This window comes from Saccostrea echinata, unplaced genomic scaffold (genome assembly GCF_033153115.1).
Source record: "Saccostrea echinata isolate AGI-Se365-2 ecotype Australia unplaced genomic scaffold, CSIRO_AGI_Sech_v1 ptg000023l, whole genome shotgun sequence".
Lineage (NCBI taxonomy): Eukaryota > Metazoa > Mollusca > Bivalvia > Ostreida > Ostreidae > Saccostrea > Saccostrea echinata.
This window is the reverse complement of record NW_026889772.1, coordinates 14,680,073-14,805,477: the sequence shown is the minus strand read 5'-3', so window position 1 is coordinate 14,805,477 and position 125,405 is coordinate 14,680,073. Positions and strand designations below refer to the sequence as shown.

The window sequence follows — 125,405 nt, the reverse complement described above, 5'->3', positions numbered from 1 at the left end:
CTTTTAGGACTCGAGACATCTAAATTAAAAAAAAAAGTCCTCGTGACTAGGAAAAAAAAAGTCTCGCCGACAGAAAATATTTCACCGCTATTTCATTAACCATTGTTTTAATTCCTTCAAATTTTGTGCGTAAATTCTCATGACCTTAGGAATCAGGGCACGGGGAGGGGCGTGTCCCCCCAATAATTTTGCCGATATATAGTATACTATGGAAAGGGGGGGGGGCATGATTTGAACAAACCTGAACATGAGACATTTATCATTATTATTATGAGAAAAATGATAGGAGGTAACCAAATTTGCCATATTTCATTGAAAAAAAAATCATAGTTGAGAACTCACTTACATCGATTGACCGACGTACACTTGATGTGAAATTCTCTCAAAGACTGTAGTATTAATTAATAATGTAGTAGTTTTGGGGTATTTTAATCTGTTGTGTAATTTTCCATACCCGCATTCCGCGGGTGCACTCGTCATTCTAGGAGCATCGCAGTTACATTGTCATTATGTGTTTGTCTGTCTTTGTTTATTATGTAAATGTTTACTAAAGTGATTGTTTTTCTTGTTTTCGGCCACGGAAATTACTTTAATAATAAAACATTCCTTGTTCATTTCTAAATGAAGGGGACATTCAATGAATTAAATTAGCATTCAAGGTTTCTGCAATTCAAAATGAAATCTTCATTTAACCCATTGCACCTTTTTTATATTTTCAAATTCTTTTGTTTAAGTTCATATAGATCGTCTTTAAATTCACATAAAGTGATTGATAGTGCGTAAAATATTGCATTATCGATTCGTATATTACATTTAGGGGAAGATCAATGATACAATTGACCTTTGGTACTTCTATTGCGCTCCCATGGTGTTTCTACCACGTACAATAACGTCGGCAGCAGGCTTTCACGGTGTTGCCAGTATGTTGTCAGTATAAATGCATGAGGCATCTTTTTCACCCTTGAACAATGGTGATTGTACACCAGAAAGCGGGGATACTCCTTGGGTTAATTCATCTCCAATAGGTCCAGGAAGTTTCAGAAGTTATAAATCTTATTCGACGACAAAGACAGAGGAGGGCCACAAGGCGTAAGGTGATCTGGGTACGGCAGTGGTTGGACGTCGGCGCAAGGTTACGATTTGGTCACTATCATCTATTCATGCCTGAGCTGCGGAATGAAGACCCTGCAAGTTTCTTAAATTTCAGAATTTGGTGGTAGATGGAACATGCCCAATGCATGTGACGTGCTTGATGTGAAGCATACTAGTATTGCCTGTAGACGTCATCGGAACAGCAGTAGTATGTATTTCAACTACAAATAAATTTTCTCCATCGTGCTAATGGGTCTCGTGGGTGCCGATTACAAGTTTCAGTGGATCGATGTAGGATGCTATGGGCCTATGTCTAGAGGACAACAGCAACGGCTTTGCTGCAGCAGACCCACTTCCGAATAATGACACACAAACGCCGTACTTTATCCTGTGTGACGATGCGTTCGGGCTTCACACAGCGCCAAATGACTTTAGAACCATCTTTAATTACATATTCTCGAGGGTCGGCACATAGTTTGAAAATGCGTTCGGAATCTTGACTCAGTGCTGCAGATTCTCTTCACTTCGATGCAACACGACCCTGAGACAATCACTATCATCGTTAAGAGCTGTGCCATTCATCACAATGTAATCACAATGTGCTTTTGCGTTATCATACACTCAAATATGCTGACATTTACGAAGAAAATGCCAACCACCCAATTATCCTAGGTTCATGGCGGGCCACGGCAAAGATGATGTGGACAATATAAGGGGTCCAAATCGAGACGATACTGCAGCAAAGAAACTTCGTGAGTATTTGAAATTGTACTTTAACTCCGTAGCTGGTTCCGTGTCGAGACAGAATTGAGGAGATCCTTGGAAAGACTTGGTACTGCTGTTAAATATTGTAGTTGTTGAGCAGTGTAGTGTTGTTCAATGGCGACAGGATGAAGGAGCTCTTCTCTTTCCTTCTGGTAAAATGTACAAGAGGTTGGTACATTCTCTTAGAAACTTTAGCCACAGTGACAGATGCCAATTTACCATCATCTCTGTCGTCCAGTCAGCGTAGGCAGTTCTTTGCGTGGCATTTGGGGGAGCCAGCATCTCCAAGACTTTGGTCTGCAAAAGCGATGCATGGACTGCTCATCTCTGGTTTGCAATATTGCTGAGCAGTCGATCCTTCTTGTGAATAGTGGACGATATCAATGATCGAAAGAGGGTCCAGTCGCTGACGAGAGATGATTTCAATTTCTGTTTCAGGTGGTTTCTCTAACTGGTCACTGTTCACGTTCAATACAAATTATACAGCAGATATCTTTTCCTTCATTGGCAAAGCCACAAAAAATATTTTCGATTCATCAGGTAAGAAGCCCTGAACATATTAATACTACGTATATTCATATTAGGGTCTTATAATAAAAGAAAATGAGCGTTTTAATTGTATTCGCACTGAATATTGCATTCTTTTTAACTTCTAACTCTTTTTAACTCAATATCCGCAAACGTTTAGAAGAAAAGAAATGCGGAAAACTAAGTGGGACAGACTGAAAGATAGTTGGAAGGATAGACAGACGAGGAAGAAACCTATAGTCCTTTCCGGTTTCACCGGTAGGGGAATAATAATATGTAAACAACAGGTAATATTTTCTTTTCACTTTTTTATATAAAAATAATTGCAAGTAGGAATTGAAAAAGATTAAATATAACAATTATAAATTCGTGGTAAAATAATTTGCTTTACGTAAAAACTTTGACACTAGTGTAAACTTAAATTTACAATATTATTCTTGCTAGGGTTTCAGAAAAAGGAATTGGTTTTCATAAGATTGTTTCTTTCTTGTTTAACGTCCCTCTCGAGAATTTTTCACTCACATGGAGAAGCCACCACTTGCCGATGGAGAGCTGCATATTTTGACCTATACTCGGCACTTACGGCCATTGAACAGTGAGGGAAATTTTTGTGCCAACACCTACTGCGACACGGGACCTCGGTTTATATGGTCTCATCCGAAGGACCGGTCTCCACGTCCCACAGTGGGATTCGAACCGCCACGTAAGGATCAACTCCTTACTCCGCGACTCTTGAGCAAACGCTCTAACCACTGCGCCACGCGGGCGACTATAAGAAATAAACGAGAAAGATTCAGAGGATATAAATGACGGATCATCGTGGCAGCAAACCAAGAATTAAGATCTGTCTCAGACCTGGCAAAGAAAAGCACATCATATAGAGTGAATCTCCACTGCCACCCTACCAAAGCAAACGAACAGAAGGAATGAAAGACGTCTGATAGAGATCGAAGTGAAGGTCTTTATCAAGAGAAATAGGAGGGACCACATACAATGTACATTGACAACCTAGCCCTACAGTAAGAAGATTCAGACAGGTCAATGAAACATCATAGATCTTCTCATGGTGAGCTGTAAGGCAATATACATCAGACTTACAACCTGTAAAGGATAATGGTGGAAAACACTTTCAACAACAGAGGAACAGTGGAAAATCTGGTAGAATATTTTCGAGGAAATTTTAAATCTTCCAGCCCCTGAAGTAGCAGCAGACTTTGAACCAACAGAGACGGAACACAGAAATCAAGACTATTATGTCTCTGAAGAATGGGAAGGCAGCAGGGCTTGATGAAATACCAGCAGAAAATGGAGAAAGTCACAGACATATTGCTAAACCACTTCAGCAAAATGTTGGATAAGGAACAAGTCCTAAGTGAATGTAAACATGGTATCCTTGTTTAAAACTACTAAAGCAGGAGACTCAGTGGAATGTAGCAACTGCCTGGTAGTCATGCTCTTGTCAATACCAGGCAAGATCCTTGAAAGAGTGATTTTGGAGAAAAGAATGAGAGATTGAGGTAGTTGATACCAGGTTCTGAGACCAGCAGACAAGCTATCATAGATAAAGGTAATGTGCTGATCATTTTGCCACTTTGTTTTATGGTCAACATAGTGAAACTTTCCTCTCTAAATCAATTTTATTGGATATGAAAAGGCATTCGGCGGCGTTGATAAGGAGATATAAGTAGCAAATATAGGAAAGCGGTCTGTCAGGTGAAGACTGACCTGTGGCAATTTAGAAATATTAAACAAAATGTGTATCCTCAATACCACTTCAAATTTCGGTCTTTCAGATTAGCCGTTCAGAGACCTGGAGAATGACGATGCACAAGATTCACACCCTCATGAAAACCTGTACGACATGCATTTTCAACATCAGATTGCCTAAAAAGATCAGAAATGAAGACCTGTGGGAGGATCGGGTCAAGTACCTAAATTATACATATCTTTCGCACGAAATGGGTTTGGATGGGACACGCTCCATCCATCATCCTGCAGAAACCTGCATCCATAACCCGACAGGTACTGACTTGGAGCCTACAGAGCAAGACGAAGAGAAACGATCAAGAAACAGAAGGAGAGCCGAGGATCCAGTTTAAGGAATCAGCTTGAGAGAAGCAAGAAAACAGCCAGAACCGAGTCAGATGGAGGAGTGCCGTCGGTGACATTCTTCTGTAGGGAGAAAGGCCTTAGTAAGTAGTTAAAAAAATTCACTTTTAAATCTTCTTACTTACCTTTCTAAGATAATTTAACCCGCGTTTAATTCAGTTGTGGCAACCGATGCATAATTTTATGTGAAAGGTGTCGTCATGATTTTAAGAAAAAGTGGTAGTTTTTGCTGTCATTGCGAGTCTGTCGTGGAAAAGTGGAGGATACACATCATTTCATTTCAATAAAAAGATTGTGTCGACAAACTTCCATAAAGCAATGTCACCTTTACTATTTTCCGGAAGTGGCGGAGACTCATCTTTTGCTGAATTATAAGAACGAGTACTATTTTTGGTGTACAAACATTTAAAAAAAAAAGTCATGTTACGCTGTTTTTTGGTCAACACATTATTTGTTTAGAATAATGTTTAGTTTTCATGATATGTGCAGCAAAACATTGATATCATGGATAAACTAATTGCAAATTATTGCTGTCTTAAATATTCGAGTTATTTCATGTCAAAGCTTTGGCGAAATAAATTAACGTGGTGAGAAATTTCAAAAGCGTACTTAAGTTTTGAACTTTTGTCCATTCCGCTAAACACTTCATTCTTCTTTTCCTTTCTATGTAGGATTTCCTCAATTTTGTTCATCCTGCAATTGTTTTCTATGATACTCCATCATTTTTCTATCGAAACTATACAGACTACTTAAGCTGCTATACCCGTCATAAAATATCCCCTTTACACACCGCAGGATCAATACTAAAATTTGTGATGAATTTTTGGCGATGTTTTTCATGTTTATCGAGTTTTTTTTTCAGTCCATCTGCAATTTTATAAAATTATCACCTGTGCATTTTATAAACTGTAGAAAACAATAAACTTCAAAGTGTGGGGAGGCACAAATGTAAGTGAATGTAGATGATAAGGATAAATATATAAAAATCATCAGCATAAAAAAAATCAAATCAAAATTTATTCAAACTGCAATATTGTATTGAATACAAAATGAGTGTAAAATAATATTAAATAGTGATGTGTGTGCTTAGTTTATTATAAATTGTATTACATACAACATATCTAATTAATCGTAACACAAATATTTAGAGTGTTTGGCTAGTTTATAACACTAGAAATATATAGAAAGGTCTTGAAGCTCGGCACCATTGTAAGATGATTCAGTAGAAACGTCATATGAAGATTTTCTACAAAGATAAATAAATATTTACATTTTCAAATGTCTTTGTCCGAGATATAAATACAAATAAGGAAATAACTTACTTACTGCATAAAGCCATTTACTCATCATTTGACAGAACTGACTTCCTGCAATTTACACGGGCGACGCTTGCAAACTTATAATTATATTTTGATTTCTAATTATTGAAAAAAAATGATATTAATATATGATTTTTGTAGAATCAGGATCAGGTAAAAATGTAAATATAAAGAATAACAGTCTGTTTTTTTTTTGCTTTATGATAATGATCTAACAATTTGCGTACGTGATAATTTTAAGCCGTTTATGCAAATTATCTCGCGAGCAAACAGATTGGTCACATAAAAAGAACTAGACCATTATTCGGATTTCCAATTCTACTCAGTTAAATGAAAATTTATAATCCAATTTTCTTTATATCCATTTATTTTTTGATAACCATTGCTTTATAAGGTTTTTATCACTGTCGGATGTTTCTACTATCGAATAGATAAAAACCATACGTGAAAAATACATGTGAAGGGAAAGCTATGTGCCTTTGCCTAACCTTTGTTCATGTCATCGACTTGTAGAAACAGACGTGATATTGTTCTTGTTGGACTTTATTTCTATCAATAATCATGGAATCGTAAATGAACACAAAACATATACTGCGAAAAACTAATGAGGAAATGTCACACTATCTCATACAGGGCTAGTTTAAATATTACTCGGTCTAAGCCCTCACCCCAATTAGAATACGTCCCATATAGTTGCAATCATAAAATCGGAGCAGATTTCGAAGATTACATCTTAAGTTAAAAATTTGACAGTTCCATCGTATGGGCATCAGGGGGGAGGGGGGGGGGGGCTTCTGTCCACAAGCAACCCTGATATTTTCTTTGTTCTTTTTTTATTTTGAAAATTTTTGATAAAAAATGGTAAAACATTTTTACCATGCATGTATGGTAAAAATGTTTAAGCTCACAAAATTCGTTTTTCTATTTTGAATTTCACAAAAAGCATCATCAACAATTTTTGCCTCATAGAAAGATGAACACACAATGTATTTTCTGCAACTCACAATATGTATTATATGTGATCTAGAGACAGGGGGACCAATTAGTATCATAAACCAGCGTTCAAACTTCTGTGACAGTGTAATACAATGGCATGTGTCTCTGTAGCAAATAGTGTAATAAAAACCTTTCTATTTGTGATTTCAATTACCTTTTGGAGCGAATTCTTCGGCATCGATGTTGACAGACGACCATAATTATGATCAAGATGACCGCAATGACTAACCCCAACATCCAGTACAATTCAGTCGAGTCAAAGTAGGACTTATCAACAGGTTCCCGAATAACCTCACACTCTGAAAGAAAGGGAAGGGCAGACATTCAATAAGAGATATGATCATATATATCATGAGTTTGGTGAAAAATTGTGCCTTTGGTCAGTAGTGAATCTTAATACGTTATATTTCGACAGTGAGAGGATAATGCTTTGGTTCACACAAGTGAGGAACACAATACTTCTCAGTTTCTCTGCCGTGGCCTTTTCTTGTGATTAAGGTTCAAATTTGGGTCTTTCTATTTCACTTTGAAATTATTTAACAAGGATGAAAACTACTAAGATGGTTGAATACACTGTATAGATCTACTTTATTATTTTAAGACAATTTAAAAAGATATGACATAAAGCTACTAAAAATCGAATTACCTGGACTATTTACTGGTGTCCATTCTAAGATATTAACAGAAGAATTGCAAGCATTACAAATATCAGTCGTCTTGCGCCACCCGTCTGGAATTCCTTCTTCATCAATGAAGCAGTATCCACTCTGTAAAAAAAAGAACCATAGGTAGTATTCAGTAAGAAGAAGATTGTAAAATCGTCTTCAGTCTTTTCTTTCTTCTTCGGACAAAGCACAAAACCCTTTTCTTTACAATTAAAGTTTTACTTTCACCTTTCCTTGTGCCGATTTAACTCGATACCTTTAAAGAAAACGTTGGCTTTCCGTCCAATATTTGAAAGTCCTGATAAGTGGAATTATATTGATAAAACTGGAAGGATTCACTATAGGTATTTCCCTCACTACTGAGAGAAACATTGAACGTCCTTACAAAAACTGGACTTGTTCTCGGTAAACTGCGTGATGCAAACTTTTCCCTTACTGGAACTGGACATGAAACCGACATTAATGTCTGCATATCACCGTTCAATGTTTTCAATCCAGCGGATGAAATTGCGCCATCAAACAGCAACTGTTCATAAAAAGGTATATTTTATGGGTCACAAACTTTCATCATACATTTTTATTTACTGCATATAAATTTTCATCGCAATTCATTTTATTCTCAGTACAATGGATAGTTTTTTTGCTATGCTTCAGATTAGACCGAAAGTGCTTTGCTATTTGATGGTCCATGGGTTTATTAATACCGTACAACTTTAGAAGCCATGCAGTAAAAATATCTTAGTGTACATTTATTTAACTTAAACTAAGGAATCTTACATGTGTTATCTCTATTCTGCAATTGTACGATCCAGTTTCTGTGAAATCATCGCCTGCTATGAGAATTTGGTCACATGACATTTGACTGACGTCACAGTATCCATCACCTTCAATCCCATAGATCTCAGGTGGCACAGACACATTCAGGGAACAGTCAGATGCTCCGTAAAGAGGCGGGCAAATGCATGTTCCTGGAGAAAAACATTAAGCAACTAGATATTGATTAAACATTATCTTCAAAAAGATCTCTGCTGTATCAAAAGATGGGAATATGTATCCAGTGTATTGGCATTAATTGAAAAGAAAAAAGAATTTTCATACATATGCACAAAATTATAACAAAATACATTTATAAGAAATATTTATACAAATATTACATGTATATCTTATTTAATTATTTCTATATTATTTTATAAGTATGATATTAATATTTAGAAATAAAAAAATAAGATAAATAAAATAGTTATATAGCAAACATTTTTATTTATTATATTCAATTATTGATACATATGTAATAGCTATTTTTGTTGCCTCAGGTCTAATTGACTTGAAATCACTAGTCATCATTTAGTTATGTCTTATGCATATGGATATAGCGTGTTAAACGTTACAATATTCGACATTTTCCTTAGTTTTCTATAATTGTCAGTTTTTGTTGTATAATTTCTTTTAGAATTGCATAATTTTCATTTGTTTTCTATAAGTTTCCATTCATATTGTATATTGTACAATTTATATTGTGTATTTTTTTAACGTTATTCTTAAATTGTCAATTCTTTCTATTTGTGTTGTATACTTTATCATACTTATTATATAAAAGTTCATTTGCATTGTATATTTTTTGTCACAATTTGTATGTTTAATTTTTTAAATTCGTATTGAATAATTGCACATATGTATTATATAATTTTATTTTATTGAATTGTATAATTTTGCATTTGCATGTTAATTGTCCATTTGTATTGTACATTTTTTCTATATTGTAAAAAATACACAAAATTCCACTTTAAATTTTTTTTTTTTATTTTAGAGAGTTTGTAAATACCATTGACACAGGTTCCTACGTCGCTACAGTCGTTTGGACATGCTATGTTACGTATCGTTTCCGCCACTGATGGAGTGTTGTTGCTTTCTGTATTCAAGGTCGCATTAAGTCGCAATTCCGAAACACAGCGGTCGATCATAGCTTCCTTTGGATTGTCAGCCCACTCTAAAGAACCATTTGTCAGCTGTTCAATGAGAAAAGCAAGTCTGTATAGCATGATTCATATAGACTTTTACATTGGAATGGTTAATGTTGACCTTCAAATTAAAAAAAAAAAGATAGTATTTCTTTTTGATAAAACCATAATCTATAAAGACTGATTTTGATGTTAATCTAATTTCAAAATACGGTTAGTAATTTATAAAGTGATATGATATTTAAGAAAAGAGATGTTTGCTATCTTAACATACTACAATGTCCAAAGCACAGGTTTCGATTGCATCTTTTTTATTGACGTTAGGTATATCCCCACACAGTTTAAAGGCCTCAGATTTGGACAAATGTGTTTGACAAAAAGAAGTGGCATTGTCGATCGTCGTCAATTGTATTTGCTGTAAAAAATTGTAAAAAGAAAATATATCTATTCCATATTTAATCAAGAAACCACAAGTTTATTACCATTACTATCTTACCGAATCAACTCTTTTTATCCTTCTCTGATTTGGTTCCTGTCTCCGTACCCTTGTGGCGTCATAAGGTTTGAAACCATACTTTGATGAGGATCTTTTGACTTCACAACCCCCGCCAACTGCAACGACTTTTTCCCGCCGTCTAGTACAGTTTGAAACCACACTGGAGGAACAGTCAGGAGTTCCTCTGCCATCAATTCTCACTTTGACCACGTTTTTCTTGCAGGAACACAGGTATCTCTCACGTGGCCACTCGGAGTTACTTGGGTCATAATCTTCGAATAAGCTTTCATTCTCAGCAACCCTTAAGTTGAATGAGAATAGAACTGAGGGATAAGAATTATGATAATTCTCTCTCTCTCTCTTTCTTTGTAATTGATGGGGTTTAATCCAAATAAAAAAACATTATGATAAGAATGTTTTTGACTTAGATATTTTTCCTCCTTAAAATCAATATAGTTTTATACAATCGATGATTCATTAATTATCATTTTAAACTGAATGAATTTAAAGTATAGAAAATAAGTCATACATCCAGGATCTGGAAAATGCATCAGGATTCCATCTATAATCCGACCATCCAAAGTTTCCGCACGTCTTGTTAGCGGCAACTTCGTTTAGATAATTGCCGTTCCGGAGGAGAAAATCGTCAGCACATTCATTGGAAAGCGTTCCACATAATCCTCTGGTTTGTCCTACATCGCGGATAGAGGGATAAATTTGGAGGTTCATGTAAGTTTTACCACGAAGATTAACCTGAATCCTTGTTCCATAAGGTGTGTACATCTTTTCCAAAAACAAATGAATAAATTTATGAGAAATGTTTTATATACATGCATATAATCAATCAAAAATTCTTAATTTACACTTTCAAAGCAGTGGAAGATTCACACGAATACCAGCTGAAGACATGTGTAACAACTATCAGTTAGGAAATTTTTATTATGTAGAAGAAAAGATTATCGGATCTAGTATTATTATCAATATCTTACATTATACAGGTAATCATGTCTCTTTCTGACTTCTAGCGTGTGATCCATACAAGAGGTGTACATCATCCTCCGAAGTCTCTTTTTGGACTGACACCTGTCTATCACGAAAACATCTCTTCCGGCCTGTACCGCCACTCCACAAGTGCAGTGGGGACCTGAATTACCGTAGCAAGGCTTAAATCGGGCCTGCACCTGTGAAAGGGAAATCGACTTCTTATAAAAATAAATCCATACATGTAATCAAATTCTCACTTTATATTTCAATAAATAACTGCCAATGAAATAATAGATTTTTCTTTCCAAACCGTCTATTGTTAATAAGGCTTAAGGTCGAATCTCACGTGTGGGTTATAAATTGAAAAAGAAAATAAGTAGATGTTCCAAACCATCTGTAAGTTGTATAAGCCTTACCTGGATTGGGGCAGTTTTATGCTCATACATAATGAAATCTCCTTTCAAGTGTACATCATATGGCCTGTAAAATTATTTCACGATATTTTTATTCATAATAAAACCGCAGCAATTGTAAGTATACATCATATACTAGTTATGAAAAATATGAAGGGAACTCAAGACTAACCTTTGATCAAATGTTAAAAGGTGAGGGTCGTTGACAGCTCTGCAGTATTTCTTGGACCATTCTCTATCGGAACCCTCTTCTATGACAATCTGTGATGTAAGGAAGACACATACTATAGCATTACATGAAAAAGAATGGACAAGACAGGGTTGGAAGAAAATTTAGCTTCTTATCTGAATTAATGAATAGAAGCTCGGTTAATGATTTTGACTCTCCGTGATTATAAATAAAAATGACCAATGAAGGAATAATACTTTTGATTTTTAATTTGCAGTAAAACAGAGTCACATGATGATTTTTAATGTTATCTTGTGACGAACTTTTATAAAATTCTACTATTTTGTCATAGACCGGAAATGAGTTTCTAACTTATGGATTTGGCTTGCTCACGTTTTCTGAGGCACAATATCTTTTAAAATTCATGATGATATAAAATATGGTTGTAACTTTAGTTTTTTAATACCTATAATCAATTATCATTTTGAATTTTGCTTGATTATGAAGAATTACATTGTTCATAGACCTATTCAAAGAAGAGAGCAAAAAGATACTTAATGTCTCTTATTTTTCCAGTAATTTTGTTTTGAAAGTAATGAATTATGAAGGTAACGATCAATGACCATGCTCAATAGTCCAGTGAAATAATAAAAATTGTGAGTGGAGCAAACGCGGACCTCTGAAAACATTAGGGGTGGGATCAGGTGCCAGTAAGCAGGAGTAAGCACCCTCTGTCGACCGTTCACACACGCAGTGTGCCCTTTGTCATGTTCAGCTAAACGGAGAAACCCGTTATCAACTCAGAACTATACTGTAAATGAAAGAATGTTTCCTATATTTACACTTAATTGAGAAACAACTGTCTACTTTTTGTTGTACATGCATGAAGCACATGGTAATTAGCCTATTGATTGATGAATTATTGTCATGTTCCATAATGTACATATATCCCCATAAAAACCCCAAAGACGTAAACAATTATTTTTGTATATCAACATTTCAATAAAATAAGTATATATTTCTTGTGCACATACTGATTCAAACAAAATGCACAAATTATCATAAATATATCTCAAATAGCATGTGTGAATTTATACTATATTATAATAAAACACCGCTATAACGAATTACCAGGTTGGCTAATTATATCCGTAATTCTTTGTATTTACTTGATTACTCATCATTTTTATTACGGGTAGAAATCATTCCCTAGTAATGTGGTAAAATAGTTTAAATATACTAAGAAGAAAAAGATTATATCTTAGAGAACATTTTACAATATGAGACAAACACTGTTAGCAATTGAATTCAACTAGAAAAAGTCTACTCATTAATTTTTGTTTATATTTATATAAATTTGATTATTGATAATTCAAGCATTTTTTATGAGGCTTTAAGGTAGAATTGTGAACCATAAATTACATCAGAAAAAGTTTCATTGTTTCAGTAGAAGTCGTGGTGAAATTATCTGAATTTTATTACAATTTCTCTATGTGCTTTGTTTTTAAATTTCTTTAAAAATGAGAAGAAAAAAAACCCACAAATGGATCGAAAAAAAGGACATATTTCAATAATAAAACTGTCATTAATTTAGTATTTAATTATTCAAATAGATGTTTATTGATCAAATAATACTTATTAGTATGAACAGGTCATTTCTGCATTGAACTTGGATTAAAAAAATTGTTAAACTCCTAACCATTTAAAATGGATCTAAAACACAGAGATCCTGTAAATGGTAGATTTATTTGGTAAAAGTGTTCCTTGTGTCTATTTCTAAAAAAGAAAGTAAGAATTATATACTGATAAAAGTTCTTCCAAGCTGGGGAGCAAAACGTTAGATGTTGCACTCCTGACATTAAAGGGGTATACACAGATACTTGACACTAATGAATGTTTTTTGGCAACATTACATTTTTTCTGTTGCACTCCTGACATGGTATAACATTACATTTTTCAGCAACAACCCTTACCATAACTTGGTCAAGCAGAAGTTACTTCGTATGCAGTCTAAATTTAAAGCGCAATATATATATATTGAATTTAACCAGTAAACATCTTTATTTTCTAATATAAATAATTATCATTTTTTAAACACATCTTCAAAAATATGAAATTTTCATGTCAAAAAATGTGTTGCACTCCCGAGATTTTTAACATCATTTTAAAGCATTTTTTTATGTCTTGAGATTTCAAAGAGATAAAGCCAGTTTCAACAGATATATACTGAGATATAGTATTTTATTCATATAGCCTGTTTTTTTAGCAATTATAATTATGTGTTTGTATTTGGTCATTTTTTTTTATTTCACTCAAATGTGTATATATTAAATTACAATGACGACAAGCAGAATTCCCCACTGGTGAAAAGATGATACTTTTAACCAAAACTTGTACTGATATCACCTTCACTGGTGGAAGCTCATAAAGCCCCCATATTGGCTGGTGGAAGTGGGCGTCAGTCCTAAGAACCACTTCATAAGTAGCTGAATACTCATGTCCCTCTTCTTCAATAGCCCCGACTGGAATCTCGAAAATCTTGTTCCATTCTCTGCTTTTTAAAGAAATTCCACAATCTCTCTGTCCGGAAACAGCGGCTCCTGGGTTCCAAAATTTTAACAGTGAAACTTTTTATAATTCCATCATTAATGTACATTTATCATTGCTTTCATTAGAGGATTTAAAATACCCACCCTTTAATGTGACAGTAATTTCAGCTAGTATAAAATGAATAGGATAGTGATGGCTATTTCTCACGTTTGATTTCTAATGGCACAATTAAAGTAATGAGGAATATTTAATTAATACAAAAAAACAAAACAATTTTAATAACAAGTTTTTATGATGTTTTCATTTATATTTGATTCTCAAATATGCTTGAACCTGTGCATTGGTCTTCTGATTGGTCCATCATGGCGAGGATGACGTCACATTGACTAACCAACTGAAGGCAACCAATTGGTACAGTTAGCTGAAGTTGAATTTTCCCCTCTTCACCACGTTTGAATGTAACAACTGGTGTAAGAATCTAAATATTAACATATACAATTTAGCTACAATAAAATGTTCGCAAAATATAGAAAAAAATATTGATTGCAAACTGACAAGACTTTATGATGAACGTGATAACTTCAACTTTTCTATTGTCAACCTTATTTATGTAGCAATATACTATTATCACCTGGAGTTTATGTCTCCCAGTTGATACGATACGCAAGAGCATGTTCTACGAACGAACAAATTTTAAAATGAGGATAGCTATTGACAAATAAGTTGATACAAGGATATCAACAATTTCTTTAAAGTCAACATTTCGCAAATTCTACGATCGATTCAATGCCTTGTTTGCAAATACAATCTTTCGTTGGGTCGAATGATGACTGACGTCTTTCATACAAATTGTAGACCATTAATTTGACTCTGAACTGATTAGGAAATTTCTATTCACTCGATCATGACAAGGAGCACACGGCAGGTGTGTCTAGTCCGTAGGGGATGCTTACTCCTTCATGGCACCTGATCTAACATCAATTCATATATATCCATATAGTCGAATAATGTTAAATTTCTTTATTGCAAAAAACAAAGATATGATGTTTCCAAATATTTAGTCAATGAATACATATATTAGCAATTGAAGAGCGTTAATTTTCACCAAGTCAATCATTTTGAAAACCAGACTGAGATTCATTCTGTTTAAACTACATTGATAAAATACATTACTTACTTAAGCCCTAACTGAAAAGATGTGCTGAAGAATTACCTTGATTCCTAAAAACTGTTCATGGCTTTTTCTTGATTCAATAGTTGTCCCATCGTTCCTGAGCATATCCACAGCACATGATATCTAAAAATAAAAGACAATTTAACAAATATGCATGAAATAAGAAACTAAAACAAAAATACTACGACTTGCATCACTCTTGCGTTTTCTATGAAATGAATTTGTTTTGTTTTACTTACATTTCTTCCAAGAGTTTTAAAATTATCTCTTTGAAGATAAATGTAGGTACTGTAAATATTTTCTAGAGTTGCCGAGTAAGATGAATCGAACACGTCGTCAAAGTACCAAGTGATTTTAAAACGTAAGCCTCTTGCATTACTCGCATTAAATGTGCATCGTGCTTGGAATACTTGGCTTATACCTTCTGGAACAAGATGCACTTCTACTTCTGCTCTAGAGAGTGTCGGACTTGGTGAGGGTGCTGTCAAAACAATAACAGGCACCAAGTGTACTTATCGCTTAAAAAGTTATTCAAGTAATTACTATGTAGCAGCCATTTATCACTTAATTAAAAGAATTTTTGTGACTTACATACACGTATTAATTTCCATTGATCTAAACATGTATGTTTTGATTCCAAGAATCAATAAACTTATCAAGATTTTATGACAACGTTTCTAATTTGTGCTTTCCGAAAAGAATAGGTATTTTCTATAATTAAAAAAAAAACTCCAATCAGCTTATAACTTACTCTGCTGAGAAGTTGAGCTCGTTTGAATCGTTGTCATGGGCTCTAAGGTTGTAGGGACATCGTAATCTGGAAGAAAGAAAGACAGTTCAATATTTTCATGTTCTTTCTCGCAAAGGAGGACCACACTTAGATACATAACACAGAAATCCTAGAATGCCAAACAAATTACATAATGCCTCTTTCTGAACATTTATTTTTGAAAATCAAAATTATATACATATTCATTTTTTTAACTTCCAGTACCATGAATACAGTATGCACTGAAAACAACAGTAGGTTGAAGTTGATAAACACGGTGTGTTCCACAGTTACGAATCTTAATGGAAATGGTTATTCCACAGTTCGTATCAGTAACAATACATGCTGTCCGATCCACCACACCGCCTTCTACAGGAGGTATATTGCCTGCATAATGTTCAATAAAAACTACATTCATATATGTAAACATTTCAACCAGCAGTTTCTTTAAGAGATGTTTGATAGATATCCAGAAACATTATTGTAAAGCGAAAAGGGAAAAAGTCACACAAGAAAAACTAACCATTTATCCAGATAGGGTTGAAAGTCCCACAGTGATATCTCATGGCACTCGAAGTTAATAAATCATGTCCCCCAGTTCCATACCATCCATAGACAAGCAAATGGTCAGAGAGACTGGAAGTTGAATTTGCTTGAATTCGATTGGTATGAAATCTCTTTTCGATATCTGTTAAGTTTGTATAATAGATACATGGATCCATGGTTTCAGGTGTTGTAAGAGCTGTTGGTGTTGATGAAGGCCTGTTAGTAGATTCTGTCCAGTTTGTACTTGTTGGTTTCATGGAAGAGTATGATGAAGTTAGGATAGGTGACCCCGTAGTGGTAGACTGATTTGTTGTTGTTTGCTGCATTGTAGTTGATGTTGGCATCTGTGTTGTGTTGCCATGTGTAGTTCCTGTAGTCTGTTGTGAACTCATTTGACTTGTTGTAATCGGTTTTGTCGATGTGGGGACATTGTAATCTGGAAGAAAGGAAGCCATCTTAATACTTTCATGTTGACTTTTAAAACAAGAATTATATTTAAGAGGGAGAACACAATTAAGTACAGATCGCAGGAAATTTTAGTAGCCAAACAAGTTACAAAATGCCACTTTCTGATCAGTTATCTTTTTCAAGAAATATAACAATATTTATCATATACTTAGTAGTAAATACACCGATTGTGCACTGTGCGATACGGGTGACGTCACAATACCCCATATCAAGGACCGGTCCGAAAATCCATATAACGTATCGGACCGGCGTGCAAAAATCCATATCAAACCGGAAGTAACGTTTGTATAAAGTTTAAAAGTTAAATTACTTGATTTTATTTAAATATACATGTAAAATAATTCTTTAATAACATTTGTGGTCTTAATTTTTTCAATAACCTAAAATTGGCTCTATTAAATTTTAAAGAAAAAGGTCATCAACATGCACGAAAGATTCTTCAACGACTTTATGTGAATTCGCATATTAAGTATCTTAAATATATGATAAATAGAACACTACATAAAAAATCCATATCATTGTCATATCAGCCCTGGGCCTTCGGCTCTCGAGCTGATATGGGGCCACTCGGGCTGATATGACATATGATATGGATTTCAGTATGTACTATTCTCTATTTTTTTTTATTTCACATCCACGTACCATAAATACAGTATGCACTGAAAACAACAGTAGGTTGAAGTTGATAAACACGGTGTGTTCCACAGTTACGAATCTTAATGGAAATGGTTATTCCACAGTTCGTATCAGTAACAATACATGCTGTCCGATCCACCACACCGCCTTCTACCGGAGGTATATTGCCTGCATAATGTTTCATAAAAATTACATTCATATATGTAAACATTTCAACCAGCAGTTTCTTTAAGAGATGTTTGATAGATATCCAGAAACATTATTGTAAAGCGAAAAGGGAAAAAGTCACACAAGAAAAACTAACCATTTATCCAGATAGGGTTGAAAGTCCCACAGTGATATCTCATGGCACTCGAAGTTAATAAATCATGTCCCCCAGTTCCATACCATCCATAGACAAGCAAATGGTCAGAGAGACTGGAAGTTGAATTTGCTTGAATTCGATTGGTATGAAATCTCTTTTCGATATCTGTTAAGTTTGTATAATAGATACATGGATCCATGGTTTCAGGTGTTGTAAGAGCTGTTGGTGTTGATGAAGGCCTGTTAGTAGATTCTGTCCAGTTTGTACTTGTTGGTTTCATGGAAGAGTATGATGAAGTTAGGATAGGTGACCCCGTAGTGGTAGACTGATTTGTTGTTGTTTGCTGCATTGTAGTTGATGTTGGCATCTGTGTTGTGTTGCCATGTGTAGTTCCTGTAGTCTGTTGTGAACTCATTTGACTTGTTGTAATCGGTTTTGTCGATGTGGGGACATTGTAATCTGGAAGAAAGGAAGCCATCTTAATACTTTCATGTTGACTTTTAAAACAAGAATTATATTTGAGAGGGAGAATACAATTAAGTACAGATCGCAGGAAATTTTAGTAGCCAAACAAGTTACAAAATGCCACTTTCTGATCAGTTGTCTTTTTCAAGAAATATAACAATATTTATCATATACTTAGTAGTAAATACACCGATTGTGCACTGTGCGATACGGGTGACGTCACAATACCCCATATCAAGTACCGGTCCGAAAATCCATATAACGTATCGGACCGGCGTGCAAAAATCCATATCAAACCGGAAGTAACGTTTGTATAAAGTTTAAAAGTTAAATTACTTGATTTTATTTAAATATACATGTAAAATAATTCTTTAATAACATTTGTGGTCTTAATTTTTTCAATAACCTAAAATTGGCTCTATTAAATTTTAAAGAAAAAGGTCATCAACATGCACGAAAGATTCACGACTTTATGTGAACTCGCATATTAAGTATTTTAAATATATGATAAATAGAACACTACATAAAAAATCCATATCATATGTCATATCAGCCCTGGGCCTTCGGCTCTCGAGCTGATATGGGGCCACTCGGGCTGATATGACATATGATATGGATTTCAGTATGTACTATTCTCTATTTTTTTTTTATTTCACATCCACGTACCATAAATACAGTATGCACTGAAAACAACAGTAGGTCGAAGTTGATAAACACGATGTGTTCCACAGTTACGAATCTTAATGGAAATGGTTATTCCACAGTTCGTATCAGTAACAATACATGCTGTCCGATCCACCACACCGCCTTCTACCGGAGGTATATTGCCTGCATAATGTTTCATAAAAAATACATTCATATATGTAAACATTTCAACCAGCAGTTTCTTTAAGAGGTGTTTGATAGATATCCAGAAACATTATTGTAAAGCGAAAAGGGAAAAAGTCACACAAGAAAAACTAACCATTTATCCAGATAGGATTGAAAGTCCCACAGTGATATCTAATGGCACTCGAAGTTAATAAATCATGTCCCCCAGTTCCATACCACCCATAGACAAGCAAATGATCAGAGAGACTGGAAGTTGAATTTGCTTGAATTCGATTGGTATGAAATCTCTTTTCGATATCTGTTAAGTTTGTATAATAGATACATGGATCCATGGTTTCAGGTGTTGTAAGAGCTGTTGGTGTTGATGAAGGCCTGTTAGTAGATTCTGTCCAGTTTGTACTTGTTGGTTTCATGGAAGAGTATGATGAAGTTAGGATAGGTGACCCCGTAGTGGTAGACTGATTTGTTGTTGTTTGCTGCATTGTAGTTGATGTTGGCATCTGTGTTGTGTTGCCATGTGTAGTTCCTGTAGTCTGTTGTGAACTCATTTGACTTGTTGTAATCGGTTTTGTCGATGTGGGGACATTGTAATCTGGAAGAAAGGAAGCCATCTTAATACTTTCATGTTGACTTTTAAAACAAGAATTATATTTGAGAGGGAGAATACAATTAAGTACAGATCGCAGGAAATTTTAGTAGCCAAACAAGTTACAAAATGCCACTTTCTGATCAGTTGTCTTTTTCAAGAAATATAACAATATTTATCATATACTTAGTAGTAAATACACCGATTGTGCACTGTGCGATACGGGTGACGTCACAATACCCCATATCAAGTACCGGTCCGAAAATCCATATAACGTATCGGACCGGCGTGCAAAAATCCATATCAAACCGGAAGTAACGTTTGTATAAAGTTTAAAAGTTAAATTACTTGATTTTATTTAAATATACATGTAAAATAATTCTTTAATAACATTTGTGGTCTTAATTTTTTCAATAACCTAAAATTGGCTCTATTAAATTTTAAAGAAAAAGGTCATCAACATGCACGAAAGATTCACGACTTTATGTGAACTCGCATATTAAGTATTTTAAATATATGATAAATAGAACACTACATAAAAAATCCATATCATATGTCATATCAGCCCTGGGCCTTCGGCTCTCGAGCTGATATGGGGCCACTCGGGCTGATATGACATATGATATGGATTTCAGTATGTACTATTCTCTATATTTTTTTTTTATTTCACATCCACGTACCATAAATACAGTATGCACTGAAAACGACAGTAGGTCGAAGTTGATAAACACGATGTGTTCCACAGTTACGAATCTTAATGGAAATGGTTATTCCACAGTTCGTATCAGTAACAATACATGCTGTCCGATCCACCACACCGCCTTCTACCGGAGGTATATTGCCTGCATAATGTTTCATAAAAATTACATTCATATATGTAAACTTTTCAACCAGCAGTTTCTTTAAGAGGTGTTTGATAGATATCCAGAAACATTATTGTAAAGCGAAAAGGGAAAAAGTCACACAAGAAAAACTAACCATTTATCCAGATAGGATTGAAAGTCCCACAGTGATATCTAATGGCACTCGAAGTTAATAAATCATGTCCCCCAGTTCCATACCACCCATAGACAAGCAAATGATCAGAGAGACTGGAAGTTGAATTTGCTTGAATTCGATTGGTATGAAATCTCTTTTCGATATCTGTTAAGTTTGTATAATAGATACATGGATCCATGGTTTCAGGTGTTGTAAGAGCTGTTGGTGTTGATGAAGGCCTGTTAGTAGATTCTGTCCAGTTTGTACTTGTTGGTTTCATGGAAGAGTATGATGAAGTTAGGATAGGTGACCCCGTAGTGGTAGACTGATTTGTTGTTGTTTGCTGCATTGTAGTTGATGTTGGCATCTGTGTTGTGTTGCCATGTGTAGTTCCTGTAGTCTGTTGTGAACTCATTTGACTTGTTGTAATCGGTTTTGTCGATGTGGGGACATTGTAATCTGGAAGAAAGGAAGCCATCTTAATACTTTCATGTTGACTTTTAAAACAAGAATTATATTTAAGAGGGAGAATACAATTAAGTACAGATCGCAGGAAATTTTAGTAGCCAAACAAGTTACAAAATGCCACTTTCTGATCAGTTATCTTTTTCAAGAAATATAACAATATTTATCATATACTTAGTAGTAAATACACCGATTGTGCACTGTGCGATACGGGTGACGTCACAATACCCCATATCAAGGACCGGTCCGAAAATCCATATAACGTATCGGACCGGCGTGCAAAAATCCATATCAAACCGGAAGTAACGTTTGTATAAAGTTTAAAAGTTAAATTACTTGATTTTATTTAAATATACATGTAAAATAATTCTTTAATAACATTTGTGGTCTTAATTTTTTCAATAACCTAAAATTGGCTCTATTAAATTTTAAAGAAAAAGGTCATCAACATGCACGAAAGATTCACGACTTTATGTGAACTCGCATATTAAGTATTTTAAATATATGATAAATAGAACACTACATAAAAAATCCATATCATATGTCATATCAGCCCTGGGCCTTCGGCTCTCGAGCTGATATGGGGCCACTCGGGCTGATATGACATATGATATGGATTTCAGTATGTACTATTCTCTATATTTTTTTTTTATTTCACATCCACGTACCATAAATACAGTATGCACTGAAAACAACAGTAGGTCGAAGTTGATAAACACGATGTGTTCCACAGTTACGAATCTTAATGGAAATGGTTATTCCACAGTTCGTATCAGTAACAATACATGCTGTCCGATCCACCACACCGCCTTCTACCGGAGGTATATTGCCTGCATAATGTTTCATAAAAATTACATTCATATATGTAAACTTTTCAACCAGCAGTTTCTTTAAGAGGTGTTTGATAGATATCCAGAAACATTATTGTAAAGCGAAAAGGGAAAAAGTCACACAAGAAAAACTAACCATTTATCCAGATAGGATTGAAAGTCCCACAGTGATATCTAATGGCACTCGAAGTTAATAAATCATGTCCCCCAGTTCCATACCACCCATAGACAAGCAAATGATCAGAGAGACTGGAAGTTGAATTTGCTTGAATTCGATTGGTATGAAATCTCTTTTCGATATCTGTTAAGTTTGTATAATAGATACATGGATCCATGGTTTCAGGTGTTGTAAGAGCTGTTGGTGTTGATGAAGACCTGTTAGTAGATTCTGTCCAGTTTGTACTTGTTGGTTTCATGGAAGAGTATGATGAAGTTAGGATAGGTGACCCCGTAGTGGTAGACTGATTTGTTGTTGTTTGCTGCATTGTAGTTGATGTTGGCATCTGTGTTGTGTTGCCATGTGTAGTTCCTGTAGTCTGTTGTGAACTCATTTGACTTGTTGTAATCGGTTTTGTCGATGTGGGGACATTGTAATCTGGAAGAAAGGAAGCCATCTTAATACTTTCATGTTGACTTTTAAAACAAGAATTATATTTAAGAGGGAGAATACAATTAAGTACAGATCGCAGGAAATTTTAGTAGCCAAACAAGTTACAAAATGCCACTTTCTGATCAGTTGTCTTTTTCAAGAAATATAACAATATTTATCATATACTTAGTAGTAAATACACCGATTGTGCACTGTGCGATACGGGTGACGTCACAATACCCCATATCAAGGACCGGTCCGAAAATCCATATAACGTATCGGACCGGCGTGCAAAAATCCATATCAAACCGGAAGTAACGTTTGTATAAAGTTTAAAAGTTAAATTACTTGATTTTATTTAAATATACATGTAAAATAATTCTTTAATAACATTTGTGGTCTTAATTTTTTCAATAACCTAAAATTGGCTCTATTAAATTTTAAAGAAAAAGGTCATCAACATGCACGAAAGATTCACGACTTTATGTGAACTCGCATATTAAGTATTTTAAATATATGATAAATAGAACACTACATAAAAAATCCATATCATATGTCATATCAGCCCTGGGCCTTCGGCTCTCGAGCTGATATGGGGCCACTCGGGCTGATATGACATATGATATGGATTTCAGTATGTACTATTCTCTATTTTTTTTTTATTTCACATCCACGTACCATAAATACAGTATGCACTGAAAACAACAGTAGGTCGAAGTTGATAAACACGATGTGTTCCACAGTTACGAATCTTAATGGAAATGGTTATTCCACAGTTCGTATCAGTAACAATACATGCTGTCCGATCCACCACACCGCCTTCTACCGGAGGTATATTGCCTGCATAATGTTTCATAAAAAATACATTCATATATGTAAACATTTCAACCAGCAGTTTCTTTAAGAGGTGTTTGATAGATATCCAGAAACATTATTGTAAAGCGAAAAGGGAAAAAGTCACACAAGAAAAACTAACCATTTATCCAGATAGGATTGAAAGTCCCACAGTGATATCTAATGGCACTCGAAGTTAATAAATCATGTCCCCCAGTTCCATACCACCCATAGACAAGCAAATGATCAGAGAGACTGGAAGTTGAATTTGCTTGAATTCGATTGGTATGAAATCTCTTTTCGATATCTGTTAAGTTTGTATAATAGATACATGGATCCATGGTTTCAGGTGTTGTAAGAGCTGTTGGTGTTGATGAAGGCCTGTTAGTAGATTCTGTCCAGTTTGTACTTGTTGGTTTCATGGAAGAGTATGATGAAGTTAGGATAGGTGACCCCGTAGTGGTAGACTGATTTGTTGTTGTTTGCTGCATTGTAGTTGATGTTGGCATCTGTGTTGTGTTGCCATGTGTAGTTCCTGTAGTCTGTTGTGAACTCATTTGACTTGTTGTAATCGGTTTTGTCGATGTGGGGACATTGTAATCTGGAAGAAAGGAAGCCATCTTAATACTTTCATGTTGACTTTTAAAACAAGAATTATATTTGAGAGGGAGAATACAATTAAGTACAGATCGCAGGAAATTTTAGTAGCCAAACAAGTTACAAAATGCCACTTTCTGATCAGTTGTCTTTTTCAAGAAATATAACAATATTTATCATATACTCAGTAGTAAATACACCGATTGTGCACTGTGCGATACGGGTGACGTCACAATACCCCATATCAAGTACCGGTCCGAAAATCCATATAACGTATCGGACCGGCGTGCAAAAATCCATATCAAACCGGAAGTAACGTTTGTATAAAGTTTAAAAGTTAAATTACTTGATTTTATTTAAATATACATGTAAAATAATTCTTTAATAACATTTGTGGTCTTAATTTTTTCAATAACCTAAAATTGGCTCTATTAAATTTTAAAGAAAAAGGTCATCAACATGCACGAAAGATTCACGACTTTATGTGAACTCGCATATTAAGTATTTTAAATATATGATAAATAGAACACTACATAAAAAATCCATATCATATGTCATATCAGCCCTGGGCCTTCGGCTCTCGAGCTGATATGGGGCCACTCGGGCTGATATGACATATGATATGGATTTCAGTATGTACTATTCTCTATATTTTTTTTTTATTTCACATCCACGTACCATAAATACAGTATGCACTGAAAACAACAGTAGGTCGAAGTTGATAAACACGATGTGTTCCACAGTTACGAATCTTAATGGAAATGGTTATTCCACAGTTCGTATCAGTAACAATACATGCTGTCCGATCCACCACACCGCCTTCTACCGGAGGTATATTGCCTGCATAATGTTTCATAAAAATTACATTCATATATGTAAACTTTTCAACCAGCAGTTTCTTTAAGAGGTGTTTGATAGATATCCAGAAACATTATTGTAAAGCGAAAAGGGAAAAAGTCACACAAGAAAAACTAACCATTTATCCAGATAGGATTGAAAGTCCCACAGTGATATCTAATGGCACTCGAAGTTAATAAATCATGTCCCCCAGTTCCATACCACCCATAGACAAGCAAATGATCAGAGAGACTGGAAGTTGAATTTGCTTGAATTCGATTGGTATGAAATCTCTTTTCGATATCTGTTAAGTTTGTATAATAGATACATGGATCCATGGTTTCAGGTGTTGTAAGAGCTGTTGGTGTTGATGAAGGCCTGTTAGTAGATTCTGTCCAGTTTGTACTTGTTGGTTTCATGGAAGAGTATGATGAAGTTAGGATAGGTGACCCCGTAGTGGTAGACTGATTTGTTGTTGTTTGCTGCATTGTAGTTGATGTTGGCATCTGTGTTGTGTTGCCATGTGTAGTTCCTGTAGTCTGTTGTGAACTCATTTGACTTGTTGTAATCGGTTTTGTCGATGTGGGGACATTGTAATCTGGAAGAAAGGAAGCCATCTTAATACTTTCATGTTGACTTTTAAAACAAGAATTATATTTAAGAGGGAGAATACAATTAAGTACAGATCGCAGGAAATTTTAGTAGCCAAACAAGTTACAAAATGCCACTTTCTGATCAGTTATCTTTTTCAAGAAATATAACAATATTTATCATATACTTAGTAGTAAATACACCGATTGTGCACTGTGCGATACGGGTGACGTCACAATACCCCATATCAAGTACCGGTCCGAAAATCCATATAACGTATCGGACCGGCGTGCAAAAATCCATATCAAACCGGAAGTAACGTTTGTATAAAGTTTAAAAGTTAAATTACTTGATTTTATTTAAATATACATGTAAAATAATTCTTTAATAACATTTGTGGTCTTAATTTTTTCAATAACCTAAAATTGGCTCTATTAAATTTTAAAGAAAAAGGTCATCAACATGCACGAAAGATTCTTCAACGACTTTATGTGAACTCGCATATTAAGTATTTTAAATATATGATAAATAGAACACTACATAAAAAATCCATATCATATGTCATATCAGCCCTGGGCCTTCGGCTCTCGAGCTGATATGGGGCCACTCGGGCTGATATGACATATGATATGGATTTCAGTATGTACTATTCTCTATTTTTTTTTTTTATTTCACATCCACGTACCATAAATACAGTATGCACTGAAAACAACAGTAGGTCGAAGTTGATAAACACGATGTGTTCCACAGTTACGAATCTTAATGGAAATGGTTATTCCACAGTTCGTATCAGTAACAATACATGCTGTCCGATCCACCACACCGCCTTCTACCGGAGGTATATTGCCTGCATAATGTTTCATAAAAATTACATTCATATATGTAAACTTTTCAACCAGCAGTTTCTTTAAGAGGTGTTTGATAGATATCCAGAAACATTATTGTAAAGCGAAAAGGGAAAAAGTCACACAAGAAAAACTAACCATTTATCCAGATAGGATTGAAAGTCCCACAGTGATATCTAATGGCACTCGAAGTTAATAAACCATGTCCCCCAGTTCCATACCACCCATAGACAAGCAAATGATCAGAGAGACTGGAAGTTGAATTTGCTTGAATTCGATTGGTATGAAATCTCTTTTCGATATCTGTTAAGTTTGTATAATAGATACATGGATCCATGGTTTCAGGTGTTGTAAAAGCTGTTGGTGTTGGTGAAGGCCTGTTAGTAGATTCTGTCCAGTTTGTACTTGTTGGTTTCATGGAAGAGTATGATGAAGTTAGGATAGGTGACCCCGTAGTGGTAGATTTATTTGTTGTTTGCTGCATTGTAGTTGATGTTGGCGTCTGTGTTGTGTTGCCATTTGTGGTTTCTGTAGTCTGTTGTGAACTCGTTTGACTTGTTGTAATCGGTTTTGACGTTGTGGGGACATTGTTATCTGGAAGGAAGGAAGTCAATTTAATATTTTCACCTTAATCTTTTTTAAAATACATGTATGAAAGTAAGGTCACATGGAAGTACAGAACACAGGAAATCTGAAATGCTTAAAGGTCACATAAGTTACCTGAATTTTCTGTAGTTGATTCTTGGGTAGTCGGTTTTATTGAATTCGTATCATTGATGATAGGAGTTGATTGTGAAGGAGGGTAAGATGTGCTTGATGCATTGGTTGTCAGATTAGAATCTGGATATTCTGTGGTTGTTATATTGGGTAAAACTATGGTTGAATTCGTGACGTTGATGCTATGAGTTGTTGATAAAGTAGGTCGTTGTGTGCTTGAGACGTTAGTTATGATAACAGAACCTGAACTTTCTGTGGTTGTTTTCTGGGGGATAGCTGTGGTTGAATTCGTGACGTTGATGACAGTAGTTTTTAAAGTAGGGTGTGGTGTGCTTGATGCGTTAGTTGTTATTACAGTCCCTGTGAAGTGATCATGCATTATTTTATTACTTGGCATATTGTGAAACAATCTTGAAATGGAATAACCTATGATAAAAGGCATTTATTTTTAGAAATATTAAAACTTAAAATGATTGCATTTAAAAATCATATAAATAAACAATAACTGAAAACTCGCCAGTAAGCAAATTACAGTCAATCTAAACGACTAAATGACTTTAACATGGGTGGAAATGAATAATAGAAATAGATGTTGAAATTGTTGTCAATTGTGGAGTAGACGTCGTACCGTTGGACACAAATATTGTAGATTTTGTACTGGTGTATTGATCTAAGGTCGTTAGATACAATTCTAACTCGTCTGTAGTTGTTTGTTGAGGTATTGGTAGGGTTGTATTTGTGGCACTGCTGACATGCGTCGTTTGGGTGGTAGAGAATGTTGTAGTGGTGACATTGGTAGGCGGGATGGACCCTAATATTATATTGTTTAAATTATTTCTTTATACTGTGTTTGGAAAGCATGAACTTTTTTTCATCTGACAATATTTAATGAAAAGCATTTTCAAAATACTAGTATTTATTTTCCCAAAATTTTGTGTCCCATAAATATTTGTTCCTGTAAATGACATGTAACATCGAGTAATTTTGAATCATACTTGATTTATGAATTCACTTACCAAAACAATATCCTGAGCTTTTAATATGAGTTGATTTCAAAAAATAAACACGATAAGTGCCACAATTTTTCACGTTTATCAAAACAGTTTGATGACACCAGTTATCGTCACCACCATAGAAACATACAGTTCTTCTCACAATTCCAGCTGTTACATTTGGTATGGAACCTACAGTGTTTGTTTTAAGAATATGGATGAAGTTCAAGCTTAAGGAATACTATTCGGAGTATTAAGAACATATTCTAAAAATTATGAAAATTACATTATACAACAATTGCAGTTATTTACAAAGGTAATAAACCCGTTTATGAAAAATGTCAAAAGTTTTTCTCCAAGTTAGTAATGATTGCATATGTTTATTACCAGTCAGATATCCTGGATACATAGTTCCACAGTGGTAGAGGTTCGGCCTACGTATAGGAATATCCAGGTTACCAGCGCGGTACCATTGTTCTGGTAGGTCCTTATCGTCAATGAAAGAACTATTTTCACTGACAACGTTCTCTATAAAGCGGTCTCCGTAATTTGGAAGGATTGAATAGCTAGAACAAGGGTCAGTCTGGGGTGTTGTGTGGGGTTTACTACTAGTTGTAAACTGTTGGGTACTTTGAGTTGACAATGTGATATTGGACACAGAAGTTCCAAAATCTGCAGTTGTATAATAATCTGAGGTCGTTAGATCTAATTCTGAATCGTCTGTAGTAATTGTTTCTTGAGGTATTGGCAGGGTTGAATTCACGTCATGGCTGTTATCAGTCGTGTGTAAAGTAGTATGTGGTGTGGTTGATTTAACGGAGACCGGGGTAGATTCTGATTAAAAAAATCCCCAAAAAATATATTTTACATTCTACAGGACATTTGCATAAAATTTGATTTAATCATTTAATTAATTTAAAGTCTTATTTCATGCCAGATAATTGTAAACGAAACTTTAGATATGGTATTTGTATGCCAGTATGATCAGTGAGTAGTTTTTAAAATATTTCTCATACATATTTTTACTAATAACAACTTACAAAAACAAAATAAATTCTAAAAGATTATTCAAGATTTTGTTTATATATCATATCAGTAACATTCAAGGCATATTAAAACCATTGTTTTTTCTTTCTTAAATACATGTCAAACTTTTCATTAAATATGAGAGTTAACCAACCTGTTCTATCCATTCCTGAAAAAAAAAATATGTGAAGATATCAAATAATAGATACAAAACCAGTCATAATAAAGGATAATCAACAAAACAAACAATATGTAAATAACAACATACCAAAACAGTAGGCTTCGTCGTTACTTGGTGTTGGGTATAAATAGTACACTCTGTAGACGCCACAGTTTTTCACAAATATTTGCAAGTGATGGACGCAGAAGTTACCTACCACGTGCCCCAGAAAACAAACTTTCCTTTCTGCTATACCATCATCAGTGTCAGGAATCTCTCCTGATTACAACATAAATAATCATTAAGTCATTTAAATTAGCCTTGTTAGAAATTAAATTATTAATTTAAGTAATTATATATGTGTTTGATTGAGATGAATTCGGATATTATATAAATGTACCATTATTTTTCATCGATATGAATACATGAGAATATTGATATCTATATTCACAAAATTTGTCTTCATGTAATGAATAAGAAAGACTTCATCATGTAAAAATGTCCTTTTTTGAAAACTGATAAATATATAACTCTTAACCAAATTTATGTAACATAATCTTATACATGTAACAAGTAAATTCTGGGCATAAATGACAAAAATAGACTAAGAACCACATATTATTGACTAGTTAATTACAAATCAAGCTAATTAGTCAAGTGATACAAAATATAGTTATGTTATACGATTAAAAAATCAATATTCTATGGATACAAATAGAATCATTATTACTCTATAATACAGAGGCTGCATTCTATAACTTACCATCGATCCAGACAGGGAATATTGTTCCACAGTGGAGAAGAGACGGTGGGATATTTGGCATGTCCAGTGAATGTCCTGCCCGGTACCAACCCTCCTCCAGATGACGGTCATGAATGTGGGCTCCCGTGGATCCATTTAGAACATTTAAATAGTAACGGTCATACGCATTAGGAAGAGGAGAATAATTATAGCAAGGGTCCAGTTCAGGTATACTTGTGACGTCATCAGTAACAGATGATGTTGTGACAGAGAAAGAACTATTGTCGTTTTCAATATCTGTAAATTATGTTTCGAATTGTTAATATGGCTTACTTTATAAGAAACTGAATTTGGCTTGATTATAAATATAACTACTAATGGAATTTTGACGATATGTTTTATTTTTTATTTTATTTGTTGGTTTACAAGTTTTATAACTTTTCTTCATTTTAATAATATCTCGATATTAAATTAAACATTTTTAACATACATACCGGTCCTTTCTTTCCCTAGAAATGATATTTTTGACATTTGTTCATTTTGAAAACTATTGAAAATCAGTCGTGCATAATCACTTCGCACTTTAAGTTTCTATACCAAATATACATATAAAATTGACAAAGCAAATATTTTTGTTTATTGAAACAGTATATTATGTTTGTACTCACCAAAGCAGTAAGCTTCGTCATTGCTCTGTGTGGGAGGAAGACGGTACACCCTGTATACTCCACAGTTCTTTACTTTTATATCAATATGATGAATACAGAAGTTTCCCTGAATGTGACCCAGAAAACATACCCTTCTTTCTGCCTCTCCATCAGTTGTGTTTGGAATGCTTCCTTAAATCAGTAGTTAACACTTTTTATGGATTTATCGTAAAGAATATGGTACTTAGATTTGATATTTCCCTGTAAGATTTTTTCTTCTTAAAGCTGATATTGCATTTGAAGAAAGAAATTAGATTATTTTTCTGAAAAAGCTCAGTTGCCTAATCCAAAATTGCTCACTTTTAGAGAATTGTGATTATTTCCATTGTATAAAACTTGATCTATGTATTTTTTATCAAAGAAATTATCTCTCTTACCGTTCATCCATGCGGGGAACGTTGTACCACAGTGGAGATGGGAGGACGGGGGCGTCGTCGGCATGTCCATAGCGTACCCCGCCCTGTACCAGCCTTCTTCAATATGCCTGTCATGTAAGATGCTCACAGCTGATCCACTTATGTTGTTTGTGAGGTAGCGATCGTAAGGATTTGGTAGGGATAAATACTCTTCACATGGATCCCCTCTTGAAGATGTAAGAATTGTTACTGAAACAATTATATTTTTGAGATTTGATTATTTCTGCTATCAATAAGATGAAAATACAAAATATCAAAGAATTTCGTCTTTTTGGATTGTGTTGTGTATATGCATTTTTATTACTTGAGAATTGAATAGAACTGACTATAAAACATTCTCCATATGGTAAGTTATCCAAATTATGGCAAGTAATTGAGTATTGAAGAAAAACACAGTGTAACGTTTGAAGGATCGCAAGAATTATATAGATATAAAAAAAAGACGCCATACATACGTAAAGAGAGATAAATAATTAAAAATATTCCAGCCGATGACATCCTGCTCTGATAAAGACAGAAAAAACAGCTGGTCTTTTAAAGTTTATAATTCTACTTTGCCTGTTCAGGTTTAGATTTATAGATGTAGGATTTTGGGTGTACCTTAAATCAACATTGATATGGGTGGACAATAAGTACCAATTTACAATCACATGTACACATACATCTCCTCCCTATTTCTCCTCGAGAGTTCACTCCCTAAGGATAGTTACGTTACATTATTTTATGCATTTATAATCTGTTTAAATACTTTCTTTGTATATTTGTGCAGTTTTATTGTTTTATAGCTTGATTTCAGCCATTGGAAGGCGGTTGACAAATTGTAAATTTACTTTTTTGCCATATAAATACATAAAAAAAAATAATTGAAATATTTTTAATCCTTAACATTTTATTCCATGGTTAGAATTAACTTATGAATTAAAAAGTTGGTTAATTATAAATAAAATAAAATAATTTTCGTAATAAAATAAAATTTCCAAACATCATTTTCTATCATTTTTTACTTGAATCTTTCTGTTTCTGATCCGGTGAGTAAGATGGATAAAGATGTACATTTCTTTCAAAACGTCATTTTAAAACTTTTAAAAGGAGTGCTCCTCCCCGTAATATCATCAACATTTTAATCAATGAACACACATCTATCTGGTCATCAACAACCCTTTCTCTTGAATTTTCATTCCCGTAATTCCAAAATAATCCCTATTTTTATCAATATAATGCATATATCAGTAATTTTGAAATATATAAGTATGACCAAATATAAAGTTGATAAGCTGAGTGACTACCTCAAAATCAGATACATTTGGACAATGTGGATTTTGGGGCCTTAAGTGCAAGCGGACGCATGGAAGGAAGTGAAGATATGAGGTGAAGGAAAAGTGGATTCTTGCAAATCCTTCCTTCATAGATACTGTAAAGATATTATATTTAACGTGTACGATATTTGACGGAAATTAATTTTTGAGCAAGATTAGCGCATTTCTTAATGTTCTTATTTATTTGTATATGTGCGAGACATTTAGTGTTGTACTTGAATTAGCGGACGTTGCTTTCCGCCAAAGGCGCTAAAAAAGATTACACAGCCAAACATAATATACGTTTATACAGTAATATCGTGTACATTACTTACTCTACGCAATAGCCTTCACACAGTGTTAATTTGTTGAGTTTTTGTTGTTGCTTAAATTGCATGTACTTCTCTTTTTTCCTATCAACCTGCTTTATATTCCTTTCTCATTACTTTGTTGATGATACACATATCAAATCTGTTCAAATTCATTTTCTTAAAAAAGCTACAATTCTAGGGACATTAAAACTGAAACTTATTTAGACTAAACTGTAACTCTTTCTTAAGCTGTGGAATCAATGACCTAGTGACTGAAGTTTTATGCAAGAAAAAGATGGATAAATATGAGAAAGTATTCAAGGATAGAATTCAATGATATTATAATAATATTTTTATTAAAATCATTACTAGTCTATTTTGGCATAATTTCCTCTTTGCTTAGAAAGTCCTTAATAATACAAGAATGGGTAATACATCTTTTACTTTTGCAAATTTTTAAGATACAATTTTTAGTGAAATTAAAAATCAGGAATGTCGAAAAACAATATATTTTAAAGCATGCATAATTACTTTAGTCATTCTTCCGGCGAAATCAGGTACATTTATGTATTCAAATTATTACTTGATAAACAGCCATGATAATGTGCGTACAGGTGTTAACAACTGGAGAGAAGCATAATAATTATTGATAAAACAAATTAAAGCATTTGATCAAATTTAGATATATGAGCAAGTGTTAGCAAAACGAGTGGAAGCCATAAAGCCATACTGTAGCAGACAAAGATATAAAGGAACCTTCATGTTAAACATTATTCAAAACAATGAACGTGTGTGGCATCAGCTATCATAGTAGGCTATAAAACACAACATGCCTAGAAGTAGAGAGTTAAATCAAAATGAAAACTGAAGTTAAATGATTTATGTCAGAACTGTTAGATTTTTGTGACTTTTTTTCTCCCAAGAATAAAGTTAAAGTGCAGGCAACATTATTAGATTTTATATGTTTAGAATTTAAGCAGGCAAACTTGTGCTTTTGTATTCAAAAGATTGGTTAATTGTTTTAAGACGTGAATTGGCAATGAAATCCGGAACACATTGCCGCTTTTCTTATATTGCAGTGCTCCAATCCAAAGTAAATGGAACCACAGAGAGTCAAATGTGTAACCTGACGAAGAAATCTTAATCTAGAGTTATGATTCTTTTTGTCTGTGATGTTCAAGAAAGTTGTCTCAAATATTTTGGAAATAGCTAACTTCATGAAATCTAATGTTATTCTAATTTGGTTTGTTTGGACATTTTTACATTTTGTGCATTGAGATATGTGCACTACAACTCGACAAGATGATAACATAATATGTTCCTTTACGTTGATGAATAAACAAAATCTACAGAAGAAATGAATGTTTTTTAAATGAACAATTGCAAAAATGTTTTGATACATTTCTCATATTTTTGAGTCATACTTACTAAAGTAAATATTTGATTCAAAGCTGGTAACAACATAGCCCTTGTATGTAAGGCTCATTATTACAATTGCATTTTAGAGGAACTTGGAATAATTCTAAGTGGTAATCCATCTTATAGTCATAGTTCTTTTTCTAGGAAAGAAATTCTTCAAAATCATATGTTGTCAGTTTTAAATATTTTTAATATTCCCAACAACGAAGCGAATTAGAATTACCATATCTATACTGGATTCCTTAAGATCATACAAATCCTTACAACCAAATAAATGTTCTACCAAGCCTCGTTCTTTACTCTTCACGAAAATATTAACAGCAGTGAAGGAGAAACCTCAGGAGTACTGTACGACAACATATTCGAGAAGTGGTGATAATCAGATACTTAAAAGCTCCAAAGAACATTTTAAAAATTCGAACTCACAGAATTTTACCAAAATCAATATCATCAAAACGTACAACTTGTATCAACGTTTTATACATCCATTTCCCAAGATGAATTAAAGACCAAAATTTTTGACATCATACGCAGCTGCTTCTTCAATAAAATGGTACTAGTAAGTTTACATATATTGTCATTGTTCATCTGCAAACTTATTTTGTTAAAAAAAAAAAATAATAAAAAAGATTCTATACACAAGTACCCCGAGGTTGATATTAAAAAATTCTTAAGTTTGTCGTTGAAATATCCATGTAGTTTTCGGAGACCAAGTCTTCCAATAATCTGTTGGAATTCCAACATACAAGTTATTAGCAAACCTGTTTATATATTCATATGAAGAATTTATCTAGAAGCTTCTACATGAAAAAAGAAGTCTTTTGTAGCCTTTAATTTAACATTTAGATATACTGACGATGTTTTATCAATAAAAAAGTATTCAGTTTCATTCCTGCTTTGATTCGATATATCCCATTGAACTCAAAATAAAAGACATCACAGAGTCTGACAATTTTTTTTATATCTGGGATGTTTTACTAGAGAAAACACTGATACCAAAATGACAACTCATCTTTATTGACAAAAGTGTTGATTTCGACTTTTCTATCATCAGCTTTCCTTATATCTCCTGCATATAAAGCTCTTGTCTCCAAGTTGATTCTGTTCAACGTACAAACAATATCTTAAACGATTCAGGCAATTCATAAATAAGTTGATGATACAAGGATCAATTATCTTGTTTGAAGTCAACATATGCCATGGCATATTCTATAGTCAGTACAATGGCTTTGTTTCCAATCTGCCATTAAATCAAAGCTGACTGAAGTCTTTCATACAAATTGTTAGGCCGTTATTTTCACACTGAACTGTCCAAAAACATTTCCTTGTGAACTGTCGACAGGGATGTTTACTCCTCTACGGCACGATCCCAACTCTGTTTTAAGAGGTCCGTGTCGACAGGGATGTTTACTCCTCCACGGCAAGATCCCAACTCTGTTTTAAGAGGTCCGTGTTGTCTCTGCTCATAATTTGTATTGCTGAAATGAAGTTTTGAGAATGACCACTGTTCACATATTATTCTCAGTAATAATAATATATTCAGACAATAAATACAAACAGTCAATCTTTTTTTAAAATATGATTTGCTCGATAATTAACAGCAACGTAAATACCAAAGCTATTTGTCATCATATTCTAGGAAAATCATTTTATAGTTTTAACCTTGAGAGGATTGGGGAGCATCTGGAATTTTTGCTTCCTTTTTTATTTCATCTGTTTTCTTAGTGATGTGTACTTTATAATAATTGACTTTTTCTAGTGTATAGTCAGGGTTTTCTTCAAACTTTTCAGCCAGAAACATGTTTGAAAAAGCTCAGACCTTAGAGTTAGTTTTCAAAGTAATGCTTTTTGCGTGTGTGATTGCTTCAGAGCACATCACTTACCTTTTAAGATAAAACAAAGTTATTTTGTAGTTTCTGATTTTTTTGTTTTGGTTTTTCCTAATAGACATTTCGCAAATCTGCAATTATATAACTGAACAATGAAAGAAAAACAATGTACTAATATTCCATATTATAACAAATTCAGGAGTTAATTGCATTTCTATATAATATTTACACATTATTATAAGTTTAAAATTGATAGTAGTGCATTTTGGACAATATTATATGCTTGAAGTTCTTTCCTTTCTTTCTTTGGTTTTGCAATGAAAATAGAGATTCATTATGTTCTCAATAAGCAAAAAATGAATAATGTATAAAAAAAATGTATAATGACATAAAATCACGCCAAGTTTGATTACCATATTGTTTTATTTTTTGTTTTTTGCTTTTGAAAGATCATTGCAAGTGGTGTAAATCAATGTGGATACTTAAAAACTCCAAAGAACTTTTAGAAAATTTGAAATCACAAAATCTTACTAAAATCAATAACATCAAAACGTACGACTTTTCAACACTTTGTACAACCATTCCCCACGATATATTGAAGTCCAAGCTTTTTGACATCATAGACAGCTGCTTTTTTCAGTACAAATGGAACTTGTAAATATACTTACCTCGTCAATGGTCATTTGTAAAATTATTTTGTTAAAACGCATTCTGATTGTACACACAAGCATTCTGAAGTTGATATTAAAAAGATGCTTGAGCTTCTGATTGACTGTATCTATGTAGTTTTTGGAGATCAGGTCTTCCAACAATCTGTTGAAATTCCCATGGGTACCAATTGCGCCCCCTTATTGCACTTTTACAATCGACGGCTTACTTTGACATTTAAACTTGCGTTATGTATGGGGGTACGGAATGGATAATAGATAAGAAAATATAAATAGTGGTTATAGGTATGGTGTTGGGGGCGCTTACATGATTTACCTGTATGCAATCAACACAAGAGATGATGGAAGGCAGAATAACTTAAAATATGTTATTCGTAGGGGTAGTATCTCCTTTCAATCTCATTTGCTGAAGGAATCAAATAAGGAAGAAAAAAAAAAACATTTCGAAAGGAAAAATTGACAGGAGTTGGTCAAGGTGGAAAGGGATGGGCTGAGGATAGGGTGGTTGCAGTTCCCTTCCAAGACAACGTAATATGTGCTTTAAAACTGCGCATTATTACCTTTTAATGAATTGTTCGGCTAAATATTTATACCGCAAAAGAGCCTCCGTATATTGTCCTAGTGTAAAAGTAAGCCGTTGACTGTAAAAGTCAGTGCTTCTCGCAAAAGTCCAATAGCAGACCTATTTTTGTATTCATATGAAGTAGAATTTATTCAAAAACTTCTACATGAGAAGAAGAAAACACTTGCTGTGGCCTTCAACTCGCGGGTTCGAATCCCACTGTGGGACGTGGAGACCGGTCCTTCGGATGAGACCGTATAAACCGAGGTCGCAGTAGGTGTTGGCACGAAAAAGATCCCTCACTGCTCAATGGCCGTAAGTGCCGAGCATAGGACAAAATTTGTAGCTCTCGACCGGCAAGTGATGGCGTCTCCATATGAGTGAAAAATTCTCGAGAGGGACGTTAAACAACAAACAAACAAACAAATCAAGTCAAATGCTGATTGATGTTTTTCATACTAATTGTTAGGCCATTACTGAAATGTCTACAGATTTTTCGGGAGTTTTTCCCGATCATGACAAGGAGCACACGGTGGGTGTGACCGGTCAGCAGGGGATGCTCATTCCTCCATGGCACCTGATCCCACCTCTAAATTTTGAGGTCCGTGTTTGCTCTGCTCTAAATTTGTATCGTTTCATTGGACTTTCGAAATTGAATACGTTCGTTATCTTCATATTTCATTTATTTGTTGTTTTTTTTTCTTTTTGAGAGAAAAATAAACTCCATTCACTTAATTTTCATTAGCTTAAATAGCTTAATTAGTTTGACCTACTTTTATAAGCCTTGAATACGATTTTAACATTGTTAATCAGAGCAGATGTACTTGTAGACAGAATTTAACTAACGTTAATAATTTATCACCACTGGATATAAAAATTAAATTAAACAAACATATTAATCATTTTGTATGCTAAATTGAAATCTTAAAAAAAACATGGATTGGGGTTTTCTTTAATGAAGGCTTTTAATTCTATCTTAAAGATCGTTATGTAACTTATATGTTTATTGAAATAAAGTTTTGAAGTAAAACATTAATGCATCAATATTACACCATTTTGGAAAATCCAATTCGATATATAAATATATATGGCGTGAGATAAAAGCACAATACATCTGGAATTGCTGAGATGAATAAAACTAAATTTGACATCTAATGATATACTCTTTGTTAATAATGTGTGCTTTTCACGTTTCCAATTCCTTTTTTGCAAGGATAAACTTAAAGTACAGGCGGCATCATATATGATTTCATTGATGTTTCAGAAAATTACCACACAAGTGTTTTTGGATTTATGTGATTGGTTAATTTTTAAGTGCTCATAGGAAATGAATTTAAAACACATGGCCGTCTTCCTATTTATAACGCCACTGTCTTCCTCCCACCTGAGCACCGATCTAAAAGAAAATCCATTATGTACTGTCTTGTTAAATTGTTGTTGTTCTTCAATGAATTAATACATTAAGCTAGATAACATGAACCTAGTTATGAATACTGTCACTTTTCCAGTAAACAATTTAGGATTAAAACCTTCAGTACAGGTAGAAATTGTTTTATCTCTAGTCGATATTAAGTTAAATGAACACCTTCTAATGACGTAATCTGTCGTTTAATGTGATGTGATGTTGACTTCCTTTTATGTTAGTGTGTTAAGTTATTTTTATGTTAAAAGCTTTTGCTCAAATAAATCTGTTTCATGTATATTAAGGGAAATGATAAACAAATAAAACTTTGAAAAATCCCTCTGATTCATTTATCGATTGTCTTTAAATGTCTATATTTGGAGTGTTATGTCCATTATTTGTAAATTATTGATACTCCTTTAAACTTTAACAATATTATTTTAAACTGTAAAGACTCAATCCCTTCATGTAATAATGTCAGTGTAAGGAGATTTTCAAATTTTGATTTCGACCTACGGGCGCTCAGGGCTCAGGAGTCCAAGGGACCGAGAAACTCAGGTTCAGAATTAAAGTTTTTCATTTGCTCTGTTTTTTTTTCTCTATATCATCAACTAAATCGTTTTTAAAAATGCTGCATCAGGGTTTCATTTTAGCGTTTTTTTAAAAAAAAAAAAAAAAAAAAAAAAAGAAATTCAATTTTTTATCATCATATATAGAAATATCTCCAAAGACAAGAATATTGACTTTTTATTCACAAAGATACTTTAATTTTAAAACAGAATAATTGCTTCTTCTGCACGTCATTTTCCAGTTAAAAACATAAAAATGCTTAAACTTCAGCTCATTCTTTTAAATATATACTTATCGCACATAAAAATTTCAGTTAATTGGCTCACTCCATAATTCTATAATTAACCCCGACATTAAAGCTGAGGTTCCTCATAAGCTCTAGAGGATTGCTGAAGAAGTATAAATCACACGAGAGCCTGCTAGCTCCTATTAATATCGGCTCCGTTCTATCAAACGCGTTTAATGCATCTGAGGTTGTTATGGCAATGTGTAACTTACAGAAAATAACGTGTAGTACTTGTAGAACCGTGTGTTGTAGTATTTAACTGTTTACTACGAAGAGCAAAGCCTTATGACAAATATGTTCAACGAAACTTTTAAATCTTCGAGTCTGTTTTTGAAATTAAGTTTAGTTCCTGCTTTTATAGGATTTTTGTGTCATCTTGTATCTTTTGCCTCGTCTTACTGGCGTTTGATTAAGAGCGTTACAACTGTGTCACCGCATATAAGCTTTTACCCTCAGATCAAGCATACTTACTGTGGTCTTTGGAATTGTTTTTCCTGTTTTTCAGACGATCCAAATTGCCAATCTGCTATTTTGGAGTTGGAAGGTGAGGAATATATTTTTCAAATCATTTTTGAAAATGTTGAATGCATTGCCAAACTTTCAAAACAATACAAAAATTTTAAAAAGTATTTTCAGATTTCTAACGTCATCATTTTTAGACTATAAATATGAAACAACCTACTTTCCTTGGAATTTAGGTTGCCTCAGATATGAAAATGCTGACAAATAAATGTATGTACAGATGTCAGTATATCTTTTTAAAAAATTGACCTCTCCACATTTTAAAAAGTAAGATATTTTTTTTATTTTATGAAAACAAGCCTCGAACATTTTCTTCATTTGATTTTTGAAAATTTCATAGATATGGTAACATTTTAAAAAGTCTACGGAAATATGTAGTTCTAGTAGACTTTTTTTTATTTAAAGAAGTCAATTGATTATTTTTGGTTCTAATAACTGATAATGGAGATACTATAGGGAGATTCCTAGAAAAATGTTCAAGAAAATAAATTTCAAAGATTTTCTCTACAAAATTTATACATCTGTTTTAAAGACATCAGTGAAGGCTTTCCACCGATTCGTGTCAGAGAGCTAGAGATCAAGCAGATCTTTTTCCACATAAATGTATAATACAGTTGTGAGTAACATAAACAATTGTGATGTTTATCCATAATCCTTTTCTGTGTAGTAGAAGCCCTTATATTATAAAAGAGGGTTAATCTGCCTTGCTCTAGGAAGAAGTACTAGAAAATATAACCTTGTGTGTTCCATGTAATTAGAGGAAACAAATTAATGGTTAGGTTATCTTTTTTTCCTTTAATTGTTATGTATTTGTGCAGTTTATGAGGAAACAATGCAAGACGTATAACACAGCATGCGTATTGCATAACACAGAGGAAAACAGTGAGATAACAGATTAGGCTATTATTGTCAGGATGATATTGTTTACTGATAGGAAAATATCAATAATGTGCAATATTACCGACCCCACTTAAGTGCCGAGATTTAGATGAAACTTTTTAGATAAAAGCAAGAGAAATCTACAAGAACAATAGTATTAGAGCCTAATTAGAATAATTAACACATCTAGTGTTTAGTTTTCATTTTTCTTATAACAGTATAATAGCTTATTTTCTTGAAAAACTACAAATGAAAGATGTATTTCATAGACTCATAATATTCCTTAGTAGGACCTTTTTTGCCACATGCTATTGTTTCATCATTAATTCTAAATTATTTAGTGTCCCAACGGTATCTTGTTTGATTACACATAAAACAAATGAAGATAATTTAAAAAATTTCTACAAATTATGTTATTTTATGAATTTGAATCAACATATTAATTTCATTACCGTTAGTCATAAGAATTCAAATTCCTACATGTAAAGAATAAATTAAGGTCACAGACTCTAAACAGAAAAAACTTAATCAATAATTCATTTCTATCTGAAAAAAGCAATAAATATAACCCTATACTACTTCTGATATTTACACCCTAATTTTTAATTTACAACACACTAAGGGGTTTCGATAAAGTGAAGAGGTATAGTAAATTAACGCCAAGTTATGAGGCATCGTTCCTTACTTACCATACCTTGCTATAACCAAGAAAAAAAATTTATCAGTATAACGTCATTCAACAATTAAACACTCTTTTACGAAGATTTTTGTTGATTATTATCAGCAGACTGTAATTTAAAGAAAATATTTCGATTAAAATAACATACATACTGTAGGTAAGTTCGACAGTTTATGAGAATGAATGATACTTTCATATTAATGAATTTCTTAGTTTACTATTCCGTGTTACATATACACTAGACAAAATTTCTAACGCACCATTATAGAAAATTATTTACCTTTAAAAAGTTGTTTAAGACGTACCTGATACTGTATAAATATGTAACCATGATTAAAAGTAAGATGTTTAAATGCCTAAACAGGTAAATAAATGAATGATAACTGAAGAGTTACCATTTTTAGAAATGCATGAAAATCGTGCTCACACGTTTTAGAGGAACGAATCATTGAATTGTGTTCTTTATGTTTGCATTCCAAGAAAAAAAAAAACAAAACAAAACAAAACAAAACAAAACTGGGTATGCAGCGGTCGATGGTAGGCGAGCGCGGTACGTCAGTTGGTATGGTGTCTGGTAGGTTGTCTAAAAATAAAATTTTTCTTCAAAGTTGTTTTTATTGGTCAAAAAGTACTTTACCTTAATTAAAAAATGTCTTCTCTGGGTAAACTCGACATATAATAGACAATATTGCAAGATATATATATATATATATATATATATACAAAGTATCAAAAACCAGATACTTGTTCTTAATCTCAGGTACAGGTATGTATCGTAAGCTTCAATCATCTGGGATATTCTGTCATTCTCATTCGATTCCGTAAGAATTATATCGATCCTTTTTTGACGGATAATTAAATTTCGTGACAAATAGCGGTATTTCACAATATTCATTTGTGACCGTCTTTTGAATTTAATGAAAACTGTACTTTGACTTAGGAAGAGAACAGAAATCCAATTTTCTTACAAGATGAAATGAATGCATGCCACAACCTTCTTTGTTGATTAGTTACAGTATAAAGACATTCCTACATGGCGCTTTATTTGATTCTCTGTTAGACAATTTTACACTTTCTATAATCAGTGCTTAGCTAGATCCTTTCTGACTGCAGGGGGTATGGGACCGCCCTAAAGTCCCCCTCCCAGCGGGGGGGGGGGGGGTCCAGGGCAGGGTAATTCTGAGGTTAGATTGAGTCTCACAATTTGTAAAGTGAAGACATAATCCATTATTTTATTATCTTTGAAAATAAAATGAAATGAAAATGAAACATGATGCAGAATTTTCAGAAGTTACTTGCTTTAACGAACTATCATTTCACTCTTAATTGAGTTGTTTTGTTTTTTTCAAATTTGACGTACTTTCCAATTTTCTAATCATAGTATGCAATGGACATAAACTGAAATTAAGCTTTACATGTACGGAGTACACAACAGTCGGGTTACAGAATTGCAGATCGCTCTTTCCACTTTTTAAATGGATTTTTTTTTTTGGCATACAAGCATACATGGTAGACACGCCTCTTATTGATAGATTCTGTAGGGTAGATTTTTGTGGTGTAATATTTGCTATTTTCAACTGACACCAAGTACTTTGTTATATGCATTGAAATACAAGTAACTTGGGCCAGCTTTGGTGAAAATTTCATTATTTGTAGCACATTTTTTTTTATTACAGTGGAATAAGGTCTATAGAGACTTCACATCTCTTTTATACAGAATTTCTAGTTTAGTTTCCCAACAGATACAAAATTCAATAAGACCACTGACTTATTTGTTTACTCAGAGCAAATACATGTACCAAAAACAAACTTTTATACTGCATTGGAAAAGAATACTGTATAAGGTCTCATAGTTCGACAAGCAAACATGATAAAAAAAACCCATCTGAAATTGACGTGTGAAATAAGAAGGCAAAGTATAGTAAAAGAATTGAAATGACAGAAAAGATAGCCTTTGTCTAATTGTGTAAGAGATTTCTATTGATTGAATACTCTCTATCTGAAACTTCTTATGGGGATAGCAGCGTCTTCAGACGGAGAAATCCTCCTCTGGCTGGTTTATCAAATTAGGCGATAAAGATACTGGAAATTATAAAATAGTGAATCAGAAACAAGTTGTTTCAAGCAATTGAATGTACGCTATCAAGTTATTGATCACTGGAATGGATAATTTGGATTTTTGCGTGTCTGTCTGTATTTGTTATTCAGTACTTAGTATTTTACAAGGTTATCTAGTGTAACTAGATAAACAAACTGTCATTTTTATGAACTATATTGATGTATCAATATGTTTCCTTATCTAGACATAAAGGTTAGTTCCTTTGTGCTAATATCCATAGTCAATTGAATATACCATTGCCCCAATCTTATCATTTCCTCGGTAATATTGAAAGGTTTGTGTTAGTTGGATAGATAGTATTTGAAACATTAAATTTAAAAACCGATATTTTTTTTGTTTGTGGAACCAAAATGTGTGGAAGTCTTCAAATACCTATAATCCAAAATTTGTTTCTAATGAGTTTTTTTTTTTCATAAAGAATGCTTCATTGTGACAAAGTTAAGACTTGCTTTTTAACGTATATAAATTTTGTAAATCAAAGCTCTGTATGACAACATAAATTCAAATTACATTAGCTGCCAAATCTGAGAAACATTACAAAATATGATCAGAAAAATGTATGTAATTTACAAAATACCAGGTATATGCACGGAAAGTTAGATTAAAAATAATAAAATATGGTTATTTACAGAATGCGTGCAGGAAATGTGACAGTGTGAGTGATATAGAGAAAATGCAATTAAAATAATGTACGGAAATATGTATTTCATTAAAAAATATGTGCAGAAAAAATGAAGAAAATTATAGAATTTGAATTAAAAGACTTGAGTTATAAAAAGAATATAAACTTAAAAACATACTATCAAAGTCTTGCGTTTGTGTTGCAGATGCCATATAGTAGTAACCAGAATGTTTCTGACAGAATTTGTGGAAAAAGACTTTAGTTATAAAAAAGGAATATAAAACATAAAAACATACTATCAATGTCTTGCGTTTATGTTGCAGATGCCATAGTAGTAACCAGAGTGTTTGTGACGATAGGATTGTTTGCCTCCTGTGGAACCCTATCCCTTACTCTGCTGTGTCTGTTCATACGGGAAGTCGCCTCACGTGACTTTGTTCATATTGCCGCCATTTTAGCCAGCATATCAACAGGTATACTGAATTCTTTGAAGATTTTGAAAGATTTTATGGTTTAAATAATCTTCTCCCTGCATGTATCTGGAGCTAGCGTGTTCAGGTATTCAAGAAAAGTACACTGTCTAACATATTTCTGTAAAGTCATGCATTAACCAAGATCTGAGCACAGCGTCCACGGTTGTCGAGTCGCCGTGGAGATCATACCGCTAAAAAGATTTTCGAAGTTGTTTTGTTGAAGATTAAATTGCAGTTTCATTAATCACTTGAATTCTTGATGTTTGTATTGAAATAATGTTTTATTCATAGAATAACGATTATTTCTGTCTACAAATAAATAAAACATGAATTGTCATAGTACTATAGTATCACTTCCAGCAAAGACTTGATTCTGTTTCAGCAGATTTTGTTGGCAATCTGGGACAAATCCATCTTACCGATAATACAATGACATTAGAATCTGCATAGGAATTAGCTTCAAATTCGATAAATATTGTGATCCATGCAATCCCCATTCTTCCCGTTAAAAACTCTGCCATTCTGTTTAATTCATGATTCAAAGGCATTTTGAGTTTTATTAGGTCTGTTTTACTTACGAAGTTGCTGATGATTCATCTCATTTTTTTTTGGGGGGGGGAGGGGGGAGTTTTTAAATTCAGAGGAAACAAAACTGATTTAAACAGAAGGAATATCTAAAGTAAGGGGATGTGATCTGTTCTTTATTTTCATAGTGAACATGGAAATGCTTTACTTAATGAAGGAAGTTAGATAACTGTACGAAAAAGGTAAAAATAACGAACAGTTATCGATTTTATAAATCCTGTAAACTATACAAATCGTAAATAGGGCAAAAAACAGACCCCTGAAAACACCAGAGGTGGGATCAGATGCCTACAGGGAATAAGTATACTCTGTCATCTGGACATATCTACCGTGAGCCCTTTGTATTGACAAGATAAACGGAAAGACTCGTATTTAAAATTATAGTGTAAAACAATGGCAAAACAATTTGTTTGACACATCAGATTGTTTTTGCAAACAAGTTTATTACATCAACAATAGAATTTGCAAAAGGCTGATTTAGATGTGTTTGTAAAAGTCAACTTATTTGTTAGTAGCTTGCCTTGGTTTAAAAATTGATCGTACTAAGAACGGGCTCTTGCTTGCCGATCACTTTAAAGACACACACATTATATACAAGTGATACTGGAATATTACTGAATAAATAAGGGAAGTTGACGTTGGGGAAATAAGTTTGTCACATAGTTCGGCTGTTTGTCGATAACGTCATTAGTCAGTAAAGCATGCAAATATGAAACACATATGACAGTCTGTGGTGTCTTTTTATTTCAAGTTCACTTGGATATATCGATTTGACATTGGATAAGTATAACTATTGTTATTTGATAAAACGTCGTCGATAAATCTTAATGTATCTCAGGTTACAGGATGCAGATTTTCAAAAGTCCGAATCCATAAAATAAAACGGTTTAGATTCATTTGCCTATCTTTGCTCTCTATCAGATGGTTCATTTGCCTTATTTGGGGCTTTCTTGGCTTATTTTGACTCTTCCCGATCGATTTTATACAAGGAAATGAAAGTATGTTTTTAAACTGACAAAAATAGTCAAAATTTGTCTTTGAATATCAAAATCAAACATTGTTTAACTGGCTTTAGTCATAATGCTCGTCTAATGATTACAGTGACTAGTTACTAGTATGCAAAATAAATATCTGATTTTCACAAAATTAATGAAGATGATGAAGTAGTCAATATTTCTCATTCATCAAAATAGAAAATGATGCATAATGAAAATTGCATTCCATCATTCTGATTACGTTCAGGCAACATTCTGCTGAAAATGAAATGTCAATTACAGGGACCTTGATTTGCTGATATCATGTCTAACTCTTATTGTAAGAAAGATAACATTTTTTTTAATAATTCATTACATGCATGGGTTACATAATGGGTTCCAGCACAGTGATGTAAAGGTTGTATAGTCACCTTATGTCACCAAGAATGAATTATTTTTCTTGATGTGTGTAAGCTTAGCATTAATATTGTCCCTTTCAATCTTTTTAAATCACCTTTTCTTTGGTATTTTATGCAAGTTAGGTGAATGCGTACGTGTTGAAGACATAAATTAATAATAATTACATTGCTGTCATATGTATAGTAATTTGTTAGGATTAACATATTTTGACATATTTTGTTTAATTCTAGGTGGATGTGTGTTGATTGGGATCGTGGTTTACGGAACCTCCACCAATGACCATGAGGCAACCCTTCTGGAAAGCCATAGCCTACATTGGTCCTACTTCATGTGTATTGTGACTTTTCTTCTGTATTTTGTAAACGGAATGCTACTCTTTCTGAATGTGCTGCGAATTAAAGCATCATAAAAAGTATTATAGTTTTCTTAAAATAATACCTGTTGCTTTGTTGTTTTGTGTAGATCTGTTATAAGAGAATTATATTAAAATTATTTTGAAACATTTCGAGTAATTGACATTTGTATATATATATGTATATAAAGAAACAATTAATAGCAAAAACAAAATAATAGTATATTCGATTTAATATAAAAAAAAAAAACAAAAACAAATAAAATTACACTGAACAATGATTGTACCTCGAATTACATTAAAAGGGGAAAACTACATTGTTTGCTATAAATGACATTGAAATGACATTGTATGGCTGGAGATATCATATTACTGAGTGATAAAATATAGCCACTGTTAAAACAAGGTGTACTGTAATGACAATCGAGATGACGTCAGCTTTTCCATTATTTATGTAGCAATATTCCACTATCACCTGCATATGGTGTTCATGTCTCCCAACTTATTCGATACGCAAGAGCATGCTCTGAGAACGATGAATAATTAAATCGAGACAGGCTACTGACAAATAAATTCATGTCACAGGGATTTCAACAATCTCGTTTAAAGTCAGGCATTTTGAAAATCCTATGATATATTGACCTTGTTTACAAATACAGTCTATCATTGGGTCGTATTTTGACTGACATGTTTCATACCAATTAGGCCATTTCTATACTAAACTTGACTACGGATTATTCCGTCTACCTGATCAATATATAGGGCTCATGGCGGGTGTAACTGGTCCACAAGGGATGCTTACTCCTCCTTGGAACCTGATCCCATCTCTGGAATATCAGGGGTCCGTGTTTTGTGCCCTGTTCACAAATTTCTATTGTATAAAAGAATTTTGAGAGAGATCAGTTTCGTTATCTTCACCTTTTCAAAGAAGAAAAAACAACAAAAAATGTAAATTAAATTTGACAGTAAAATAGGTTGTATTTCTTAATACTTTAACAGTTTGTTATGATCGAATCAAATTTATGATGTTACTGCATATACATACGAACTTGATAATACTTACTTTACGTAGTATTCTTCGTGCTTATCAGAACATAAGGCAGTCACCAGATCCTTCCATGCAGGTCTGCCATGTACCCACCTCTGTAAACCCCTCCAAGTCCAGTTGTTCTAGTTCATTTTCTTTTCTACTTATCTCCTCAAAATCTCTTTAGATCTACCCCTTTGTCTTTTCCCAGTTGGCGTCCATCTCAATCCAGCCCTTGGATGGAGGCATATTCTGCATATGTTGCTTATCCACATTAATATTTTTTATTACCATCTTAAGATTGGGGGGTTGGTTGGTCTTATTGTACGGCTCTTTATTCAGATGGTATTTGGTCAGTTGCATAATATATTTCGAAGGCGTCCTGTCGGGAAGGCATCTAGACTGTTAACAATGACTTTTTTTTACCTTCAAAGATTCAACACTATACAAAAGAACATTACTCTCAAAAACCCTCTTATTGCTGGTCTTTGCCGACCCTCAGATGTTACATAGCGCAGCATACGCTTTTGTGACTTTAGAAATCAGAGCTAATACATCTACCTCTGAATCCCCATCAGAATAAATCTTACTTCCTAAGTAGACGTCGCCCGCGTGGCGCAGTGGTAGAGAGTCCGCTATAGAGTCGCAGAGTAAGGAATTGATCCTTACGTCGCGGGTTCGAATCCCACTGTGGGACGTGGAGACCGGTCCTTCGGATGAGACCTATAAACCGAGGTCCCGTGTCGAAGTAGATGCTGGCATGAAAAAGATCCCTCACTGCTCAGTGGCCCTGAGTGCCGAGTATAGGTCAAAATTTGCAGCTCTCCACCGGCAAGTGGTGGCGTCTCCATATGAGTGAAAAATTCTCGAGAGGGGCGTTAAACAATGCACAAACAAACAAACAAACAAAACTTCCTAGGTAGACGAAGTTGGTGACACCTTCATAATTTGTTCTATTAAGGGTGATGAGTTCCTCTGATTTCGTGTTAACCCTCATGATCTTAGTTTTCATGGTGCTGATTTGAAGACCGATCTTTTTTTGCTATTTTACCATACTGGTTGGTTAAATTTTGCATGTCGGTGAGATATCAGTACAATATCTTCTGCAGAATCCAAGTCTTCAAGCGCGTCTAATATGTCCTGCTGATTGTTGTTTCTCGCTTGCAGAAGGTGAAGAGAAGGGTAGAGCAAATATCCCTGTTATAATCCTCTCTATAATTAAAACTCCTCTGATACGATTGATCCAGTTAAAACATTGCTGCGATGTCATCCCTTTGTTCTTGCAGTCTAAAACTTTACCTCTGAAAGTCCGATATTAGTGAGAAGTCTGATATTAATCGTAATAGCAGACTATCTCAGTACTGATATCCTTCAAAATTGGACTGTTACTGAACAAAAGAAATAAAAATTGTGATTATTTTACAGACAGAAAATTAGTTAAATTTCATTTATACAATGATGATTTTGAAACAGAATTTTGATCATACAAATTTGGAAAATTAAAAAATTAAACTTCCAATTAAACCGAATATACTGTAACTGGAAGGAAGAAAATGCAACGGAGCAGATCATGCAAAAAGAAATGTTTCAACCCCCTTGACAAGTAAAAGATGGTTTCTTTGGTTTGAGAAAAAGAGAAGGCTCACTTCAGGTCGCCAGAGAAACCTATAAACTTTCAAAAACCGGTCATAAGAAATAATCTTTACTGCCAAAATATGGCTGGGATAATGCAGATTCGGTGTTTAGCAATATACAATCAATCAATCAGTAGTACTGACCTTAGGTCACAAATTCATTTATCTGGGTAGAATAATTTTGATCGTGATACTTGACCAGTTTAGCAGAGTTGGCTGGTAGAGCTCTCATTTCAACCAAAGAAGAATTTTACTGCTGGTTAAATTACAAAATTATTCATTATACATGCAATCTTTTTAAAGTTTATTTTCAGTGTCTGTAATTTAAGTAGGACCACTCCAATTTTTCCTTTGTTTAGCGTCAACCTATATTTCAAAACCCTATGTACGTATCTATAAAAAAAAAACAAAAACAAAAAAAAAAACAAAAAAAAAAAACAACAAAAAAAAACAAAACAAAAAAAACAAAGAACAATAACAACAAAGCACAATCCGAAAAATAAAACACAAACTTGAGAGACGTATAAAGAACAACATTCAAACAATTTGATTTCATTATAAATTCTATTTTTCTCGTAGGAAGATGAAAGCCTTTACAAAATCAAGGTAGTATATGATAATTTAATACTTAATTTGACACAAATTTAGAAAGAAATTGACAGAATTCCAACTTTTCCATCAATAATAACCAATTCCTGGATTGTTGATTATGTTTGTTTTTCTGCTCTGGGGTGTCATAACCAGGGCACATACGGACACTAAGCATAGAAAAGTCTGGAATGGCCTTATATACCTTCACCATTTGTGGTTGTTCAGTTCAAATCAAAGTTCACATCTGCTCCTTTATGTTATATTTTCTGTATCATAATCCGATGCATTGCTTTAATCACCGTTTATGTTATAATGAAGAAAAAAATTATTGCCACTCTCCGTATCAAACTTATCAAATACCTACTACAGTGTAACTGATTCCCTAAATACCGAATACTTTTCTTCTCGAAGAATTGCTTTAGTGGTCATTAACATTTCTGTATTTTGTTATAATATCGGACTGTCTCAGGTAAATCCAAAAACAATGTTTTAAATACGATATATGCCTCATACAATTCTGTATTAATGGGCCTCAAACTGTCTGATATTTTTTTTTTCATACAGAACTGTATTCGGCATATATCCAATACATAACTCTTGCACTGAGATCAGTGTTTAGCATCTTAATGATGAAGAAGAGTTTATGATCCCGTAATGACTGAGGATTCTTTCTAGGGCTAAATGGTTAACACTGTCAAAGGCTTTCGTAAAGTCAATGAAGTTGATGTAGAGTGATTTCTATTCACTGCTCTGCTCTAGTATTAGTCTTAAGGTAAACAAGCATTCTGAGAGTATTGCATTAGCAATACTAGTCCCCTACCGGCAAGTGTAATCTGGTTCCGTTCCCGTTAAGAATTGAAAATGCCATAATTGCGTCAAAAATTAATGAAGCGGGACGAAATGCAAACTTGATCTGTAACTAATCAAGGTAAAGCCACATACCAAAAATCAGCTCAATATCTACAAGCGTTAAGAAGAAAAATGCGGAAAACCAAGTGGGACAGACTGACAGACAGACAGAGGGACAGACAGACAGACAGACGGACAGACAGACAGACAGACGGACGGACAGACGGACGGACAGACTCAGAGGAAACCTATAGTCCCCTCCGGTTTCACCGGTAGGGGACTAATAACTGATCGGCAGATAACCTTCCCTTCCTAAAAATGGGTAACACAGTAAGGGTCTGTGATGTCTGTGAATCTTTTAAGTATCACGTACTCTACTTAAAACTTTCATGGTGACAGTTTTTGCAATTTTAGAGGAATCTTTCTTTAGTAATTAACTATAAAGGTCGGTTTTCCAGATCTTGTCAATATAGTAGGTGTCCAATATACTTCAGTTTGAGAAGTTCTGCTTGTATCTGATAAGTGCCTGTCGCTTTTTCATTTTCCAAGTTTTTTGGTTGCCATTTTTATCCCTTCTATATTGATAGAGCCGTGTTAATGACTCTATGTTCATGAATGGTGTTATCATTGCCTCGTTTTCTGATTCATTCTTATTGAAAACTTACTCAGATTGGTCTTTCTGGCGATTCAAGATACCTTCTTTTGATAATAATTTTCTTGTTCATCTTTAACTGGTAAATCTGTTGACTGAATTTATTGGGCAGTGTTTCTGTGATTTGATAAGGTGCCTTCATGACTCATTTTGAAGCTGCTTTTTTAGTCCCCTACCGGTGAAACCGGAGGGGACTATAGGTTTCCTCTGAGTCTGTCCGTCCGTCCGTCTGTCTGTCTGTCCCTCTGTCTGTCTGTCAGTCTATCCCACTTGGTTTTCCGCACTTTTCTCCTAAACCCTTGCAGATACTGAGCTGATTTTTGGTATGTGAGTGTATCTTGATTAGTTACATATCAAGTTTGCATTTCGTTCCGCTTCATTGATTTTTGACGGAATTATGGCATTTTCAATTCTTAAAGGGAACCAGATTACACTTGCCGGTAGGGGACTAGTATTGCTAATGCAATACTCTCAGAATGCTTGTTCTGCTTGATTGGCTAGTTCTTCAGTGAATATCTTTCTGCCTGCTCTTCACTCTTCCATACCTCCTTGTCTATAACCAGATATTCTGCCTGGAGCCGAGCTTTTAGCCTCTTAGATTTAGTCGACAAAGTTATTTTGTTATTCTACTATTTTCTATGTCTTGCTGAGATCCATTCTTTTCTTTCTTTCTACTTTGGCCAAGTAGTTGTTGACAATTTTGTAGTAAACTTTTACTAAATGTTTCTATATCAGTTTCACCAGGTTGTTTCATGTGAAGTGAGAACTTGTTTTGAACTTTTATTTGAAATGATTTCTTAATTTTCTGTGTCTTTTAGCATTTGGATGTTAATTGGAGACGGTCTTTGATCTCTTCTCCTTGAATGACTTGGCTTCCCAATACTAGTGCGTTGTCACTCCCCACATCAAACCCTTGCTTTGTAAAACACATCCTGGAGGCTACTTCTCTATCTCTTGTTTAAAATGACATGTTCAATTTGTTTTTTTGATTTACTAAATGATAGTATTCTGCATGTGAAATGAAAAAGTTATGACGTCTGCATGGCTTGTACAAACTCATAAAATCATTATAACAGTGTGATAAATATTCTATATAAGAAGAATCTTCTGTACAAATATTAAAGAATAAGCAATCAAATCTTTATATCCATATTGGCATTTTTTTATTTGCTTCAATATACATGTATACATTTAATAATTCTACAAATCAAAGGGGGGGGGGGGAGTCCGACCCCCCCCCCGAACTGCGCATGCTCTTCTTTTTTCCCTAAGCGGGGGACACAAATTCTCTGAATTAGCTTGTTTGTTTTTTGTCTGACCGTCAGTGTAGTTCCATGTTGACTTACGCATATCTTTGTTCTTGAATATAGTTCCGCCAATTATTGAGTTGTTTTCTCGGCAAAAAGTGCACAGCTTCTCTCTATTGCTGTTACATTCCCCTAGTCCTTGCAGACCAGTAATGTTTTTTTTGCCTTGGTTGCTTTTATCAACTTTTGCTTTTAGGTCTCCCAAGTTAAGCCGAACATCGTGAAATGATGTACATGTATTGCATACTACCACCTTTTGTAAGCTTTCACAGATTTTCTCATTGTCTTCCGCATCAGTTTTGGTGCATATCAGACAACTGTAGTTATTTTGGCGAAAGTTGCAGTTTCCATTCTATGAAATTTCTATGTACATCGTTTATTGTAATTTTTGCTTCACCTCTGCTATGATGATCATCAGTTCTTCCAGAATAGAGAACTGGTATCTGACGACCTTACACTAGTTGTTTTGACTTATTATCTGTTTATTGCGAGGAGCTTGATCCTGTAACGCTTCATTTCTCTCACCACTTGTGCTAGTTTCACTGTTTGGTACAAGGTACCCAAGTTCCAGCAGACAGATTTCTGTGGCTGTTTTAATTTGTACGAAGGATGTCTCTTCTCGGGATGAAAGATATATAATCCTGCCATACTTCCCGTCCTGTATGACAATCCTTCTTCTATCATTTTGTTGCTTAAAAAGGGCCTTTGTTTGACGTGTTAGGGTTGCTGGTCCTAGTATAACCCCCTGAATTTGGTGGACCAGTGATTTTTAATTATGTTTGTTTTGTCCTTCCCTTTGATGACTGCTTTAAACTTTTGTGCTCATCTACACTGATTTTAATCTGGATTTTCTTTGGTAGCCTTTGACCTTCTCAAGCCGACCGCAAGACAGTTGATGATTTAACCCATACCATGTGTGCTCTTCTCCTTCAAGACGCCGTGGTTCTGCTTGGGGTCCTAAGGTATTCAATATCCGTCTGCTACCTTGAGAAGTAATCCCATATCTGGGTTTCATAGGTCTACGTGGGGAAAGGCTATACCTGGCAGAGAAGACTTACTTATTCTGCTTACTTTTAAGCAGCGAACTGTTAGTTACGGGTGTCGCTAAAAGTGCAGGTGACGATCACAGACATATTTGATATAAAACAGAAAAGTAACATACAAAATTTAAGGTTGTATAAAGCTAAATTCCGCACAGTGCATCGAATGCATATTTATAACTGAAATATTTTTCAATTGATTTTTGACACCCTCTTCGAGATACTGGGTATTGTAAATTCTGCTATATCTAACCTGTTAATATACATAATAAAGTTTATTGTTTTAAGACCCATATGCAAGATCTTTCCACTAATTGATGGATGAGTGTGCTTTGTATCGAATTAATTTAATTTACAACATGTGTTTAAAATATGACAGAGTATATTTGAGTATCGAAAAAATCATATCTTAAAAATTAATATTGATATGACGATTTGTGTTTTTGCAATTTTTAGAATAACCCTCTCTACTGCTAAAAGAAAAAAAGAATTGGGTTATATATGAGTATTTCTAATCCAAGAGTTTTCGGTCTGCTACAGTTTCATGGAAACAGTGAACTATATAAAGAAGAGGGATTACTATACAAAGTACAATATAAGGAAGAGGGATTTAAAATATGCTCTCTCTCTCTCTCTCTCTCTCTCTCTCTCTCTCTCTATCCATTTAATATACTTCCTGATGCTCTGTTTTTTCGAATATATTGCATTGGCATTTACGGCCCTCTGTCTTTCTTGTGTATGCCAAGAATGGAAACTCTCCACTTAAACGATAACTAGCTGTGTCCAACGACGGATGGGCAGGAGGAATTTATATGATTGGAAGGGATCAATATGTCAAAAGACAACTGTATGTGATTTTAGTAGGAGTATAGACACATCAATCCTCCTCTTGAGTGGTGTTTCTTCATGAGTCAGCGATAACTTGCAAGCCAGTAATTCATTATGTTGACCAGAGAGAGAGATGGGGGGGATTCTCCAAAGAGATCAAATTACGTTGGAAGCTCAGAAAAGGCATGAAAGATAATAGCAGTTTTTCATTGAGACCATGTAACGGTGTTGTAGGATTTTCCCGATAGCCAGCTTACCCCCCCCCCCCCCCCCCCGAATCGAATCTGTACTCTATAGTAGGACTTCCCCCCAAGGAGAATTCTCACACTAGAGCCAAATTTTACCCTCTTTCTTTCTCACTGTAGGATTTCCCCTATTTTATCAATGTTAAAATCATCTCGAAAATATTTTGTGTAGAGGTTTATATGAAAGTCAACAGATTTTTTAAATCGAAATATAAATGTTTTCGACTCAAGAATTGTTCAAATTTAGTATGAAATCTTTATATATAACGTCCAAATTATTAAGTCACAGCCCAATTTGGAAATTGTAAAATTAGCCACTCAAAAATGTCTCAACACCTCTCTTGGCGCAGCGGTACCTGTTTGTTCACGAATTTTAAAATATATATCAGGCCATCTTTAGGAATTTGATAATTTCTTTGCCATCACAGGCCCAGTGTTTTATCGATGGATCTGTGCTTTTTAAAAAGAGTGTGTGAAAATTCTAGAATTCATAATATGGATAGGTTCCTTATAACATTTTGTGAGTATTTGAATTAGTAGTTCTTCAAAACGCAATCAAGAGAGAGAGAGAGAGAGAGAGAGAGAGAGAGAGAGAGAGAGAGAGAACAAAATAAAACACATCAAATCAAGAAACACTGCTCTTGCAAGTCGTGGTAAACGTCCCCTTGACCCCAGAGGCGCGTAATTGGATTTGCAAGCAGAGAACAAATACTCTCTTCAAATTTGCAAACTAAATCTAAAATTTTTAGAAATTGACCCATTTTTAGTTCCATGACAACGGCAGCTATTTTGGATACTTATACCCCAGAAACTTGGAGAGAAATTATGTACATGTATAGTTTTAAATACATTTGGAGAAAAAATATCCATTTCAGCAACAATTCTTCCTTTTTGGCCACACTTTTAAAATTATCCAAACGATTACATTGTACTTTCTTTTATAAACCAGATGAAAAGAATAAAATTTTATTGCTTCAAAAGAATTGGTTGGGCAGTTACTTTGAAAAATGAGATTTAAAATTGGGGGGGGGGGGGGTGCATGGCTTTGGAGGAAATTGCGCTCTTTACTTTTAAAAAAGAAAAGGATTCCCCCTGCCCCCGACAAATTGAATCTAATGTTGGATTTCCGCCCGTGAAATCCTAACCTAGAGTCATTTTTACTTGGGGGATCCCACTACAGGGCCTATTTTCCAGAGAGATCCTACTTTAATAGAGCCAGTTTTCCGGTAGGGGAATATTTTAGAGGAAAAGCCTACTCTACAAGACCGGTATACTACCGGGTATACATCTAAATCATGTCAATTTGCCAGAGTGTATGCACAAAAATTAAATGCAGTTAGTAAAAAGTCACTATGAAAATATTACAGTTTGTTTAATACACTGCTTCATTAAAAATCAAATGCATTCATAAAAAAAAAGATGATGTGGAATGTATATTTGAAGGAGAAAAGAAAAAGAAAGAAATCTATTGAATTTCTACTGAATATCTACAATTAACCCTTTTAAGAATATTCACTAAACCATTAGTATGAGAGTAAAGAACTTTTCTCATAGAACATTAAATACTATAGTATTTTTTGTAATTTTACTGGTTTTACCAAATAGATATATTATAACACCATGTCTTACACTACTTGCTAAATTGTTGACAACAATTAATACATTTTTAAGGATCACTCAGCAGAATAGTCGACATAATTTTTTTGCAGACAATAACTTATTAATAAGCATAAATTGGATAAACATGTACAAAATATAAATAAAATGGTTAATGAAAATCGCTGTTTTAGAATGAATAAGAAATGAAGTACTGTTGCTCTTCTACACGGAGACGATTATTAATGACCACTCAGGTAAAGCCTGTATAATTCAATAAAATACCTTTACATGTTTGATTAAATAACTGACGTAATATCAACTCAGTTGGTTAAATTAATATCATTGCAGTTAATATTGTCTAGGAAAGTTTTATTTTTTTGTATACAGTGTATTGTTTTTGTTTTGTTTTTGGTAAGAGACCAGTAGAGCTTATGCAAGTAAGGTGTCCAGGTGTCTGTTTTCCGTCTAGCTGTCTGTCTGTCTGTCTGTCCGAAAACAATTTTTCAAAACGATACTCCTCCTACAGCGTTTTCCAATTTCAATAATATTTGGTACACCTGTAAATTATACTAAGATACATAATTCTGTACATTGTTTTTTTTTTATTTCAACAAAGGATGTTGCTAAGTTACTAAAAATAGTAAATCCTTCGAAAATCCAAACGCTACTCCTCCTATAGTTTTTGTTTAATTTCAGTGACTTGGTACACAAGTAAACACTGCACTAAGATAAATAATTCTTAATATCGATTTCTTATTTTGACAAACGGTGTTGTTGCCGTGGTTACTGTATAAATAGAAATTTCTTTGAAATTCTTTCAAAACTTAACTCTACTCATCCTATACAAGTTTTTGTCCAATTTCAATAAGACTTGGTACAACTTAATTTACAAGTACACTATACTAAGATACAATCCAATTACATGAAAGTTTAATAAAGTTAGAACTCACCAGTAAAGCTTCATTCTTGTCAAAGACATTTGGTTTTCGTTTGTTTGTTTATTGTTTGGTTTCTATTATTTCTCCACTTAGCAATATAGCTACAACGTACAAACTTGAACATAATTAAGCTGCTGCAATCATATTCTTTTGTACCCTGTCTTTCGCCCATTACCACCTAGTCAACGTTGGACAATGGTTTGTCTTGAAATTCAAAAAGTTGATAACCTAGAAATACGTTCACAGTCCCTTTTCCGCCTCTGTTATTAGTTGATCCACCCCTGTGTTTATGATTTCCCGCGAAAACAGGTGCACCTCAAGTGATTTCTTGAAAAATCTAATTCAAAGAACAACCAGTTGAAAACAGCTCTCAGATAGACAAACGTTGAGCCAGAAAAAACGATTGATTAATGATTGTTTTCAAATACTCGAATTTTTTTAAATATACGGAAAATGGTATTCCGCATGTATTGTTTTTCCGCTACTTAATAAACATCGACTTACAAGATGGCGGCCTCCATGGAACATAAATGTTGAACGTGAGAAACTTGTTCTTTCTTTTCAAAAGCACGATTTTTTTATACTAAATAAGTTTTTCTATACTGTCTGATGTATATTACTACGATTTGACAATGCTGGAATGCAATCATGCACTGCACTTTATAAATAACTGTCAGAGATGCAGTTGACAGTGTGTAACATATATTTGGAATGAATGAAACTGGGGAGCTAATGTGGAACCAAAAATGACCATGCATTAGTTTATTTTGATGTGTAATAAATATAAAGGCCTATTATTATATGTTTCTTATAAACTCTTATCGAATCAATGCTGTTTACAATGGTCAATATTGATATTTAGATTTACGTATGTAAACCAGAAGTAAGCTGTCATGCAAAAAGGCTATGAACGAACGGAGCTGATTTAATGCAGACTTTGTTGTATTTTTATGATGATTAAATACTGCATATCATTGTTACCTGATAGAGGATTTCTTACAAGTCAACTGGCATTGACAGCAATATATACATTATTGATATTCACCCCAAACTTGCAAGAGAAAAAGAAGAGAAAAGAAGAATTTTATGACACACCTTGAAAAACAGCATTGCTGCATGCAATGTGGTATAAAAAGTACTGACTTGAAGTGTTTTTTTTTTTTTTTGTTCAAGCAGACTTAATGATGAAGTAAATATGAAATCCATTGCAAGTAGTTATGAATGTTGTACATGAGAATTGGCCTCAAGGATTTCAGAAAATAACTTTATTTTGAAGAAATATTATCTTTAGTTCTGCTATTGCACCATCAGGTACCATACATGCTTTATGATCCAGAACTACTAAACACATTTTTTCACATTTTAGAATTTGTAACCCTAGAATGGCAACAAAAAGAGGTCACATAGACATTGATCCTGATTATGAAGATGTAACCCAGGCTCAGACAAAGAGACAGAAAGTTCTGGAAGAGGATGGTTTGTAGTTTGTATAGTGAAAGGAATAATATTTTATTTTGGTGCCATTGATTAGGATAATAACACAGAGATGAAGCCTAGATCTCCATAAAACAGACAATTATTTCCCATTTCAATTCATGAATAAGTACAGTTTAATCTATTGGTGGTATTTTTGTTGCAATTTTAAGGTAAATGTTCCTTCCTTTAATATTTTCTTTTTGCTTTTGCTGTAGCCAAGGAAACGACAAGGAAGAAAATTGACCTGATTGTGAGAAAAGAATTTCATCAGGAAATCAAGAACAAAGAAAAAGAGCTGGACTGCATTGACCAGGTACTAGAGTCAAGAAAAATGCGTATTTTTTAATAAACTAATTTTCTTTGTTAAAAATTACATTTTTGTAAGCTATTGCTTAAATTTAACTTTGTAAATGCTTGTTTAAAACTTAACAGGTATGAACCTTCAGTGGAGGTCAAGATACAATTTTTTCCCCACATTTTTTAGATAAGTCTTTTTTAAAGCTTTTTATTTGTATTTATTATTTTATGTGTTTTACATCGTTATCATTAATGATATCTGAAATGCATGATTGTTTATAACTAGATACTGCAGTTCATTTTATGAAGTCATCCGTGAAATTTGTTGTAAAAAGAGAAAAAAAAAAATCTTAGTAACTTGAATTGTTTTGAAATCTTTGTAGATATTATGAGTATTTAGTTTACTGTCAATACATTTCCATTTTTGTTTTGGTAGGAAAATTGTTGCAAACATACATGTACATGTCCTTACTTTCTGTTTGTTATCTTTGTAGAGTGTCCTTACTTTCTGTTTGATATCCTTGTAGAGTCTCTTTACTCTCTGTTTGTTATCCTTGTAGAGTCTCTTTACTTTCTGTTTGTTATCTTTGTAGAGTGTCTTTACTTCCTGTTTGTTATCCTTGTAGAGTGTCCTTACTTTCTGTTTGTTATCCTTGTAGAGTGTCCTTACTTTCTGTTTGTTTAATATACTTGTATAGTGTCTTTACTTTCTGTTTGTTATCCTTGTAGAGTGTCTTTATTTTCTGTTTGTTATCCTTATAATATCCTTACTTTCTGTTTGTTATCCTTGTAGAGTCTCTTTACTCTCTGTTTGTTATCCTTGTAGAGTTTAAGACATAGTCAGATGATGATGGATAGGCTGAGAGCGTGTATCATAGCTAATTACTATGGAGCAGCGGGTCAGCAGAGATATATCAAGGTAAACAATGTACAGTTGAACTTTGTATATCTCGAATACCAGGATTATGTTGAAGTGATTTGCAAGTCCCAACCACTTATGAAGTATTTTACCCTCAATATCTCGAATCCTCAGATATTTCGAAGTTTTTTCTCGGTCCCTTTGAGTTTGAGTTTGACTATATCTACACATGATCAGAAATTTACATAATGAATCTTGGAGAGCAGTGAAAACCTTTTAGATTTTGCATCAGAATGAAGGTCAATTTTAAAGAGAAATGTTTTACTGCATGTTTTGAGGATAAAATCTGTAATATTTGATAGACTTCTTAGTCTTCTGAAAGTTTTTAAAGGCTTTAAAAGATATCACAGACAGAAAGTGACGTTGAATTTACTTGCATTACCTTGTGTTTGTTATGTTTAACATTGATAAACTGAACCTTATTCTACTTACATGTAATTGTTTATAACAGGGTGATCCTCAGCAGACTGCACCCATACACCCAACAGTCAAGGATACCCTCGGAAAGCGACCACTTAATGTCAAGGTCAAAATGGAACCAAAAATAGAGGGAGACTCAGCAGAGAGACTGATTATGAAGCAGGAACCACAGGACGTGAAAGAGGTACATCGACTGCCTGTTGTATTATGTAGCATTACAATTATCAAGTGAGAATATGTTCAATTTATCAGTATTTGTCCTTCTGTCATGAAAAAAGTATGAAAGTAACTAGGTATCATGAAAATGAGCTTTTACTGATTTTTAGGTCACCTGAGTCAGACCTATTGCTATCCGTTCTCGTCCGTCGTCGTGCGTCGTGTGTTAACATTTGAACATTTTTAGCTTCTTCTCTGAAACCGCTCAACCAATTTCAACCAAATTTGGCATATAGCATCTATGGGTGAAGGGGAACAAGAATTGTGAATTTCATGGTCCCTGCCCCCCTGGGGCCTGAGGGATGGGGCTAAAACCACCAAAAATAATGCAATCTTTAAAAATCTTCTTCTTTACTCCAGAACATCAAGCAGTCAAACTGTTGGCATCATTCTAATAAGCATTGAGCCCTCTACCAAAATTGTGAAATTCATGGTTCCAGGGTCAGGGGTTCTGGCCCCAGGTGGGGCTATATAGATCATATAGTGAAAGTGCATTATTTCTTTGAAAATCTTCTTCTCTACTCCTGAGTATTAAATAAAGTAACTAAGTACATAGTTATGAAGAGCAAGAGTGCCTCTTCCAAAATTGTGAAATTCATGGCCCCAGGGTCAGGGGTTCTGGTGTAAGGGCGGGGCTCTATTGATTATATAGTGAAAATGCATTAATTCTTTGAAAATCTTCTTTTCTGCTCCTGGGAATTAAGTAAAGGAACTAAGTACATAGTTATGATGAGCAAGAGAGCCTCTTCCAAAATTGTGAAATTCATGGCTCCAGGGTCAGGGGTTCTGGCCCCAGGGTGGGGCTATATAGATCATATAGTGAAAATGCATTATTTCTTTGAAAATCTTCTTCTCTGCTCCTTGGTATTAAATAAAGTAACTAAGTACATAGTTATGAAGAGCAAGAGTGCCTCTTCCAAAATTGTGAAATTCATGGCCCCAGGGTCAGGGGTTCTGGTGTTAGGGTGGGGCTCTATTGATTATATAGTGAAAATGCATTAATTCTTTGAAAATCTTCTTTTCTGCTCCTGGGAATTAAGTAAAGGAACTAAGTACATAGTTATGATGAGCAAGAGAGCCTCTTCCAAAATTGTGAAATTCATGGTTCCAGGGTCAGGGGTTCTGGCCCCAGGGTGGGGCTATATAGATCATATAGTGAAAATGCATTATTTCTTTGAAAATCTTCTTCTCTGCTCCTTGGTATTAAATAAAGTAACTAAGTACATAGTTATGAAGAGCAAGAGTGCCTCTTCCAAAATTGTGAAATTCATGGCCCCAGGGTCAGGGGTTCTGGTGTTAGGGCGGGGCTCTATTGATTGTATAGTGAAAATGCATTAATTCTTTGAAAATCTTCTTTTCTGCTCCTGGGTATTAAATAAAGTAACTAAGTACACAGTTATGATGAGCAAGAGAGCCTCTTCCAAAATTGTGAAATTCATGGCCCCAGGGTCAAGGGTTCTCATGTTAGGGCGGCGCTCTATTGATTATATAGTGAAAATGCATTAATTCTTTGAAAATCTTCTTCTCTGCTCCTTGGTATTAAATAAAGTAACTAAGTACATAGTTATGAAGAGCAAGAGAGCCTCTTCCAAAATTGTGAAATTCATGGCCCCAGGGTCAGGGGTTCTGGTGTTAGGGTGGGGCTCTATTGATTATATAGTGAAAATGCATTAATTCTTTGAAAATCTTCTTTTCTGCTCCTGGGTATTTAATAAAGTAACTAAGTACATAGTTATGATGAGCAAGAGAGCCTCTTCCAAAATTGTGAAATTCATGGCCCCAGGGTCAGGGGTTCTGGTGTAAGGGCGGGGCTCTATTGATTATATAGTGAAAATGCATTAATTCTTTGAAAATCTTCTTCTCTGCTCCTGGGTATTATTTAAACAAACTAAGTGCATGATTATGATAGGCAAGGATGCCTCTTCCAAAATTTTTAAATATGTGGCCTCAGTTTTTGGGGTTCTTGAGGAAGGGGGGGGGTGCAATTGATTATATAGTGAAACAGCATTAATTCTATTAATTAATCATTAATTAATCCTGTCTGCTCCTTAGTGTTGAGCTGATAAATAAATTGCTTAGCTATGATGAAAATGGGAGCTTCGAACAGAAATTTTTAAATCTTGTAGTTCTAGGGTCAGGGGTTCTGGCATAACGAGGGGGGGGGGGGGGTGATAATATAGTGGAAAAGTGTTAATTCTTTGAAGTCCATAGTTATGATGATGAGGGTAACTCTTCCAAATTTGTAAATTTCTTGACCCTTGGTCTTGGGTTCTGGTGTTAGGGTAAGGCTTTGTTGAATCTGTAGTGAAAATGCATTGTACCTTTGAAATTCTTCTCTGCTTCTAGTTTAAATGATACAAGTAAGCGTATTTCTACCAGATTTTTGAACATCTGGACCATTTGTCTAAGCATTCTGGTCCTGGGCAAGGCTCTATTAATTTGTATTCTACTGGGAGAAGTTATTCCCCTTTTCCATTCACCTTTGATAATTAATCACTGTAAATAATGTATTTGAAAGGTCAATAGAATAAGATAATTATGCAAGAATGTTTATCATATAATTCAAAAAGTACTTTCTTAGTTTTAATAATCAGGTAGACCTGTAAGTAATAGATAAATAAAAATGAGACAAAAATAACTTATCTTATTAAAAGTTCTTCAAAGACCATAAGAGAGGTCAATAATGCTAGAGGTCTTAATATGGGGTTAAAAATAGTACAGAAGCACTAATAGTTTGTTAATAGTCTGCATGGTGATAGTGTTAAGAGGGGGACAGATTAGAACTTAATTTATGAGTTGATACTGAATACTAGACAAATTATTTTGTTGATCCTGATCTTCCTACTTCTCTTGCTTTAGGGCAACAAAGCTTCATCTATCAGTGTATTTAACTTTTAAATTGTTGTACTCAGGTGACCGTTAAGGCCCTTGGGCCTCTTGTTTAGAACAAATTCAATATTGATCTAATAAAAACACTTCACATATCCAGTAAATTTACTCTGTTTTAATATAACTATTCTCATGGTTATAAAAAAAACCCCACATGAGAAAGAATATGTAGTTTTGTCATGGTAAACATTGTCAAGTTCAGTATCTAGTTTAGGTTGTAAATGTTTACATAAATATTTAGAAAATTAAAATATTATTGGTTTTTCAAAAAAGGAGGACAAAATGATAAAGGAAGAGCCATCTGTTGGTGGAATAACAAATAGATCTGATCGATTCAAAGTTAAGAAGAGAATTGTGATTGGGAATGTGTCAAAGTAAGTGAAAATTCCTACTTTATTTAACAAAGGGGGAGTTTCGATAAGGCTGTTTTTCGGCCCCTCAAGAAATGTAATGAAATTGTGATATGTTGTAGATAAAAGTGTTATCTTCCTAAAAATATGAAAAAAAATTTATACTGCATATTTTCTGGTCACGTGATAATTAAAAATTTAAGTATAACCCTCTTCCCTATATATTTGGAGGGGTCATATTTAAAGGGGGTAATGGAGTTTATTTAACGTCAAAATCATAAATGAAATATTCCAAATGTGAATAAAGGCATCAAATAAACAATTTCAATATTTTTCTTTACAGAAAATTTATGATATTTATTTTATTTGAATGCGTTTTAAGGTGCAAGATTTTCCTTGTGTTTTAATTGTAACTCTTCTTTCAGAGAGGATGAATGTAACATATAAAACGTGTATGAATAATAGGGATGTGCGGTTTTATCGGTATACCGGTATATCGCGATTTTTTATTGCGTGATACGTATCGTGATACGGAGACTAAAATACCAGTATTTGATACATAAATCTAAATTCATGTATTTGTTCAAACTATTGAATGACAATTACAAGAATTGTAAAATATGTTGAAAACAGTTAATTAACAGAATCCAAACATGCATTATATTAAATAAATAAAACATTAAAACGTAAATTTATTTTTTATAGCATATTTTAAAGAAATATTACGGAAATTCATTTGAAATTGTAGTAAAAATGGTGTGTAAAAATATCACGATTTATCATGATATTTTTGGGAAAAAATCGTGATATATCACGATACGAAATTTTTGCCGATACCCATCCCTAATGAATAATAAAGACAGGAATTTTCAAAAAATGAATTAATCGACAGTTTATACTTAGTCTTAATGATCAATATATAACATTTTCCCATACGTAGAAAAGCAAATGTAAAGATATATAGACAAGAGATAGATAATCTTAAACTGTCATTGACAGGTGTTGGACACTGTTTGCAACACATTTTTGTCAACTAAAGTTATTGTGCTAAATATAGTATTAAAAATGTACCATAAAATCATTAAATTGAATTTTAAAAAAATTCTTGAAATTAATAGATTTCGGAATTCGATACGATTAAAAAATGCAGCTATTTATATTTTAAAAGTATATTTAAAAGAATCATAGTCTGCAATGTACATTGTATATAATAATACCAAGCGTATCACTACCAGTCAAAATATTTTATCAAGACAGTAATTATTAGTCCCATACTGGTGAAGCCGGAGGATTCTATAGGTTTCCTCATCGTCTGTCCGCCTGTTTGTCCGTCCGTCCCTCTGTCCATCTGTCAGTCTGTTTCACTTGGTTTTTCGCACTTTTCTCTAAACGCTTGCAGATATTGAGCTGGCTTTGGTATTTATAGTGTATCCTGATGAGAAACAGAGTTTGGAATTTGAGTTTGAAATTCTGCTTCATTGATTTTTGACAGAATATTACAAATTTAAAAAAAAAGGGGGGGGGGGTTCGGCGTTTTTTGTTTTGTTTTGTTTTTTCTAAAAAAAATATTGAGCTGATTTTTGTTTTGGTATATGTGCTAAACTTGAGTTATAGATCAAGTTTGCATTTTCTCCCGCTTCAATGATTTTTCAAAAAGGGCCTTTTCAATTTTTAATGGAAACCAGGTTATACTTGGTGTGCCGATAGTGGACTATTATAGCTAATGCTTACAGAATGCGTGAATAAATATTTCTTCAAGATAGGGATTATAGTTACATGAAAATGAGACATGCTCCAAAATATATACCCTGAGCATTCATCAAGAAAATGTAAGTCAGATCTAGCGTCTGAAGCAAGTCTGACAGTGTGCATCCGAAGATGCATCATGAAGCACGTCTTCTCAACAAGTGCTTATAGTTGCACTGCTCCATAAACATTAACCTGCTTTAAGAACATAACCTGGACATTCTTTAACTGAAAATGCAGCATCTGAAACACGACAGAAGATGACAAGAAAACACACTAGATCAGGCGACTCTGATGATATGAAAAAAATGATTAAAAAACTTTTAATAACCTGGAACGCCTATTACGATGGTATTACAAAAGCTCCCCCAACTTCGTGTAGGTGAGCTAAATATGTGACGTTATAGTTATACGCGGGCGACGAAATAAGTATGGAAATAAAGATAGGATACGATTATGTTTTCTTATGTTAATATTTTCGAGAGTTCTCTTTGGTTTAGAAAAAATATGCTACTTTTGGCTTTGTATTTTTACACAGCGTCATATCAAGTAACCAGGAGCTTCTAATTTTAGATATGCAAATTTTGGACAATTTTCAATTTTTGGATATGAAGTGCACACGTGACACTCATCATATTTTAAGATATTAGTGTGCAGAGTATATCTAATTACTGAAGAAAACTAGGTGAGTGTCCCTCATGCACTTCATATTCTAACCATCGATTTATAAATGCCACCCTCTTATATTTTCCCATTAGCCTAATGTTAAAGCATTTGAGGGTACATCTAAGAATGTGCCAACTACGGCGTGAATTCATCTCATATAAACTCTTGAAATATAAATACCAAAAATTAACATATATATCTTGAATTCTAAACCAATTTTTAAAAAATAAAAGGAAATTTATTTTTATGAAAATAAGTGGGCCGATAAGCGGCCTTATCGAAACTCCCCCTTTGTAGATGTAGATTTTCCCATCTTTTTAGTTTAAAGTTAAATAGGAATACAATTATTGTGTATTAAGCAGCATTTGGAATTTGGCAGGTATATTCCAGTGGACAGAAGAGATGAGAATGATCAATCAACTCACAAGTGGATGGTGTATGTAAGGGGCCCAAAAGGGGAGCCCAATATCGATCACTTTGTGAAAAAAGTCTGGTTTTTCTTACACCCCAGCTACAGACCTAATGACCTAGTTGAAGTGTCGTAAGTTATCAGAGTTCTTGCAATAAAGCATTTTTTTTCTTCTTGAATCTGGCTTGCTACGTGTAGTTTACTCAAATATACTCACTACTGCACCACTTAGTGAAAGATCTTGTGTCATTTCTATACAAGTACATGTATACAGTCATGTACTTTGAAAAGTCATATAGTGGGATAGATGTCTAGCCTGTCTATTTGTCTGTCAAATAAATTTCCATGTTGACATCATATTGATCTATGCCAAGCCAAGGATCTTTAAACCTAGTCAGTCTTTGCATCATACTGAAAGGTTGATGTAGCCTAGAAGGTAAATCATGTTGACTAATTTTAAGATATAAGCAGCATATAATGATGTTGACTCATGAGCAGTTATTTATTATTCATACAATATACATGCACAAGGAAATTCCACTTTCAATGTAGCTGTTTGTGAGCTATTAAAACAGTGTATTAAAGATTGGATTTAACCATTAAATTATCTTAAATACTTTATTTCAAACTCTACATCCAACATTTTCTTTCTATTTTTTTCATCCTTGACATCTGCAAGTAAAAATATACATATAATCATTATATCAATGTTATATCAGAAATGTGTCATGAGGATACAACATTGGGATGAAGAAAGTTGTAAGAATGTTTTTTTGCAAAGCAGAGGCCCTGTTTTAGTTAACGTATTTTGAGATTGTTACAAAATTGAATTTATGTCTTCTTCACACCCAGCAAGTTATGTTATAAATATATGCCTTTCAATAAGAATATTTTTTTTCAGACAACCACCATTCCATCTGACACGACGGGGCTGGGGAGAATTCCCTGTTCGAGTGCAGCTGTACTTTAAGGATTCAAGGAATAAGAAAGTAGATGTCATTCACCAGTTAAAGGTAAACACAGACCAATTTCATACCAGTTTTATTTGGTCACCTGAGTCACTCAGGTGACCTATTGCTATCTGTTTTCTTCCCTCGTCGTGCGGGCGTGCAGGTGTGTGTCGTGAGTAAACTTTTCACATTTTCGACTTCTTCTCAAGAACCACTGGGCCAATTTCCACCAAACTTGCCACAAACTATCCTTGGGTAAAGATGATTTAAGTTTGTTCAAATGAAGGGCTACGCCTTCTTCCAAGGGGAGATAATTAAGAATTAGTGAAAAATTAATGGTTTCTTTTAAAAATCTTCTTCTCAAGAACCACTGGACCAGGTAAGATGAAACTTATATGGAAACATCATCAGGTAGTGTAGACATAAGTTTGTTCAAATCATGACCCCCAGGGGTAGGGTGGGGCCACAATGGACGATCAAAGTTTTACAAAGAGATATGTAGGAAAAATCTTTATAAATCTTCTTCTCAGGAACAGCTAAGCCCTGATTGGTCATATTTATATGGAAGCATCCTCAGGTAGTGTAGATTCAAATTTGTTCAAATCCTGACCCCCAGGGGTAGGGCGGGGCCACAGTGGAGGATCAAAGTCTTACATAGGAATATATAGGAAAATTTCTTCTCAAGAACTGCAAAGCGATGATTAGTCATTTTGATATGATCAAAGTTTTACATAGAAATACATAGAAAAAATCTTTAAAACTTTTGTTCTCCAGAACCACTGGGCCAAGAAAAATGAAACTTATCTGGAAACATCCTCAGGTAGTGTAGATTCAAGTTTGTTCAAATCATGACCCCCATGGGTAGGGCAGGGCCACAATGGATGATCAAAGTTTTACATGGGAATAGATTGGAAAAATCTTCTTCTCCAGAACCACTGGGCCAAGAAAGATGAAATGTGGAAACATCTTCAGGTAGTGTAGATTCAAGTTTGTTAAAACCATGATCCCCAGCATCTTCGCTAGCCAAGGGTTTCTGGTACGCTACTCTCCTCATAAACCCTTGGCATACGGTGCTGAAAAAAAAACGGGATTGTTTTGTCACGTGATCATGATTCTTACCAGGTACGCACAGATTGCGTCATCGACAAAAATAAAAAGCGTATTTTTAAAAAAAAATTGTTTTTAAAGATAATTAACAAGAAGGTATTGAGTTATGTTAATTTGTTATTTAAACATGTAAAAATGCAAATCTAAACAGTATAGATTCTTAATCACATATTTTGCACGTTGCTTTAGAAATTGGATGACACCATATTGCTATTCATAGAATGGCATGTTATCTTACGGATCATTGTTTACTTGCGTTTTACATTACCGATATTAAAGAGTCAAGATATATCCCGAACGCAAATATCGTCATTTTCAAAAAACAATTGCTGATTGGTCGAACGATGTCGATCAACTCCAATCACAACTTGAGAAAAAAAATCCCAACTTTTTTAACACCGTATGCCAAGGGCTTATGAGGAGAGTAGCGTATCAGAAACCCTTGGCTAGCGAAGATGGATCCCCAGGGGTAGGATCTTCTATGGATTGTTGTTTTATACTCAGGTGACCGTTAAGGCCCTTGGGCCTCTTGTATACATATGCCAGGAGTTTTACTCGTAAGTAGTGTGATGAGAAGCAGCTATTTAGTCTGCCCTCCTATCAGTCTGTTTTGCTAAATACAGACCGATTTCGTACAAGTTTTAAATCTGTATGCTAGGAGTTTTACTCTTAAGTATTCTGATAAAAAAGCAGCTATTTAGTCTGTTCTCCTATCCTTGACTGGCTGTCCCAAGGTCAGATCTTCCTAAAATGAAAGTACTCAGACTTTGTACTTGTATTTATATTCTTTTACATTGGTATGTCTGCTATGGATCTAAGAGGAGAGCTGGGGTATGTAAGTTTGAAGTTTTTAATAAAAACAAATTTTTTGATAAATTTTAAGTGGTATATCTATCAAGCATTGAATCGGTAATAAGGTACATGTAGATACAGTTGATATCCATGCAAGTCAAGTGTAAAGGTTGATTTATGCAAGAAAAATTTTAGAAATTCAGCAATGTTGAAGGGAAAGACATTCATTCCTGACATATTCCTTCAGTGAGTTGAACATCTATGGAGATTGAAGTTTATTAATATATATAATTTTCGTTTACTCTTCAGAACAAAATCAGAAAACTAAAATGACAGCAGATTTCAGGTTTTGATATTTTTCTGATTGTTTATCTTCAGCTTGACAGAACTTACACTGGTCTGCAGACTCTTGGATCTGAAACGGTAATTAAATGGAATTTAAATGAAATACATAAATAAATTTGTACTTGCAGAAGTCTTTTCTCTTAAGACCTAGTCATATGAAAAATGCAAAAATATATTTGTGGCCATTAAATGCAAAAAAATATATGGTAATGATTTTATAAATTTAAATATTAACTCTTTTTCTTATTTCAGGTGATAGATGTTGAGCTGGAAAAGGAGATAGATATCAAATCTTCAAATAGAGTCACTTGTAATGGTTCTTCATCAACTTTGGTGGGGAAGGAGTCAAATGTAACAGTCAAGGAACATATATCCCCCGTCAAGAAAGAATTTAAACAAGAACCAATTTCACCGACATCAACTGAATCAAAAACACCCAATAAAAATCTCAGCAAATCAAAAAATATTTCTCCATTTTCTCCAAGCAGCAAGCAAACAAATATGACTTTGACTTTGGGAACTCTTGGATCCTTGACTTCTCATAGCATGAACAAATCTGGCACTGTTGAGGGAGGTCAGGGTAGAGGTCCCATTAATGGTTTAAAACAACAGTCTGTTCACAGCTCTACAAGTGACACAGATGGTCCTGGCTCCAAGAACTCCTCAGAATTACAGAAAATGCTTCTCCAAAGTACACCACCAAGTGTAACAAAGACTTCAGTATCCACGGGAAATGTTCAGTTGACACACATAGTTCAAGTCCCTAAAGGAGCACAGATAAGCAATACAAGTAATGTGAAGTCTGCCAACGCAGGAAAAGCAAATTCGCAGTCCGTAAAATCTCTACAAAATTCTAGTACTGGTGTCAGTTCACCAGGAATTCGCCCACCCTTAGCCAATCAAATTTCAGTGCCTTCCAGTCAAGCAACTCTTTCATCTGCTACCCCAGGGACAACAAGCCCAGCACAGACTCTGTACATAAGGTGCAAAGACAATCAGGGAAATATATTCCTTGTGCCTCATCATCTCTTAAAAAGTGTTCCTGGTACACCAGGTCAGCCAGTGAATAACCAGACAGCTAAAGGAACGATTCCAAGTCCTCAAACAACCCCCACCAAAGGCACTCCACAGACACTAGTTCATACACACAGCACAATAGCTGTGGTAAACACTCCCACAAGTACTGTTTCCTCTAGTCCATCAAAGACTCAAGCTTCCTCTGTAACAGTGAAGCCAGTTGGTCAAAACCAACAATCTACAGGAGGAAAACCTGTGTTTCAAAAACCTGCAGTGCAAAATTCTCAGTTGTTAATCAGGTCCACCATACCTGTATCAAAAAGCAATTTATCTCCTTTACCTGGTGCTCCAAGTCCAGTCCTCCTGATAAAAACTGAGGTCAATCCTGCGAGACCTTTGCTTACTGTTGGACAATCTACTACTAAAGTACTGGATAAAAACGGAAAAGAAGTGCCTCAACCAAGTCAGTTACAACTTCATTTACAGGGACAGATTTCCCAGAACCAGCTAAAAGTGACCAGTCAAGGGTTAAAGTCAGTGCAACCTGCTGGTAAGAGCAAAGTTAGCAAAAAAGTGGAAACATTAGCACTCATCCAAAAAACCGACTGCAATGTTGAGAACAAAATTCCTAGCAAGACATGTCAGTTAGCTTCCTTATTAAGAGGTGACATAGCAGCTGCTCATCGAAATGCTGTCAAACAAGTCTCATTGGTGACAGGATCAAACACACCTTCTACTCAGGTACTGACCAGTCAGAGCACCACGCATAATGTCCTAGTGCCAGTGACTGGAGGGTCTCCTAAAGATACCCCCACCTCAGGGGTAGGGATAAAACAAACCATAGTTAAAAACAGTGGAGATGCTTCAACTTCTGGAACCCAAGGGATTAAGCTAATACAGACTCCAGTTAATGTGCCACCACAAGCTATCCCAATTTCAGTGACCCCAAAAACTATGCATTCTGTTATTCTTATTAACGAAGACACCAAAAAAGTGCCTGGAATTCAACTTCCTTCCAAAACAATCAGTGGTAGTCTTTCTACACAGAAAAGTGAAAAGGTGATGCTCACATCAAGTGTGAAAACCACAGCTGCTAGAATGTCACCATCCACAAACTTAACTAATGCAACAGTGAATTTTACCAAACAGGTTTCAAAGACCAGTGATTTACCTACAGGACAGGTTTCAGGAGGTAAAGAACAAGTAAAGACAGTGATTGCTAAGATTGGGATGCAGACTCTGTTGCTGCAGCTTCCTGTATCAGATTCTGAGGCTGTAAACAAATCTCCGGAAGTGTCAAAAGTCAACAAGCCAGCTCCCAAAAAAGCTGAGATCCCCTCCAATGCAGCACTTATAGAAAGTCTCAAGAAACAAGCAGTAGAAAAAGAGGAGAAATTAAAGGAGGCAGCCAGGTTGTCATACATGGATAGGAAGCTCGGATTGCCCATAAAGATGGCAGATTCACAGGAGAAAAGAATTCACAAGTGGAAGAAAAAAACACCGGAGGAAAAATTACTAAGTTTCTCTAAGAAACTCCTTCAAGATGACCCATTACCAGTGAAAGATATTGATCCACTTTGGTTTGTATATTTCAAGGATTATTTTCCCCATGAGCTGTTTACTCTTTATAATATATATATATATTCTATCAGAATACATTTACATTGTACTTTTGTAAAATGTAATGTTGCTAAGAACAGTACATTCACTAAACAATTCTGAAATGGGTAATTTCTGCAGCCCATATTTTTTGTGATTTGATTCTCCATAGGTAGCATTATAACTTCTACATTTGCAATTTCATTCCAAGTTTAAAAAAAAAACCCATAGATTTACAATTTGAATATTTTGTGAATCTACTTTTGGCAATTTTGATGACATAACTGCAGCATTTTGCAAAAATTGGAAAACCACAAATTACCTGTTACACAGTATTTTAAATTTTAGATGCTTAAATTTAGATTTCTGTATTCTTTTCCTCTGTAGTATTGAAAATTACCCAGATGTTCAATCATTGGTCAGGGCAGCCATAAAGAGACACCCAATTGTCTCCCCTTCTGCCAGTAAGCTGTGTTTTATGTTTGTCTCTGATTGAATGATTAGTAATGTAACTTTTATATTGTGTTATTGCATTTATTTTGGAATAAACACTGATTTAAATGAATTTATGTTTCATCAGATAGCAAAATCTTGGATTTACATAATTCCAAAGTTGTTAACCATGATTTGTTCAACAAAAATTTATCTGCATAAGCCATTGGTAGGTCAGTCTACCTATATGGAAGAATGAGGCTTCTCTGTTGTTTGATAAATATTTGCTGGTGGGTGGAAGGTAACTATTAGTTCTGTACAGTTTGTTTTATTTTCAAACTTTCTGATATTGTAGATATTCATCAGCATCCATATTGTGCAAAAACATTGGAACAGTGGTTGGAATGGAATGTAGGCAAAAGGAGGGCATCAGAGGTCAGTATATTGGAAGCGTTTATGTACAGTCAAACCTTGAAATCTCAAACTCAATGGCACCGAGAAAATACTGAGAGATATCTGAGGATTCGAGATATCCAGGGTAAAATACTTACGGAATAAGCAGTTGGGACTTCCAAATCACTTTGACATACCTATGGTATTCGAGATATCAGTGTTTGAGATACTGATGTTCAACTGCATTGCTATTTCTTTAGTTTTTAGGTCACCTGAGTGACTCAGGTGACCTATTGCTATCCGTTCTCGTCCGTCGTCGTGCGTCGTGTGTTAACATTTGAACATTTTTAGCTTCTTCTCTGAAACCCCTTAACCAATTTCAACCAAATTTGGCATATAGCATCTATGGGTGAAGGGGAACAAAAATTGTGAATTTCATGGTCCCTGCCCCCCCTGGGGCCTGAGGGGTGGGGCTAAAACCACCAAAAATAATGCAATCTTTAAAAATCTTCTTCTTTACTCCAGGACATCAAGCAGTCAAACTGTTGGCATCGTTGTAACAAGCATGAAGCCCTCTACCAAAATTGTGAAATTCATGGCCCCAGGGTCAGGGGTTCTGGCCCCAGGTGGGGCTATATAGATCATATAGTGAAAGTGTATTGTTTCTTTGAAAATCTTCTTCTCTGCTCCTGGGTATTAAATAAAGTAACTTAGTAATAGTTATGAAGAGCAAGAGTGCCTCTTCCAAAATTGTGAAATTCATGACCCCAGGGTCAGGGGTTCTGGTGTTAGGGCAGGGCTCTATTGATTATATAGTGAAAATGCATTAATTCTTTGAAAATCTTCTTCTGTGCTCCTGGGTATTAAATAAAGTAACTAAGTACATAGTTATGATGAGCAAGAAGTCCTCTTCAGAAATTGTGAAATTCATGGCCCCTGGGTCAGGGGTTCTGACCCCAGGGTGGGGCTATATAGATCATATAGTGAAAGTGCATTATTTCTTTGAAAATCTTCTTCTCTGCTCCTGGGTATTAAATAAAGTAACTAAGTACAAAGTTATGAAGAGCAAGAGAGCCTCTTCCAAAAGTGTAAAATTCATGGCCCCAGGGTCAGGGGTTCTGGTGTTAGGGCGGGGCTCTATAGATTATATAGTGAAAAAGCATAAATTCTTTGAAAATCTTCTTCTCTGCCCCTGGGTATTAAATAAAGTAACTAAGTACATAGTTATGATGAGCAAAAGTGCCTTTTCAAAAATTTTGAATTTTATGGCTCGAGGGTCCGGGGTTCTGGTGTTAGGGCGGGGCTCTTTTGATTATATAGTGAAAATGTTTTGATTCTTTGAAAATCTTCTTCTCTGCTACTGGAGATTATTTAAACAAACTAAGTGCATGGTTTTGATGCATAAGGATGCCTTTTCCAAAATTGTGAATTTCATGGCCCCAGGATCAGGGATTCTGGTGTTAGGACAAGGCTTTATTGATTATATAGTGAAAATGCATTGATTCTTAGAAAATCTTCTCTGCTACTGGAGATTATTTAAACAAACTAAGTGCATGATTATGATAGGCAAGGATGCCTCTTCCAAAATTTTTAAATATGTGGCTTCAGTTTTTGGGGCTCTTGAGGAAGGGGGGGGGGGGGCTCTATTGATTATATAGTGAAAAAGCATTAATTCTATTAATTAATCATTAATTAATCCTGTCTGCTCCTTAGCGTTGAGCTGATAGATAAATTGCTTAGCTATGATGAAAATGGGAGCTTCGAACAGAATTTTTAAATCTTGTGGTCCTAGGGTCAGGGATTCTGGCATAACGAGGGGGGGGAGGGGGGCTTTTGATAATATAGTGGAAAAGTGTTAATTCTTTGAAGTCCATAGTTCTGATGATGAGGGTAACTCTTCCAAATTTGTAAATTTCTTGACCCTTGGTCTTGGGTTCTGGTGTTAGGGTAAGGCTTTGTTGAATCTGTAGTGAAAATGCATTGTACCTGTGAAATTCTTCTCTGCTTCTGGGCATATCGGAAGAAAACTGAGTAAAAGTTTAAATGATATAAGTAAGCGTATTTCTACCAGATTTTTGAACATCTGGACCATTTGTCTAAGCATTCTAGTCCTGGGCAGGGCTCTATTAATTTGTATTCTACTGAGAGAAGTTATTCCCCTTTTCCATTCACTTTTGATAATTAATCACTGTAAATAATGTATTTGAAAGGTAAATAGAATAAGATAATTATGCAAGAATGTTTATCATATAATTCAAAAAGTATTTTCTTAGTTTTAATAATCAGGTAGACCTGTAAGTAATAGATAAATAAAAATGAGACAAAAATAACTTATCTTATTAAAAGTTCTTCAAAGACCATAAAAGAGGTCAATGCTAGAGGTCTTAATATAGGTTTAAAAATAGTACAGAAGCACTAATAGTTTGTTAATTTAGTCTGCATGGTGATAGTGTTAAGTGGAGCACAGATTAGAACTTAGTTTATGAGTTGATACTGAATACTGGACTAATTATTTCGTTGATCCTGATCTTCCAACTTCTCTTGCTTTAGGGCAAAAAAGCTTCATCTGTCAGTGTATTTAACTTCTAAATTGTTGTATTATACTCAGGTGACCGTTAAGGCCCTTGGGCCTCTTGTTTTTTTATCCATCAGTGTACTGATTAATAATTAATCTCTTCCATTTCAAGTCTCAATTTTAATCAACACTCTTTAGTTGGATATTCTATGCTACTTGATTGTATGTAAGACTTCAAATAAAGTGTCTTTTGTGGTCCTTCTTAATCAAGCAACTGTTTCAAAATTAGAACTGGTTTTATGGAAAAGCACAAAGAAGGAAACAAATTTCTTCAACCTCTGAATTTCACGAATTCTCATCAATTCATAAGGAAATTTAAAGTGTATTTTACTTCAGAAAACACAGAGCACAAGCTTGGCCATCTGCCGAATGCCCTTGCAAAGGGTCTTAGTAGGATATGTCTGACTTTGAAGTCAAACCAATAAAGTCACCATTATTTTAGCACTTTTATAGATAATTTGAAGAAACTTTGGAACATACATGTCATTTTGCTGTTTCATGTATTTTTAGTGGCAGAGAGCAGTGGCATGTCAAAAATATTTAAAGAAATTATTGGATGGAGACCAGTTTAAAGGGAACCAGTTGTGGTCTGTGAAGAAGATTGTCTGCTGGTGTCGTCTGCATGCTTATAGCCCACATTACATGGGTAAGTGGATTTAATAAATACTTCATGTCATGTGGTTCAAACTAAACTTGTACAATATTTTTCATATTTACGTAGAAAAACTGCATATACATGTAACTTGTTTAGAAATAGAATTAAGTTATTCAATGAATAGTAGAGGGATACTTGCTATTTTCAGTATGTATGCAACTGAAATAATGCTTTAAATAAAATGAGTAAGAAAAAATTGCATGGTGACCTATGCAATACATCAAATTATAAAGAAAATTGTCATGGACCTCTTTTATATCTAATTTTTTTCAAATTTTTTATTTTTTATTTTAAGAAAACGATATATTGTCAATAGACTTCTTTGTTAAATTAATTAGGTTACAAGTGTATATCTTTATCTGTTACTTTGGAATACCTGTATATAAAGTAAATCACACTTATAATGAAGTGCCAGGGACATACTTATCTGGTACATGTAAGTTCACAATATGTTTTAAAACCACAGGGAATAAAAAATCTTCACTGTAAGGGTCAGTTCACTATAAGTGTGTTTGCTATAAGTGTGTTTTACTGTACACAGTTTCCTTGATTTGACTCTTTGTTAGGAAAATATCTTATGCTATTAATGTATTGGATACCTACCTTTTATTAAGTTTTTATATACAGGAACTGTAAATTATCAAATATTCACAACACCTTATTTTAGCAAGATGGGTATGTGGCATTTACATGTGTAAGTGACAAAAAATTTTCCACAAAAGCCAATTATTGTCCTATATAATCTTTACAAATAAAAATAAAGGCGAGTAGGGAAATTTTGTTAGGAGACAGTCTCGCATAATTACTGGAAAATAAAGTTCTCGTGAATAAAACACGATTTACAGTTTAAATTTATGGATTGTATACATGTAATGATATTTAATTAAACATTTCTATAGAGAAGACACTGCATCCAACAGGAGTGGAGTTTTCCATGAAGGAGGTGAGGTTGGGAGAGAGATTTAGCTCAGCAACAGACAATTGTGACATGATTGTGGAAGTGGAACAGATTAATAGTAAACTGAGAACAGAGAGTTTGTCAGAGGATGAGGTGGATATAGTGTCAAATGGTATGTGTAGAGATGCAGGTATCTCTTATATATCCTTTGTATGGGTAACCAGATACATGTAGTATGTATTGTAAAAACAGAATTGGGAGGTGCCAGTATAATAAGAGGCACTAAATATTAAGAAAAAGTTAATTAAAATATTTATGAAATCCTAGAAAAAATATCTAAGTTAAAAAAAAGAAAGAATAATATGCATGAACACTAAGATTTACATTATAGAAATTTAAAATATAGCTAAAAATACAATTTTTAGCTCACCTGAGCTGAAAGCTCAAGTGAACTTTTCTGATCACCCGTTGTCCGTCAGTCTGTCCGTTCATCCGTCTGTAAACTTTTCTCATTTTCAACTTCTTCTCAAGAACCACAGGGCCAATTTTAACCGAACTTGGTACAAAGCATCCTTGGATGAAGGGGAGTTTAAATTATTAAAATAAATGGCCAAGCCCTCTTCAAAGGGGAGATAATCAAGAAAAGACAAAAATTGGGTGGGGTCATTCAAAAATCTTCTTCTCAAGAACCACTGGACCAGAAAAGCTGAAACTTACGTGAAAGCATCCTTGGGTAGTGTAGATTCTAAATTGTTCAAATCATGACCCCCGGGGGTAGGATGGGGCCACTATAGGGAATCCAAGTTTTACATTGAAATATGTAGTAAAAATCTTTAAAAACCTTCTTCTCAAGAACCACTGGGCCAGAAAAGCTGAAACTTTTGTGGAAGCATCCTTGGGTAGTGTAGATTCTAAATTGTTCAAATCATGACCCCCGGGGTAGGGCGGGGCCACAATAGGGAATCCAAATTTTACATTGAAATATGTAGTAAAAACTTTCTTTTCAAGAACCACTGGGCCAGAAAAGCTGAAACTTAAGTGGAAGCATCCTGGGGTAGTGTAGATTCTAAATGTTCTAATCATGACCCATGGGGGTAGGGTGGGGCCAAATCAGTACTACAAAGGGGGGGAGGGGGAGAATCATGTGAAAAAAAGCAAGGCCAAAGTTACTCAGGTGAGTGTTGTGGCCAATGGGCCTCTTGTTTTTACAATTATCCTTGAATTGTTGACTTTAGAGCCCCCCAAACCAAAGATTAAAGAGGAGCCTCAGGAGGAGACTTTTGAGCCCCAGGATCCAGTCATTCTACCAGCTTCTGCAAATGCTCGCTTTGTTCAGGATCTGACTCAAAAGGTAACTCACTTTCTGGCTTGGAACTTCTAGGAATTTTGATTGTTGAACTGATTTCAAATTTTGTTCTGTTTTGAACTGTTCATTTACTGTTATTTTTAAATACCAATAATATGAACAATCTCTAAAATCTGCCTTAGTCAAAGACTTACATGAAGTTTTTCATGTTGTTATATGATATTATATTATTATGTTATGTGATGTATTGGCAGCTTGTTTTGATATATATATATATATATATATGTAGATTGTTCTGCAGTATATTTGAAGATTTGTTCTGTGATATATTGATAGATTGTTCTGTGATATATTGTAGATTGTTCTGTGATATATTGTAGATTGTTCTGTGACATATTGTAGATTGTTTTATGATATATTGATAGATTGTTCTGTGATATACTTGTAGATTATTCTGTGATATATTGTTCTGTAATATATTTGTAGATTGTTCTGTGATATATTGTAGATTGTTCTGTGATATATTGATATATTTTTCTGTGATGTGTTGACAGATTTTTTCTGTGATATATTGTAGATTGTTCTGTGATAGATTGTTCTGTGATATATTTGTTGATAGTTATGTGATATATTGATAGAGTGTTCTGTGATATATTTGAAGATTGTTCTATGATATATTGATAGATTGTTCTGTGATATATTGTAGATTGTTCTGTGATATATTGTAGATTGTTCTGTGACATATTGTAGATTGTTTTATGATATATTGATAGATTGTTTTGTGATATATTTGTAGATTGCTCTGTGATATATTGTAGATTGGTTGTGGTATATTTGTAGATTGTTCTGTGATATATTGATAAATTTTTCTGTGATAGATTGATAGATTGCTCTGTGATACATTGCAGATTGGTCATGGTATAGTTGAAGATTGTTCTGAGATATATTTGTTGATTGTTCTATGATATATTGTAGATTGGAGTTAAATTTGAACCTTCTCCTGTACTGGATGATGTTTATGGTTCAGTATCAGAGGATGTTGTTTATAAGGTACAGAATACAGATTACAGTATTATGGTCATTTAAAGATGATTGTCTTAAAATGTTTAGTTTGGTGTGTTTGTATTTTGTAAATGTTAAAATTTGTTTAACAGTATAAATCTTACAGTATAAATTGCTTGATTTATCAGAGTTATGACTAATGTTTATCTCAATTTTACAATGCAGGCAATGTTGTGCTTTGTTGAGGACATTATTACTGAGGCATTTGCTTTCAAGGTTAATATGGGCAGGTATGTAATTCAAGAGAGGTAACTCTCCAGCATTCATTGATAGTGTGCCCCTGTTAATCATACAAGGAACTCTATAGTTGTTGGCATAATAGAGAAAATAATTGTCTCGTAGAATGTTACCTTTTAGTGAATTTCTAAGCTTGAATTTTTAAAAACAGAATTATTGTTGAGCTTATATGTATATTTGAGGTTCTTTGGCCAGACCAGTTTGAATTGCAATATCTTTATAGTTATGAGCAACTTTATTGTAATTTGGAGAATTATTTAACATAGTTTAAACTTCTGAATCTTATCAAAATTTAAAATGTTTTTGCAGGTATCCTGATGGCATTGGGGTAGCAGATGTGTATAAGGCTCTGTCTGTTCTCCCACAAGCTGACTTCTTAACGAACAAACACCTGGGTGTCAAAGACATAACCAGGTGACACAGGTGGTAAATTGTCAAAATGTGTTAAAGAGATCTATAAGACATATCATTTATATACGTAAGCACCTATGAAATACTGAGCATGATTAAATTACTTCAATATGCCAGAGTCTGCATTAGATTGTTGCCCTGTAGTTACATTGTTGACTTGTTGTTACATTGAAATAGTAGATATTATTTATGGAGAGACCTCACAGCTTTCTGGGGTATTGTTTACTGTTTATCCATGAGTGATTTTCCACCAAAGAAAATTTTGATTTTAAATAAACAAAATTTCCTGACGTATGAATTTTCTGACAAGGGGGAAGAATTTATTGCTAATATTTCCTGTCAGCAGGGAACAGTTTTATGTTCACTCTGATGGAGGGATTTATTCATTGAACTACTGGAACTTCAACAATGATTTGTATCTTAGAGTACTACAGACTTTAATTAGGCCTTACTTTGTAATTTTTAGCCTCCCTAGAGTATAGCTAGTCTCAATGAGAAGGTACAACTCTTTGTCCTAGAAAAATAACAACTAGGTCACCTCAAGTGACCAGTATATGCAATGTTCAGTAGAGAAAGCATTAATAGAGGTCTAAAGCACTTACTAAGAAAGGTTGGTTATGACTTTAGGACAAGTTCATATTATTTCCACCCTAAGAATTTCTTTAGAAGAGGGGGTGCCAGTAGTGTAGAAGGTTCAAGCATTTTGCATTCTCTTCTGTCAGTGAATTGTTGTATGAAATTTTTATTAAAAAGTGATATTTATAATTAGTCTTACTTTTTATTTAAAACACAAAATGTGTGAAAAGGAAAGGAAAGGTTTGGTATGTTAAATGCAGTAGTCATCATGCCAGAGATTTATCCTGAACTTTTTTATTTGTGTTTCAAAGAAACTTATTCAAAATATTTTCATACTTCATATGCTGATATATATTTGTGAGAGATATTCAACTGCATATTTTTATTTTACCATGACCTCCCTTATGACCTTGACATTATATTATATTTTACATTTAGCTTATGCATATTGGCGAGAATCATTCAACTATGTTATTATTTTTTTTTTACTTTGACCTTACTATATTATTAGCTCACCTGAGCTGAAAGCTCAAGTGAGCTTTTCTGATCAGTTGTTGTCTGCATCTGACTGTCAATCTGTCCATCTGTCTGTAAACTTTTCACATTTTTAACTTCTTCTCAAGAAACATTGAACCAATTTTAACCAAAGTTGGTACAAAGCATTCATGGGTAATGGGGATTCTAAATTGTTAAAATGAAGGGCCAAGCCCTCTTTCAAGGGGAAATAATCAAGGAAAGGCAAAAATAGGATTGAGTCAAGGAAAGGCAAAATAGGGTGGAGTCATGAATGTGGAAGCATCTTCTGGTAGTGTAGATGATTCATACTTGTTCAAATTACAGCCTCTGTGTAAAGGGTGGGCCACAAAAAGCCAATCAAAATTTTTCACAGTAAATACATGTTTATTGGGGAAATTTTTTTAATGCAGAACAGCAAGGCCAAAGTGACTCAGGTGAGTGGTATGGCCCATGGGCCTCTTGTTTTGCATTTTTTGCTTAGTTTTAAAGAAATTATTCAAGATAACTATTCTACCGTGTCCAAAATGTAAGACCTTGACCTTACTTTTTTCATTATACGCCCCATTTGAAAATCAGGGGGTGTATAGTGATGTGGGTCTCAGTCCTTCCATCCATCTAGCTGTCTGTCCATTATGCTTAGGGGTAGACATCTCTTATCCACAACTGCTCTTATACCACTGAATAAAATTTAATAAGACTTTCCAAGAATCTCTGTTAGATAGTGCCATTGTGCACCGCCTATTTTACTTTTTGATCAGACATATTTAGGGCTTCCAATAGCAAAACATAGACACTGCCATTCTTTCTATAATATTGAGGGGTAGGTACCCATCTCTTTTATGCAACTCCTCCTATACCAATGAACAATACTCTCACAGAATCTTTATTACATAGTGCCATTGTGCACCTATTTTATTTTTTGATCAGACACTTATTTCGGGTCTCCCATAGCAAAACATGGACTTTGACATTATAAACATATGGGAGGCAGGGGGTATCATTTTTTGAGCTCAGTGCTCACAGTACTTCTAGTTTTGCATTCATCTTAGTTTCAAAGAGAATTTTAAAGTTATCTTTACTCGTGCACTGATAGATGTAGATATCGGTGAGAACTTACCAACTGTGTCCAACATTTTTTTTTACCTTGACCTTTCCTATGACCTTTGACATCACTATTTGTTTTGTATAAAACTCAGTTTCTAAGAAACTCTCCAAGATATTCTAATCAAACTTCTTACACAAATTGGTGAGAGCTATTCAACTGTGTAATAAGTTTTTGACCTGAACCTTCCCTGTGACTTCGACCTCAGTATTCTTTATCAACGCTTGTCTTAAACAAAGAAGCGGGTACATTTCTTTTCATGTTGCATCACTAATGAGCCCTGAGTGGGACATTTGTGTCCTATGAACATTGGTTATAATTGATGCAAATCTCTAAAATACATTGTATTAAGAAATTGTAGATTTTCTACGATGTTCAAATTTTTTGCTCTATGCAATCACCCTTATATTCATTTTTTATCACTTTATAAAACAAAATGGAGAAATTTGGAATGGAAAAATTAACTTTATGAAGCTAAACTTATTCATTTACTTAAATAAATATAGATTTGTTATTTTCAAGATTTTAGGGAATAAAAGTTTGCATCGCCTGTCCTTAATGAAATAAATTTTACTGATGCTAACATTCACATAAAAAAAGAATCTGCTGTGCTGGAAAACGGTTATAAAATTCATAATCCAAATGTTGTTTTCAATTTTAAAATATTATCTATGATGATTTTTATGAAATATAATTCTGAATTGAATCAAAGGAGCGTTCCCGTGACAGTGTATATTATAACACATTTTGTAAGGTGCGAATGTCGGGTTTAAAATTAAAGGTGAACATAGTGTCATGTAAATAATGCCCATCTCTGGAAAAATATGTCATGAAAATAGCCTTAAAGCTTGGAGAAATTTGCACCATGTTAAATAGAGGTGTTTATCAGTTCTGTTGTTGCTATGGTTAACTTTAGGATTTTACATGAAACTATAATGAAAGTATCTTATCTAGAAGTTTATGAATGTAAATAAAAAAGATAGGTGTCACATGAAATGGTCTTTTTTAAAAAATGAAATTAATTAAAATCATAGAACAATACTGCTACATGAATTATTATTAAAAGTACACTTTCCTATTACTAGTAAAAATAAACAAAAATGGCGTTTCATGTGGTGCCGTGAAAATATAGGAAGGAAAAAACTGAAATTGCCACTTCTGATACTACTAGTACTGCTGTTTACCTGATAGAGATTTTAAGATATTTCTATAAAACTGGCAAAATAACTTCTGATGAAAAATAGGTATGACTGACTATGGACGACGGTAGTATTAAGTCAACTAGCCTAAAAAAAACAAGACAGAACTGAATAATTTTTTTTAATATTTGAAATATAACAATCAAATAAGTATTTATAAATTCCAAAGAAATACATAGTAAAAAAAAAATTAATAACTGAACACATGTGCTAATTAAATTAAAGTAAACAGCTTAGGTAACTTTGTTTTATGGAAGCTGCACTTGTTAATTTAATTTTTTTTTTTACATTACATGTATAAAACTATGATTTTAAAAGTAATAATATAGTCCCAATTGATCATAACCCTCCCACCCCCACCCCCGCCCCTACCCCAAAAAAGAAATATAAGATAACTAAATAAACTATAAATAAATTACAATTTTTCTATCTTTAAATCTTAGCACTATAAAGCCATCGTGATTATTTTTCACACAGTTGAATGTATTGCTGTAACCCGAATTTTCTCAAATGATCAAGCTCTACTTTGCTTAATCCTGCAGAATACATTCATAAATTTTCCGAAGTCCATCTTTTTCTCCTCACCGGCCGCAGCTTTGATGAACACTTCCAACTCGGCGTCCTCAGTGAGATTGCCGTTCGTGTTTTTTACTGTTTTTAATATATCCCAGGTTTTTTCAAAATCTAAACCAGCGTCCTCAGACTTTAGTTTTTCAAATGTCTGGAATAGTTCAGGAGCACTAGAAAATAAAATAAAAAAAATTAGTCTTTATATTTTCTATAGCAATTATTAACTGAGAGTTTTATGAATGAAATCTTTTGCACGAAATAAAAAAAAAATCAAACCCCACTTTCTCATAATTACAAGAAAAGATCCGAGGGAAAATCTGGTAACTACAAGAAAAAATCTCGTTATTACGAAAAAATTATCTCGTAATTACGAGAAAATATCTCAAAATTGTGATAGTTATCTCATAATTACGAGAAAATTATGTAATTATGAGATAATTATCTCGGAGTTACGTTAAAATGTATATGGAACAGATCTAGAGCTGCATAAGCTATGAATAGTCTTGATGCGTTTGGTCTGGTAAACGGGAAAATGTACCAGGTGAATAATTTTATTAAAAATTTGTTATCGCTTAAGTTATGATTTCAGTGTAAAGATAGTCAGCAGATTTCAATATATATTCAGAGAATAAAGAATATTTCAAAATTGAAGGAATAATTTACTTCTTTAAAAATTTATTTTGTAATCACAGGCATGTAGTATCGGGGGGTAGCTCCCTCTTTTCCGAACCTAATCTTAACCTGTTAATTTAATATGAAAATGTTCATTTAAAGGCCGGTTGATCCCTCACATTCTATTGTAGTATAGTCAAAAACCTCCCATATTGATGGATGATGTATTAAAACAGAATCTGATAAAAAGTTGAACACCCCCTCCCTCCCCAATAGAATTTTTCTAGGGGAGATGAGAGATTTCAGAGTAAAGAGAGGGGGTGGGATAGAATGATAAATCTTTTAAGATATTCTAGACCGCCTTAAGAAGTTTCTACGTTCTTAAGAAAGTATTTTAATTGCAAAATTTAGCAAAGTAGACATGCATTTTTGGTAAGTGCTTAAATCATGGTCTCTCTTATGTACATTTCAGTTTTTTGTTTGTTTTTGGACATGGAGTCGATAAACGTTCACTTGGTTTATTTTCAACAAATAGTACATGGTCTTTCCTTTGGTGTTTGAAAAAAATGGTTTGACACATGCTGCGTAAATAGAGGATATTCAATGTTATGTAGCTGGATATGGAATTTATTTCACGAATGGGACAGAATATTTTGATATTTTCAGGAGTGCGAAGCACGAGTGAAATATAAAAATATCCTGTCTCACGAGTGAAATAAATTCCATATTCAACAACAAAATATTGAATTTTCTGTTTATTACATTTTATTTGATTTTCCCTTTACCTCTGTCTCTTCTTAATTTCACAGTGTTATAAGCTGTGGCGTCATAGTTGAGCAGTTGCTCAAGACGTTATACATGTATATAGCTTAGCAGTTGTGAGATTGAAAACATTGTAACATGGATTTTAGCAACATATTTGTGAAGAAATTGGCAGTTTTAGTCTCATTCAGGATGGTTTAGTTACTTTCTCAGTCTTATTACAGGCCAAAATTTATATTTTACATACTAGTACTTTGATATCCTTTCACACTGTGACAGAATATCAGTTTGTCTTAATAAAGGCAAATTTTTCTTTCACATTGTGAGAGAATATCACTTTTATTCAGTGAATAAATCAAAGCCTTTCACTGTTGAAAATGTAATAAATATAGAAAAATGGAAACTAAGATTATCGTGGTCTTCGGAATGACTGAAACATGCATGACTGAAGTAGATCGTGAGGGTAGAGGTTCCCTACCCCCGGGAAGAACAGTTTAAAATTTCAAATGTTATTGTTATCTAGACCTAAAGCATTAAGTCTTTGTTCGTGCCTTTCAAAGTACATAAAGTGCATATATAATTTAAAATAACATTTATTTAAAAAAAAAAGCGAAAAAACATATAGAGAAATATCACTTAACTATTTATGAATATATTATCTCGTAACTACAAGATAATTTGCCGTAATTCCGAGATAATTTTCTCGTAATTACGAAATCTTTTCCCGTAATTACGAGATCTTTTCTCGTAAAAACGAGAGAATTTTCTCGTAAATTATATATACTAAATAGTGGGGTGTTATTCTTTATATTTGATACTTATAGGCTTTCGTATGTGCCAAATTTTGTGATATTAAAATCTTCATGTTTAAAGGTGCGGTCACATGATGAGAATTTCAAACCATTACTTTTGACACTCGCGCTATATTTGCGTTGAGGATATTATGGTGAAGCACGCCAATACAGCATGCATTGTGCAATTTTATTGCTTACAAATACTTACATGTATATCCTGGTGATAAAGTATAATGTGCATATAGGTCGTAAAATATAGGCATCGAAACTGAATATTTTTCAATGTGATTACATAATATCCAGGTGTCATATAAAGTACGGAAGTTAATGAAATGGCCTTCAACACGCTAAAAGCCTACCATACACCCACATAAATAAGTCACCGACTCCCCTATTTTTTGTACAATACTGTGTATTGTTTGTGTACTTTGGCACTTACATCATGCTCATTGATCAACCAGGAACATTTGGTATAAAGTACTTCTCTGTGTATCTGTTTTACATTTTCGCTCGATTCTTTATTATTATTTTTTTTAAAAAGTTGGTTAATACTGTAAAATATTTATTTATAAAGATATGGCAGTCGAAAATGACGTTTTTCTATAAAAACCTTGTTTCCTGAACTCATCTTACTTTTTATACAGTAGCCAATATAATTGGTGGTATCCTGTGCAATAAGGTTTTAATTTTTATGATTATGATCTACGACTACAAATACCGTAAAACATGTAAATATATATTGCATACTTTAATATGTAGTATATGCACGTGTTTTAAAAGAAATAAGGGTGGGTTACTAAGCACTTATAGTCTTTTATTTTTTATTAATGCAGTAATGACTTTGTTTCCTGTAGACTTACTGCTCTCCCAGATTGGTGTAAAACTGTTTGAACTCCCACTGACTAAGTTGTCCGTTCTTGTCGATATCGTAGATTTCAAACATAGTTTCTGCCTGTTTTTCATTCAGATTGAAGTCGGAGGTAAACATCCTAATGGCATCCTCTCGTTTCAGTCTCATGACAAAGTTGTGACAATATTTATCAAATATTTTCTGCGCCTCTGGCCTGCAAAAATAACACGTACATAAAGAGCAACGTATTATCATCTCCTGTTGGTGTAGGGTATATATGTTGTTTGAATTTCATTAAAATATTTTGAATATTTTTTTCAGATTTTAATCTCTCGGCAAAAGTTTGTTTTACGCTGTCATATACCTCTGACCTGGTAATGCCAAACATAAAAAACGTTTCCAAATTATGGACATTTTTCAGATTTGTTACATTTTACCAACGGCATTTCTCTCTCTCTCTCTAACACACACACACACATATATATATAAAACTGAGACTGAGATACTGAAGGGTATTGAGGAACATAAATTCGACACTAGATACTTAGATGAAAATCCATTAAAATATACTCGGACAATATCTGTACACATATATGTTCAGCTTAGTGGTGGACATAACCTACTAATCGGTTTCAGTGTACAAATATTTCCTAGTGGGCTATACATAGGAAACTGGTCTTGACCTTAATTGACATTGTCAGCCAGATCACTTTTGATGGCTTATTTTAACATGGTAACTAAAACCTGTAGCTTCTTGGAGATTTAAGTAAAAGTGAAACGTGTGTTATTGTTTGATTTTTCGTATGGCTAGTTTCTCGAAATTTGGGAAACGAAAACTAGCCTCAACAATTTTGTAATTCACTTTGATTATTTTCTCGCCAAGTTGACACTGCAGGGGTTGATGAAACTAATCGACTACAAGGTGACGGTTTACCACGGGTATACCTGACAAGTCTGTTAAAATGTCCCTTAATTATATCACGCACACTTTACAAGGAGACTCATAATGCTTGTTTTGCACATAAGATGATTAATTACATATGACTTTACGTTTTAAATGATATAAAGACGACATATAAATTTTAATATTTTACCTTCTACATTCCATACAATTATTAATCAAACGACATTTTCACGTAAAATATATTAAATAATCCTATAAGGCAAAAGCGGATAGTTTCACTTAATGTAGACTGTTTCTATTAAAAAAAAAAAAAACAAAAAAAAAAAAAACAAAAAAACAAAAAAAAAAAAACAAAACAAAACAAAACAAAAAACCGTAATGCAAAGGAGAATTTAACCATGCCTTTGACTGTTCAAGTTTATAAGAAAAAAAAAAATAAAAATGTGATTAAGTAATTATATGCATATTTTCTGTTTGTCTTATCAAGTTTCGCTTTGTAACTGATAAGTAAGATGCATTCATGTTCATCAGTTATAATCTATACTGAACTAAATCAACAATATACAGGTAATGTCTAACTTTGCCTTAAATGAAAAATATAAATCAATAATGATGAATGCGTCGAACACATGATTAATGCACATTTAGTGTAGATACCGTGATATATTAAAAATAAATTTATATTTAACATTCACATATGGCGACAGTCAGTATTTAGATGGTCTTAAAATGGATTAAAAAATATTGCCACCTAATCCTTTTGCGATAGAAGGATCTTTAATAAGTATATGGTGTGAGGATTAATCTAGTGTCATCAATAACATATTCACTAAGTCAGGTAAATGTGTAAGGGGAATATTTTTTTAAAACCTGGAATGGATATTTAATCACAAACAAATTATATACAAAACTATACTTACGGAAGCTTTCGACATGCCATGTTTTTCTTCTAGAATCCTGTAAGACTATTTCTTATTTATCTATCAACGTATTTTAATCAACCACTTTAGGACAAAATGTTTATATTTGCCATTAAAGGTAAGGGCAGCTTTGCGCATGCGTGCGTGACGGGGATGCCCTGATCGGTTGAGTCACCGTGGTCACTGCATTTTTTCCATTTTTGTTCGCGGTCCATGGTGACATATTTTACTATTAATATCAAAATAACAATGCCTGTTTGATATTAGTTTATGCCACAAAAACAGAAAATTAAAACTTGATTGTTATCGCACAAAGGACCCTGCTATTTAATCGCCCACATTCTACAGTCACCTTTAGCGAAGTGTCAAGATTTTATCTCAGAATTTCGACAGTGACCTAAAACAATTTTAATGGTTCTGTACCAAAAACAGCTTTCAAACATACTCAGTGCTGTGTTTATATGAATGGGAAAGATTATGAATTAGAAAAAAAATCACTGAAAGATTAGTGAGTGCAACAGTAAAAATATTTAACATTTTACGATCTTTAGTATGAGTCCACCTACAAGTATTTCCCTAAACTCGTTGCAGTTTTCTTTTTAACTTAAAGATCAGAGTATCTGTGTATAAGTCTTTTGTATAAACTAGAGTAATCTTTAGAGTATAAGACTACAATTTACTAATGATGTTTAGAATTGATAAAATTCGCAAAATCACATTCTTCCTATTGGTTTGTACTTTTCCATTAAAATATTGAATTATTATTTTTAAATAAATAAATTTTATATATATATATATATATATATGAAATCTTAACGAGAGGTCCATGGGCCTTGACGGTCACCTGAGTATTATTATTTTCTCTACCTGTGGCCGCCTTGACCCATCAGGAACTAGAACTCTGGACTCATGTTACAAAAACTTAACAGTGAGGACCCTTTAATTATTATCATATTCCTGCAGCTTATCCTAGAAGTTCATCGGGAGAAAGGACATAAGGTACACTGCAAATTGACCAACTTAGCCCCAGCCTGAGGCCTGACACCCCAAACCAGGGGATATGAATTAAATTACACTTTTTGTAGAGGGCTAGCTGTTTATTATAAATATGCAAACAATTTGCCTGCTAGATGTCCATGAGTAACGAAGAATGTTTTCAACGATGTAATGCAATATATAGCCAACTTAGCCCTACCCTAGAGCCTGAACCATGGGCATGGGTCCATTTTAAGCTCACCTCAATGAAGTCGGGGGAGCTTATGAAATACCCTAGGCTTCGGTATCGGCGTCGCAGTTTTGGAGCATATTTCTTTAAAAAAAAAAAACGCACTGGTAAACCCTTGGTAATGTACCCTGTTTTTCCGTCTGCGAACTTTTAATGGTACTATGATTTTAAAATAAGAATATCTTGAAAAATTATAAGTAGGTATGTACATTGTAAGTCTGTGTACACCTGCATATGTACGTTGCGTATGTCCTTAATGCCCATGAGTATAAAAATTATCAAAGGTGTAAAATATTTTCACTATATATGATCAAATTAGGCCCACCCTAGAGCTTGAAGCATAGATCTGACGACCAAGAATATCACAATTTTGGAAGAGCACTAAGTATTGATTGATTAATCATGGAGATAGTTGCTGCCTATGGTCCGTCAGTAGAGAATTGAGATTTTCAAAGATGTAATGTATTTTCACTCTATCTCTCTCTCTATATATATATTCAACTAAGCCATTCATATATAGGATATGAACCCAGGGACCATGAATTTCACGATTTTGGTAAAAGGTTGAGTAATCATTATAATCATGCAAATAGTATGCCTGCAAGGTGCCCTTCAGTAAAGGACTTTTTAGAAGATATGTATAATGCATTTTAAATACATTACCAAATTTGCAAAAACCCTGGAGCCGGAACCCCAGACCCAGGGACCACAAATTTCACAATTTTGTATAGGGATCATGGCTCATTTATTATATTTATGCTAACAACTTGTTTGCTTGATGTGCAGAATCAAAGATTTTTTTTTTTTTTAGAAAATTGCATTAATTTTGATGATTGTCTTACCCATAGGCCCCAGGGGGATGGAGACCATGTAATGCACATAATAAAAAAAAGTATGCTTACATTTACAGTGGAAAAAATTGGATTAAATATTTTTGAACATGTTAGATTATTAAGAGTGACTTGTAAAAGGCATTTCTGTTGCAGAGAAGGGGAGAGAGTCTATCTCTTACACGATATGCTATCTGAAGGAGAAGTGGTTTCCACATTTATTTCTCTTTTCCTTTGAGGGATGGGTGAGTGGTTTTGAAGTGCTTTTAGTCAGTTTCTGATGTGTATTGAAAAGACCCCGGTCTGTGTGATACACAATCCTTAATTCATGAATGTATATGTGTAGGAAACATTTTCTTCATAATTTAACTAAATTATTTGTGATTTTATTCACACAGCTTTAACGTTTCAGGAAAGCCGCAATTCTGCATTTAATGCTTGGCAAGAAAACACATCCGCAGTAGCTTTGGCCTGAACTCAATAAAAATGCAGTTTACACTGATCACTGAAATACCCCTGAGAGTGATTCGAGACAACCTTGAGAGGTGGATCTAAAGTTCTTCAGCTTTCCTTGTTGACGTCGAAAACTTCTGAATATTATTAAATATATTCAAGTTTTCATTATCAGGTTTTTCTTCTTAAAATGCATGTTTGAAATTAAATTCATGATAGTAGGAAGCATTTAATTCAACCTACACAAATACTTATTTTAATTTTGTACCCATTATTTCAGGTGAAATATGATTACGAACAATATTCACTCTCGAAAGTCCAATGAAACGATACAAATTTGGAGCAGAGCAAACACGGACCTCAAAATTTAGAGGTGGGATCAGGTGCCATGGGGGAGTGAGCATCCCCTGCCGACCGGTCACACCCGCCGTGTGCTAGTTGTCATGATCGGAAAAAAAACCGGAAAAATCTGTAGACGTTTCAGTGTATAAATACTGGCCTAACAATTAGTACGAAAAACGTCAGTTAGCATATGACTCAATGATAGGTTGTATGTGCTAACAAGGTCATTGTATCGACCGTAAAACTTGCGAAATGATGACTTCAAACGAGACTGTTGATTTCCTTGATTCATCAACTTGTTTGTAGCTTGCCTCGTTTTAGGAATTGTTCATACGTAGAACATGCATATCGAATCAACTGAGAGACATAAACCTCATATGCAGGTGATAAGGGTATATTGCTTCAAGAGTAAGGGAAGTTGACGATTGAAAAGTTGAATCATCACGTTTATCATAAAGCTTTGTTGTTAGACTCTTTTCCTAGTAAAATATCTAAATATGAAACAGATTTGTTTCTGTATGAACAATTTCACTGACATCTAAAACATCACCGACCAGAGGGAAATGTGAAATTCATTCAATTTTTATCAAACTGTGAGTACATGGAAAAGTACTCACTACTGAGCAGAACAATGATGGAAATACAGGTAAATATTGGCAACCGTTTTATGCTAAGCGCTAACCGTGCCCATTTAAAAATCGCGGAAAAACGATATCGGAAAAAGAAGATAACGTGACATATAGTAAAAACCAGTCCAGGAAAAACAGTTTGAAGTTGTCGCGGAAAAGCAGACAGGTTGCGAAAATAAAATCGCAAAAAAGCAGGTCGGCAAAGATTATTGCGCTTTGATCGAGTTCTGTCTAAATCTAGATTGGAGAAAATGAGCAGAGTTTATTTGGATGTTGAAGAATTGTAATACTTTCCAGAGATATCGACCTTTGTTTATGATGATACATGCATGAATGCCAGGATAATTTCACTGTGTGTACATACGTAAATTTAAGACAACCGGCTTGAACCTATTTCTCTTCAAAATAATTATAAAAAGCAGATTTTTTCTCGAATTATTTTATTTTTGTCATGGTAAAAAAGTGAAAAAAGATCAACAAAACAAGAACAAGTCATATACGATCAGCGTACAATGTATAACATGAAATTAAAACACGTGATTCAACATTTCTCAAAAGACAATAATTAAGCTTATAAGGAGTATATGAACGACGTCCAATGCATCTGAATAATTAAAAAATTAAATCTTAAAATTTAACAAAAAATTATGTTCATCCAAGAATATGCTATCCAACACTGTCCTTTGTTTGGTCTGTTCCACTTCATTCACTTCCCAGCACATGGCACTTGGCATTCTTCGGGGGTGCGGGACTGTCGTAAACTTTCAAACGCTTGAACAGACTGACAAACTTTCCGATATCAATAAAGCCTTGGTCATCCGAGGCGGTTTTCAGGAAGAATTCGATTTCACGGGGATCTAATTTTCGCCCGGTGGCGGTTGTCATAAGTTCAAGTCCTTGTTTGGCTTCATCTTGGTCGAGTTTTCCGCTTCTGTCCACATCCAATTCATGGAATTTGTTCAACATTTCGGAAGCCCTGTAAAAAAGATTGCTTTGTTACTAGTGTGTGTCCTTTTCAAAATTAAATTATGAAACGTCATTTCTCTACAGGTAAAGTACAAATATTGATTTTTTTAAATGAAATTAGAAATTGCCGAGTTTTGATGAATTCAAGTATAAAATGAAATGTAAATTTAGTGATATACTCATGTGCATATACATACTCCTAGGTTTGGTTGCAGGCGATGAAGAACTACCGGTGAATTATACATACATACAGTGTATCTAGGGCCTTACTGCAGGATTTATTGATAAACGCAAACTTCTAGAAACCCACTGTATACCTCCCATTTCAACACTCACTGATAACAATTTGATAGCAGTTTTGATTAATTTTGATATATTGAAAAGAAAACCATGTGTTTCCTCTTGAATGAGTCGATTCATACTGATTACTTCAAATATCACGAAACAGTGCCACACTTGTTATCAGGGAGTAAAATTTGCAAATATTCCAATACACTCACCCATCTCTGGAAAAAATCAAAGAAAACACAAGAAATTAGAGAAGAAATCTAAGTTAAAGCGAATTATGTAATCAGTTAATTGGAGAGAAAAAATGCATACTTAAAGGAACCACACAAAAACACGTCAATATACTAATTAGTTAAATCATTCATAATATAAAGTATATATAAATTCACCACACACATCAGTTTACACTGCAATCGAACTTAAATTAGTTGTGAATTTTATTTAAAGACATGCGAGAGTAAATAAGGGATACATAAACATACCCATTCCCAACAGTTTCGTAGAATTGCTGGAATTCCCAGATACTCATGATGGAATTTTGATCTTTATCGAAGGTATCAAACATGCACTCTGCTTCTGCATCATTCAAGTTGAACTCTGTTTTCAGGAGCCTAATGGCGTCCGGTTTCTTCAAGCTTCTCACGTTCTGGTGCGCATATTTGTCAAAGATGAACTGTACTTCTTTTCTGAATGAATAAAATCATCAGAAATCATTATTGAAGTGTAAATATTGACAGTTTTTTTTTTATTAATTGTTTTGAAGTAAACAGCCTCGCTCGTGTATTTAATCTAACGATAGTTTTGCAACCTTATTGTGAAGGATTTTTGCAATATTTTTTTCCTAATAGTATTTCAAGACAATGGAATATTTTCTGATAAGGAGAATTCTTGCAAGGAAGTAATATTGCTCTGTATGAAGCTACATGTAAATGATATTTTAACCTTCAAAATTTTAAGTATCAGAATCTAATAAAATCCATTATCACAGCGATGATAAATTAGGTGCTGGCATTATCAACAAATGAACAGAACCTTGCCATTTGTTATTAAGAATTCTGGCTTGATAACAATACATGTACAATCAGTTTTTTCATCACCCCATGCCGTTAACTTGACTAGACACGTGTTTTTGATGTAGTGTCTGATACTTCCGAGTCTTCTCTGAGACTAACGCCAAAATTGTTCTCGATACCGGGAAGTATGTGCAAGCACTACATCAAGAGTGCAACTGTCATTGGCAATATACTTAATGGTACTAAACAATACTCTTGTCATTAAAAAAACATGTTTATATTACAAACTCATGTGTAAAGATTGCATGATAAAATAGACTTATAATGGATATAGAAACTAAGTAATGAAAAATATCTCCTGATCTGCTGATTAAAAGATAAAGCAACTTACGGGATTTTTCCTCTTCTCATCATAGCCATTTTGTAGAGTTTCTGGAATGTAGGTTTGAGCTGAAACGAATGACGTACGTAATGAAAACCACAGACGAGTTCAAAATTCTGAAGCTAGGAATCTGACGATGGGGATGAGTCTTTGATATCACTGACTAAGTAGCCGTATCAAAAGGAAAGAAAATTCCAAATAAATTCACGATCATCTGATTTCTTAACGGTGGATGAATTGGTGTTTAATGTAGTTAGTGAATATTTTTTAGGAAATGAATGAACAAAGAACATGCTGTTGCCAATATTAAGCTAGAAAATGGAAGAGTCCGCTAAATTTTAATTAAACACGTAAACTTTTAACATAAACCTAACCACGATAACAAAGCCTTCAAGTGGAATTCTAATTTTCACCGTCTTTTACAGAAGAGGGACTAAAAGAAAGGATCTTTGTTTCCTATGTTAAGAAGGTTGCGCAGTTGCAGCTAATTACATGTAGACTAAGAATGTACATGTATATTTCATTGGTGTGTTAGAAATTTTGAAGTTCTCGGCACAAAAATTATTGTACCTTTAACACTGTTTAAAACTGAGGAGGTTTTACAATAAGAACATACAATTTCTTTTTTTAAAAATCAAGATAATTTCTAAGATCTCCATTTTCACTAATAGATCCTATTTTAATTATTTCACCTCTGCATTAAAATTCCATTCCCTTGGTAAATCAAAAAGACATTTTGGTTATTACTAACACTCTCCACGCTATGAAGAGATATGAAAATTCTCTCAGTACTGATGGTAGGTGTTGATATATCAATATCTGGATTAATAAATCTTACCTTGTTAATATAACACAAGGCAGTAGTTTCTTGTCAGGCTTCCTCTCCCGCCGTGTATATATACCTCTCTCGGTATGGGTGCAGCGGAACTCCTCTACAGATTCTGGAAAGCTTCCGTCATCAGCAAAGCATACTTATTCTTTGTTTCGTAGACGTTCTATTTTTAGAGGGCGAATGAGTCAGTTTTCTAAATCAAGAAGGAGCTGTTTTGACAGAGAAATTTCTTTGTTTTTCCTTTAGTAAAATTGCAACGTTTTCACAGAATTTTCTATAAAAAAAAAATTTGATTTATGAAGATCTATTGAGAATTTTAAAAATTTTGTTTTGATTTATGTAGATCTATTGAGAATTTTTTATATTTTGTTTTTTATTTATGTAGATCTATTGTTTTGGTATGAATTATGTAGATCTATTGAGAATTTTTTTCCCGTAATTCACGTTTGATAAAAATGCAGTCTAAATTGAAAGTACGTATTTGGCTTCCTATGAAATGATCCTTAAAAATGTTTTATGAAATTTGTTTCTGTAGTGCACGCACATTTTATAATCTAAATAGGAAAGGATTCATGTATAGATATATTTATCATTATTGAACAGGTCTACCTGGGAGGCTAAATAAAGAAATATGAAAATTATATTCAATAAGCATTAAGAACTATCATGAATCAAAAAGAAGACTAGAACCCAGGTATGTCCCGAATCTCAAAGATACGTACTCCAGTAAAGGACATGAAACCAAAACAATAGAAAACCCGGTGTCTACAAAATTTTGAATTTTTCTTAGTTTATGTAGAAATTTAAAAATCGTAGTCTAATAATGAAACTAATCATTAGACTTTGCTTTAAAAAATTAAGATATTCTAATGATATTTCAAAATTCGACATCTCTATTTTTCTGTGAAGCATACGGTTATTGCAATTGTAAACATATTTGTAGAAAAAATGTTAAAATGTTAAACTATTTGCACGATTACAGCGTACGGGAAACTGTCAGTTATAAGTGATCAGATAGAAAGGACAAGGTCGCGCGAGCAGAACATGCAGAACCAATATTTCTTCTGATACAACTTTGATCTATATATATGTAATGATAGATTTTGTTTATAATACATACAAGACATTAACGTTGTATCTGTAAGGCGAAGATTGTTCGAAAAATTTCAATGAAATGAGTTCCTGTTGTTCAAAATGACTTGATTTATAAATTACTCGATTGGATTGAATGTTTAGGTTAGAAACTTTTATATGAAATATGTAGATAAAGAACCGTTTTCAAGCCCATAGTCCATCTAAATTATAAACAATACAAATCGGGAACAGTGAAAACACGGATTTTATTACATGTAATACACATTTACATATTTAAGTCGTTAAGAAGTTGAAATCTTCATCTTATACCTTTGAAAATGAAAATGTACACTGTCAGGTATACTTGGTGTGGAAAACATAATTATATATGCAGATAGAACTAAAAGATGGAGAACAAGCCTTATCAAAATTAGTTTATACTCCAATCAAATGATATGGTAGCAATTGTTTTGACAAAATGGAACTATTTTATCGAATATAATCGAAGACTAAAACTAGATTTGAAGTAAACATTACAGAAAGAAAATATAAATGATGAAATATTTTGCCCGATTGAAAAATGATAAAGTGTTTTTGAAGGGAACACCGAACTATACAGATAATCGGAAATCCAGAAAAAATAAACTTGCATCATATCTAGTCTTGAAAAACTTATTTATCCAATCAGGAGAGCAGCCTCTATCTGCCTTTTTATTCAGCAAAGTTTGAACTTTATGCAAAAAGACGCGCTAAAACCGGGTGATCGGCTGCAGAACCCGGTTGCTTTCAAAAGAAACAGATGCATAAAGCACCGTTAAAACACACGTTAATATCAACTCCGATTTATTAGGAGAGTGTTTCGCTATCAGAAACAGCTAGGTGTGTTTAGTATACACTGTAAAAATTGTGTTTAGGAAATAAACACTTCTGTTACATGTTTAGATCTAAACGTGTATAGTATTGTGTTTAACAACTAAACACTTATGTCTTAACATGTTTTATATCTAAACGCGTTTAGAAATTAAACACATTTCACTGTAAAGTGCAGAGTTATCTTCCCGGAAATGACACACATATATTTGAACGTTAATTTGAGCGGCTACCTGAACAAAGAAAACACAACAAGCTAAGGTGATGTATCAATGAGAGTTATGACAACCCAATTCAAGGGATAACCATGACGAAATAGTGAAATACGTGAAAGGGCATCTTGTTACTGCAATACATTAAAGGTTTGTTTTCTTCTTCTTTGCATTAATTAACCACGATGAGCAACGTAAATAAAGTTGACTTGGGATATCTTGAATTCGTTCATAGACTTGTAGGAGAGGAAATAATATTAAATGTCATTAAAAACATCTATATTTACAGTTTCACTAAAATTTGAACAATTTTGTTTTTCTAAGTAATGTAAAATACCAGTGATAGTGTACTTTTTCTAAATTCTGGCTTTCTTTCCTACAGGCACCTTACGTAGTCCAGACCGAACTCAAAATACACGTATCAGAGTACCTGGTGTCATCTTCAAGCGGAATGTTGTTGTTCCATAATCAACACTTTGAAACTTCATTTGTTGAAGACTACTGTGTTAATTCGACGGTGTTTACAATTATCCTCGTGCATTCGAAATGGATTACTTTCTGGCAGTTATTGATGGGATATAGATTGTAATATGTGGTGCTTTGGGACTTGCTGAAAGTTCATAAAATTTGATATTTTGTGATTGACATGAGGAAAACTCTGCAGCCGATTCAAATTATAATGATTATAATAAATATATATATATAAATATACATTTTGTATTTTTACTTTAACAATTCTTTAATAAAGCCTTTTAGAAAAATTCAATGAAGTTTTGATATTAAATTGTCAGCTTAATATTATTTTCTTAATAATTTTGAAGATGAAAAGTTTGTTATCTATGTGTACGTTATAAATTATGTGTCATTCTGATTGAATTGTTGAGACTAATCAAATCTATCCAATTTTATCTCCTACATTATTTGTGTAAATTAAGTACATGTACATCGCACAGTGTCCATTGCATTGTATAATTAAATACATATCCCAGCGTTCAGTGGCTTTATGGAAAATAATTAATATTGGTTACATATTTTGACAATTATGCGCATTTAAAAAACATATACTTTTTGTGCCTAAATTTACGAGAATGTTTTGTTTTTCTGCAGGTACAAATTAAACTTATGATGTGTTTAGATATTAAACACATCTGCTGTTATGTGTTTAGAATTTAAACACTTGTGTTTATGTGTTTAGATATGTTTAATTTCTAAGCACACAAGTGTTTAAATTCTAAACACTTTCTAAGACATGTTTAGGAATTTTACATGTTTAGAAATTAAACATATAAAAAAGGAGGTGACAAGAAAGTGTTTAGAAAAGTGTTTGAATTGTAAACACATTTTTTACAGTGTATACAAAGTAATTCTGCACAAAATATGACCCTTCTTCGGCTGGAGCTAAAAATAACTTAAGGTTTTGAGAGAGCTGCTCCGTGTTGAAGCTGAAGAGTGAGTTGTTCAATGTTGGATTTTCTTTTCGGTTTGGACAGGAAATAAAGCTTGGATATTGTCTGGACCTGTATCCAACAATGGTAGGTACCATGTTTTCCCGTTTAATCTCGATTTGATGAGGTTTCTTGATGACTGGATGGCTATCTTGTTTATGATTCTTTTGTGATGGCGTTGCATTCCTGTCCGCCATATCTTAGATGTCCCTTGTAATACAGATTTTGGTTCCATTGTTAATTTAGAAAAAAATAAACATAATACGCAGTACAAGTCATTTATTTTTTGATTGCTGGGGCTGTTGACTTTTTAACACATTGGTATATGTTCTTATAAATTATCGAGGGCATTTATGGCTTGTAAAGCATATTTTTGTCATCAAGATATTTATTTTAAACGCATATAAATTGCACATAATAAAAGTCAAAGAAGAACACCCAGAAGGCAGTTGATGATAAAAGAAATATATATTTGGATTCTGACTGCAAATATCTAAAAACAAAGTTACGCAACAAAGAAGTTTGACGAGCATTAGTCAGACAGCTTGTTATGTCTACGTCATCATCAACCGTGATCACATGGCCGAGTTATCCTGTGTCATTGTACTGTACGAAGTCGTATTTTTCCCTTCCCTGATTTGTTCTTAAAAGTCATCTTGCATTTTCATAAAACTCTATCAAAAAATGAATAAATGTTCATCGTCGTTCATTACTCTGGGGTGCAGTATATAGTATTGTGTTTCGTAAAATATTACACAAGGGTGCATTATAGTAGAATTGTGTTTCGTAATATACTACATATGAAAAACACTGGTAGGAGTCTTAAAAGATAAAAAGTCTTTCAACTGATAGTATTATTTCTTCTAAGCCGGTTGTTTGAGCTTGTTGAGAATGTTGTTAATTAACATCGCTGATACTAGTGGGTCGTCGATCTGTATATAATAAACAAAAGAACAGATGCCCGGCTAATCGCTGCCATTAGGTCTTCGATTATTCGTGATTTATTATTAACCTGAAAAAAGCAAACACCGAGGTACAATAGGATTGAATTTTTCATCAGCATGATTCCTTTTTTAGTTTATTAATTAATTGATGTGAAATTCATCGAAGATGTGATCATTTTCTTTAAGGAAAAAAAATCCAACCTACACCTACCAAAATATTAGCAATGTTTTATTAACCTTTATTTAACCTTTTATTACTGCTAACATGTTTTGAAGATTAAAAACATTTTATCCAGATTAACTTCGTAGTTGAACATGTGCCCTTTAAGAGTCTAATTGAATTTAGTAATTAATGATTCAATTTACTTTGACTGTTTAGAATTAAAGTTAACTTTGATTACAGAAACTCAAGAAAACAGAAAAAAAGCATTGAGTTCCATACCGTTTACTAGAAATTTCTATTTTTTTTCCAAATCTACTTAGACAGCTGTTTTAATTACTGTTTGCTTCCGAATTTAACCAGTTTAATGAAGATACAGTCATGATTTCTCGACGAAAAAGAAATATTTCTAATCCAAAATATAAGATAGGAGGCTAGAATTACGTCAACGTAGATTTATCCTGAAAGCACAAGATTTTGGTTGGCATAGACACAAAGCAGATCTCAGATCTGATAAATACATATAGAGTTATAGCTTGCTTTTCTTTCCACTTGGGTCAGACTATCTCATTATCTTAGGGCGCAGTTGTCATTTAACAAATATAATCTGATTTCTGTTTTGAAAATTCCAGGAGTTGTGAGAATGTATTTTCTTTCCTCCATGTATAGAATATGAAGTTAACGAAAAGTAATCAAGGTCAAAAGTCCATTGGAACAATACAAACTGGGAGCAGTGTAGCTTAGAAAAGAATGTTTATAATAAATATGCATGTAAAAAATAGATGTAAAGAAATTTTGCACGCTGTTTTGTATGATAAATAGAAGTAAAAATTAATGTATTGAGCCGTGCCAGAAAACCCTGAACATTTTTCCCTCTAACAAAAATAAGATTCTGCAGTAAGATTGTGATTTAACGACAACAAATATCAAACGAGGAAGAAACCTTATAGAATGCTTATTTTCAATGTGATTATATGTTGGGATACAAAATTTTTGTATTTATTTTAACAGGTTCGACCTTGGAAAAAAGCCACAAGAATAAAATAATCAACCATGTGACCTCGAATGAACGTTATCGTTTCCAAGAAAGCCCCGCTTTCATCAGCTTCTGCTTATTCCAAGTCAACTAACAAGCACAGCAAAAGAAGTCGCAAGCATCAGCGTTACAATGAGCGAAGAACAAGCACGAGTAGCAACAGCAGCTTCCACAATCCAAACAATGATAATAAACATTCTGTAAAGAAAAAGTCGCGACATCGAAAAAGTATGGGGACCTGCACTTCAAAGAAGAAACCGAAAGAAAATCAGGAAAATGTGGATACAGAAGACGTATGGAAGAAACGGACAGATGAACCTGTATCCGAAACGACCGAAACTGGTTTGTACAATTTTAGGAGAGAAGATCCACTGATAACGGAATTAAAGTCAGTTCTTCCGAGTAGGAATATATCCGAAAATGTAAATGTTCCGTCCAATACCAAAGGAATCAAAATGGCGGACGACTCTTCATCTGGTAGCCATGGATTTGTGACACCGTTGTCAACTCCACCAGTCAGAAGAGTCCAGCATCCAGTATTCAAGGTCACCACTCCTCCACCGTCCAGAAGAACTGTGGAACCTGATACAAATAAAATTTCGAGCCCCGTTCTTCGCCGAGTCAAGAAACAAAGTGAAGTAGCACCGCCATCCCCACCTCCGAGGTACAAAGAACTTTTTCAGACGGAATCTCCTCGATCAGATCCACCAGAAAAGAAAACAAATGAAGAGGCGCCCGAATTGCCTCCACGCAGAAATAGACTAGGGAGCAACAAACTTTCGAGCCCTAGTCTTTCTAGAAGAGCGGAAAATAAAAAAGAGTACCTGAATACATCTTTCAGTAAGCCACAGGAAGATCAAACCAATACGTTTGAATTAAAGAGTAATGAAAAACAAGTCATTTGTGAAAATTGTAATTCTCCAGTTTTATTAAGAAAAGATGATCGTGCCCCAACACCCCCTCCTCGAAATACGCAAGCTAAAGCTTCCCCGGAGTCTGCTCAACTTGGTTCACCTTCTGTCCGAAGAGCATATCCTGTGTTCAAAATTGACACTCCGCCATCAACAAGACGGATTATTGAGATGAGTAAGGAGACCACAGACACTAAATGTAATGAATTACCGAAGGAAATAAGTACCGATACGTCAACATCAATTCAACAATTAAAATCTGCTCAAATACAACATCTACCCTCAAAGGAAAATGATTTATGTAGGCCAATATACTCTACGATTTCAAAGCCAAAAGCAGCGGAAATCGCACCTTCTGAATCCCTTGTAAGAAGAAAAAATAATGAAACTGATGACGCGCTTGTGGTATGTGATGATTCCAAATATCTTGTGAGGAAAGAGAAAACTTTGTCAATGGAAATAGAAGAGGAAAACCTTCGTAATTATATGCGGGAACATGCAGGGAAATCATCGGCCACAATGAATGTGTTACCAGGCCCTGTTCTTGTGAAACAGGTTAAAATGCCATCACCCGTGAGAGCAGTGTTAACTGATGTTCCTCCACCAAGTCCGAATTCCCTTGACATACTAGAAGAAGAGGAAGATATAGAGAATGACTTGGATGAAGATAAACAGGACAGAAAAAGTAAAGAGATGGACCAGTTCAATGATAGTGTGTGTCAGAGACTTTCTCAGCTCCTAGAAACAAAAGAGGTCATAATGCATGATAAAGACTTTGAAGAAACTGACAATAGTGCCATCCTGAAAGATAATTTAGTTGATTTCGCTAATGACACACCACAAGTTGATAAGGAAGACACAGAAATACCAATCGAAACGGTTCCACCACCTCCAGAATATTTTGACGATTTCTCTTTAGATCTCATGAACAACAGTAATCAGGGAATGAATGCAAGTGAGGACGTAAGTGAGAAAAAGGAGGATGTTGAGTGTTTATCAAAGGATCAAAGTGTTCCACTCTTAAATACAAATTCCATCAAACAAAATATTACACCACAAAATAAATTCAATTATAAAGACTATTGTCAGAATAAAAAGCAAACAAGCAAAGGTATTCAGGAGAAAATTAACCTGATAAGTGAGTCGGCTGCTTCATCAAGTCGTGAAGATCCAGATGGAATATCGGATAAAGTTGTGATCGAGGAAAGCATTGTTCCTATTTCAATTAAACGAAGGAGCTACGAACCTTATGCTGAAGAAAGACAATCTGAACTTTTGTGTGACGTAATTCAGTCCTATGCAAAGTCTGAGGAATCCGATATAGAGAAAATTATGGACGAACCTGTCGTTAGTAAGAGTTCGGTCAACCTAGAAGAAAAGAAAAAGAAATCAACTTCTCTTGACAGGAAACCTTCAAAGCTTGACCAGTCACTGAAAAAGCTGTTTGAAGTTCCCGTTAAAGAAGATACTTACGACAAGCTTCTTCCTTTAGAGTCTTTCCTAGATGATGTTATAGATCAACCGTTACAATCAGAAGGAACACTTCCTTTTGATCCGTATGATTTGGATGAAAGGTTAAGAAATAGAAGAGTCCTAGGTGGGCGGCATTCTGTCACAAGAACAGAATCTGACATTGATATATCAGAGCCAGGCGATGATTGGAGAGATGATATTAGTTCTGACAGTAATCAGGCTGATGATGAGGATGAAGTGGAAAGTGGGGAGGTAGTTTTCAGCAAATCTTTCCCGGATACTCGAAGATATTCGGAAAAACGGCAGGGACGGGACATTAAATATGACGCTTCTGTTCAACACGGAACATTCCAGGATGAAAATGTGGATAATGATTTTTCAGATGAGGAGTACGATGATGTTGAAGATTATGAAATTGATGACGCAGCTGAAGACGAGGACTTGTGGATGAATGAAAAAGATCTGGAAAAACGTGATTTGGAACCAGTGGTGTTTGGAGCTGATTATTATCCAATGGAACATCCTAGAGATGCGGGTGACGTGGCATACAGCAGTGCCAGACGACAGATGCATGAAATCCATTCACATTTGTTAAACTTGAGAGATCAAATGGAGTATCTGGCAGATGAGTCGGAGAATTCCAATTTAAAACCAAGTAGATGCAGTGGAATTTCTTCAGGAGAAAAACATTGACTTCTTTATTCTAGTTTTTAAAGATAATGTTACATCTAGGATATGATCTAATATGTTTAGATTTCTGAGTTTTTTTCACATGTATGTAAATTTTGTTTTATAAGATTTAACATGCGTAAATGACAAATAGGCTTTTGCTACTTTTTACTGAAACTGCTCACATGCTTCTGTTTTTACTACATTAGATGTTAATGAATGATAAGCATTAACACTTTTAGTTTAGAAACATAACATGCTAGGCCTGTTTTTATAAAAAAAAAAAAAAATATTTGTATCATTTTTTTTAGAAAAAAAAGTTGTATGAAAACGAATTTTCTGCAAAGAAAAGATTAAAATCGGAAGCCTCAAGTTGAACATAAATTGAAATAAAACATTGCAAAAAATTGCAAAACTAGCAGTGTATATTTGTATTTTATTGTATGTTTAAATATAATTCAAAATTTATGCTAATTGTTCATTGATCGGTAATTGCAGTTAAGTATCTCATTTAGAAGTCCCTTAGAAATTTACACAGTAAACTCAGAACCATCATCTCTTTTATTCCTTCGAGTAGATGTAGAGATTAAATCCGCAATATTGCATATTTTTAGCTCTACTGGTCAGAGACCAATTTTTCAAATTGCTACTCCTCCTACAGTTTTGGTCTGATTTCAATATAACTTGGCACAAAAGTAAACTATACTAAGATACATAATTCTGTTCATCACTTTTTTATTTCCTTGAACAGTGTTGCCATGGTTACTAAAAATAGAAATTTCTGTGAAATACTTTCAAAACGCTACTCCACCTACAGTTTTGGTATGATTTTAATAGAACTTGGCACGCAAGTAGACTACTCTAAGATATATAAATCTGTATATCAGTTTTTGATTTTTTGTGAAATGTGTTGCCATGGTTACTAAAAATAGAAATTTCTGTGAAATACTTTCAAAATATTAATGCTAGTCCTCCTACAGTTTTGGTCTGGTTTCAATATATATAACTTGGCACACAAGCAGACTACACTAGGATACATAATTCCATTTATCAGTTTTTGATTTCGATAAACGATTTAATACCATGGTCTGTGAAATACTTTCAAAATGCTACTCCTCCTACAGTTTTAGATTGATTTCAATATAACCTAGCCCACAAGTTGACTACTTTAATTCTATATATAAATATAGACATATAATTCTGTATATAAGTTTTTGACTGATGAACGATATCACCATGATCACTAAAAATAGAAATTTCTGTAAAATTCCTTCAAAAGGCTTCCGTCGGATGGGACTTTAAATGGTGCCCCGTGTCAAGGATTACAACCCCCTTGGCACGCAAAAGATCGTTTTTCTGGTTTTCGAAAAAGAGTAGGCTCACTGGGGGCCGCCAGAGAAACCCAAAACTTTCAAAACTGGTCACATGACATAACTTTTTATCGCCGGTATATGGCTGAAATAGTGCCGATTCGGCGTAAAACATTAATTAATCAATCAATCAATCAAAAGGCTTCTCATTCAGTTTTAATCTGACTGCAATAAATCCTGCCACAAAAAGAGACTAAACCAAGCATCATTATTCTATTTATCGCTGTTGCAAAGCTTCAGGTCCAAGTGCTACTTCACCCCCTCCTTCGTTCTACGGGCCTGTTTGAATGTGTTTATCGGAATTCGTTCATTACACGAGCAATATTGGTAAACAAGAATGTTACTTCTATTTTTACATAGAAAAGACATCGAATGGCAGCATGAGACAGCGTTTCAACGAACAGATGAAACTTGCCGGAAGACCCAGCTTTTGTATCATTTGAAACTTCTTTTTTTTTAGGTCACTTGAGTCAGGTGACCTGTTGTTAACGTTTTTGTCCGTCGTCGTGTTTCGTCGTACGTGTGCCTTAACATTTGAACATTTTCAACTTCTCCTTTGGAACCGCTGAAAGAATTTTGTCATGGAACATCTATGAATAAAGGGGAACAAACACTGTGAATTTCAATGTCTCTGGCCCCTCCACCATTGGAACCTGTGGGGTTGGGCTAAAACCATCAGAATTAATGTAATCTTTAATAAACTTCTTTACTCCTGGACATCAAGCAGTTGAACTGTCGCCATGGTTGTAATAAGCATGAACCCTCTACCAAAATTGTGACATTTATGGCCCCAGGGTAAGAGGTTCTGGAGTTAGGGAGTTAGGAGTTAGGCTCAATAGTGAAAATGCTGAAATTCTTAAATAGTGCCTATTCCAAAATTGTGAAATTTGTGTCCCCAGGGTCAGAGCTGTTCTGGGGAAGGGGGGGGGGCTTTAATTATATAGTGAAAATGCATATTTCTTTAAAAATCTTCTTCTGTGGTCTTGGGTATTAAGCAAACAAAAAAGTATATAGTTATATATAGTTATAACGAGCAAGGGTGCCTCTTCCTAAATTGTGTATTTAATTACCCTTGGGTTGGAGGTTCTGGTGTTAGGGTGGAGCTCTAATGATTATATAGTGAAATGCATTAATTCTTTGAAAATCTCCGCTCCTGGGTTATAAGGTAAAAAAAGTGCATGGTTATGATGAGCAAGGATGCCAAAATTCTGAATTTCACAACCCCTTGGTGAGGTTTTTTTGAATGGGGGGGGGGGCTCTATGGATTATATAGTGAAAATGCATTATTTATTTGAAATCTCAGATCCTGGGTAATAAGGTAAAAAAATAAGTGCATGGTTATAATAAGTAAGGATGTCTCTTCCAAAATTAGCAGGGGTTCTGTTGTAAGGGCTTTATGGATTATATAGTGAAAACGTATTAATACTTTTAAAATCTGCTTCTCTGCTTTTTTGGGGGGTATTAAGTAGATAAACTTAACGCATGGCTGTTGTGAGGAAATGTGATTCTTCCAAAATTGAGAATTTCTTGGCATGTGTAAGGGGTTCTGAAGTCAGGGCAGGCTCCATAGATCAGATGGTGAAATAATAAATTCTTTAAATATCTTCTCTGTCCATTTGCATTTAACAGACAAACCAGTTGCATGGAAATGATGAACATGGATGTGCCTATTCTAAATTATGATATTCATATCCCCTGGGTTAAGTTTTTTGTGTTAGGGTGGGGCTCTGTTGAATAATAGTGAAAATGTATTATTTCTTTCGAAATATTCTTCTCTGTTCCTGGGTATTAAGCAAACATACTAAATGCGTGGTTATAATATGCCAGGGTGCTTCTTCCAAAATTATAATTATCTGATCTATAGATCAGATGGTGAAATCATGTATTCTTTAAATATCTTCTCTGCCCATTGGTATTTAGCAGAGAAACCAGTTGAATGGTAACGATGAGAAAGGGTGCCTCTTCCAAGTTATGAAATTCATAGCCCCTGGGTCAGGGTTTCTGGTGTTAGGATGGGCATCTATTAACTATATAGTGAAATTGCATTAATTCTTTGAAAATCTTTTCTGCTCCTAGGTATTTAGCAGATAAACTAAGTACATAGTAATAATGAGCAAGTGTGCTATATTAAAAAAATTGAGAATTTCGTGTCCCCTGGATCAGGGATTTTGGTGTAAGGTGAGGCTTTGTTGAATCTATAATGAAAATGCATTCCTTCCTTGAAAATCTGCACTGCTAGGCAAACAAAGTGCAAAGTTGAAATAAGCAAGTGTATTTTTCTACATTGGGGCAAAATTCTGGACCACTTGGTCAACTGTTCTGATTCTGAGCAGGACTTTGTAGTCTACTGGTAGAAATTATTTCTCTTTGCTATTCACCTGTGATTATTAATCATTGTTGGTAATGTAATTGAAAGGTCAATTGAATGAGAGATTTATACAAGAATTTCATAATATATCATATAAAAGCACTTTCATAGTTTTTAAGGATGTTTGTGAATAATAGAAAAATAAAAATGAGACAAAATACCTTATCTTTATACATAAACTGTTCTTTAAATACCAAGAAAGGTCAGGGGAGATGAGATAGGTTTACTAATAGTGCTCAAACACTACTGTTTTTTTTAGCTTACATGGTGATAGTAGTGATTGATTGATTGATTGTATATTGTTTTACGTCCCATTCGAGAATTTTTCACTCATATAGAGACGTCACCATATACCGGTGAAGGGCTTCAAATTTTGAACTTTACTCGGCACTCAGGGCCATTGAGCAGTGAGGGATCTTTATCGTGCCAACGCCTGCCGTGACACGGGGCCTCGGTTTTTAAGGTCTCATCCGAAAGACCCGCAACTTTCACTTCAAAGTGCCGAGCGCATGGCGAAGGAACAGTTGCTACCTATTTTTTATCGACTTAGGTCTGTCGCGGCCGAGATTCGAACTCACGACCTCCCGATCACGAAGTGAGCGCTCTACCGACTGAGCTACCGTGAACGGTGTGATAGTAGTGAAGGCAAGTAAATATATCTATTTTAAGATTTTATATGGAGTACTAAACTAATTTTTTGTTGACCTTTGATCATTTTTTTCTTGGGCAACATACCTTCATTTAAGTTTACTTTACTTTTACTTTCCGTTAAGCCGACTGTTCTAATTATAAATTCAACCATTTTTTTCTAAAAAAAAAAAATTTCTTCTGCAAGTCTGAAAATTCCGAATAAGATGACTTACAATCTGAAGTGAAACCATTGGCAATACATATTTAATTTATTTTCGGCATACTTATTGTTCGAATCATTCAATATTGTCACTAAGGTAAATGATATGGTGTCAAATCATGGCTGACGCAAAATAATTCCTGAATCTTCCCTTCCGATTCGGGAATTTTAACACGAGACTGGAGCTGAAATTTTTTTTGAGATGAAAAACAATATGTAAACTTCCTGTATTGAGTAGATTCATTATAATTTAGGGCGTGCTGATTTTTCTATATACTGTATTTGAGTGGGGAGTGATTAGATCCTGGACTTGATTTTCAAGCACCTGCTCGACTTCGACCGAAACAAACTTGCGTGCCTTGCTGGATGGCTGTGTATTTTTTGGTACTAAAATCTTTATAAAGAATTGTTTTACAAGATCTGAAAAGGAAACTTCTCAAAAGTTTGTTTTCAATTAATACCACCTACTCAAAGTTGCGCATTTTTGGTAAGAATATATAGCAAAATTTAATATTGTTGTGCAACCTTATGTTATGCCCCGAAAATGACGCGAGATTTAGAGCTTTTTTGATTTTTCGCAAAAAGAGTGGAAGTTAAGTTAGATAACTCGAGGTGAACGAGATACTAAGTATTCGAACTGATGATATCACATATTTGCATTTCTTACATCATTAAATAATGAATGCTCCCTTCCTCAAGACGGTCTACCTTCAATGCAAAGTAAAGGGCAGAATTTTTAAAAAGCTTTCAAAGAGCAATTTTATTTTACTTCCTATTTATTAAATAAATTCAAATTGATGAAATTAATTTCATAACTCTTAAACAAATTAAAAAAAAAATATAAAAGTTTCTCTGAACTTTTTGAACTTAATTTTAGCCATAAGGGGAGGTCTATTTAATTCGGGGATTGGGCGTGTGGCAGATTTTTGAAATTAATAATCTGTCCTCGAAAATGTTGAAAATAAATAATCTGTCCTCGACTGGCAAGTAAATAAATACGAGTAATATGTCCTTTACTATAGTGCTAATATCACCTCCCCCAAGAAATACAGTCTTAGAGTTTGGTCGTTTCCTTTATTTTTTAGCTTGTCAGACTTTTTTCAGTGAAGAAGAAGAAAATAAATAATCTGACTCGGAAAAAGTCCCCCCCCCCCCCTGAATCAAATGATCGTCCCCTAATCTCTACTATTTCGGCATTGCATTGATCAAATAAACTGTATATTTGCTGTAAGATTATTTTTTGGCACAACGAGGGGAAATGGGGCATTGATTGTAAATAACAATGCATATGTACACAAAAAAGGTTCAGAACAACCCGATTTGCATATGCAAAACTAGATTTCCATTGACCTTAAGTAAATTGGGCTGCCCTTTCCCCCTGTTTCATAGTCTGAGACATTTTGAAACACCATATGTTATGTCACCGACAAAAAGCCGTACCAAATCTCGATTATCTCTCTTTCCTTGAAGATATTTCTTTATTTCTTGTATGGTAGTGAATATCATCCATTCAGGTACAGTTTGATACTTATCTTTTCTTATGATTGTTTATTTAGCATTATTTTATCTGTATATAATTCTTTCATCAAATAAAAAAGGCAATACATCTTCTGTTCACATATCACCAACATTTTTGGAAAGATGTTCCAAGGGATAGCGTTTTGCTTGAACGTTTGAAGTTATAAAGCGCATATACTTTGATTATACAACTTGGTTATACTTGTAAGTATTTTTCATGCCTCCGTATCGAAGATTCGGGGGTATATAGTTTTTGCCCTGTCCGTCCGTTTGTCTGTCTGTCTGTTTGTCCGCAAAAAACGTTAACATTGCCCATAACTTTTGATTGGTTTGAGCTATGGCTTTCATATTTCACATGTGTATTCCTTGTGACAAGACCTTTCTTTGGGTACCACCATATTTGACCTTTTGACCTTGACCTTGGAGTTTGACCGAGTTTTGCAAAAGTTTACCAAACTTTAACATTGGCCATAACTTTTGAACAGTTGGTGTTAGAGCTTTTATACTTCACATATGTAATCCTTGTGACAAGACCTTCTTTAGGATACAAACAAGTTTGACCCTTTGACCTTGACCTTGGAGCATGACCCAGTTTTGCAAAAACTTTAACATTAGCCATAATGTTTGAACGGTTGGTGCTAAGGCTTTCATACTTCACATATATAATCCTTGTGACAAGACCTTTTTTTTGATACCAATTTCTTTGACCCTTTGACCTTGACCTTGGAGTTTGACCTACTTTTGGTAAACGTTAACCTTGGCCATAACTTTTGAATGGTTGGTGCTAGGGATTTCATATTTCTCATATGTAAGACTTGTGAGAAGACCTTCATCTGGATACAAACAACTTTGACCCTTTGACCATGGAGTTTGACCCAGTTTTGCAGAAAACTTTAAACATTGGCCATAACTTTTGAATGGTTTGTGCTAGGGCTTTCATACTTCACATATATAATTCATGTGACAAAACCTTCCTTTTGATACCAATTACTTTGACCCTATGACATTGACCTTGGAGTTTGACCTTCTTTTGGTAAACATTAACCTTGGCCATAACTTTTGAATGGTTGGTGCTAGGGCTTTCATATTTCTCATATGTAAGACTCGTGACAAGACCTTCATCTGGATACAAACAACTTTGACCCTTTGACCTTGGAGTTTGACCCAGTTTTGCAAAAAACTTTAAACATTGGCCATAACTTTTGAATGGTTTGTGCTAGGGCTTTCATACTTCACATATATAATTCATGTGACAAAACCTTCCTTTTGATACCAATTACTTTGACCCTATGACATTGACCTTGGAGTTTGACCTTCTTTTGGTAAACATTAACCTTGGCCATAACTTTTGAATGGTTGGTGCTAGGGCTTTCATATTTCTCATATGTAAGACTCGTGACAAGACCTTCATCTGGATACAAACAACTTTGACCTTGACCTTGGAGTTTGACCCAGTTTTGCAAAAACTTTAACATTGGTCATAACTTTTGAATGGTTTGTGCTAGGGCTTTCATACTTCATATATGTAATCCTTGTGACAAGACCTTCCTTTGGACACCAACAACTTTGACCATTTGACCATGACCTAGGAGATTGACTTACTTTTGGTAAACTTTATCTTTGGCCATAACTTTTGAATAGTTAGTGCTAGGGCTTTCATACTTCACATATGTTATTTTTGTTACAAGACCTTCCTTTGGATACCAACAACTTTGACCCTTTGACCTTGGAGTTTGACCTACTTTTGAAAAACTTTAACATTGGCAATATTTTTGAACGGTTGGTGCTACAGCTTTCATACTTCAATAGGTAATCCTTGTGACAAGACTTCCTTTGGATACCAGCAACTTTGACAATTTGACCTTGACCTTGGAGCTTGACCTATTTTTGTAAAACTTTTACCTTTGCCATGACTTTTGAACGATTTGTGCTACGGCTTTCATATTTCACATGTGTCTTTCTTGTGAGAAGGCCTCTCCTTGGGCACCATTAATTTTGACCATTTGACCTTGATCTTCATGTTTGACTTACTTTTGAAAAACTTTAACCTTTTTCATATCTATTCAATGGTTGCTACTAGGGCTTTCATATTTCACAGGTATATTTCTCGAGACGAGACCTTACTTTGGGTAGCAACATATTTGATTTGCATTTGAGAAAGGTTAACCTTTGCTATAAGTTGCAATACGGGGGCATCAGTGTTTCACAAACACATCTTGTTCTTCTTAGCCAAAGATATGGGAATTCCAAAAGAAAATTGTGAAAATGAGAACCATAAAAAAGGGAGGTGGGTGGGAGAGAACTTACTATAAAGAGTAAATTTATTGAAATGTATACTTTTGTTAAACCGATGGTTCTAGTCATAAATATGTTTTCACATATGTATTCCTTGTGACAAAGATCTTCTCTTGGGTACCAACATTTTGGACTTAGCCAAATCGAGGGGCCTTAACTCGAGATCCAGCTTTGTGATCTTCACAAGCTGAAAGAGGGCTTATTGTTCATTATAATACTTAAGTTTGCCAGGAGTATGTAGAAACAAAAAAAAAAAATGCCTTTGTATGAGTTAATTAAAAGAAATACTTTAAGGTACAAATAGGATTGAAAACATGTTTCACACCAGTCAAAAGCAGTCTCACCTCGTCATTTACAGTGTTACAGGTGGACATTCGAGGTCTTTCGATAATCATTATTCATGAATTCTTCCTTTATCAACATGCTGGTGTAATACATTTAAGCATTGAATTATTATTTTTTGAAAGATGTAGTCTCATAACTCCTGTGAAGAAAAACCATGACATAATCTTTAGTGGTAATATTCTGGAAAAAATATCTTAAAAATATTTAAATTATAAAGTAATGTAAAACTAAAGACTGTATTAATAACGATTTAAGAGAACATTCTCTTTGTAATTATATGCAATTATAATGCGAAACAATCGAAAGATTTTTTTATTTCCACTTAGAAATCTCCTAAATAATCTAAATTTAAAAAAATAGCATAATATTAGAATTTTGTCCGGAGGCCTGGAGGAGTTTTCTATTGGCTTAAGAATCATGCATAATTTATAACGAAAATGTAATTTCTCTGAAAAGCTGATAACTACAAATGAAATTGTGTTTTGGCTGTATCTTTAGGCGAAGCAAGCACAAATTAACACAGCACATTAGCATTTATACTCTAAAATCACTTATTTGTGGGCAGTCAAATTTTCGTGGTTAAGGAAAAATAGTAGTTCGTGGGGATTTGATTTTGTGGTTGAAGACAAAGATGATACTGTAGTATGAAATTTTAACATTTCGTAGAGGAAATGATTTCATCTGTCTCTCTGTGCCATGAATACAACGGAAATTAAATCATGAGAATTATATAATTACTGATTTCACAACAACCTATAATATAAAGCTAATTTTGTCTTTATATGGGTAATAAAACAAAAAGCACATGTATCCATGAGTTCTTCATTTTGAATATTTTATTAGATTTGAGATCGCCTTTTCTTTTAGAAGAAATTATATTTCATAGAAGGACTATAATCTTACCATGTTTTCAAGATAAAAATGTTTATAAAAAATATTTTAAAATATCTTTTTGCACATCAAAATCAGAGTCCGCAAAAATGTATGAAATGTAGATATTCGAGGCTAAAATGTAATGTAGATTCTTTTTAAAAAAGTTAGTAGGCTACGAAAATTTAATTTGCAGAAAAGATTTTGAAATACTTAAAAAAAACGCATATGTCTGAATTTCCCAACTAAAGAAAAGCTAAAGGAAATTAAATCTTAATAATGATATATTTAGGTTTCTCTCTCTTTCTCTCTCTCTCCACCCCCTTTCGTGGTAAATTGGTCATTAAAAATTTTATCTATTTTTTATGATTTAAGTCATTTATTTATTTATTTTAAAAATAGAATTAAAGTTTCCTATAATTATATTTCTTCGTAATAGTAGAATTCCCCACTTAGTCTTGATCTGGTTTTTTTACCGGTATTTTCCATGCAACCTAATCAGAATCTATTTTTAGCAGTAAATGATCCGAGCTACCTTTTACGTCTTCAGCATCACCAGGGAAATCAATCTCTTGAAAATGTTCATACAACACTGTTTTGATGTTTGATTTAACTTCTCGCATACATGTACCTACTTAAGATGGTATAGAGGTAAAATTTCATTAAAAAGTCAGAATATGAAAACCAAGGCATACAGACATAATGAAATGTGCAGTAAATACTTGTATCTACCACATCCTGAAAGAATAACATAATTCATCATGTATAGTATTAGTGAACAGAATTCACTATTGCATATATGTATGTCGTCGCATTCACCTGGGCATGTAAACAATGCGAATCCTCTGGATGACCCAGATCTTACAGTTATAGCTACGAATGTAATGTTTGACGAAAATGGCTATTCCAAAGTGACATTATTCTATACTTGCTCAATTTAGATGTGGTGTGTTACCTATAAGAATAGAAACAGGACGGAGTTAGGGGGAGGCTTTATCTGATAGACTCTGTACTCTATGTTCTTCAAATAGTGTAGAAGATGAATGCCACTTTTTGCTTCATTGTACATCATATTCAAATTTTAGAACAATCTTTTTTACCAGTATTGGATTTAAACCAACTTCATTTGATATAAATATGTCAGATTTAGACAAAACCAAATTTCTTTTCGTAAATTTCCCAAGACAAATCGGAAAATTCATATATTCAGCTTATACTTACAGACAGTCTATTATTTATAATAAACGCAATGCGTAATATCACAGTATTCTTATTGAATGTTATATCGTTAAAAGTGACATATAGGCCCGATGGGCCGGGTGTTTAAATTCCTATTATATGTATATTTGTTGACAGTTGTTGTAATTGTACATAACACATGTCACTATAATAAACCATTTACTTACTTACTTACTTACTTGTATACATGTATTTCAAACAGCCCGGCCCGTAGTGACATCTAGTGACCCTTCTCTTTCAAAGACTCAGCGTTAGAATTCGAAAGTCTTTAAAAACAACTAAGGAACCGTGGCGCGACAATGATACAGCAAAGGTACTATAAGCACTGAGTCCCAAATGATACCCCGTTCCCATATTAGTACAATGGAAAAGTCCAAGTTTGCTATGCGAAACCCAAAATATGTATGTCCGATCAAAAGTAAAAATAGTAGGTAAGACTCTGTGAAAGTCTCATCTAATTTAATTCAGTGGTATAGGAGGAGTTGCGGATAAGAAATTGGTAACCCGATATTATAAAAAAAAAAATGACAGTGTCCATATTTTGCTAAGGAAAATCCGAAAGTATTTGCCCGATTAAAAAGCAGTTTAGGAGGTGCACAATGAAACTATGTAATAAAGATTCTGTGAAGTACCATGAAATTTTGTTCAATGATATAGGAGGAGTTGAGGATAAGAGATGTGTACCCCAAACCGTAGAGGGCGGACATCAGGTAGACGAACAGATGGACGGACACGTACCCCCATTCACTCTACATCCCCCGCTTTTCACACGATGGGGTATAATAAGAAAATAAAATAATGAATAAGATAAAAAGCTTTCACTTCAAAACAAAGGGTAGAAAGCTCAGACACTTATTTCTGTCATAAAAGTCTCTCTCTCTCTCTCTCTCACTTTCTATATATATATATATATAATGGGACGTAATGTAACGTTTTTACTATGTACAAATGATTATTAGTTGGGTCCGCTTAGGTTTTCTTCCGAAAATAATGCTTCCAATGTAAAATCAAAACAAACTTCAATTCTATCAATGGCACTAAAAACAACTGACTGAAATCCACTATATATACTTTTTCCTAGGTCTTATCTGGAAAACGATTGGTAAACTAAACAAAAACGAACTATAACAAGAGAATCACCTATAGTCAAATCAATGATCAAATCTATAACCCCTTCTCTGTACCTGCAGATTGATCATGAGTGGTTTAACTTAAAATTCTGTTGTTTCCTGACACCGCCTGCAACTACCTAAAAACACACCCTAAAAAGTCACTGAGACACATTTATTATTTTAAAGTCATGGAGACACAAACGAAAGTCACCAAGACACTAAGGAACTAGATCCCTGAGCTGAGCGTTTCCCTACATAGCCCAAGAACTTAGCCCAAGCAGTCTTACTCAAGCAATGAGAAACATTCAAGTAAGCAAATATTAGATGAGTGTCTTTATTTATGCCGAATTACTACTGATTGGTTAATAACTGGTAAAATCTGATTGGCTGAAATATAAACGTTGATTGGCTAAATCTGTAATTATTTGATTTTAGGAGCATTCCAATCCACTGTGATTATTCTGTTTCATTACAGTAACAAATTGCAGAATCAAGTGTGCCTGATATAAATATGGCACTTCATTTGAAGTTGATGACTTTCAATCATGAGTGAAATATTCTAGCAAAGATGTACAGTAACATACAATCTACCAAATTATTATTTACTGACTATCAGTGTGTATACAAACTGATTTTTTAAAAATAGTTCATAATTAATAACATTCGTTGACTTAAAAAGAAATAAAAGAAAAAAAATTAAATAAAAATAAAACAAATCAAACCTAGGTCTCGCTTATAATACAAGAGTAAACAACTACTTTAAAACACTTCATGACATTTGTAGTCCTTGAATTTTATAACAGTAATAAACATTATTACAATTTCTATTCATGGGTCTTAAAAAGTAACCTGACGACACTGAAATTTGTTTTGAAACTATCTTTGATAACATGGCGAACGTCACTGAAGAATAGCAGAAAAAAATCTCTTCACAGAATCAAAGACATCAAAGGGCCATGCAATGTGTCCTTTAGGATCAGGTTGCAGTGTATACCACACAATTCCTTTAATCAGGAGAGACATAAATCTCCACTATGATTGATGATTTTACAGTCATGGAAAAAAGCAATTAGAAGAGATTTTGAAACCAAATGAATTGGAAGAGAAAAGAGAATTCATGTAATTGGTTAATAGTTTGTTTAGTCAGGTAATTTATTTGGGATGGTGTTATATACGTGTAATGTTTATTACAAAAATTAACAAGCTGAAATCAATTAGTCATAAATTTTAAATGAAACAAAATAAACATTTTTATAAGCCTTATAGCAAGATTTACTAAAAAAAAAAATACGAGGAGGGAGGGGGAGGGATGGACTATGTAATTCATGGAAACAACGTCGTGAATACTATTCTGATCATAAACAAATATGATTGGGGTTACAGTTGCCTACTTCTTGCTACATGAAAAATGTGAAGATAAAAAACAGTGATCGATCTCAAAAAACCTCTGTGAGCAGGGCATAAAACATGGACCCTAAAAATCCCAAAGGTGGGATCTGGTGCCTAGGAGGAGTAAACGTCCCCGGTCCACTGCAAATGAATAAAATTCCATGGTTGATTGAATATTAATGAAATATGAAAATAACAAACAGTAATCAAGCTCAAAAGTCCATTGGAACAATAGAGATTGAGAACAAACACGGACCCCTAAAAACAACAGAGGTGGAATCAGGTGCCATTGAGGAGTAAACATCCCCTTTGGACCGGTCACACCCACCATGTGCTCCTTGGCATTATCGGGCAGAGGAAAATGAAATATGGGGATAACAAACAGTATTCAAGCTCAATAGCCCATTCGAACAATACAGATCACGAGCAGAGCAAACACGGACTCCTAAAACATCAGAGATGGGATCCGGTGCCATGAAGGAGTAAGCATCCCCTGCCGACCGGTCGCTTATTGCTCTTTGTCATGATCAGGAAAAACGGAAAACTCCATAGACAATTCAATGTGAAAATAATGACCCAACAATTTGTATGATAAATACAAAATTACCATAAATTGTATTTGCTAACAAGGTGATTGTATCGGCCACTGAATTGCGAAATGTTGACTTTAAACGAGACTCTTGAAATCCTTATATCATCAACTTATTCATCAATGACTTGCCTTGGTTTAGAAATTGTTCGTAGAACATGCTCTTGCGCATCGAATCAACTCCATAAGCAGGTGCAATAGTATATTGCTACATAAAACGATAGAAAAGTTGAAGTCATCACGGTTATCAAGTTTTGTTGTTAGTTTCCCATTAATGTCTTTTTCTAATGAAATATTCAAATATGAAACAGATGCATCAGAATTTGTGGTGTCTGTTATTTCAAATCATTGGGATATATCAAATCAACGTAGCAATGATGTTTAAAAATGAAAGAATATGCACACAGACACCCTCACGCACACACTCGCTTGAATCGATAATGTAAGACCGTCATCTGACTGAACTACTCCTTGTTTTTCTAAATGGCACTAAAAATAATCTGAAAAATAATACTCAAGTTGGAATTTGTGTTTTTCTTTACGCTTTTTTCACCCCAGGGCATGGCTACTATTAGATAAAATAATGCTCAGATAATCGTAGCTTTTAAACTTTTTCCATAATTACAATCGCTTTCTTGAGCAAACCTTTCTCAAAGGACATATCAAAAAAATTCTAAAAATTAGCCTTAAGATCAGAAGAAACCTCAAAAAAAAAAAAAAAAAAAAAAAAAAAAAAAAAAAAAAAAATGTAAATAACAACTAAAGTTTATATAGGAATAATTAGTAAATATAGTCGCTCAGATTTTAATGTTCCATTCAAAATGTCCTATAAAGTGATAAGAAGTTGTATAGATTTTTAAGGCTGATTGCAGAATGGCAAAAAATAAACATCATAGAAAGTTTACAATTTCTTAGTATTTTAGACATTTGATGTATCATTTACAATTAATTTATGTCCGAAAGCATATGTCAATCTAGGCATCCATTTTTTTCCCTTGTATCATATGTCCTGAAGAGTCCTCTATACACTGCACACTAAAGAGTTCTGATTTTGTGATATTTTTATGCAGATAAAGTAATCTGCCCTTTGATGAAAAATAAATAAATTGAAATGTACAGTTTATTACTGAATTTGTGATGAAATCAAGCATTCATTACATTTCAATAGGCCTAGATGTAGAGATTGAACACTTTATTTGCAGGCATTTTGCCCACCTATGAAAACAACAGTGATTTCTGTTCATCACTACTTCGTTGTCTTTTAAAATTTTTTTCCTGGGAATAAACGCAAGGTACCCTATGTTGAAAATGTGATAGATAAACTCAATTTTTACACCTTTATTCACTATAATTTTCTCAATGTTCAAAAAACCATTTAAATAAAATTGAAAAGTTAAAGCTTAATCAATTTGATTGCCACAGTAAAGCAACATATGAATTTAAATCAAAAGTTATTCAAACTAAAATTTTAGATTGGAAGAAATCAAACCCCTCTTCTTCATTTCTCCTTTGTTATTCAAAAGAAATGACAAGACATTTGTACAAAACTAATGTGAAAAAGTACAGATTCTAACTTACAAATAAAGATACAAAAATCGCGAAAAATGCAAAAAATTAAGTAAAAAATGTAGACAATACATTTTATACACAAAATTCATAAATGCCTTCCAGAATAAGGGGTTGTGAGTATATTATAAAGGATTGACTAAACGGTGCATTTTCAATGTTTCGTTTAAATATTTTGCATTATAATAAATTAGTTAATAATGTTAATTGATTGCTTTACTTGACAAACTAATGACAGTAACAAATCGAAAAGTGACAATTTTCACAGATATGTTTTTATGGAATGGAATACTTCAAAGGGTCATGCAATATGTCATTTAGGACCGAGATGCTGTTTACACTACTAATATGATATTTTTACCTTGATCTCAAAGGTTAATGATTATTGAAGTTTTATTTCGTTTTAAAAAAAATAAGCAAGGATGTGAATACATGCCACCACAGAAACAGACTACATGCATACTTAGCTAGAGATATTACATAAATTTTAACTTTATTTTAAGTGATTTAGAATAAGAAACAATAGTAAAGTTTTGAAGTTTTTTAATAGAAATTTTTCTGATTTCAAACACTTTCAAAATTTTCATGAGTTTTTTTTATTTGTGAAATATGGAGATACCGAACAGTAATCAAGCTCAAAAGTCCATTGAAACAACACAAATCGGGAGCATCAAAAACACGGAGAATAAGAAGTATTTTTCATTATTTGGATATTATGAAAAACGTGAAGAGATCGAACTCCAGGGGTCTGTTTCGTCAAAGCTTAAGATCGGGACTAGCACAAAGATTTGCGTTATTGAATAGCGTACTTTTACGCCGGTGTAAAGACGAATAATGACCCTCGTAAAAAAATGACCGGGGGTCATTTTTTCGACGTTGACAAATGACCCCTAGCCGTATAAAAATGTAATTTTTCGTAGAAAAAGAACCTTTTGGGTCAGTTTTCTACCTTTGCAACCTATTAGAAATTGACCCCCGTTGAAAAATGACCCCTATCCCAACAGAGTGATACAAAGTTTAAAAGAGGTGATTGATGACAAGGTTTGGTTCTCAATTCTTAATTCTCTTGCGTTTTTCTTACAAATACAGGATGAACACGCAATTAAAATGTAATATACCATCATAACATGTGTTTATATCTATTATAAATATGGATATTTTACTAGTGAAAGACCCTAATGGTAAACTAACAACAAAGCTTTATGATAAACGTGATGACTTCAACTTTTCTATCGTCAACTTCCCTTATTTATGTTGCAATATACCGTATCATCTGTATATGGGTGAATTCATTTATAATGACCAGCAAATTGCAATTTTTTGAAAAAAAAAAATCAACTTACCGTAACATATTTTTTTCAATTATAACATCATATTGTATTTACATTCTAGTCAAAATTTCCAAAGTGAAAATAAAATTGACAAATGCACAAAAAAGTTTCATAATTTTTATTGCTAGAACTTCATTTGAAAACAGAAATTATTACTTCATTCTTAGACTTTCTGAAATACATAATCAAATTATAGGAAAATGTATTTTGTTAAAGTTTTCAAAAAAGTAGGCCAAACTCCAAGTCAAAGTTGTTGGTATCCAAAGGAAGGTCATTGCACAAAGATTACATATGTGAAGTATGAAAGCCCTAGCACCGATCCTTCAAAAGTTATGGCCAAGGTTAAATTTTTTTTCAAAAGTAGGTCAAACTCCTAGTTCAAGGTCAAAGGGTCAAAGTTGTTGGTATCCAAAGGAAGTTCTTGTCACATGTATGTTCCTTTTTCTTCCTTTCACTTTATTGCACATTTAATATTGAAATTAGAAATTGTTGTAAAAAGTAAAATTAATTTCTTATAAGATACATGTAAAATTTATTTCTTATAAGATACATGTCTCCTACAAAGCCCCTTTAAATTCATGAATGTTTCCTTTTTAATCAGTGCAAGTATTAATTAATCTATAATTTGTGTTATTCTTTACTTTGATCAGGGACCTGCTTTGACGTACTATTAACATGTACACAATGGACAATGTTATGTTTTTGGCGTAAGCCCGGAAGTACACCTAATTTACGACTTTTGATGAAACGGGCCCCTGTACAGTAAAATTGATATGCTTTTTTTCAAAATGTAATATACTTCAGCTGGTACATAAGACTGCTCTAGCAAGTGGCATTGCCATGCAATCAAATCCATTGGAAAGATTCAATATCACATGACCTGCGTCATGTATCTTCTTATATTTTGATGAATATACCAAAAATATACAGAAACGAGCTTATGGTAAAAGTTACAAGTGATATTGAAGTGGTAGTTAATTAATTTTTTCTTACGACTGTCGTTATTAATGTCTAAATCTGAGACTGAAAATGAATACCTGCAGATAAACACATTTAATAAACCTTAAATAAAAAAGAGGATTTTCAATGTTGTAGAGTTATATATTGAATTTCACGAGTTGGAAAGGATTTGTTCATATTTTCGCGAGTCTAAAAGCACGATTGAAAATATATTAAAATCCTGCTTCAAGAAATTATTTCCAAAGCCAACTAAAAACATTGAAGTTTCTGATTTTATTTTATTCGATTTTCCTTTTGCCCCTATCATAATATGATTTACATAATTCTTTTATTCGTAACCTAATACATCACAATGTAATAAGCGACATATAAATGTAAGGAAATAATGTTTAAGTGTGCAGATAACAATTGAAAACAAATATGAACAAGGATTTTTACAGACTAAAAGTTTGCATAAGATTGCTAGGAGAAAGCGATTTTATTGCTTCTTTAGAGGATAGCACTTTAATTCTTTAATTTTTCTTGAATATAATATTGCGCGTCTTATTGCCGTCAGATATCATTCTGATATTTGAAGTACAAATTAAGCTAAATAGTAACAACCATACAGAATCAGTGAAAATAGGGTATAAGAAACACAAATATCCATATTTGACACTTACCACACGTAATCCAGAGAACTGTTTTGGATATTATGTAATCCTGGGAAATGTTTGATTGATTGATTGTATGTTGTTTTACGTCCCGTTCGAGATTTTTTCACTCATATAGAGACGTCACCATATGAAGGGCTTCAAATTTAGACCTTTACTCGGCACTCAGGGCCATTGAGAAGTGAGGGTTCTTTATTGTGCCAACGCCTACCGTGACACGGGGCCTCGAATTTTAAGGTGTCATCCGAAGTACCCGCAACTTTCACTTCAAAGAGTGGAAATGTTTGAGATTAAACTTCTGAAAATGTGAATGAACTGTTACTGCTCAGCATCTTGCTTACAGTCTTGACAAAATTAAATGATTAAATTTTAAATTTAAACTACAAGTATTAAGTAGAAAAAATAATAGACTGGGCAACTCGAACTGTTCATTAAAGTCATTTCCATGGTACTCTGTACAAAGTGAAAGTTATGCAGGCTATTTTGTTTATACACAATAGTATAAATTTTCTAAAACGGCGAGAAAGCACGAGGCCAATTTACATAGTTCAACTTTAATCGTGAATCATAATTTTATAATTTAACTTGTATTGTATGTAACCAATTCGTTCGCTGAGTGTAACATTCAACTAAGTACTGCATGTTAACGAATTCATACACACTTATTTTTGTATTCATATGATGCAAAATTTATTCAAAGACTTCTACATGAGAAGAAGAAAACACTTGCTTTGGCCTTCAACGCTAAATTTAGATATATCGACGACGTATTACTTTCATTCACATGTCGACTCGATATATCCCAGTGAGCTTGTACATAATAAATGTTACCACAGTCTGACACATCTGTTTCATATTTGGATATGTTACTAGAAAAAGACTTTAATGGTACCCTAACAACAAGTCATTATGATAACTTCAATTTTTCAATTGTCAACTTCCCTTACTTATGTAGCAATATATCCTTATCACCTGCATATGGGGTTTTTGTCTCCCAGTTGATTCGATACGCAAGAGCAAGCTCTCCGTATGAACAATTTCTAAACGTAGCAAGCAAGTTGATGAAACAAGGATATCAATAGTCTCGTTTGAAGTCATCATTTCGTAAATTTTATGGTCGATACAATGAACTTGTCAGCAAATACAACCTATCATTAAGTGAAATGCTGAATGACGTTTTTCATACAATTGTTAGACCAGTATTTACACACTAAATAATCTATGGATTTTACCGTTTTTCCCGATCATGGCAAGGAACACACAACGGATGTGACCTGTCAGCAGGGATTTCTCACTCCTCAATGGCACCTGATCCCACATCTGATGATTTCGGAGGTCCGTTTTTGCTTTGCCCTCGATTTGTATTATTTAAATGGACTTTGAGCTTGATTAATGTTC

General features: G+C 33.9%; 6 protein-coding genes across 6 annotated transcripts; 3 read left to right on the top strand and 3 right to left on the bottom strand.

The window, feature by feature from the left end:
- Nucleotides 1–5,573: 5,573 nt before the first annotated feature.
- Nucleotides 5,574–35,975, bottom strand: LOC133191316 (mucin-2-like). The gene is made up of 42 exons (XM_061327064.1): nt 35,837–35,975; nt 31,111–31,338; nt 30,676–30,865; nt 30,048–30,325; nt 29,393–29,563; nt 29,279–29,293; nt 28,486–28,932; nt 27,735–27,917; nt 27,110–27,466; nt 26,528–26,983; nt 26,230–26,391; nt 25,093–25,551; nt 24,795–24,956; nt 23,662–24,120; nt 23,364–23,525; nt 22,233–22,691; nt 21,935–22,096; nt 20,802–21,260; nt 20,504–20,665; nt 19,371–19,829; nt 19,073–19,234; nt 17,942–18,400; nt 17,644–17,805; nt 16,511–16,969; nt 16,213–16,374; nt 15,970–16,035; nt 15,458–15,699; nt 15,258–15,341; nt 14,378–14,522; nt 13,901–14,094; nt 11,498–11,586; nt 11,329–11,392; nt 10,918–11,109; nt 10,458–10,711; nt 9,929–10,229; nt 9,707–9,847; nt 9,297–9,480; nt 8,252–8,442; nt 7,731–8,000; nt 7,456–7,576; nt 6,964–7,108; nt 5,574–5,740 (listed from the first exon to the last, which is right to left on the bottom strand). Exons 1-42 carry the CDS (start codon nt 35,973–35,975, stop codon nt 5,665–5,667), a joined length of 9,732 nt encoding a protein of 3,243 aa, XP_061183048.1. The 3' UTR covers nt 5,574–5,664.
- Nucleotides 35,976–39,603: 3,628 nt separating this feature from the next.
- Nucleotides 39,604–47,266, top strand: LOC133191520 (uncharacterized). Its single transcript, XM_061327270.1, has 3 exons — nt 39,604–40,035; nt 44,636–44,785; nt 46,995–47,266. The coding sequence occupies exons 1-3, from the start codon at nt 39,777–39,779 to the stop codon at nt 47,171–47,173; spliced, it is 588 nt and encodes a 195-aa protein (XP_061183254.1). The 5' UTR covers nt 39,604–39,776; the 3' UTR covers nt 47,174–47,266.
- Nucleotides 47,267–59,175: 11,909 nt separating this feature from the next.
- On the top strand, nt 59,176–81,751 carry LOC133191243 (YEATS domain-containing protein 2-like). The gene is made up of 17 exons (XM_061326996.1): nt 59,176–59,302; nt 59,518–59,615; nt 60,426–60,518; nt 60,970–61,122; nt 64,317–64,417; nt 67,185–67,346; nt 68,116–68,227; nt 70,442–70,486; nt 70,661–73,005; nt 73,412–73,488; nt 73,812–73,891; nt 76,935–77,070; nt 77,979–78,149; nt 79,213–79,328; nt 80,259–80,333; nt 80,511–80,575; nt 80,892–81,751. The coding sequence occupies exons 1-17, from the start codon at nt 59,209–59,211 to the stop codon at nt 80,998–81,000; spliced, it is 4,032 nt and encodes a 1,343-aa protein (XP_061182980.1). The 5' UTR covers nt 59,176–59,208; the 3' UTR covers nt 81,001–81,751.
- A 3,007-nt stretch (nt 81,752–84,758) lies between these two features.
- Nucleotides 84,759–90,111, bottom strand: LOC133191519 (uncharacterized). The gene is made up of 3 exons (XM_061327269.1): nt 89,799–90,111; nt 87,985–88,188; nt 84,759–85,126 (listed from the first exon to the last, which is right to left on the bottom strand). The coding sequence occupies exons 1-3, from the start codon at nt 89,816–89,818 to the stop codon at nt 84,901–84,903; spliced, it is 450 nt and encodes a 149-aa protein (XP_061183253.1). The 5' UTR covers nt 89,819–90,111; the 3' UTR covers nt 84,759–84,900.
- A 3,663-nt stretch (nt 90,112–93,774) lies between these two features.
- On the bottom strand, nt 93,775–96,906 carry LOC133191242 (uncharacterized). Its single transcript, XM_061326995.1, has 4 exons — nt 96,765–96,906; nt 95,936–95,994; nt 95,014–95,217; nt 93,775–94,253 (listed from the first exon to the last, which is right to left on the bottom strand). Exons 2-4 carry the CDS (start codon nt 95,962–95,964, stop codon nt 93,980–93,982), a joined length of 507 nt encoding a protein of 168 aa, XP_061182979.1. The 5' UTR covers nt 95,965–95,994; nt 96,765–96,906; the 3' UTR covers nt 93,775–93,979.
- Nucleotides 96,907–100,268: 3,362 nt separating this feature from the next.
- On the top strand, nt 100,269–106,020 carry LOC133191241 (uncharacterized). Its single transcript, XM_061326994.1, has 2 exons — nt 100,269–100,446; nt 102,475–106,020. The coding sequence occupies exon 2, from the start codon at nt 102,529–102,531 to the stop codon at nt 105,574–105,576; it is 3,048 nt and encodes a 1,015-aa protein (XP_061182978.1). The 5' UTR covers nt 100,269–100,446; nt 102,475–102,528; the 3' UTR covers nt 105,577–106,020.
- The last annotated feature ends 19,385 nt before the right edge of the window (nt 106,021–125,405 follow it).

Bases quoted from the DNA above. Each gene is read 5' to 3' on its own strand.
- LOC133191316 (XM_061327064.1), bottom strand. From the start codon at position 35,975: ATGTTTCTGGCTGAAAAGTTTGAAGAAAACCCTGACTATACACTAGAA. The intron at 23,526-23,661 runs GTTAGTTTTTCT...AACATTATGCAG, and splicing joins CAATCCTATCTGGATAAATG to GCAATATACCTCCGGTAGAA. The intron at 15,342-15,457 runs GTAAGTAAAACA...TTTTATTTTTAG, and splicing joins TTAAAACTCTTGGAAGAAAT to ATATCATGTGCTGTGGATAT.
- LOC133191242 (XM_061326995.1), bottom strand. From the start codon at position 95,964: ATGGCTATGATGAGAAGAGGAAAAATCCC. The intron at 95,218-95,935 runs GTAAGTTGCTTT...TTATTCATTCAG, and splicing joins ATGAGAAGAGGAAAAATCCC to AAAAGAAGTACAGTTCATCT. The intron at 94,254-95,013 runs GTATGTTTATGT...TCTTTTTTACAG, and splicing joins TACGAAACTGTTGGGAATGG to GGCTTCCGAAATGTTGAACA.
- LOC133191520 (XM_061327270.1), top strand. From the start codon at position 39,777: ATGACAAATATGTTCAACGAAACTTTTAAATCTTCGAGTCTGTTTTTG. The intron at 40,036-44,635 runs GTGAGGAATATA...TTTATGTTGCAG, and splicing joins TGCTATTTTGGAGTTGGAAG to ATGCCATAGTAGTAACCAGA. The intron at 44,786-46,994 runs GTATACTGAATT...GTTTAATTCTAG, and splicing joins TTTAGCCAGCATATCAACAG to GTGGATGTGTGTTGATTGGG.
- LOC133191519 (XM_061327269.1), bottom strand. From the start codon at position 89,818: ATGGCATGTCGAAAGCTTCC. The intron at 88,189-89,798 runs GTAAGTATAGTT...TTATTTTTGCAG, and splicing joins ATGGCATGTCGAAAGCTTCC to GCCAGAGGCGCAGAAAATAT. The intron at 85,127-87,984 runs GTAAGTCTACAG...TTTATTTTCTAG, and splicing joins TACACCAATCTGGGAGAGCA to TGCTCCTGAACTATTCCAGA.
- LOC133191243 (XM_061326996.1), top strand. From the start codon at position 59,209: ATGGCAACAAAAAGAGGTCACATAGACATTGATCCTGATTATGAAGAT. The intron at 64,418-67,184 runs GTAAGTGAAAAT...GGAATTTGGCAG, and splicing joins GTGATTGGGAATGTGTCAAA to GTATATTCCAGTGGACAGAA. The intron at 80,334-80,510 runs GTACAGAATACA...TTTACAATGCAG, and splicing joins CAGAGGATGTTGTTTATAAG to GCAATGTTGTGCTTTGTTGA.
- LOC133191241 (XM_061326994.1), top strand. From the start codon at position 102,529: ATGAACGTTATCGTTTCCAAGAAAGCCCCGCTTTCATCAGCTTCTGCT.